Source organism: Musa acuminata, chromosome BXJ2-2 (genome assembly GCF_036884655.1).
Source record: "Musa acuminata AAA Group cultivar baxijiao chromosome BXJ2-2, Cavendish_Baxijiao_AAA, whole genome shotgun sequence".
Lineage (NCBI taxonomy): Eukaryota > Viridiplantae > Streptophyta > Magnoliopsida > Zingiberales > Musaceae > Musa > Musa acuminata.
This window is the reverse complement of record NC_088339.1, coordinates 13077148-13221326: the sequence shown is the minus strand read 5'-3', so window position 1 is coordinate 13221326 and position 144179 is coordinate 13077148. Positions and strand designations below refer to the sequence as shown.

The 144179-nt window shown below is 39.3% G+C and overlaps 2 protein-coding genes across 4 annotated transcripts; one reads left to right on the top strand and one right to left on the bottom strand.

Annotated features, from left to right (window-relative positions):
- Positions 1-47252: 47252 nt before the first annotated feature.
- LOC103972955 (protein STRICTOSIDINE SYNTHASE-LIKE 4) lies at positions 47253-58774 on the top strand. The gene is made up of 4 exons (XM_065094891.1): positions 47253-47794; positions 48065-48372; positions 58083-58215; positions 58323-58774. Exons 1-4 carry the CDS (start codon positions 47354-47356, stop codon positions 58587-58589), a joined length of 1149 nt encoding a protein of 382 aa, XP_064950963.1. The 5' UTR covers positions 47253-47353; the 3' UTR covers positions 58590-58774.
- A 1255-nt stretch (positions 58775-60029) lies between these two features.
- Positions 60030-117990, bottom strand: LOC103972956 (protein GRIP). Of its 3 annotated transcripts, XM_009387377.3 has the most exons (23): positions 117853-117990; positions 116486-117013; positions 112668-112783; positions 111083-111255; positions 106348-106441; positions 103571-103657; positions 103348-103428; positions 92408-92533; positions 87134-87242; positions 86975-87054; positions 85217-85345; positions 85031-85131; positions 83906-84039; positions 83722-83819; positions 83532-83651; positions 80003-80030; positions 79853-79911; positions 74942-75013; positions 74826-74873; positions 60882-60987; positions 60701-60759; positions 60429-60462; positions 60030-60310 (listed from the first exon to the last, which is right to left on the bottom strand). In XM_009387377.3, the coding sequence occupies exons 2-23, from the start codon at positions 116991-116993 to the stop codon at positions 60306-60308; spliced, it is 2367 nt and encodes a 788-aa protein (XP_009385652.2). In that variant the 5' UTR covers positions 116994-117013; positions 117853-117990; the 3' UTR covers positions 60030-60305. The 3 variants fall into 3 exon arrangements, with proteins under 3 accessions (XP_009385652.2, XP_009385651.2, XP_064950962.1); XM_009387376.3 differs by having other exon boundaries at positions 60030-60462; XM_065094890.1 differs by lacking the exons at positions 60030-60310; positions 60429-60462; positions 60701-60759; positions 60882-60987 and adding an exon at positions 62793-65434.
- Between the last annotated feature and the right edge of the window lie 26189 nt (positions 117991-144179).

Sequence of the window (144179 nt, the reverse complement as noted above, 5' to 3'; positions counted from 1 at the left end):
TTGGTTCAATCATAAGAAGTCTCCCTTTACTACAACGATGCTCACGGCTCCACGGCTCGTCACAATACCAACATAACCCCTTCGCATATTGCTCCCGAAGCTCTTCTCCTGTTAACCTCTTTGGTGTAGGGACTTGGTCGACAGTAGGGGGGGCTGAGAGCTTCAATATTACTAGTTGAGGAGAGACCTTAGTCCTTCGAGCTTCGTGGTTCAATTGCTCCTCTTGATGTCGTGCGAAAGAGATAACTGCCATAAGCGTAAAAGGTTGTCGCGCTTTAACTTCTCCTTTAATCTCCGGCTTCAAGCCCTCAATGAAGGTCCTCAAAAGCTATTTTTGAGACCAATCACGAGTTTGATTAGATAAACTTTCAAACCTGGTTTGGTACTCCTGAATGGTGGAGGTTTGTCGGATCTTTGCTAGTTGTCCGTCAAAATTCTCGTAATCGGTTGGTTTGAAGCGGATCAGTAGTCCTTCTTTGAATTGTCACCATGGAAGGACTCCATAAGTATGTTCAAACCAGTCAAACCACTGTATAGCATCCCCTTCAAGATGTATAGCTACAATTTTCACCATAGATGCATCCACGGTTTTATGGTACCAAAAATATCGCTCCGCGCGCGAGATCCAACCAATCGGGTCTCCTTCTTCCCATCTAGGGAAGTCCATTCTCATGCATGGATAGTTGGGGTTGGTCATAGAGCTTCCCCTCTCTTGGAAGTCATATCTTTGGGCTTGGTGAGATTGGGCAAAGCTCTCTCCTTGATATGATTTCTTCGGGCTTAGTGGTCGGCCCAATCTGAGTTCGGTAAAGAGCGTCCAAATCTTAACCTCCATTCGAACCTCGACGACTTCGAATTTAGCATTGACTACCTCCTCAGATGCCATTGTATATGCCGCCAAATCTTGTTAGGATCGGAGTGGCACTAAGAGGGGGGGGGTGAATTAGTGCAGCGGATTAAAACTTCGGTTTTAGTAAAATCTTTCGTACGATAAGAACGGAACTTGAAAAGCTTAACTTGAAAGCGTATTCTTAAAGTTGCGCAGCAAAGGTAATGATGAAACAAAGCAAGTAAGAAGATTTGCAGTAATGTAAATGACAATAAGAAATGCAAACCAGAGATTACGCCGTTTTTAAAGTGGTTCGGTCAAGTGACCTACATCCACTTGCGAGGCCCCTCTTCGATGAGGCTTCCACCTTCCACTAGCAAATCTCTTGAAAGTGAAGGGTGAATACCCCTCTTACAACTTTTACAAGCGGTTCACTCTCTTACAGATTTTCAACAAGAAAGAAGGAGGTGAACACTAGCAAATTGAAAACAAGACAAGCTAACACTTTTCTAAGGCTTTTCTCTCAAACACTTGCTGCTCAAAAAGTTGTAACCTCAGCTGAGATTTGAGGGGTATTTATAGGCCTCAAGAGGATTCAAATTTTGGGCTCCAAAATTTGAATTCTCTTAGGGTTCCCGGTGCTGGCGGTTCCACCGCCCAGCCAGGCGGTGCCACCGCCCAGCACTCGGGTGCTGGACGGTGCAACCGCCCAGCCAAGGAGGTGTCACCGCCCAGCACTCGGGTGCTGGGCGGTGCCACCGCCCAGCCAGGCGGTTCCACCGCCTGGCTTTCCGATTCATTGGTTTGGCTTATTTTTCGCCCAAACCAAATTTGACTTTGGGCCCAGTTGGCCCCTAACCAGGATATAGGATTATCTCTTAATCCTAATCCTAATTACAGGTGAACTACATAACAAAAACATCCTAAGCAAGTTTTTTAACCGCGAACGTCGAGTCTTGTTCCGGCGAGCTTTCCGACGAACTTCTCCCGACGGACTCCCTGCAAGCTCCCAATCTTTGTGATGACTTTAACGAGTAGCCGAGCCTTCTTGGTGATCTCCGCGAGCCTCCGACGATTTCTTCGGCGAACTTCCGACACGTTCCCGATTTCTTCTCGGACGGTTCCGGCAGCATCTCCGATGATTCTTCGGTCTCTTAAACGTCCATCGAGCTTGACTCCGGTATCCTTGCTTTATGTTTTTTGGTTATCGTAGTTAATCCTGCACACACAAGCAAACACTCTACTCCGATCTAGACAATTATTATAACGCAAATTGACATTCTGTTGCCCGGCACGTCATTGGTTGGCGCTTCATCCGATTCTTCGGTGCATCGTCCTCTCTTGCAGCTTGTTGCCCAATCGGCGGTTGACCTCCGCAACCCCGATATCCTTGGCGCAATTTCGCTCTCCTTGGCCCGATGCCCGACGCCCGAAGCCTTCTGCCATCCAATATCCTGACGTGATCTCCTCCGACGCAACGTCAATTCCTCCTGCGTTAATTGTCTAATCCTGATCGAGTAGACCTGTATCACTCAAAATGTAGTCAAACATTTAAACACAATCAATTAGTTTCATCATCAAAATCCGAGATTCAACAATCTCCCCCTTTTTGATGATGACAACTAATTGATGACTAACGGAGTTAACCTTAACTCCCCGGAGTTTAACTAAACTCCCCCTATCAATATGCCATTGATAGAACACTTGGATTATCCCAAATCCAAGTAACATTCATCACATGTTATGAAAAACATTTAAACTATCATGCAAATATATAAAATATTTAATTCAATGCATGAAGTCATCAATATACTTCTCCCCCTATGTCATCAACAAAAAGGAGAAGTAGCTACTCTTATGTGTTTATTATATGGGTTCAAACCATTGCATGAAAAACATAATATTAAATTTTTATCATCATGCAATTTTGAAGATAGAAAATTTAGCAAGTAATGCATAATGCTTGGGACATTCAAGCTATCAAGTTTTAGATATACAAGTTTTACAGCATATAAGATAGCACTTTTGGTAATGTTCAAGATAGCAAGTTCTACATCATGCAAGCTAGCAATATTGAGATGTTCAAGAAAGCAACTCTTGCTTCTTGAAATATGCAAATTGTAAGCTAGCAAATTTGCTATCTAGCAAGTTTTGCTCCCCCTTTGTCAGTGTCAAATAGAAGGGAATAACAATACAATCATGTAATTCATTTCTCTTTACTATAATATTCAAATCATGATAAGGGTAAATAATAAAGATGAAAAATGAATGTCAAAAGATATATAACATTTTTGACAAATTTCTTCTTTTGTAGATAGAAAACATGATAGGAAACAATCTTGATTCAAAAAGAAAACTCAAGTTATAAATTATCAAGATGTCAAGTAGCATGTCATGGTTTACAAAAACAAGTTTCTTGCTAGTTAATAGCAAAAAGAATCTCAATTCATGCATATAAAATCTTATGATTCACATAGAACATCTCCTCTTTTATAAAACGAGAGAATCATGATGAAGAATCTTGATTTACATAGAGTTTCAAAATATAATTATCAATATCATGAATACTAAAAGACCATGAAAATTTTGATAAATATCCTTTTAAATAGAAAACAAACTTGATTCATTCAATAGAAAATTGTGAGAAATCAAGATCATGATTTCAATAAAATCCATTAAATTCAAATCATTTTCATAATCTATGAGATTCATAAAAATAATACAAATAGATTCATCAAAATCAATAATATAGAAAAAATAATTTTCAAGAAGAAAAATGTTCTTCTCTTTTAGTTGCTTCAATTCATGTAATTTATTTCATTCAAGCATGCCTCCCTTTTTTTTGTGTCAAATAAAAACATGTATCATGTTTAAAACCGAAAGTGCTAGATTTATTATGACAAGGATCAATAAGGCACTTTCATTATGGTAAAAAGAAAATCGATAATCTGTAAATTACAAGATTCATTATGCATAATTTTAAAAATCTTATGCATAGAACAAAATCATCAATCATGATATCAAGACATTTATCATTTAAAGCATTCATGATTCACATCATATGCAATACATCACATATATTATCATAATAAAAGGCATAAGTATTGCATGCATCATTCCAAATTATAAATATTTCAAATCATAATGGTATTAATTTGTCAAATTGCATCCTACCATGCATGATCATAACTTTTCATTTGTATGCATCAAAATAATCTCAAGAGTATTTCATGCATGATTTTATATCACCAAAAAAGGAATATCAAGAAGAAAATAATTGGTGATGAGATAAACATTTCATGAATTTAAGGAATTACATAAAAATTTTATCATGAAGGATTAGAACATGTGAATACCAGAAGACATGATTTCTTTTTGAAAAACCTACTCATTAATAATCAAAAGAAAATCTTAGGAGATCGATTAATGAAAAATCTTGATTCATAATAAATCTTAATTTGTAAATATCACAGAATCAAGATCATGATTTTAGATAAAACTCATTCAAATTCAAATCGTCTAAATCATCAAAATCTCAACATTTCTTTCAAGAGATTCAAAATGACATAAATAATTTTATTGGTCTCTTAGGTATAAATCAATAAGATAGAGAAAAAGAAAATTTTCAATAAAAAATCTTTCCTCCTTTTGTTTCAACTTATTGATTGATTCCATGCATGCATCTCCTTTTCTTTCAAATCCATGCATCATCGTTTTAAAACAAAAAAAATCAAAGATCATCAAGATAAAAAAGTGCAACACATAATTCCAAAAAAAAATGATTTCAACTCATTACTTCAAGTCAAATCAATATCATGATTTTGATATAACTCATTTGTAATTCAAATCATCAAACCAAAATCATTTTCAAGGGATTCATATAAATCAACAAGATAGAGAAAAATAATTTTCAAGAACAATGCTTTTCTCTTTTTAGTTATTTAAATTCATGTCATTTATGCTAGATAAAAATGTGCATCAACATTTAGGATCGAAAAATGAATTTTGTCATAAAAACCATCAAGACCAAAAAATCATCATGTATAACTTTACAATCTCATGCATAAAATCATCAAATCATTGCATCAAAACTTTCAATAGTTTCATTACAACATCAAGTAAGGTTTTATTGAACATAATTTTGAATGATTCTTATAGATATTTAAAATTTCTTTAGTTTTACTTTATATGATTGACTTTATATTAGCATGCTTCAAATTTTTGTTCTTATGTCAAAACTATACATCATGTTTGAAAACCAAAGATAAGGTTCAAAAAAAAAATCATCAAACCTTCCATTCAAAAGTCATGCATCGTCATTGAAAATTAATATGGAAATCATCAAAGTACAAATTCTTGCTTCTCAAGCACATATATAAGATTAATCTTACTAGGTGTATAAGCATTATATTTATATTTAACATTTTATTGCATTAACATAACACAAGCAATTTTCAAGAAAATTAATCCTAAACTAAATTAAAAATAACTCAAGAAGGTATTATGTAATTTCGAAATAAATTAGTGGGATTTTGATTACCTCATTGTTGAAAGAGGGTGAGGCATAGTTTGCCACCTCGCCTTTCTTGATTTTCTCCTCGTCTTCGGAAGAGCTCAATTCATCCCAACTTTTGTTCTTCTTGCGTTCAAAGCAAGTAGTTCCATTCTTTTTGCTTTTTAATTTTTGTTTCATTAGTAGTTTAAGTTCACCATCACTTGAGCTTATGCTCGAGTGGTCTTCATGTGTTCTATGTCCCAAATCCTTCCTATCATTTGGAAGGTTGTTCTCGAGTTTCTTTTTTGTCACATTGTTCATTTCGTAGGTCATTAGAGACCCAATAAGTTCTTCGAGAGGGAATGTTTTAAGGTTCTTGGCCTCTTGAATGGCCGTAACTTTTGGATCCCAACTTTTTGGAAGGGATCTTAAGATTTTAGTGACTAGTTCAAAATTAGAAAAACTTTTACCAAGAGCTTTGAGTCCATTGATGACATCCGTGAACCGGGTGTACATGTCTCCGATGGACTCACTTGGTTTCATCCGGAAAAGTTCGTAAGAATGCACAAGAATATTGATTTTGGACTCTTTCACTCGGCTAGTGCCTTCATGAGTGACCTCTAGAGTTCTCCAAATATCAAAAGCCGAGTCACACATCGAAACACGATTAAATTCATTTTTGTCAAGTGCACAATATAAGGCATTCATAGCCTTTGCATTTAGAGAAAACATCTTCTTCTCCAAATCATTCCAATGGTTCATTGGGAGAGAAGACATTTCAAATCCATTTTCGACTATGTGCCATAAATTCAAATCCAAAGAAAGTAAGAAAACTCTCATTTGAGTTTTCCAACAAGTGTAGTCCGTCCCATTGAAAAAGGGAGGACGAATGAGAGAATGACCCTCTTGAAAGCCATAAAGAGCCATTTCTATTTGGGTGCTAAACCAAAGTAGAAAACCGTGGCTCTGATACCAACTGTTAGGATCGGAGTGGCACTAAGAGGGGGGGGGTGAATTAGTGCAGCGGATTAAAACTTCGGTTTTAGTAAAATCTTTCGTACGATAAGAACGGAACTTGAAAAGCTTAACTTGAAAGCGTATTCTTAAAGTTGCGCAGCAAAGGTAATGATGAAACAAAGCAAGTAAGAAGATTTGCAGTAATGTAAATGACAATAAGAAATGCAAACCAGAGATTACGCCGTTTTTAAAGTGGTTCGGTCAAGTGACCTACATCCACTTGCGAGGCCCCTCTTCGATGAGGCTTCCACCTTCCACTAGCAAATCTCTTGAAAGTGAAGGGTGAATACCCCTCTTACAACTTTTACAAGCGGTTCACTCTCTTACAGATTTTCAACAAGAAAGAAGGAGGTGAACACTAGCAAATTGAAAACAAGACAAGCTAACACTTTTCTAAGGCTTTTCTCTCAAACACTTGCTGCTCAAAAAGTTGTAACCTCAGCTGAGATTTGAGGGGTATTTATAGGCCTCAAGAGGATTCAAATTTTGGGCTCCAAAATTTGAATTCTCTTAGGGTTCCCGGTGCTGGCGGTTCCACCGCCCAGCCAGGCGGTGCCACCGCCCAGCACTCGGGTGCTGGACGGTGCAACCGCCCAGCCAAGGAGGTGTCACCGCCCAGCCAGGCGGTTCCACCGCCTGGCTTTCCGATTCATTGGTTTGGCTTATTTTTCGCCCAAACCAAATTTGACTTTGGGCCCAGTTGGCCCCTAACCAGGATATAGGATTATCTCTTAATCCTAATCCTAATTACAGGTGAACTACATAACAAAAACATCCTAAGCAAGTTTTTTAACCGCGAACGTCGAGTCTTGTTCCGGCGAGCTTTCCGACGAACTTCTCCCGACGGACTCCCTGCAAGCTCCCAATCTTTGTGATGACTTTAACGAGTAGCCGAGCCTTCTTGGTGATCTCCGCGAGCCTCCGACGATTTCTTCGGCGAACTTCCGACACGTTCCCGATTTCTTCTCGGACGGTTCCGGCAGCATCTCCGATGATTCTTCGGTCTCTTAAACGTCCATCGAGCTTGACTCCGGTATCCTTGCTTTATGTTTTTTGGTTATCGTAGTTAATCCTGCACACACAAGCAAACACTCTACTCCGATCTAGACAATTATTATAACGCAAATTGACATTCTGTTGCCCGGCACGTCATTGGTTGGCGCTTCATCCGATTCTTCGGTGCATCGTCCTCTCTTGCAGCTTGTTGCCCAATCGGCGGTTGACCTCCGCAACCCCGATATCCTTGGCGCAATTTCGCTCTCCTTGGCCCGATGCCCGACGCCCGAAGCCTTCTGCCATCCAATATCCTGACGTGATCTCCTCCGACGCAACGTCAATTCCTCCTGCGTTAATTGTCTAATCCTGATCGAGTAGACCTGTATCACTCAAAATGTAGTCAAACATTTAAACACAATCAATTAGTTTCATCATCAAAATCCGAGATTCAACAAATCTATGATGTTAAGATCTCTCTTTTGTTGTCGGGTTAAAGGCATGTATTGGTTGAGAGAGGTGATGGTTGAAAGGGTTGGTAGATTGGTGGATGTAGGCTACGGTTTAGGCTTGTTTTGTGGCTATTTTGGGTGCAGATTAAGGGTGTGGTTTGGTGGAGTTTTAGGGCTATAGATGAAAGTTTTGGATCTGTGGTAGATGGTAGCAAATTTTTGATAGAAATAATGGAAGTTGCAGCAAGTATGTGCTGTCTTGTAAGAGTAGAATTGTCGTCAAAGAAACAACAATTTCTCGACGTAGTTTCCACCATAAACTTGAGGGAATTGAGGAGGGAATTGATAGAAAAATCATACTTTATATGACAGCAAGGATATCTAATTTAATCATGAAAATTTCGGCAGTATAACAGCAAGGAAATTGGTGCAAGTTGCGATTGCAGAATTCTCGTCGAGAAATTTCAGCGGGATACGACGAAAATTTGCAGCAACTCAAAATCATTTTTAGAGATGAATTTCTTAATAGATCAATTTTAGATGGAAGCCAAGATGATATATGAAGTGTATAAGAAATTTAATTCAAAAAATATTGCAAATAGATGGGTTAAGGCAACAATATGCGGCTGAAATTTTCTGCAGCACAGATTTTTAAGTATAGCAGATTGGACATAAAAGATCAGTGGCTTATATTGAGAATTTTTTGATGAAACCAAAGGGAATTATACTGTTCAGAAGTGTCAAAGCTATCATAAAAATTTTGTAGAGATTTGGATAGAAACAACATAGTATCAAGATCAAATAAACAGTGCTATGCGGCTGAAATTTTACAGTGCAAATTTTCAGGTATAGCTGATTAGACGTAAAATATCAATGATTTATATTGAGAATTTTTTGACAAAACCAAAAGAAATCTACTGTTAGGAAATGTCAAAGATATCATAAAAATTTCATAGAGATTTGGATAGAAAAAATACAGTAGCAAGATAAACAGACGATTCTATACGGTTGGAATTCTGCAATGTATCTTTCGTCGTAGAGATGAAAACTTTATGACGAAAAGTTTATGCAGCAAAATAGGAATAATTTTTTTGAGATTTTCAAATAAGGATAACTAAATTGTAGCAGCAGTAAGGTAGAAAACCAGAACCTATTGCAATTCACGGGGAGATCAAAGGATGATCCGTAGTGGTGGAGATGACGGCGGAATTTGGCAACGATCTCTTAAGCAATTGTGGGAATTGCTTTGGGCGGTTGTGGAGGATTGATGGATGACACCAGGTGTTAGAACCCTTGCAGATTCTAAACTTGGGGTTGATCTCTTTAGGGGATCGGCCTCCTTGGAACTCTATAGGGGTTCCTCCCTCCAAGTTGCTGCTCAAAGGCTGCAGAAAATATTCATCTTTTGCTTATGAAAAGAGGAGGAATACATGACTATTTATAGGGCTTCTAAACCCTAACTCCTAATAGGACTCCTACTCAAGACTCCTATTTCTAACCAACTCCTAATATGACTCCTACTTAAGACTCCTATTCCTTTACAACTCCTTATTCTTCTCTAAGAAACAACCTCGTATCCCTAGCCGGCCTCTTCACCTCTTTAATAGGGGTCGGCTTAGGTAGGTTTTACATGAATGTCCCTCTCAATTAGGACTCTCTAAGCTAGAGTCTTAACAAACTCCTTCTAACTTAGTGAATTATTATCTCTATAATAATTCACTCGACTCATCGACTACGGACGTACTAGGCCACTACGCCGTACTCCCTAGCCGATATAGGGAAATCCAATCCATTGGAGCTGTCTGTCCTCAGTTACCGCATACCTATATTCCCTCATCCATCTAATATCCCAAAGACCGTATATCGAGCATGATGCTATTAGACCCATATGGTTTCTTCTCGAGTCTCGCTCTAATCGGATTCTCCCGGAGAACTCTTTCTCTCTCAATCCGAATGACCCTAGCCCAGGATTTATCTGAGCAAGAACATATGGGATATTCCTCTTATAATGTCGAAAGTGGATGATCCTCTATCGACACTCAATAGCCCTCCTAAGGTCGACTGCCACTCCCAATGACCAGCTATACTAGATCTGGGACATCCAAACCTATAAGTTTGGTATCAAAGGGTGGAGCACTTGTACAGGACATCCTTGGTGCCTCAATTCTAAGGACCAGGTATACCACTAGAACTACGAAATTGTTGTCTGACAATAAGGCATTATTAACCATCCAGCATTCCGTAAGCGAATCAATCAGTGAACTCATTCTCCAATGAGCACCTATACTGTATCCCTAGTGTCCCCACATGAGCAACTATGAGACTAACTGAATCCATCATATGGACGGGTATGCATCATACTAGTCTGTCCGGTTATTACAATGTCCCTCTCGAGTAACCTATGACCGGGATTATTTAGGATCTGTGTTTAAAGGTGAATCAATCTCATTACCATGATCTCATCACGATCTGATTCCCATTGCACAAATCCAAGGACATCACAATATATACATGCATATATATAATAGTTAATATAAAGTAATATATGTCAAAATATAATAAGCAAATAAGATTTTGTGTCAAGTCACATGTGCCATCACTCATGTGATTGGCTTGTTGGGCACCTATGACTAGCAATCTCCCACTTGACCTAAAGTCAATCACCTATGTGTCTGATCCCTATCAGACCCCTATGACGCTCAAAGACAATATGAGACAACAGCTTTGTAAGTGGATCTGCAATGTTATCTTCCGATGGAACTCTTTTCACTACTACATCTCCTCAGGTCATGATCTCTCTAATAAGTTGGAACCTCCTCAGAACACTTCTAATGAGACCTGGGTTCCCTTATTTGAGTAATCTCCCTATAGTTGTCGCAATATAAGGAATCAACTCCTCACTACTTGGCCCGACTCCTAGATCTGTAATGAACTTATTCATCCAGACTCCCTCTTTTACTGCCTCTACTGCAGTAATGTACTCCGCCTCTATGGTCGAGTCAACAGTAGTATCTTTCTTGGAACTCTTCCAGCACACCGCTCCTCCATTCAAGGTATACGCATATCCCGAATTCGACTTGCTATCATCGACATCAGACTGAAAACTTGAGTTTGTGTAGCCTTCAACCCTGAGGCTACTACCTCCATATACTAGTAAAAGATCCTTAGTTCTTCTCAAGTACTTAAGGATACACTTTACTGCTTTCCAGTGCTCCAAGCTTGGATTCGCCTGATACCTGCTCATGACACTCATAGCATGCATTATATCAGGCCTAGTACATAGCATGACATAAATGATAGACCCTATCGCTGAGGCATAAGGTATCATATCTATGTTCGCCCTTTCTTCTGGAATCTTTGGGGACATACTCCTAGAAAACGATATCCAATGTCTCATCGGTATGAGACTTCTCTTGGAATTTTCTATGTCAAACCTTTTGACAATAGTTTCTATGCACCTAGACTTGGACAAGCTAAGCATTCTCTTGGATCTGTCTCTATAGATCTGAATCCCCAAGATATAGGATGCTTCCCCTAAGTCCTTTATGGAGAAGTGTCTAGATAACCAAGACTTTACTGTGGATAGCATTCCTACGTCATTCCCAATAATCAAGATGTCATCCACATATAACACCAAAAAGGTGATAGCGATCCCACTTACCTTCCTGTACACACAAGGCTCATCTTCATTCTTAATGAAGTCATGAGATCTGAACGCCTCATCAAATCTTATGTTCCAACTTCGAGAAGCTTGCTTTAGTCCATAAATAGATCTAATCAACTTGCATATACACCTCAGGTTGTATCATATACACCTCCTCCTCGAGGTTCCCATTGAGGAATACAGTTTTCACATCCATTTGCAAGATCTCATAATTATAGTGTGCTACAATAGCCAATAAAATTCGGATGGATTTTAGCATTGCTACGGGTGAGAATGTTAGAACTCTTGCAGATTCTAAACATGGGGTTGATCTCTTTAGGGGATCGGCCTCCTTGAAACTCTTCCTCCCTCCAAGTTGCTGCTCATAGGCTACAGAAAAGATTCATCTATTGCCTGTGAAAAGAGGAGGAATACATGACTATTTATAGGGCTTCTAAACTCTAACTCCTAATAAGACTCCTACTTCTAACCAACTCCTAATTGGACTCCTACTCAAGACTCTTATTCCTTTACAACTCTTTATTCTTCTCTAAGAAACAACCTCCTAACCCTAGCCGGCCTCTTCACCTCTTTAATAGGGGTCGGCTTGGGCAGGTTTTACATGAATGTCCCTCTCAATTAGGACTCTCCAAGCTAGAGTCCTAACAGACCCGCCCTCTTCAAATCAGCCTTGTCCTCGAGGCTAACGATTCAAGAATTTTGGGAATTTGATCTTCAAGTCGTCATAGATCTCCCAAGTGGCATCTTCTATTGGTAGGTTCGCCTACTGTATTAGCACTTCATTAGTGGGTCGTTGTCGTAGAGTCACGATCCGTCGATCAATAATGGCACTTGGCTGGGTCTAGAGTTCTCCTTGGATAGTCTTATTTGGTGGGTGGCTTTGGGCTATCTCCAAGCACCTATTTACAACTTTCGTCTGGCCATCAGTTTATGGGTGATATGTCGTACTCCTTTTTAATTTAATACACTGCATATGGAATAACTTTGTCCAAAATCTGCTTGTGAAAATGCAAGTAGAATTAGTCACAAGCATAATGCATCCTTTATAGTGTAATTCTTTTGAGTCCCAATTGTAATGAGCCACGGAGCTTAGTGCTTCCTCCAATTTTTTTATAATTTTCAGCTTGCTCGGGTAGTTGCTAAAGCGCATCTACAAGAACATTCTCTTTCCCCTTTTTGTAAGTTATTTCATAATCAAATCTAAGAAGTTTTGTTACCCATTTTTGCTGCTCAGGGGATGATATCTTTCGCTCTAAAAAGTACTTGAGGCTTTTATGGTCGATTTTAATTTGAAATCGTCAACCAATTAAGTAGGGTCTCCACCTCGTTGCTGCGCGCACAATGGTGAGCATCTCCTTATCATATGTTGACTTATTTTGATGGGAGGGAGATAATGTCTTGCTAGTGTATGTGAGTGGTCGACCATCTTGCATGAGAATGGCTCCAATTCCGACTCCAGATGCGTCGGCCTTAATAATGAAGGGTTGGTTGATATCTGGTAGAGTTAGCACCGACGTCGTCGTCATGGCTGCCTTAAGTTTGTCGAAGGCAGTCGAGGCTTTGTCCAACCATTGGAAGATATCTTTTTCCAGTAAGGAAGTAAGTGATGCACTGATCTTTCCATAGTTTTTCATGAATTTACGGTAGTAGCCTATTAAACACAAAAAGCCATGTAGCAATTTTATGTTTCTCGGGGTTAGCCAGTTTTGCATTGCTCCAATTTTGAAGGGGTCCACTGCCACACCTTCCTCTGATATGATATGCCCAAGATATTCCACCTTCTATTGAAGAAAGTAAAAATTCATAGTGGTTGTTGTGTGTTCAAAAGGTGGTTTTCGATATGTCTTCTTCGCACACTCGTATTTGATGATACCTGGATCAAAGGTCTAGCTTTATGAAGATTTGTGCTCCCTTTCATCTAGCAATTCATCTGCTATTGGAATAAGATATTTGTCCTTGATAGTTATGTCATTGAGAGCTCTGTAATCAACGCATATTCGCCATGTTCCGTCCTTCTTGCGTACAAGTAGCACTGGTGAAGAGTAGAGGTTGCAACTTGGCCGAATAACTCCTGTTTCGAGCATCTCTTTTGTAATCTTTTCTATTTCATCCTTCTGGAGATGTAGATATTGATATGGCTAAGTATTTGCTGGAGGTTTGCCTGAAATAATCATTATATAATGATCATGCCGACGGGTAAGAGGTAGGTTGTACGGTTCGTCAAATATATCTGAAAATTCAGCAAGCAAAGGAAGTAGGTTTGGATCTTCAAATTCTATTGGCTCACCCTTAGTTTGCTGCTCAAGTTGTACCAAAAATCTGTTGCATGCTTTATGCAAAACCTTCTCCATTTGTTGTGTGCAAATCGTCGTTACGTCTCCCCCACATATCCCGTTCAGTATCACCTGTTTCTCCTTAATGTAAAATTTCATAATTAGTTGCATAAAATTCCAAGAAATATCACCTAATGTCGTTAACCATTTAATTATGAGCATGGCCTCATGATTATCAAGAGGGAGAAGGAATAAATATGTAATTATCTCTTGGTAAGGCCTCATGATCAACAACAGTTTCACTTGCGGGCGCCTACGATCATACTTCAAAATCCATCCATCGGCGACCTTAACGTCAAACCTGTTGCAATTCTCAATAGGTAAGGCCATTTGGATAGTAATCATACTGTTTAGAAAGTTATTAGTACTGCCCGTGTCGATGAGAACAGTGATCGGTTGTTGTTTGAGAATGCCTCCAACTTTCATCGTTTGCGGGTTTGAGTAGCCGGCTAGTGCATGTACCGTAACTTCGGTCGGTTGTGGCTCTTTTTCTGCATTTTCTTCTTCATGTTCAAGGCTCCCTTTTGGATGTTCAATGACCTCTTCTTCTATTGGTTCAATCATAAGAAGTCTCCCTTTACTACAGCGATGCTCACGGCTCCACACTCGTCACAATCCCAACATAACCTCTTCGCATATCGCTCCCGAAGCTCTTCTCTTGTTAACCTCTTTGGTGTTGGGACTTGGTCGATAGTAGGGGGGCGCTGAGGGCTTCAATATTACTGGTTGAGGAGTGACCTTAGTCCTCTGAGCTTCATGGTTCAATTGCTCCTCTTGATGTCGTGCGAAAGAGATGGCTGCCATAAGCGTATACGGCTGTCGCGCTTTAACTTCTACTTGGATCTCCAGCTTCAAGCCCTCAATAAAGGTCCTCAATAGTTGTTTTTGAGACCAATAATGAGTTTGATTAGATAACCTTTCAAACCTGGTTTGGTACTCCTGAATGGTGGAGGTTTGTCGGATCTTTGCTAGTTGTCCGTCTATATTCTAGTAATCGGTTGGTCTAAAGCGGATCAGCAGTCCTTCTTTGAATTGTCACCGTGAAAGGACTCCATAAGTATGTTCAAACCAGTCAAACCACTGTATAGCATCCCCTTCAAGATGTATAGCTGCAATTTTCACCATAGATGCATCCGCGGTTTTAAGGTACCGAAAATATCGCTCCACACACGAGATCCAACCAATCGGGTCTCATGCATAGATAGTTGGGGTTGGTCATAGAGCTTCCCCTCTCTTGGAAGTCATATCTTTGGGCATGGTGCGATTGAGCAAAGCTCTCTCCTTGATGTGATTTCTTCGGGCTTAGTGGTCGGCCCAATCTGAGTTCGGTAAAGAGCGTCCGAATCTTATCCTCCATTCGCGCCTCGAAGGCTTCGAATTTAGCATTGATTATCTCCTCAGATGCCATAGTGTATGCTGCCAAATCTGTGATGTTAAGATCTCTCTTTTGTTGTCGGGTTAAAGACATGTATTGGTTGAGAGAGGTGATTGTCGAAAGGGTTGGTAGATTGGTGGATGTAGGCTACGATTTAGGCTTGTTTTGTGGCTATTTTGGGTGCAGTTTGAGGGTGTGGTTTGGTGGAGTTTTAGGGCTGTAGATGAAAGTTTTGGATCTATGGTAGATAGTAACAAAGGTTTGATAGAAATAAGTGGAAGTTGCAGCAAGTATGTGCTGTCTTGTAAGAGTAGAATTGTCGTCGAAGAAACAACGGTTTCTCGACGTAATTTCCACCAAAAACTTGAGAGAATTGAGGAGGGAATTGATAGCAAAATTATAGTTTATATGACAGCAAGGATATCTAATTTAATCAAGAAAATTTCGGCACTATAACAGCAAGGAAATTGGTGCAAGTTGCGATTGCAGAATTCTCGTCGAGAAATTTCAGCGGTTTACAACGAAAATTTACAGCAACACAAAATCATTTTTAGAGATGCATTTCTTAATAGATAAATCTTAGATGGAAGCCAAGATGATCTATAAAGTGTATAAGAAATTTCATTTAAAAAAGATTGCAAATAGATAGGTTAAGGCAACAATATGCAGCTGAAATTTTCTGCAGCACAGATTTTTAAGTATAGCATATTGGATGTAAAAGATCAGTGGTTTATATTGAGAATAATTTTTTTATGAAACTAAAGGGAATTCCACTATTAGGAAGTGTCAAAGGTATTATAAAAATTTCGTAGAGATTTGGATAGAAACAATATAGTATCAAGATCAAACAAACAGTGCTATGCGGCTGAAATTTTACAGTTCAGATTTTCAAGTATAGCAGATTAAACGTAAAATATCAATGGTTTATATTGAGAATTTTTTGACAAAACCAAAGGAAATCTGCTGTTAGGAAATGTCAAAGATGTCATAAAAATTTCGTAGAGATTTGGATAGAAAAAACACAGTAGCAAGATCAAACAAACGTTGCTATACGGTTGGAATTCTGCAATGTATCTTTCGTCGTAGAGATGAAAACTTTATGACGAAAAGTTTATGCAGCAATATAGAAATAATTTTTTTAGGATTTTCAAATAAGCATAACTAAATTGCAGCAGCAGTAAGGTAGAAAACCAGAACCTGTTGCAATTCACAGGGACATCAAATGATGATCCGTGGTGGTGGAGATGACGGCGAAATTTGGCAACGATCTCTTAAGCAATTATGGGAATTACTTTGGGTGGTTGTGGAGGGTTGATGGATGGCTGTGGAAGGGCAGCGAGACGCCAAGAATGCTGCTCTGATACCAGGTGTTAGAACCCTTGTAGATTCTAAACTTGGGGTTGATCTCTTTAGGGGATCGACCTCCTTGGAACTCTATAGGGGTTCCTCCCTCCAAGTTGCTGCTCAAAGGCTGCAGAAAAGATTCATCTATTACCTATGAAAAGAGGAGGAATACATGACTATTTATAGGGCTTCTAAACTCTAACTCCTAATATGACTCCTTCTCAAGACTCCTACTTCTAACCAACTCCTAATAGGACTCCTACTCAAGACTCCTATTCCTTTACAACTCCTTATTCTTCTTTAAGAAACAACCTCCTAACCCTAGCCGGCCTCTTCACCTCTTTAATAGGGGTCAGCTTAGGTAGGTTTTACATGAATGTCCCTCTCAATTAGGACTCTCCAAGCTAGAGTCCTAATAGAGAAGGTTTCGTCATAGTCAACACATTGCCTTTAACGATACCCCTTAGCTACTATCCTTGCTTTATAGATCTCTACCTTTCCATCTACTCTAATCTTTTTCTTAAAGATCCACTTGCAATTGACGGGTACAATACCTTCGGGCACATCAACTAGGTTCCAAACCTTGTTGGAGTACATAGAATCCATCCTATAATTCATGGTTTCTTGCCACTTCCCGGAGTCTATACTCATAATAGACTCCTCATAGGTCTGAGGATCAATATCCTCAACATCCTCTCCTCTAATATGTCTCACATATCTCTTAGGAGGATGGGATACTGTGCCGGACCTACGTAAAATTAGAACTTGTGTATTAGGTACCTGAACAAACTCAGGCTGTAGAGTGGTGCTTGAGTTTGGTTCTCCAACCTCGCTCAACTCTATCATGCTCCCATTGTCTCCACCAAGAATATGTTCCTTCTCAAGGAACACTGCTCTCTTGGCTACAAAGACCTTTTGGTCCCCAAGATAATAGAAATAATACCTAAAAATTTCCTTAGGGTATCCCACGAACTTGCACCGCTCTGTCCTTGATTCCAACTTATTGAGGTTGTGTCTTTTAATGTGGACAGGGCAGCCCCAAATTTTAAAAACCTAAAGATCGGGCTTCTTTCCTTTCCATATCTCATATGGTGTAGACACTCCCAACTTAGTTGGAACTCTTTTCAGAAGGTAAGCTGTGGTCTCTATGGCATATCCCTAGAATGAGATGGGTAGGTTAACGAAACTCATCATGGACCATACTATGTCTAATAGTATATGATTTCTCCTTTTAGAGACACCGTTGAGCTGATCAAAGAGTTTTGATACTCTTTCCAATCTGGTTCTCCACTTCATTTTTATACTCTCTGAATTTCTCAAAGGCCTCAGACTTGTATTTCATTAAATACACATATCCATACCTTGAGAAATCATTAGTAAAGATAATGAAGTAGGAGTAACCACCAATGGCATGAGTTGACATGGGTCCACATACATCACTATGTATGAGTTCCAGCAGCTCAGTGGTTCTCTCTCCAGTTCCACTAAATGGAGAGTTGGTTAGTTTTCCACGAAGGCAAGGCTTGCAAGTTACATATGACTCATAGTCGAATAGATTTAGATATCCATCATTTAGCAACTTTTGAATCCTTCCCTCATGGATGTGACCTAGCCTACAATGCCACAGGTATACACTATTCACCTCATCTCATTTCCTCTTAGACATACTTATATTCATGATATGTAAAGTAGTGTCTAACATAAATAAATTATTATACAATGTTCCTCTCGCCAATCTCCTCGACTTTATCATAATCTACAACAAATTGTAAATGTGATAAGCAATATCGATATCTAATATCAATGCACTATCACAAAAAACTGACAATTAAAGATTGATCATGAACGTACCCGAAACTTCTCCAAGCTTCTATTTCGCCCTCTCTGCAAAGTACTCTTTGCAGTTCCTTTTCTAGTGCCCATCTTTACCATAGTGGAAGCATTGGCATTTGTCCTTTGTTAGGTCTTTCTTAGCAACCTTTGCTTTACTTGGTCTGCCCTTGCCCTTCTTAAGGGATTTTTTTGCTTTCCATTTCTTTTTGGTCTCACCAGTATAGAGAACCGGCTTCTCTTTCTTGATAGTACTCTTTGCCTCCCTCAATATATTGAGGAGCTCTGAGAGAGTTTCTCTACACACAAGTTAGTCCCACTTAGCTTAAAATTCATTATGAACTATGAAAAGTAATTTGTTAAGGACTGAAGCACAATGTCTACACACAAGTTATCCTCTAGGACCATTCCTAGACTTGTGAGTTTCTCTATCCACTCAATCATCTTTAGGATATGGTTCTGAATCGGTGTCCCCTTAGTTATCCTAGCGCGGAAGAGGCTCTTGGATATCTCATATCGCTGAGTCCTTCCCTATTCCTCAAATAATTTACGAACATATATGAGAATGGATCTGGCATCCATCTTTTCATGTTATCTCTGTAACTCGGGAGTCATAGAGCCCAACATATAGCACTGAGCAAGAGTGGAGTCATCAATGTACTTCACATAGCGAGCGATCTCATCGTTGCTTACCCCTTCCTTAGGCGTAGGCAACACTGTATCAAGGACATACTGTTGGGAAATCTTAGGGGCGACATCACATGCACAGCAGAAGAACAAGAAAACAAAAACCCCGATTCCCAAAGAGATGTTAGTCGTCGTGCAAAGATTGGCGCGCAAAATCCGCGAAACTTAAAACTGCGTATAGAGTAGATTGTGTTACCTAGGGAGATCGTATATCCCTATTTCCTTATAGATCTTTAGGAGAGGATGAAGGAGGTCAAGTGTCCTCCTCTTATAGTGTTCTATTTGATTGTAATTCCATTTAATACCGTTGCGTGTTATGACCTACTAGTATTTGTTCATATACAAAAGTTAGTTCTTCTTTATATCCCATCAACTGGTATTTGAGCAGGTTTTGGTGATTTAATTTTGTATTTGAACATGGAGGCCAGTAGTGTTTCTTACATGATTTGCTTGAATGGAAACAATTGGATGATATGGAAACCAAGAATGGAAGACCTATTGTATTACAAAGATTTATATGGACCTTTGTAGGGGGATAGTGCAAAACCCACAACTATGACAAATGATGAGTGGAAGAGGTTAGATCGAAAAACAGTTGGGTTTATTTGATAGTAGCTTGATGACAGTGTCTTTCACCATGTTTCTACTGAAAATTCTGCATATTATCTTTAGAAAAAGTTGGAAGGACTCTGTGAAAGAAAAACAACTGGTAACAAAACTTTCTTGATCAGAAAACTTGTAAACTTGAAATATAAAGAAGGTACTTCTATTCCTAAGCATTTAAATGAAATGCAGAGTATCACTAACCAGTTATCCTCTATGAAAATGTCTCTCGATGATGAGTTGCAGATATTATTATTTCTCAGTTTATTGCCAGAAAGTTGAGAGATATTGATGGTTTTCCTTAGTAATTCTACACCAGATGGTGTTATCACCATGAGTCAAGTAATAAGTAGTTTGTTGAATGAAGAGTTGAGAAGAAAAAATTCAGTAACATCTCAGAATGATTCACAAGCACTTATCTCAGATAACAGTGGATATAAATTTATTTTTGAGAACAATGGTTGTTCAATAATATTAGATGATGAGATTATCATGAGAGGAACATTGCATAATTGTTTGTTCAATAATATTAGATGATGAGATTATTATAACAGGAATATTACATAATTGTTTGTTTATACTAGATACTGTTCCACATATTTGATAGTTAGAGGACAATTGACTTCTTCATCTTCTCCCATAGATTTGTATGTTTTTAAGGATATGTGATCTTCCTAAGCAATTCTCTTATGCGTAGTTTTTTTGTTTTGCGGGTTTTTGCACACCAACTTTTGCACGATGATAAAACCTTCTTTTCTGCCAAAATTTTGGGATTTTATTTTTTTGTTCTTCTATTGTGCATGTGATGTCGCCCCAAATTTTATAATAATAATTTCGTTCATAACATTCCAAAATCTAGAAGAAAGAATAGTCTTTTGCACCTTTTTTCCGTCACTCAACTCAAATACCAAGAATCTGACTATTCTTGTAAGGTAACCATTGCCTTAAAACCCTATCTCTTTTACGGTATTAACTTTAAGATAATAAAATTTATAGTAAACTAAGTGACTTCATGTTAGAGTATCTCATTAATTGTATCCTTTTACATCAAAAAATGAACCTAATGATGATTATATATAAACTTTATGATTAATTGTGCCTGAGCTACACACTTATTGACTAATAGTAGCTTGTCAATATCCTTTAGTATTAGATCCATGAAATGACTTATACATGAACTCCAAAATAATGTTTTTATTCTTTTCATCAATTATAAAACAGTCTTCTTGAAATTATTTCTATTATAAGTGGCTATTTAGACAATGTATTATGGTTTTATCTACTCTACCATAGTGTTCATTAGGTTTTCAATATAGTGTATATCTTAAACCTTATCTGAAGCATTAACTAACTTATAAAAAATAATCTATTTATTATAATATATAAAAAAATTAATAATACTCATTCTTATTAGTCCTATATACCCATTACATATCAGTCCTTTAATTTTGTCATCTCCTCATATAAATGCTAGTCATAAGTGCCCAGCAAGCCAATCACGTGAGTGATGGCACGTGTGACTTGATACATAATCTTTTTGCTTATTATATTTTGGTGTATATCACTTTATAACTATTGCATAAATGCATATATATATATAGTGATGTCCTTGGATTTATGGAATGGGAATCGGATCGTGGTGAGATCACGATAATGAGATTGATTCACCTTTAAACATATATCCTAAATAATCTCGGTCATAGGTTACTCGAGAGGGACATCGTGATAACCGGACAGACTAGTGTGCTGTATACTCGTCCATATGATGGATGCAGTTGGTCTCATAGCTACTCGTGTAGGGACGCTAGGGATACAGTATAGGTGCTCATTGGAGAATGAGTTCACTAATTGATCCGCTTACGGAATGCTGGATGGTTGATGATGCCTTATTGTAAAACAGCGATTCCGTAGTCTTAGTGGTATATCTGGTCCTTAGACTTGAGACACCAAGGATGTCCTGTATGAGTGCTCCACTCTTTGATACCAGACTTATAGGTTTGGTTGTCCCAGATCTAGTACAGCTAGTCATTGGGAGTGGTAGTTGACCTTACGAGGGCTATTGAGTGTCGATAGAGGATCATCCACTCTCGGCATCATGAGAGGAATATCCCATGTGTTCTTGCTCAGATAAATCCCTGGCTAGGGTCATTCGAGTTGAGAGAGAAAGAGTTCTCCTGGAGAATCCGATTAGAGCAAGACTCGAGTAAAAACCGTATGAGTCTGACAGCACCATGCTCGATATACGGTCTCTGGGATATTAGATGGATGAGGGACTATAGGTACACGGTAACTGAGGACAGGCAGGTCCAATGGATTGGATTCCCCTGAATCGTTTGGGGACTACGGTATAGTGGCCTAATACGTCCGTAGTCGATGAGTCGAGTGAATTATTACAGAGATAATAATTCACTGAGTTAGAAGGAGTTCTGATAGGTATGACTCACGGCTAGCTCGATATTGGGCCTAGAGGGTCACACACATATGGTAGGCATTGCGATGAGTAGAGATGCGGATATGAGATCCGACGGAGCCCTTGTCTTATTGGATGTAGATCCAATACCCACTACGGTAGGACCCATTAGGGTTTGACAGGGGACCTCTATAATAGGAGGGATTCAGAGCCTCAAAGGCTAGAGTTTTTTCTTACCTTTCCTATATGTGTATATGTGTAGGTTGCTTAGATCCATTTATGGACTAAAGCAAGTTTCCCGAAGTTGAAACATAAGATTTGATGAGACAATCAGATCTTATGACTTCGTTAAGAACGAAGATAAACCTTGTGTGTACAGAAAGGTAAGTAGAAGTGCTATCACCTTTTTGGTGTTATATGTGGATGACATCCTGATCATTGGGAATGACGTAGGAATGCTATCCACAGTAAAGGCTTGGTTATCTAGACACTTCTCCATGAAGGACTTAGGGGAAACATCCTATATCTTAGGGATTAGAATCTATAGAGATAGATCCAAGAGGATGCTTGGCTTGTCCCAGTCCAAGTACATAGAAACCATTGTAAAAAGGTTTGGCATGGAAAATTCCAAGAGATGTCTCATACCGATGAGACATGGGATATCGCTTTCTACGAGTATGTCCCCAAAGACTCCAGAAGAAAGGGCGAACATGAATATGATACCTTATGCCTCAGCAATAGGGTCTATCATGTACGCCATGCTATGTACTAGGCCTGATATAGCGCATGCTCTGAGTGTCACGAGCAGATATCAGGCGGATCCAAGCTTGGAGCACTAGAAAGCAGTAAAGTGTATCCTTAAGTACTTGAGAAGGACTAAGGATCTTTTACTAGTATATGGAGATAATAGCCTTAAGGTTGAAGGCTACACTGACTCAAGTTTTCAGTTTGATGTCGATGATAGCAAGTCGAATTCAGGGTATGTGTACACCTTGAATGGAGGAGCAGTATGCTGGAAGAGTTCCAAGCAAGATACCACTGCTAACTCGACCATAGAGGCGGAGTACATTGCTGCATCAGATGCAGCAAAGGAGGGAGTCTGGGTGAAGAAGTTCATCACAGATTTGGGAGTCGTGCCGGGTAGCTGTTAGAACCCTTGCAGATTCTAAACTTGGGGTTGATCTCTTTAGGGGATCGGCCTCCTTGGAACTCTATAGGGGTTCCTCCCTCCAAGTTGCTGCTCAAAGGCTGCAGAAAAGATTCATCTATTGCTTATGAAAAGAGAAGGAATACATGGCTATTTATAGGGCTTCTAAACCCTAACTCCTAATAGGACTCCTACTTAAGACTCTTACTTCTAACCAACTCCTAATATGACTCATACTCAAGACTCCTATTCCCTTACAACTCCTAATTCTTCTCTAAGAAAAAACCTCCTAACAGAATGTCCCTTTCAATTAGGACTCTCCTAGTTAGTCCTAACAGAGTGTCCCTTTCAATTAGGACTCTCCTAGCTAGAGTCCTAACAGAATGTCCCTCTCAATTAGGACTCTCCTAGCTAGAGTCCTAACAGAATGTCCCTCTCAATTAGGACTCTCCTAGCTAGAGTCCTAACAGACCCGCCCTCTCCAAATCAGCCTTGTCCTCAAGGCTGAGATTCCATGAACTCAGGGAACCAGGTCTTCAGCTCCTCATATGGTTCCTATGTGGCGTCTTCAAGTGGTAGATTATTCCAATGCACTAGTACTTCAGTAGAGGGATGTCGGCGACGCATCACGATCCTGCGATCGAGGATGGCCTGTGGTTGGGCTTGAATAACTCCATCCTCAGTGGTGTTGGGCAGTTGGATCTAGGGTGACTCGTGTTCTCCCAACTTAGGCTTTAGGCATGATACGTGGAAGACAGGGTAAATTTTGGCATCTTCAGGTAATTTAAGTCTGTATGCCACGGCTCCAATACGCTCTGTGATCTGATAGGGCCCATAAAAACGTGGGGATAGCTTCATGGAGGCTCGAGTGTTGATAGAGAGTTGCTTGTATGGTTGTAGGCGAAGATAAACCCAATCTCCCACTGAAAATTCTCTTTCACTTCGTCGTGTGTCGGCTTGCTGCTTCATTCTGGCTTGAGCGGTAGAGAGATTATCTTTTAACAGTTGTAAGAGTTTGTCCCTATCAATCAATTCTTGGTCAACCTGATCTACCTTGGCCGAGCCAATTACATACTTTGGAATCACAGGTGCTGGTCGACCATACAATGCTTCATAAGGGGCACATTTTGTAGATGAATGATATGTAGTATTATACCACCATTCGGCCCAAGGAAGCCATTTTGCCCACTCTTTCGGTCGGTCGCTAGCGAAACACCGGAGGTACGTCTCTAAGCACCTATTTACCACCTCTGTTTGGCCGTCAGTTTGTGGATGATATGCTGTGCTCATCTTGAGTTTGGTGCCTTGTAACTGAAATAACTCGGTCCAAAATTTACTAGTGAAGATCCTGTCACGATCACTTACGATGGACCTTGGCATCCCATGCAGTTTAACAATATTTTCTATGAAAATCTGAGCAATACTAGCAGCAGTGTAGGGATTTCTCACAGCACAAAAATGAGCATATTTCGTAAGTCGATCAACCACCACGAGAATCGTGCTTTTACCTTTGGAAGATGGAAGCCCTTCAATGAAGTCCATGGAGATGTCAGTCCACACTGAGTCTGGTATGGGTAGTGGTTGTAGCTTCCCTGGATTTGCCACAGTTTCACCCTTGTGCTGTTGACATACATCACATTGTGCCACATATTCAGCACTAATTTTTTTCATCCCTCTCCAATAAAAATTTTGCTTCACTCTTTTATAGGTTCTTAGGAATCCAGAGTGCCCTGCTGAAGGTATAGAGTGCATTTCATGCAAGATGATTGCGATGCAAGGGGAGTCAGGTATAAGCACAATGCGACCTTTGTAGCGTAAATCCCTCGAATCCCAAGTGTAGTGGGCTATTGCACTTGGATCCTCCTCCAATTTTTTTATGATCTTGCTGATCTCTGGATCCTTCTTCCATTCTTCCCTAATGTCCTCGAGGAGACCGGTGGTAGGAAGGGAGATGGCTGAAACCTTAGCTTGTTCAGGTAGCCGTGAGAGTGCATCTGCAATAACGTTTTCTTTCCCCTTTTTGTAAATAATTTCATAATCAAATCCAAGAAGTTTGGTTACCCATTTTTGCTGCTCAGGGGATGATATCTTTTACTCCAAAAAGTACTTTAGGCTTTTATGGTCAGTTTTAATTTGAAATCGCCGGCCGATCAGGTAGGGTCTCCACCTCGTTACTGCGTGTACAATGGCAAGCATCTCCTTATCATATACTGACATATTTTGATGGGAGGGAGATAATGCCTTGCTAGTGTATGCGAGTGGTCGACCATTTTGCATGAGAACGGCTCCAATTCCGACTCCAGATGCATCGGCCTCAATAATGAAGGGTTTATTGAAATCCGGTAGCGCAAGCACTGGCGTTGTTGTCATGGCTGCTTTAAGTTTGTCGAAGGCAGCAGAGGCTTTGTCCGACCATTGGAAAGCATCTTTTTTCAGTAAAGAAGTGAGTGGTGCACTGATCTTCCCATAGTCCTTAACAAATTTTCGGTAGTAGCCCGTTAGTCCAAGGAACCCCCGCAGTAATTTCACGTTTGTAGGTTTCGGCCAGCCTTGCATTGCCTCAATTTTTGTTGGGTCTACCGCCACTCCTTCTTCTGATATTATATGCCCAAGGTACTCTACTTTTTGCTGGAGAAAGCTGCACTTTGGTTGCTTAACAAAAAGAGTATTCTCCCGAAGGATCGTCAAAACAATCCGTAAATGCTGAAAGTGAGTCTCAAGAGAAGGGTTGTAAACGAGAATATCATCGAAAAATACCAGCACAAATTTACGAAGAAAGCTCCGAAATATATCATTCATGAGACTTTGAAAGGTTGAAGGAGCATTAGTGAGTCCAAAAGGCATTACCAAGAATTCATAATGGCCATCATGCGTGCGAAATGCAGTTTTTGGAATGTCATCGTTACATACCCGAATTTGGTGGTAACCGGATCGGAGGTCCAACTTCGTGAAGACTCGAGCTCCTTTCAATTCATCAAGAAGTTCATCCACCACTGGTATTGGGTATTTGTCCTTGACGGTGATGCCATTTAAAGCTCGGTAGTCGATGCACATCCGCCAAGTTCCGTCCTTCTTGCGTACAAGTAGCACCGGTGAGGAATAGGGGCTGCAACTTGGTCGAATCACCCCTGTTTCAAGCATCTCCTTTACGATCTTTTCAATTTCATCTTTCTGGAGGTGAGGATATCGGTATGGTCGAGTGTTCGCTGGTGGCTTGCCCGGAAGGATTGGAATTCGATGGTCATGTTGCCGAGAAGGAGGAAGACCGCGCGGTTCAGCAAATATGTCGGCAAATTCAGTAAGCAATTGGGCAAGATTTTGATCTTCAAATTCTATTTTCTTCCCCTTTGGTTGCTGCTAGAGGTGCATCAAAAAGGCACCATTTACCTTGTGTAAAACTTTCTCCATTCGTTAGGTCGAAACAGTGGTAACGTTGCTTCTGCGCTTCCCGCGTAGGATGATCTGTTTGCCCTTACAGTAGAATTTCATAATTAATTTACAAAAATTCTAAGAGACATCACCTAGTGTAGTCAGCCATTCTATACCAAGCACTGCCTCATAGTCATCGATTGGTAGGAGGAAGAAATCGGTGATAATTTCTTGGTCTTGCAGTAATAGTTTCACCTGCGGGCATCTTTGGTCGCACTTTAGGATTCTACCGTCGGCAACCTTTACATCGAACTTGCTGCAACCTTCAATATGCAGTGCCATCCGAGCAGCAACCTTACTATTCAGGAAGTTATTAGTGCTACCCGTGTCGATGAGAACAGTGATCGGCTGTTGTTTGAGAAGGCCTCCAACTTTCATCGTTTGCGGATTTGAATAGCCGGCTTGTGCATGTACCGTAATGTCGGTCGGCTGTGGCGCTTCTTCCATATCTTCTTCTTCATGTTCAAGGCTCTCTTCTAGATGTTCAATGACCTCTTCTTCTACTGGTTCAATCATAAGAAGTCTACCTTTTTTACAGCGATGCTCGCGGCTCCACGGCTCGTCGCAATGCCAACATAACCCCTTCGCATATCGCTCCCGAAGTTCTTCTCTTGTTAACCTTTTCGGTGCAGGGACTCGGTTGATAGTAGGGGGGGCCGAGGGCTTTAGTATTGTAGGTCGTGGAGTGATCCTTGTCCTCCGGGCTTCATGGTTCAATCGCTCCTCTTGAAGTCGTGCGAAAAAGATGGCTGCCATAAGCGTGTATGGTTGTCGCGCCTTAACTTCTCCCCGGATCTCCGGCTTTAAGCCCTCAATAAAAGTCCCCAATAACTATTTTTCAGACCAATCACGAGTTTGATTAGATAACCTTTCAAACCTGGTTTGGTACTCCTGAATGGTGGAGGTTTGTCGGATCTTTGCTAGTTGTCCGTCAATGTTCTCATAATAAGTTGGTCCGAAGCGGATCAGTAGTCCTTCTTTGAATTGTCGCCATGAAAGGGCTCCATAAGTTTGTTCAAACTAGTCAAACCATTGTATGGCATCCCCTTCAAGATGTATAGCTGCAATTTCCACCATGGATGCATCCGCAGTTTTATGGTACCGAAAATATCGCTCAGCGCGCGAGATCCAACCAATTGGGTCTCCTTCTTCCCATCTAGGGAAGTCCACTCTCATGCGCGAATAGTTGGGGTCGGTCATAGAGCCTCCCCTCTCTTGGAAGTCATCTCTTTGGGCATGATGTGATTGGTTAGAGCTCTCTCCTTGATGTGATTTCTTCGGGCTTGGTGGTCGGCCCAAACTAAATTCGGTAAGGAGAGTCCGAATCTTATCCTCCATTCGTGCCTCAAAGGCTTCAAATTTAGCATTGATTGCGTCCTCAGATGCCATAGTATATGACTCCAAATCTGTGATGTTAAGATCTCTCTTTTGTTGATGAGTTAAAGGCATGTATAGGTTTGATAAAAATCAGTGAAAGTTTGCTGCAGAATTGTGTTGTCTTGTAAGAGTAGAATTATCGTCGAAGAAACAGCGGTTTCTCGACGAAATCTCCACAAAAATTTGAGAGATTTGAGGAGATAGTTTACAGCAATATCTCAGTTTATATGATAGCAAGGATGTCCATCAAGAAAATTTCGACAGTAATAGCAAGAAAATTGGTGTAAGTTGCGATAGCAGAATTCTCGTCGAAAAATTTCAGCAACTTACGATGAAAATTTGCAGCAATATAGGAACGAAATTTTTTTTTTCTTTTTTTGGATTTTCGGATAGGGATAAATAAATTGCAGCAGTAGTAAGGTAGGAAACCAGAACCTGTTGCAATTCACGGGGAGATCAAAGGTTGATCTGCGGTGGTGGAGATGATGGTGGAATTCGGCGACGATCTTTTAAGCAATTGTGGGAATTGCTTTGGATGGTTGTGGAGGGTTGATGGATGGCAATGGAAGGGCAGCGAGATGCTAAGAACGCTGCTCTGATACCAAGTGTTAGAACCCTTGCAGATTCTAAACTTGGGGTTGATCTCTTTAGGGGATCGGCCTCCTTGGAACTCTATAGGGGTTCCTCCTTCCAAGTTGCTGCTCAAAGGCTGCAGAAAAGATTCATCTATTGCTTATGAAAAGAGAAGGAATATATGGCTATTTATAGGGCTTCTAAACCCTAACTCCTAATAGGACTCTTACTTAAGACTCTTACTTCTAACCAACTCCTAATATGACTCATACTCAAGACTCCTATTCCCTTACAACTCCTAATTCTTCTCTAAGAAAAAACCTCCTAACAGAATGTCCCTTTCAATTAGGACTCTCCTAGTTAGTCCTAATAGAGTGTCCCTTTCAATTAGGACTCTCCTAGCTAGAGTCCTAACAGAATGTCCCTCTCAATTAGGACTCTCCTAGCTAGAGTCCAAACAGAATGTCCCTCTCAATTAGGACTCTCCTAGCTAGAGTCCTAACAGTAGCGAGGAACCGATCTCCCTATATTGCGACAACAATGGGGCGATTGCTCAAGCGAAGGAACCTAGGTCTCATTAGAAATCTAAGCATGTTCTGAGGAGGTTCCACCTTATCAGAGAGATCGTAACCCGAGGAGATGTAGTAGTGGAAAGAGTTCCATCCAAAGATAACATTGTAGATCCACTAACAAAGTCATTGTCTCAGATTGTCTTTGAGCGTCATAGGGGTCTGATGGGGATCAGACAAATAGGTGATTGGCTTTAGGTCAAGTGGGAGATTGCTAGTCATAGGTGCCCAGCAAGCCAATCACGTGAGTGATGGCACGTGTGACTTGATACAGAATCTTTTTGCTTATTATATTTTGGCGTATATCACTTTATAACTATTGCATAAATGCTTTTATATATATATATATATATATATATATATATATATATATATATATATATATATATATATATATATATATATATATATATATTGAGATGTCCTTGGATTTGTGCAATGGGAATCGGATCATGATGAGATCACGATAATGAGATCGATTCACCTTTAAACACATATCCTAAATAATCCCGGTCATAGGTTACTCGAGAGGGACATCGTGATAACCGGACAGACTGGTGTGCTGTATACCCGTCCATATGATGGATGCAGTTGGTCTCATAGTTGCTCGTGTAGGGACACTAGAGATACCGTACAGGTGCTCATTGGAGAATGAGTTCACTGATTGATCCGCTTACGAAATGCTGGATGGTTGATGATGCCTTATTGTCAGACAGCGATTCCGTAATCCTAGTGGTATATCTGGTCCTTAGACTTGAGACACCAAGGATGTCCTGTTTGAGTGCTCCACTCTTTGATACCAGACTTATAGGTTTGGTTGTCCCAGATCTAGTACAACTGGTCATTGGGAGTGGTAGTCGACTTTACGAGGGCTATTGAGTGTCGATAGAGGATCATCCACTCTCGGCGTCATGAGAGGAATATCCCATGTGTTCTTGCTCAGATAAATCCCTGGCCAGGGTCATTCGGGTTGAGAGAGAAAGAGTTCTCCGGGAGAATCTGATTAGAGCGAGACTCGAGTAGAAACCGTATGGGTCTGACAGCACCATGCTCGATATACGGTCTCTGGGATATTAGATGGATGAGGGACTATAGGTACACGGTAACTGAGGATAGACAGGTCCAATGGATTGGATTCCCCTGTATCGTCTAGGGACTACGGCGTAGTGGCCTAGTACGTCCGTAGTCGATGAGTCGAGTGAATTATTACAGAGATAATAATTCACTGAGTTAGAAGTAGTTCTGAGAGGTATGACTCACGGCCAGCTCGATATTGGGCCTAGAGGGTCACACACATATGGTAGGCATTGCGATGAGTAGAGGTTCGGATATGAAATATTCGACGGAGCCCTTGTCTTATTGGATGCAGATCCAATACCCACTAGGGGAGGACCCATTAGGGTTTGACAGGGGACCTCTATAAATAAGTGGGATTCAGAGCCTCACAGGCTAGAGTTTTTGCTTGCCTTTCCTATTCTCCTCTCCCTCGATACCTCAGAGCAGGCCTGGAGTTTCGAGGAGCGTCGTCGCAACCCTGCTGTGTGGATCACCGCTAGAGAGGAGGACGCTTGACCTCCTTCACCCTCTCCTAAGGATCTGCAAGGAAACAGGGATATACGATCTCCCTATGCAACACAATCTACTCTATACACAGTTTTAAAGTTTCGCGGATTTTCCGCACCAATCTTCGCATGACGACGAACATCTCTTTGGGAATCAGGGATTTTGTTTTCTTGTTCTTCCGCTGCGCATATGATGTCGCCCCCAAGATTTCCCAATAGTGGTATCAGAGCCGGGTTGTTCGTGCGAATGATTGGTTTTGAACTACGTGTGTTGTGTTTAGAAAGAATTTTGACGTCAAAATCGTTGACGCAAAAACAAGGAAGGGCAGCAACAATTGTACCCTCGATTTGCGTACGTGCAACGCAGCCGAAGGCGGGCAGCACAAGGGCTGCGTCTACAGCAGCCGGTCGGCGGCCTTCTTGCAGCAGGCTTGCGTCCGGCGGGGCTGGCAGCCCGCGGGCAGATCGGGCGCCTCTGCCCGCGGGGTGAGACGCCGCAAAGCAGCGGCGCCTGCAGCCGCTGCTCTCGCAGGCGAAACACCCCCCCCACAGGGGCGGCCGCCCGGCGGGACAACACCGCCTGCGGGTGTTGCCCCACCGGCAGAACTGCCCGCGGGGGCGCCCACCTGCAGCGGCAGCGCCGCTAGTGGGCGTGCCGCCTGCAGGCGAGGGCAACACCCTCGCCCCGCCACATAGGCCGCCTCCAGTAGGATGGCGGCGGCGGCAACAGTAAGAGGGAATTAGGGTTTTGGGCAAAAAGATAGTTTTGCCCATATGAATTTGAGAAATTCTAATTTTTGTCTTTTATCTAAATTACGAAAATACCCTTAGGAATTGAGAAATTCCCTACATGTCTTTGATTTCAGAAAATATTAATTAATTAAAAGGTTTAGTTGATTATTATTTTTATTATTATCTAGTAGTCTTACATGATGATGATTATTTATACATGTGATGTATGATGTGTGGACGGATGATCATAAACCGTGTGATGTGTGTACTTGTGATTATTATTATTGAGGTCTACGAGCCTCCATTATATTTCTTGTTTATTGTCGGGCCTGCGTGCCTATGATTAAGTTGTAATCACATGAGGAGGCGCAGCGGGAGCATGGATGCGATAGCGGGGCCCACGAGACGGACGATCGTGATGCATGAAGATGCATCAAGATGTCGACGGAACCGATGAGGACGAGATGGACGATCACAGGGCATGGAGATGTACCGTTGCACACATAGATCTTGATGTTAGTGATTAGGCCTACTGGCTCGGGCCTAATCAAATTAGGTTGTGGTCCATGATCATCTGGTGTGATTGCTTATACACATATTAGATATGTATATATATTTGCATGCGATGTAGATATATATTAAATATGTATATGTGTGACATGTCATATTAGGAGACCAAATCATAGAAACATCTCTCGATAATATTAAGACGGTAAACGTGAGGCAATTAGATTGATCCACGTGGCCTTCCATCGTTATAAGTAGGAATCGATTCCCGGTGTAGGTTGAGTTGGTCGAGTCCCTCGAGACTCACCTATATCACGATTCGCTATCTTGCTTACGACATAGAGATGTCACCGGTGACCTGAGGGCATGGTATGCTTGGTCGAGTCCCTCGAGGGTATATCATCAAATCAGACTCATTAACGAAGGTGTTGACTTAACCGAGCATCATGATTGGTCGAGTCCCTCGAGGCCATGGTGATTCGGAGGCCGAACAGGACGGGAATCACAAGGAGTTGTGATCGGCAAGAGTTGCCTACCTTTTAGGCTTAGTGTGATTGGTCGAGTCCCTCGAGGTTACACTAAGATATTGATTGGATCCTGATCCCCACTAGAAGTCTGCCGGAGACTTCCGTTTCACGTGCTGAGGGTGTCACGAGACTCGTTAGTAAAATAGTAGGAGCATATTAAGATAGAAGTTCATATCTTGATAGTTTATTTCTTGCAAAATCTGCATGTTATTCATTTCTGCTACATCTTTATTTTCAGAAAATGTCGCTTTCAAATCCCTTACGTGGCATACTTGATGTCAACCGCCTCACTGGTCCAAATTATACGGATTGGCTCCGTAACTTGAGAATTGTTCTCACAGCGGAGAAAATCGTGTATGTCCATGATACAGTGATGCCTACGCCCGAAGAAGGGGCAAACGAGGATGAGATCGCTCGCTACGTGAAGTACATTGATGACTCCACTCTTGCTCAGTGCTGTATGTTGGGCTCTATGACTCCTGAGTTACAGAGACAACATGAAAAGATGGATGCCAGATCTATTCTCCTATATGTCCGTAAATTGTTTGAGGAATAGGGAAGGACTCAACGATATGAGATATTCAAGAGCCTCTTCCGTGCTAGGATGACTGAGGGGAAACTGGTTCAGAACCATGTCCTAAAGATGATTTAGTGGATAGAGAAACTCACAGGTCTAGGAATGGTCCTAGAGGATAACTTGTGTGTGGACATTGTGCTTCAGTCCCTACCAGATTCCTTTTCACAGTTCATAATGAATTTTAATATGAACAAGCTTGAGGTGACTCTCCCAGAGCTCCTCAATATGTTGAGAGAGGTAGAGAGTACTATTAAGAAAGAGAAGCCAGTTCTCTACACTGGTGAGACCAAAAAGAAAAGGAAAGCAGAAAGGTCTCTTAAGAAGGGAAAGGGCAAGGGCAAACCAGGTAAAGCAAAGGTTGCTAAGAAAGACCCAGCAAAGGACAAAGGCCAGTGCTTCCACTGTGGTAAAGATGGGCAATGGAAGAGAAACTGCAAAGAGTACCTTGTAGAAAGGGCGAAACAAAAGCTTGATGAATCTTCAGGTACATTCATGATCAGTCTCCATTTGTCAAACTCTTATGATAACATATGGGTATTGGATACCGGTAGTGCTTATCATATATGGAATTCGTTGCAGGTTCTGGCAAGGCCTAGGAGACTTGAGAGAGGCGAGATGGACCTCAAGATGGGTAATGGAGCAAAAGTTGCTGTAGTAGCTGTTGGCGAGGTCGCCCTATATCTGCCTAGTGGAGCTTTTATTGCATTAGATGCATGTTATTTTATTCCTTTTATTATCAAAAATATTATCTCCATTTCATGTTTAACAGTTAGTGGATATAAATTTATTTTTGAGAACAATGGTTATTCGATATTATTAGATGATAAGATCATCACGAAAGGAACATTGCATAATGGTTTATTTATGTTAGACACTACTCCACATATCATGAATGTAAATGTGTCCAAAAGGAAACGAGATGAGATGAACAGTGCATACTTGTGGCATTGTAGGCTAGGTCACATCCATGAAAGAAGGATTCAAAAGTTACTAAATAATGGATATCTAGATCCATTCGACTATGTGTCATATGCAACTTGTGAGCCTTGCATTCGTGGAAAACTGACTAACTCTCCATTTAGTGGAATTGGAGAGAGAGCCATTGAGCTGTTGGAACTCATACATAGTGATGTATGTGGACCCATGTCAACTCATGCCATTGGTGGTTACTCCTACTTCATTACCTTTACTGATGATTTCTCAAGGTATGGATATGTGTACTTAATGAAGTATAAGTCCGAGGCATTTGAGAAATTTAGAGAGTATAAGAATGAGGTGGAGAACCAAACTAGAAAGAGTATCAAAACTCTTCGATCAGATCGAGGAGGTAAGTACTTAAGTACATAGTTTACTCAGTTCCTCAAGAACCATGGGATATTATCCCAATGGACACCTCCTTATACACCTAAGCTCAATGGTGTCTCTGGAAGGAGGAATCGTATGCTATTAGACATGGTACAGTCCATGATGAGTTTCGCTGACCTACCTATCTCATTCTGGGGATATGCCCTAGAAACCGCAGCTTACCTTCTGAACAGAATTCCAACTATGTCGGTAGTGTCTACACCATATGAGATATGGAAAGGGAAGAAGCCTGATCTTAAGGTTGTTAAGATTTGGGGCTGCCCTGCCCACGTTCAAAGACACAACCCCGATAAGTTAGAATCAAGGACAGAGCGATGCAAATTTGTGGGATACCCCAAGGAAACTTATGGGTATTATTTCTATCATCTCGGGGACCAAAAGGTCTTTGTAGCTAAGAGAGCAGTGTTCCTTGAGAAGGAACACATTCTTGGCGGAGACAGTGGGAGAATGATAGAGTTGAGCGAGGTTGGAGAACCAAGCTCAAGCACCACTTTACAGCCCAAGTCTGTTCAGGTACCTAATACACAAGTTTCAACTTTACGCAGGTTTGATAGAGTATCCCATCCTCTTGAGAGATATATGGAACATATTAGAGGAGAGGAAGTTGAGGATATTGATCCTCAGACTTACGAGGAGGCTATTATGAGTATAGACTCCGGGAAGTGGCAAAAAGCCATTAATTCTGAGATGGATTCTATGTACTCCAATAAGGTTTGGAACCTAGTTGATGCGCCCGAAGGTATTGTACCCATCGGTTGCAAGTGGATCTTTAAGAAAAAGATCGGAGTAGATGGAAAGGTAGAGACCTATAAAGCAAGGCTAGTGGCTAAGGGGTATCGTCAAAGGCAAGGTGTTGACTACGACGAAACCTTCTCACCCGTAGCAATGCTAAAATCCATCAGAATTCTATCGGCTATTGCAACACACTATGATTATGAGATCTGGCAGATCGATGTGAAAACTGCATTCCTTAATGGGAACCTCGAGGAAGAGGTGTATATGATGCAACCTGAGGGATTCGTGTCCAAGAACTGCCCAAATAAGGTGTATAGGTTGCTTAGATCCATTTATGGACTAAAGCAAGCTTCCCGAAGTTGAAACATAAGATTTGATGAGGCAATCAGATCTTATGACTTCGTTAAGAACGAAGATAAGCCTTATGTGTACAGAAAGGTAAGTGGAAGTGCTATCACCTTTTTGGTGTTATATGTGGATGACATCCTGATCATTGGGAATGACGTAGGAATGCTATCCACAGTAAAGGCTTGGTTATCTAGACACTTCTCCATGAAGGACTTAGGGGAAACATCCTATATCTTGGGGATTAGAATCTATAGAGATAGATCCAAGAGGATGCTTGGCTTGTCCCAGTCCAGGTACATAGAAACCATTGTAAAAAGGTTTGGCATGGAAAATTCCAAGAGAGATCTCATACCGATGAGATATAGGATATCGCTTTCTACGAGTATGTCCCCAAAGACTCCAGAAGAAAAGGCGAACATGAATATGATACCTTATGCCTCAGCAATAGGGTCTATCATGTATGTCATGCTATGTATTAGGCCTGATATAGCACATGCTTTGAGTGTCACGAGCAGGTATCAGGCGGATCCAAGCTTGGAGCACTGGAAAGCAGTAAAGTGTATCCTTAAGTACTTGAGAAGGACTAAGGATCTTTTACTAGTATATGGAGGTAATAGCCTTAAGGTTGAAGGCTACACTGACTAAAGTTTTCAGTCTCATGTCGATGATAGCAAGTCGAATTCAGGGTATGTGTACACCTTGAATGGAGGAGCAGTGTGTTGGAAGAGTTCCAAGTAAGATTCCACTATTAACTCGACCACAGAGGCGGAGTACATTGCTGCATCAGATGCAGCAAAAGAGGGAGTCTGGGTGAAGAAGTTCATCACAGATTTGGGAGTCGTGCCGGGTAGCGAGGAGCCGATCTCCCTATATTGCGACAACAATGGGGCGATTGCTCAAGCGAAGGAACCTAGGTCTCATCAGAAATCTAAGCATGTTTTGAGGAGGTTCCACCTTATCAGAGAGATCGTAACCCGAGGAGATGTAGTAGTGGAAAGAGTTCCATCCGTAGATAACATTGTAGATCCACTGACAAAGCTGTTATCTCAGATTGTCTTTGAGCGTCACAGGGGTCTGATGGGGATCAGACACATAGGTATTGGCTTTAGGTCATGCTGGAGATTGCTAGTCATAGGTGCCCAGCAAGCCAATCACGTGAGTGATGGCATGTGTGACTTGATACAGAATCTTTTTGCTTATTATATTTTGGCGTATATCACTTTATAACTTTTGCATAAATGCATATATATATATTGTAATGTCCTTGGATTTGCGCAATGGGAATCGGATCGTGATGAGATCACGATAATGAGATCGATTCACCTTTAAACACATATCCTAAATAATCCCGGTCATAGGTTACTCGAGAGGGACATCGTGATAACCGGACAGACTAGTGTGCTGTATACCCGTCCATATGATGGATGTAGTTGGTCTCATAGCTGCTCGTGTAGAGACACTAGGGATACAGTACAGGTGCTCATTGGAGAATGAGTTCACTGATTGATCCGCTTACGGAATGCTGGATGGTTGATGATGCCTTATTGTCAGACAGCGATTCCGTAGTCCTAGTGGTATATCTGGTCCTTAGACTTGAGACCCCAAGGGTGTCCTATATGAGTGCTCCACTCTTTGATACCAGACTTATAGGTTTGGTTGTCCCAGATCTAGTATAGCTGGTCATTGGGAGTGGTAGTCGACCTTACGAGGGCTATTGAGTGTCGATAGAGGATCATCCACTCTCGGCGTCATGAGAGGAATATCCCATGTGTTCTTGCTCAGATAAATCCGTGGCTAGGGTCATTCGGGTTGAGAGAGAAAGAGTTCTCCGGGAGAATCCGATTAGAGCGAGACTCGAGTAGAAACCGTATGGGTTTGACAGCACCATGCTCGATATACGGTCTCTGGGATATTAGATGGATGAGGGATTGTAGGTACACGGTAACAGAGGACAGACAGGTCCAATGGATTGGATTCTCTTGTATCGTTTGGGGAATACGGCGTAGTGGCCTAGTACGTCCGTAGTCGATGAGTCAAGTGAATTATTACAGAGATAATAATTCACTGAGTTAGAAGGAGTTCTGATAGGTATGACTCACGGCCAGCTCGATATTGGGCCTAGAGGGTCACACACATATGGTAGGCATTGCGATGAGTAGAGGTTCGGATATGAGATATCCGACGGAGCCCTTGTCTTATTGGATGCAGATCCAATACCCACTAGGGGAGGACCCATTAGGGTTTGATAGGGGACCTCTATAAATAGGAGGGATTCAGAGCCTCATAGGCTAGAGTTTTGCTTGCCTTTCCTATTCTCCTCTCCCTCTCCACCTCAGAGCAGGCCTGGAGTTTTGAGGAGCGTCGTCGCAACCTTGTTGTGTGGATCACCGCTAGAGAGGAGGACGCTTGACCTCCTTCACCCTCTCCTAAGGATCTGCAAGGAAACAAGGATATACGATCTCCCTAGGTAACACAATCTACTCTATATGCAGTTTTAAAGTTTCGCGGTTTTTGCACACCAATCTTCGCATGACGACAAACATCTCTTTGGGAATCGGGGATTTTATTTTCTTGTTCTTCCGCTGCGCATATGATGTCGCCCCCAAGATTTCCCAACAATAAATACATACCATGGATCTCCTTCAATATTGGAGATTGGATCCCTATGCTAACCTTTTAGATAGAGGAGACCATGCTCTAATAATATGAACCTTATGTTACATTTGTTAGAATCTTGTGGAAATTGAATCATTTAGTTATTTTCTTCCCAATATCTTGAATCTTTTCCATTTTATATTAATCTTCAATTTGTGTCTACTTTTATTGATGATAGGCTTGAAGATCAATATCAATAATATTTGGTATTGACCTCCTACCAAGTCCTTTAATAAAATGACAGATTCCACCCTACCTCATGCTACAAATTTGACTCAACTAAGGAGGGACAATTGATTGTCTTATACGAATCGAACTTTGGAATCATTGTGGAGCAAACCCATAACCACCGCCATGCTCCCACATAAAAGGTAGGTTATCGATGCCTCATTGTATCTTCATACATGTATTGATGCACTAGTAATGCATGAATACTAGCTCTAAGATCTAAATCGATATCTTTTCGCAACCCCCATATTCATCACAAATTAGTTCTTATGTAGTCCTATAGTATTCTTCTTTAACTCGTGTTTTCATTTTAATTGTATCTAATAGGATATAAAGAGAAATAACTTTTGTATATAAATAGATACTAGCAGGCCATAACATGCAGTAGAATTAAATGGAATCACAATTAAATAGAACATCAAGATATACATGGAAAACCCCTTCAATGTGAAGGGTAAAAATCACGGGGCAAACTAGAGATAATCCACTATAATAATAATGAATATACAAATCTCATTCTCTTACCCAAAACCTTAGCAACAATCACAAGAGAATAACTGGGATACAAGGATCACGTCACTGTGCACAATATCTAAATCTTCCCTAATTCTCCCCAAGTAATCACAGTAAGAATCTACTGTAGATCTGATGTAACTTGAGATAAAAGCACTATTAGATGATTGAGAACAGTCTCTCTATGTTGTCCTTGTCTTCTTCCCTTTCTTTCTCTTGTTTTTCTGCCTTGTTCTCCTCCTTTTCTTTGGAATCACGTGGCTGCAACCTTCTACCTCGCTGCTACCCTTTTTCTATCTCTTACTACGTCAAAAAACGCAGCCACCACACACTCCTAACTTTTAATCTAGGGTTAGGTCAAGGGGTGTGGGCTGTGGGCTAATAAAGCCCACCATGGGCTGAATCAGCCCAACAACCTCCCCCTTTAACCCATAAGGGAGGCTGTCCCAAGACTCCTTAATGTGAAGCCATGCCGACCAGCTGTCGGCATATCTCATATCTTTTTTTTGGTAAGGTCTTTGTCAACATGTCTGCTCCATTGTCATCTGTGTGAATTTTCTAAAGCTGCAACTGCTTCTCTTCAAATACATTTCGAATCCAGTGATATCTGACATCTATATGCTTTGACATGGAATGAAACATTAGGTTTTTACACAAATGGATGGCACTCTAGCTATCACAATACACCACATAATTTTTCTGTTTCAACCCCAATTCTTGTAAGAATTCTTTCATCCATAACATTTCTTTGCATACCTCTGTAGCAGCAATATATTCTGCCTACATGGTGGAGAGAGCAATACACCTTTGCAACCTAGATTGTCATAACACAGCTCTTCCTGCAAAGGTAAGTACATAACCTGATGTGGACTTCCTCGTATCTATATCTCTTGCCATATCTGCATCTGTGTAACCTGTCAACATAGGTGGTCCACCTTCAAAGCTTAAACAAACCTTAGAGCTCCCTTTGAGATATCTAAAAATCCACTTCATTGCTGCCCAATGCTCTTTGCCTGGATTTGCAAGAAATCTACTAGTAACACCTACTACATATGCGATGTCCGATCTCGTACATACCATCACATACATTAAACTTCCAACTACTTAAGCATAAGGAACCTTTTGCATTTTCTCCTTCTCCTAATCACTTGACAGACTCTGTTCTGAGCACAACTTGAAGTGACCTACAAGAGGAGAACCAACTAGTTTTGCATTGCTCATACTGAATTTTTCCAATACCTTCTCGATGTACTTCTCCTATGACAACCAAATCTTCTTGTTTTTCCTATCATGGAAAATCTGCATACCCAGTATTTGCTTTGCTGGCCCCATGTCCTTCATTGCAAAAGACTCACTTAATTCCTTCTTCAACCTGTCAATTTTAGACATATCTTTTCCAAGAATAAGTATGTCATCAACATAAAGTAAAAGAATAATAAAATTCTCACCAAACCATTTGATGTACACATAATGATCTGAAGCCATTCTTTTGTATCCATTTCTTGTCATAAATGAATCAAACTTTCTGTACCACTATCTTGGAGCTTGCTTTAGCCCATACAAGCTCTTCTTTAACTTGCCCGCAAAGTTCTCTTTACCTTTGACTTTGAAGCCTTCTGGTTGTTCCATATAAATTTTCTCCTCCAAATCACCATGAAAGAAAGCTGTCTTCACATCTAACTGATCAACCTCCAAGTCCTGGCTAGCAGTAATACCAAGAGCAACACGAATAGAAGATATTTTAATAATAGGAGAAAAAATCTCTTCAAAGTTAATACCTTTCTTTTGACCAAAGCCTTTCATAACCAATCTAACTTTATACTTTAGTTGAGAACAATATTCTTGAGTCTTCAACCTGAATACCCACTTGTTCTTCAAGGCCTTCATTTCATTTGGTAGTAACACCAAATTATAAGTGTGGTTCTTCTGAAGAGCATCCATCTCTTCGTACATAGTAACTAACTACTTCTTTTTCTACTCACTTTCAACTACTTCCTGGTAACTCTTTGGTTCACCTGCATCAGTAAGCATCACATACTCATTTGTAGAGTACCTTCTGGAAGGTTGACGTTGTCTAGAAGATCTTCTCAATTGTGGTTTGGTAGGAAGTTGCTCTCCAACTTCTTCTTGCTCAACATGTTCTGCAGGTAGATCAACATCAGGCTCTATACCATTTTCCTACACATCTCCCCCATCACCCTGATATCCTGGAGGAATAATTGGGTCACAATCTGCTAATCCTTCTGCAGAAGTCTTAGCTGGTGCCTTCTTCTTCAAATCCTCAATGGTTTGATTCTCAAAGAAGACTACATCTTTGCTTCTAAACACCTTTTGCTTTTCTGGATCCCAAAGCCTGTAACTAAACTGATCATGTGAGTAACCAAGAAAAATACATTCTTTAGTCTTACCATCCAACTTGGACCTCCATTATCTGGAACATGTGCAAATGCACAACAACTAAACACTCTCAAATGCCTGTAGGAAACATCTTTCCCTAACCATACATGCTCTGCAACATCACCATCTAGGGTTGTACATGGTGACAAGTTGATCACATCAACTGCAGTCCTCAAAGCCTCATCCCAAAACCTTTTTGGTAGCTTGGCCTGTGAAAGCATACATCTGATCTTTTCCATGATGGTGTGGTTCATCCTCTCTGCAATTGCATTATGCTGAGGTGTACTAGGAACTGTCATCTTATGTTGGATCCCATGTCACCTGCAATAATCATTAAATAATCATGTATACTCACCACCATTATATGATCTAATGCATTTCAATTGTCTTTCTGTCTCCGTTTCAAACCTGGCATGAAACTCTTTAAATACATTAATCACCTGATCTTTGGTCTTCAAAGCATAGGCCCAAACTTTCCTAGAAAAATCATCTGTAAAAGTGATAAAATAAAGTGCACCACTTATACCAAAAACATCAACAAATCCACTAGGAGTTTTTGTCCTCAAAGGACCACATACATCTATATAGACACAGTCTAAGGCATGCATTTTTCTAGATATAGCAGGACTAGTAAATGAAACTCTATATTGTTTATCAGCCAAACAATCAATACAAGGGTTCAAATGTATCCCTCTAAGATCTGGTAATACCTCTCTCTTGTAAAGAGCTTACAGCCTCTTCTCCCTCATGTGTCCCAGTCGCCTATGCCACAACTCCATGCTGAAGTCTTTCTCTATAGCATTTAACTGCTCACCATAAGCTTTAGCTTGCAACTTGTACAAAGTGTGACATTTCTTTCCACTAGCCACAATAAGAGAACTCATACTGAGTTTTCATTGCCCTTTGTAAAATCTGCTATCATAGTCTTTATCATCTAGTCTTCCAACTGAAATTAAATTTAGCCTCAAGTTAACCACATGCCTCACATCCTTAAGGACCAACTTGCAGCCAAGGTTGGTCTTTAAATGGATATCACCCATGCCAATGATGTCTGCTATGCCATAGTTGCCCATCTTGATAACACTAAAATTTTCAGACCTGTATGTAGCAAAAAACTCCCTCCGTGGTGTAGCATGATAAGAAGCACCTATGTCGATCACCCACTCAAGATCCTGACACACACAAGATAAAATATCATCAGAAAGAGACAAAATCAAATAATCACCACCTTGCACTATAATTATGATATTATCTTTTGACTCTGTAGACTCTACTTCTTTTCCCTTTTCCTTGTTTTTCTTAGGTTGCTTACATTGGTTCTTGTAATGTCCTTTCTCACCACAATTATAGCAAATAATATCTTTTCTTGATCTTGACTTGCTCCTACCCATGTATGAACTGTTTCTAGACTTTGACCTTCCTCTATTCTTTGAGATAAGTGCCTGTGAATTATTCTGAGATGTTGCTGAATTCTTTCTTCTTAACTCCTCATTCAACAAATTGCTAGTTACTTAACCCGTGGTAACAATACCATCTGGCGCAGAATTACAAAGGGAAACTACCATGTCTCCCAACTTTCTAGTAATGAACTAAGAAGTAACAATGCCTGCAACTCATCATCAAGAGACATTTTCATAGAGAATAACTGGTTAGTGATACTTTTGCATTTCATTCAAATGCTCAGCAATAGAAGCACCGTCTCTATATTTTAGGTTCACAAGTTTTCTGATCAAAAAAGCTTTGTTGCCAACTGTTTTTCTTTTATAGAGACTTTCCAATTTTTTCCAAAGAGAATATGCAGAACTTTCAGTAGAAACATTGTGAAAGACACTATCATCAAGCCACTATCGAATAAACCCAATTATTTTTTTATCTAACCTCTTCCACTCATCATCTGTCATAATTGTGGGTTTTGCACTATCCCCTTGCAAAGGTCCATATAAATCTTTGCAATATAAGAGATCTTTCATTCTTGGTTTTCATATCATCCAATTGTTTTCATTTAAACTAATCATACGAGAAATACTATTGGCCTCCATGTTCAAATGCAAAATTAAATCACTACAACCCTACTCTGATACCAGTTGATGGGATATAAAAAGAAATAACTTTTGCATCTGAACAAATACTAGCAGGCCATAACATGTAGTGGAATTAAATGAAACCATAATCAAATAGAACACCAAGATATATATGGAAATCCCCTTCAATGTGAAAGGTAAAAATCACGGGGCAAACTAGAGATAATCCACTATAATAATAATGAATATACAAATCTCAATCTCTTGCCCAAAACCCTAGCAACAATTACAAGAGAATAACTAGGATACAAGGATCACATCACTGTGCACAATATCTAAATCCTCCCTAATTCTCTCCAAGTAATCACAGTAAGAATCTACTGTAAATCTGATCTAACCTGAGATGAAAGTACTACTAGATGATTAAGAATAGTCTCTCTATGTTGTTCTTGTCTTCTTCCCTTTCTTTCTCTTATTTTTCTACCTTGTTCTCCTCCTTTTCTTTGGAATCACGTGGTTACAGCCTTCTCCCTCGCTGCTACCCTTTTTCTGCCTCTTTCTACGTCAAAAAATGTAGTCACTACACACCCCTAACTTTTAATCTAGGGTTAGGACAAGGGGTGCGGGTTGTGGGCTAATAAAGCCCACCATGGGTTGAATGTGGGCTGTCAGCCCAATAGCATCTTCCCTTTATTATAACTTATCTTGAAATAATTCACAAATATATGTTGGAATCTTTTTGCATTTTGTAACATCGGAATACTCGTTGACAAAATGCATTTTCGCTTGGGTGATTCCTTCACCTTTGCTAATGCAGTAATAATAAATACACTACCAATGATTGTCAGGAACGGGGTCGGCACTAAGAGGGGGGGTGAATTAGTGTAGCGGTAAAATAACGTCGATTTAAAATTTTCATTGCGATTAAATCTATTTACATTGAAAATCGATTTCGGAAACTTAACTTTGAAACACGTTCATAAATTAATTGAAGGCAGTAAGCAATTGAAGAGGTTTGTAGGTAAAGTAAATTGCTCAAGACATAAATGCAAACCAGATTTTTATAGTGGTTCGGTCGTCGTGACCTACATCCACTCTGCTGATTCCTCTTCCGTCTAGGCCACCAATATTCACTATCGGTCTTCCTTCAATAGGTGAAGACCAACAACCTTTTACAACTCAATTCTCCTTTTACCGGGTTTAGGAGATAACCCTTACACCCCCACTCACTCCTCTTTCAAACTATTCTAACACTTAGAACTTTAATAGGAGCTCACACAAGATTGCAGTAGCGCTTCTATACTTTCTTACTTACAATACTTGTATCCTTTAACCAGTGATAAGAGAGGTATTTATAGGCTTCAAGTTGATTCAAACTTGGAGCCTAAAACTTTTCCATCCCGGGTTTCCCGAGCACGGGCGGTACCACCGCCCAGTGTCAGTCTAACACTAACACTACCATGTCTGTCTGGTGGTACCACCGCTTGGGGGGCAGTGCTAGGTGGTACCACCGCCCAGACTGATGGTACCATCGCCTGACACAGTCTCGAAGACTGTGCCATGACGGTGAGACTTCTTGGGGCACTGTTTGAGCCTCTCATTGGGCCCAACACAGTCCTTACATGGGCCTAGCTACCCCCTAATTGGGTTGGCCCAAATCCAAACCTAATTACGTGCTAACTATTAAATCTAAGACATAATCTGAGCTAAATAAGTCCGTAAGTCTATTCTTCCGACGAGCTTTCGGCGAACTTCCGACGATCTCTCGGCAATGTTCCGGCGAACTCCCGGCAAGCTCCTGGACTTCACGACGATCTTCTTGGTGAGTTCCGACGAGCTTCTCTGGCAAGTTCTGAGACTTCTCGGCTGGTTCTGACAGAACTTCCGACGAACGTCCGGACTTCCGACGAACTCTCGAACTCCCAACTTGATCTCGATCTTGACTCCGATACTTCATTTTGCTTCATACCTTACTATCATAGTTAATTCTGCACATGTAAAACACACTTTGATCTAGACAATTAATACTAAGTAATAATCAAGTTGTCTGGCATGTCATTGGTCCCTCGACGCTTCGTCCGATTCTTCGGCGCATCGTCTCCTCTTGCAGCCTATTGTCCAATCGGTCAGTTGACTCCGCAACTCTAATATCCTTGGCATAATATTCGCTCTTCTTTGCCCGATACTCGAATCCATGGCTCGAAGCCTTCTGTCGATACGTCGACCGTTCCTCCGGCCCGACGTCTAATCTTCTGCCAATTTTTTCCCCAGCACAACATGATTCTTCTTGCTTTAATTGTCTCATCCTGATCGAAGCATCTTGCATCACTCAAAATGCAGATTAAAACATAAACACATATTAATTGTTTTAATTATCAAAATCTGAGATTCAACAATGATAACAATCACCATATATCTTCGAGCATGATCCCAAGTGTCATCATGTGTCATATTCCTACTAAGATTGAATAAAAAAAAATAAGTTGTAATTAGCCCTAATTTAAAATAACAGTATGCAATCATGATCAATCTTATTTTAGCACTATAAATATGTTAATCAATCTAGTCAATATTAAATATATAGGTTTGACTTAACATAGGTCAAATTATGATAAATTTATAATTAAATATATTAATCATAATATTAAAAATACTAATTACTCTCTAATTAACCCTCTTTTACCATAATAAACATGTCAATTATTCTAATAATTATTAAAACATAAATTTGACAAAATAAAGGGTCAAATAACGATCAATTTATCATTAAATATACTAACTATAGTATTATAAAATTTAATTAAATCCTAGTTAAACTTATTTTACCACTATAAATATGTTAAACATCTTGGGGATATTAAATATATAAATTTAATCTAATATAAGCCATACTATAATCGAATCATCATTAAATATACTAATCACATCCTAAATATTTTTTTACCACTATAAACCTGTCAAACCCTCTATTAGGCATTAAAGATATTTAATTGATCCTTAAATTTTTCTTAAATTAACATTAAATATTCTAATCATTATTAAAAGTATCTAATTAGCCCTCTTTCACCACCGTCAAACACACTTATTAAAATTATTGAATTGACCCATTATTGATCAAATCATTAAAACCACCGAATACAATACTAAAAAACTTAATTAAAACTTAATTAAATCTATTATACTATCACAAACATAATATAAAGATTTGATCCATTAAATACCTAGTTTCAAAACAATAAGTATTAAACAACATTAAAGGTATTAATTGCTTCCAAATTAATACTATTCTATCATCATAAAAACTTTAAATAATATATTAGACATTTAGAATATAGAATAGACTTAAAAATATAATAAATCATCAAAAATTGATAAAAAAATATATATATTTGATTAGAGAGTTCTTTTTCTAACTTAGGTTTTAATTCTTCCAAATCATAAATCAATATCTTGTGAAGTTTTAAGAGACCGTAAATATGAGAATTAGAAAACAAATGAGCGAAAAAGAGAATGAGAGAAGAGGTGATAAAAGGGTTTAGAAATCTTTTTAAATAGATCTGATCATTTGGACTGGTTAGATATGAGCCAATAACAATTAAAATCTGATAATTACCAACTAATACGGATGAATACAAGTCGGTAATAATTATATTTTGATTGTTCCGATCGGTACAAACTCTGTCTCGAATGATACATCCTTTATCCAATCGATACGTACTGTATCAATATACCAAAAAGACTCTGAATAGAATATTATTTTAAAGAGTACTTTGTCCTGCTATCTCATCCATTAACACCACGTATTTTTAGATGCAAAAAGACAAGAAAGTTACGTGTATGGTTACATCCCATGTTGCGTTATCAACCTCTCGTTGATTTCCACGCAACCACCTTGCACTCGTCGTCCGTCCCACGCCACCGCTCCGTTCCACGCCTGTCTCTCTCTCTTCCAACGCATTTCATATCCAATTTGCTCGATCTCATCTCCTCCGTCTAATAAGTCTATTCCATACCCGCAGAGCTCAGCAGGAGGCCAGAGTTGCAGAAAGAATAGCTTCGATGGCAGATTCAAATCCTTCTCCAGCTGCTCCCGCTCCCAACCGAACTCGCCGGAGGCCTTCCTGGCCTATTATTGGAGCTCTCCTCCTCATACTTGTGCCGATTGTGATCTCCGTCGTCGTTAACGATCCCAACGGCTTCGACCCGGCGCCGCTGCCGGCAGACTACTCCTTCAGCGCCTCCCTGGCCGTGGCGGAGCGCCACGACCGCATCCTCGCTTCCAGCAAGCGCGTAGGCGAGGGGCGCCTCCCGGGCCCGGAGGACTTGGCCTACGACAAGGCTCGCGGCTTCCTCTATACTGGGTGCAGCGATGGCTGGATCAGGAGGGTGAGTCTGAAGGATGAGAAGATGGAGGTGGAAGACTGGGCTTATGTCGGTGGCCGGCCTCTCGGAGTGGCCTTGGGACCTGGCGGCGACCTCGTCGTCGCGGAATCCAATAATGTGAGAAAGAAGTCCTTTCATTGTCTTCTTCTTCTTCAACATGCCAGTTTAGGTCGTGAATTGAATTCCCATCAATTAAGCACAGCAAAGATTTGGAGTACTTTTTTCTGTTGACGGTTAATAATATAAAATACGTAGGAGGATTCTTTGTGTTTTTATGGTCAGTCCAAATTCAAGTTTCACATATTAGAATTAAGCCTTTCCTTTGGATGCAATCGAAGGAATAAAAAAATCAACAAGATGAAATGATGATAGTATTGTTCTTGGCAGGGGTTGATGATAGTAAAGCCAGATCAGAGTGTGGCCATGCTAACTGATGAAGCAGATGGACTAAGGTTTCGGTTGACCGATGGTGTTGATGTTGCGTCGGATGGCTTGATCTACTTCACAGATGCATCGTACAAGTTCAACCTCGATACGCACATACTAGACATTCTCGAGGGCCGACCCCATGGAAGGCTCATGAGCTTCGATTCTTCCACTAACCAAACCTCGGTGCTCCTCCGTGATCTCTACTTCGCCAATGGCGTCTCACTTTCGCCCGATCAACGCTCCCTAATCTTCTGTGAGACCACGCTGTAAGTCTTCATTCACCAAGTTAACTGATCATTTTTGCTCAGGTTATTTATTCGTCATACTTATGATATAGTTCATATGATGATGATGATGTAAGGAAGAAGAGAACAAAACGAAAAGAAATATTCTGTAGATTGCACTGCACCTTCATGAGGTCAGATTGGATGGACGGATGGATGGATGGATGGCTGGCTAGAAACCGACCTTATATTATTTATGAAGAATTACATCATAAACTGCGAGTTTGAGTGTTTGTGACAATGACGAGGTGGGATGAATTGGAGAGGTGGTGGTAAACACCAAAGTGATACTGTGGATGTATCGCTATAGTAAGAAGGGTGAAAAAAATAAAAAAAACAAAAGAAGAAAAGCAAAAGATCGACCAGAAAGTCTCTTAAGAGCAATTGTTTTAGTTTTAAATATAGCGGTGATTAATTGTTGGAATATTAAATTAAACTTATTGATTTAAAAGTTTTAATTAAGATAAGAGTTGCAGTAGTTTAGTTAGATTCAAAGTCGTCGGTTGACCCCTCTATTTTATAGAGGGCTAATATAATATTTCAAAAATAAAAGGAAGAGGGAGAGATAAGGTAGAGAGCCTCTAAGTTGTTGTTGTTGTTGTTATTATTAAGAGTTTTTAGTTTTGAGGTTTTTTCCTATTCACCTCTTATTGCTTTTTATTTATTATTTATTGATGTTCATCATCCTTCTAAAAATAACCACTAACATTATATTAGAGCCTTGTTAAAGATCTGTTAGCGAGAGAAAAATCCTATTCTAAGGAGAGAAAATTGCTACAGAGAAAAAGTAGAGAAGCTTTTAGAGAGAGAACTACTACTAAAGAGAAACAATTAGAGAGGAGGTAAAATTAAAGAGAGAACTTAGAAAATATCAAGAAGATGACCTCGATGAGGAGCAGATTTGATTAACAACTATCAAAAAATGATATAACAAGATCAAGAAGACAATTAATGCCAGATTACGACAAAAGAAAGATTATTGATAGAAGAGACCGTAACAACACACTGATAATTAATTTAATGGAAAAAGATTTATAGATTAAAAGTTTGATTATCTTCAAAAAAAAAAAAAAAAAAAAAAAAAAAAGATTGATGGTGATAAGTAGATAAGATTTCAATTGAGGAAATCTCTTAGCACTCAATTGCTTAGAAATTTCCTCAATTGTCATAAGGAAATCTTATACTTATCATGTCCCACAAGATTGAGCTTCCATCAAGGATGCCGAGCGAGAGGCTTTGTGAGTGAGTTTGCTAGTTGATCAGCCGTATGTACTTGAGAAACACGGAGTTGATGTTTGACAATTTGCTCTCGCACGAAGTGGAAGTCGATGGCAATGTATTTCAAGCGGGAATTGAACACTAGATTGACACATAAGTAGGTAGCTCTAATATCATCACAATATATTGTAGGAATAACCGTGGAGTTGACGTTGAGTTCCTTAAGCGGATTAGTAACCCAATTGAGTTCAACAGCGGTGGTGGTGATGGCACGGTATTCAACTTCAGTTGTAGATCGTGCAATCGTCTTTTATTTTTTAGAACTCCAATTGATTGGAGTAGCTCCAAGGAAGACAATGTATCATGACGTAGATGTTCTATCATCAAAGTTCCCTACCCGATCAGCATCAGAAAAGGCATGGAGATGGAGTGAAGCATTTTTGTGAAGAAAAATACAATGATTAAGAGTCCCTTTAAGATACCGCAAAATTCGTTTGACCGCAGACCAATGCATAGTAGATGGTCGATGAATGAATTGCGATAATTTATTGAGTGAGAGCCAAGTACTGTAAGGAGCCAAGGACTTGTCGATATTGAGTCGAATCTGTAGTAGGGCTTCCATCACATAATTTAAGTGATTCACTGGTAGAGAGAGGAGTTGTAACCTCTTTCTCATTATGCATGTTTGTCATTGATAATAAATCTTGAATATACTTTCTTTGTAATAGGAAGAGACTTGAAGATGTAAATGTTGCTTCCACTCCCAAAAAGTAACTTAAAGTTCCTAGATCTTTGAGGGAGAATCGATCGGCCAAGTGCTTTAAAATGCCTGAGTCTTCAAAGGATCATTTTCTGTGACAATAATATCATTCACAAATACTAAAAGATATATTGTGCTTCCATTGTGTTGGCAAATGAATAACGAGGTATCAGACTTGGAATCGATGAAGCCAATTAAGGTCAAAAATGGGCCAAGCTCGGTATACCAAGCCCTTGGAGCTTGACGAAGTCCATAAATAGCTTTTTGAAGTTTGCAGGCATGCCTCGGATATTGAGGATGAACGAAACCAGGAGGTTGTTGCTGCATAAAGACATCTTCAATAAGTGACCCGTGTAAAAAGGCATTGTTAACATCCAATTGTCTTATGTGCTAACCCTTTGAGATCGCCAAACTCAAGATAAGATGGATTGTTGTGGGTTTAACAACGGGACTAAATGTCTCTGTAAAGTCGACACCAGGTCGTTGATGAAACCATTTGGCGACTAGACGTGCTTTATATCTAGCAACGGATCCATCTGGGTTCCGCTTAATTTTAAAGACTCATTTACACCCGATGATATTTTATGTGTGATGAAAGGGTACTAAGGTCCATATAGAGTTATGAAGGAGAGCATCATATTCGTTACACATGGCTTTACGCCAGTGAGAAGATTTTTGAGCTTGAGTGATTGTAGTGTGTTCACTGGCCTCAGTGGAGGAATTTGTTATAGCATGTAAGTCAAGGACTTAACGTGATTTGAAAATACCACTTTTGGAGGGTGTTGCCATTGGATGTCTAGGGGGGATGGAAGTGGTAGATTGTGTTGGTGGTATAGCCGAGGACGAGTCACTATCATGGACCGGGCTAACCGTCGGCACGACAATGTCATTAGGTCTAGGAGAAAGTAAAGCTAGTGGCAATGTTGCCGAGGGTATTTCTTCATTAATAGGAGAAACTTGTGAGGAAGGGAGTAGAGAAATAGAAGGAATGAGAAGATATTGAACTGGAGTAATAGTAGTATGCGGATCTTGAGGGTAAAGACTAGACGGTGTCATGGGAGGTTCGTGTGATGAGATCGGAGGGATATTCTAGTGATGTATGTTTATCGGAGTAGCCTACATAGTAGAATTGTTTTGAAAAGGAAAGACAGACTCCTAAAAAATAACATGACGTGATATAAAGACTTTTTTAGTTTGGGATTTATAGCATCGAAAAGCATTATGTTCAAGAGAGTAGCCTATAAAAATGCAAGGCTTAGATCATGGTTGTAGCTTATATGAGGCATAAGGATGGAGCCATGGATAATATAAATAGCCAAAAACTTTGAGTTTATGAAGGTTTGGAAGCTTGTGGAATAATTTTTCAAATGGTGATTGATATTGTAAGACTGGAGTGAGCATACAATTAATGAGATAAACTGCAGTTTGAAAAGCTACTAACCAAAAAGGTGATGGCAAGGATGCTTGATGTAGAAGGGAGAGACCAGTTTCAACGATATGCCGATGTTTGCGTTCGGCAGAGCCAACCAATTAGGGAGTATATGGGGGTGACTTGAGATGTTGTATACCACAAGCGGAGAGACAAGATGTGAGGGTTTGATATTCGCCTCCGCCATCAGAGTAAACTGTTTTAATGGAAGATTGAAAAAAATTCTCGACCAACTTTCGAAAGTTGGTAAATATTGTGGAAACATCATACTAATGGTGGAGAGGATATAACCATGTGTACTTAGTAAAATAGTCTACAAAAATGACATAAAACTGAAATTTGTCAAAAGAAGGAATTGGGCAGGGCCCTACACGTCAGTGTAAATAATTTCAAATGGTTTAGAGTAAGAAATGAAGGTTGTCCCAAAAGACAGTTTATGACTTTTATTCCAAAGACAAGTATCATAATGATTGACAGTGCTATTGATTTTCAAGGTAGGAAGAGAATAACGAGAAAGTAATTTTTGCTAGATAAAAGGGGAGGGATGACCAAGACGACGATGCCATACATCAACCGGAGCTGCGACTGAAGAGTGAGCAGTAGGAAGGGTAATTTGCAAAGCACATGGCTACTCATAAATGTTGTCTTTGTTCTGGTCCTGGACTAAAGATGCCCTCGTGCTCAAATCCTTGACAAGAAAAAAGTTAGGAAAGAATTCAATGGAGGTATTATTTTGTTTACAGAATTGAGAAATGGAAATGAGGTTTCTTTTAATGTTAGGTGTCTACAGAACATCATCGATTTGTAAAGGTTGTGGTAAGTGAACTAAGCGTTGAGGAACCAGAATGAGTAATCGGAATTCTTTTACCGTCACTAATGATGATATCTTCATTTTCGTCATAGTTGTTGTGGATGGACAAGTTTTGAAGATCAGAGGTGATATGATGAGAGGCGCCCGAGTCCACAATCCAATTAGGTTGGATAGGAGTTGGAGTAGCCATGAAATTCGCTTGAGGCCACTATGATGGAGCAGGGAGTCTGGGGCGAGACCGATAGACTTTCGCGGAGTGTCCGACTTTATCACATAGTTGGCAAAAGACTCGTTGGTGGCTTGTGAAGTCAAGACGTGACAGTTAAGGATTATGAAAGTTATCACCCTGATATAGATAAGGGGGGTTTGGTCTGGGCCCCATAAGGCTAGGAGGCAGCTTAGCCAGACCGTTGTTGACGTGCTTATTGTACTGGTTGCTCTTCCTCTTGGATTTTTGATTGACCTGAGCTGTAATAGGTGGTCCAGGCAACCTATCATCACGATTCAAGTACGTCTCATAGTTGATCAACTTATCATAAAGTTCTTCGAATGATATTGGTGAGTCGCATGCCCGAAGTGCTGTTGTCAGTTCTTTGTACTCGCCTCCTAGGCCATTGAGGGTATAGATTAGGACTTCTTCATCACTGAGAGAATGACCTATAAAAGCCAAGTCATCGATGATAACTTTGATATTTTGTAGACAATCATCAATAGTACTTCCCTCTTGTTTCGTTTTCATCAGATTGGAGAGAAGTCCGAGCATGCGAGTACGCGAGCGATTTGCCAAAGTTGTTTGTAACTTGCACCATGCTTTTGTAGTAGTCGTACATGAGGATATCAGTGGGGCACCGGATCTAGTAATGGAAGCTTGAACAGCTTGGAGGATGAGGCGATCTTGACGTAACCATAGTTTGTAGGCTGGATTTGGCACTTGACTGGGTTCGCCTGGGATGTTGACCATTTCAGGTGGACACTAGAGAGAGCCATCAACGTAACCTAGGAGATCATAGCCAAATAGAAGATTAAAAAGTTGTGCCCGCCAGGATGCGTAGTTGCCGCCTTTGGATAATTTGATATAGCATGTAAGTCTAGGACTTAACGTGATTTGAAAACACCACTTTTGGAGCGTGTTGTCATTGGATGTCTAAGGGGAATGGAAGTGGTAGATTATGTTAGTGGTATAGCCGAGGACGAGTCACTCTCATGGACTGGGCCAACCGTCGGCTAGGTCTAGGAGAAGGTAAAGCCAGTGGCAATGTTGCCGAGGGTATTACTTCATTAATAGGGGAAACTTGTGAGGAAGGGAGTGGAGAAATAGAGGGATCGAGAAGCTGTTGAACTGGAGTAATGGGAGGTTCGTGTGATGAGATTGGAGGGATATTCCAGTGATGTATGTTTATCGGAGTAGCCTACATAGTAGGATTGTTTTGAAAAGGAAATACAGACTCCTCAAAAATAACATGACGTGATATAAAGATTTTTTTAGTTTGAGGTTCATAGCATCGAAAGACATTATGTTCAAGATAGTAGCCTATAAAAATACAAGACTTACATTGTGGTTGTAGCTTATGTGAGACATAAGGACGGAGCCATGGATAACATAAACAGCCAAAAACTTTGAGTTTATGAAGGTTTAGAAACTTATGGAATAATTTTTCAAATGGTGATTGGTATTGTAAGACTGGAGTAAGCATACAATTAATGAGATAAACTGCAGTTTGAAAAGCTACTGACCAAAAAGGTAATGGCATGGATGCTTGATGTAGAAGGGAGAGACCAGTTTCAACGATATGTCGATGTTTGCGTTCAGTAGAGCCAACCAATTGGGGAGTATGTGGGGGTGACTTGAGATGTTGTATACCGCAAGCAGAGAGACGGGATGTGAGGGCTTGATATTCGCCTCCGCCATCAAAGTAAACTGTTTTAATGGAAGATTGAAAAAAATTCTCGACCAACTTTCGAAAGTTGGTAAATACTGTGGAAACATCAGACTTATGGTGGAGAGGATATAATTATATGTACTTAGTAAAATAGTCTACAAAAATGACATAAAAGCCAAACTTGTCAAAAGAAGGAATTAGGGCAGGGCCCCACACATCGGTATAAATGATTTCAAATGGTTTAGAGCAAGAAATGGAGGTTATCCCAAAAGTCAGTTTATGACTTTTATTGCAAAGACAAGTATCACAATGATTGACAGTGCTATTGATTTTCAAGGTAGGAAAAGAATAACGAGAAAGTAAATTTTGCTAGATAAAAAGGGAGGGATGACCAAGACGACGATGTCATACATCAACCGGAGCTGCGACTAAAGAGTAAGCAGTAGGAAGGGTAATTTACGAAGCGGATGACCACTCATAAATGTTGTCTTTGTTTTGGCCCTAGACTAAAGATGCTCCCGTGCTAAAAAAAAGTTAGGAAAGAATTCAATGGAGGTATTATTTTGTTTACAGAATTAAGAAACGGAAATGAGATTTCTTTTAATGTTAGGTGCACACAGAACATCATCGTGTGTAAAAGTTGTGATAAGTGAACTAAGCGTTGAGGAACCAGAATGAGTAATAGGAATTCTTTTACCGTCATCGATGATGATATCTTCGTTTCCGTCATAGTTGTTGTGGATGGACAAGTTTTGAAGATCAGATGAGATGTGATGAGAGGCACCCGAGTTCACAATCTAATTAGGTTGGGTAGGAGTTGGAGTAGCCATGAAATTCACCTGAGGCCACTGTGACGGAGCAGGGAGTCTGGGGTGAGACCGACAGACTTTCGTGGAGTGTTCGACTTTATCACATAGTTGGCAAATGACTCATTGGTGGCTTGTGAAGTCAGGACATGACGGCTGAGGATTATGAAAGTTATCACCTTGATATAGACAAGGGGGGTTTGGTCTAGGCCCCATAGGGCTAGGAGGCAGCTTAGCCAGACCGTTGTTGACGTGCTTATTGTACTGGTTGCTCTTCCTCTTGGATTTTTGATTGACCTGAGCTATAATATGTGGTCCAAGCAACCTATCATCATGCTTCAAGTACGTCTCATAGTCGATCAACTTATCATAAAGTTCTTCGAATGATATTGGTGAGTCATGTGCTCGAAATGCTTCTGTCAGTTCTTTGTACTCGCCTCCTAGGCCATTGACGGTATGGATTAAGACTTCTTCATCACTAAGAGAATGACCTATAAAAGCCAAATCATTGATGATAACTTTGATATTTTGTAGATAATCAGCAATAGTACTACCCTCTTGTTTCGTTTTTATCAGATTGGAGAGAAGTCTGAGCATGCGAGTACGCGAGCGATTTGCCAAAGTTGTTTGTAACTTGCACCATGCTTCTGTAGAAGTCGTACATGAGGATATCAGTGGGGCAACGGATCCAACAACGGAAGCTTGAATAGCTTGGAGGATGAGGCGATATTGACGTAACCATAGTTTGTGGGCTAGATTTGGCACTGGACTGGGTTCGCTTGGGATGTTGACCATTTCAGGTGGATATTGGAGAGAGCCATCAACGTAACCTAGGAGATCATAGCCAAATAGAGAATTAGAAAGTTATGCCTGCCAGGATGCGTAGTTGCCGCCTTTTGATAATTTGAATGGAATGAGTGCTGCAGCATTGATGGTGATAAGACTTTGAGAAGTGCTCAGAGTCCTTGCAGAAATAGGGATAGGAATATCGGAAGAGGAAAATGAAGACATCCCAAATATTTTGTGACGGTTTAAGTGATCTTTACAGAAGATGTAAAGATATAAGAGGGAGGGAGGAGGAGAAAAGTAGATCGATGCGTTGCAGAGGAGGCTGCAGTGGTGAACTACAGCGATGAGGCTACAGCGATGAACTGTAGTGATGAGGCTACAATGATGAACTGCAGAGGAGGCTGTAGCGATGAATTATAGAGGAAGCTGCAGCACGATGAACTGCAGAGGAGGCTGCAGCGCGATGAACTGCAGAGGAGGCTGTAGCGATGCAATGCAGAGGAAGCTGCAGCGATGGGCGAGGAATCTGCAGCAATTAGGTGAAAAAAAAAATATCTGCAACGATTAGATGGAAAAAATCTGTAGCGATTAGGTGGAAAAATTTGCAGCTATTACAATTGCTGAAGCTTGCTGTGGCAGTAAAGATTGCTGCGGTAGAGAAATTGCTGCGGCAGAGGGAAGCAGCTACAGATGGAAGCTGTAAAAATTGTAATCGTTCCTACTGCCGCAGGAAAGCAGTGATGGTAATGGCGGGAGGTTCTTGTGAGGGCAAGAGGTGGTCGAGCAGTCTCCGACTCCGAAACAGGAAGCAACGACGCTAGAGGAGAGGTAAGTAGCCGCACTGCCCTTTCCAACTGAACAGAAAAGAGGAGCAGTAAAAGGCTTCGGCAGAGCTGCCTACATCGGTAAGGAAGAAGGCTCTGATATCAGGGAGGATTTTTCTCAACTGCTCAGAGATTTCTTCAATTGCTTAGAGATTTCCTCAACTGCCTTGAGGAAATCTTATCTACTTCAGAAGGTATACATGCATGATAAATTCTTAAGTGGCAGTATGGATATGTCTGACGTGGTCGGCTTGGAATGCATTGAAGATGAGATTAGGAAAAGGAGAAGATGCAAGAGATTGATCAAATAAGTCTCTTAAGGACGATATACGATGATCAACATTAGGTTGATGGAAAAACGATCAATACAAGAGATCATCATGACATCGATAATTTGATAAAGACTTTATATGCAGATTAAAAGCATGATCACCTTTAAAAGAGAAGATTGAAAGTATGGATGAAGACATTTTTAATATTTTTTTTGCATCTCATTAGTAATAAGATTTGATGAAAATAACTACTAGAGATAAAGAAAATTATAATAAGGGTGTAATCATATCAATTCTAATGCATCGAATCTTATTAGGACTTCGAAATTAGGCATGCTTGGGCGAGAGTAATACTGGGCTTTTCGCTTTACGACTATAAGGTTTAAAAAAAAATTTCTTATATAATTTTAAAGATGTGATAATTGATATATATATTTTGATTTCATGCATCTCATAAGCAATAATAGATGAAAACACTATTTTTTGGATATCTAGATCTAAGATAGGAAAATAAGCCTTCTACACTATATAGAAATAAATTTGAAGAAGTAAAACTATAAGAAAGTCCAAATATATAAAAAGTGAGTGAAAATTTCTTAGAGAAATAATATGAAGAAGATACCTTATCAGATATATGGTATATTCCCTAATAATATTCTTATCAAGATTGAAGATATTAATTTGAAGGTAAATTTGCCATATCAAAATGTGCTCTTTTTTTTTTTTTTTTTATGAGAGGCTATACGACGAGAAATATATGAAATGATGAGAACAATACAGCAGTATCTATCATTCGAGTGTTAGTGCAAATAGAGTAGCGTAGTTCATGAAGAAAGACACAAATGAGAGTCCATGTATTAAATGCAAAATCTGCGTTATGGACACCAAAATCGATACGTGCAGGAGGAGATGCAGAAGATATCACATTCGGGGAGAGAAAAGGGGGACGGTCGATGAGTTCATCCAGAATCTACCGGGGTTTCCCGACAACGTTCGATACGACGGCGAGGGCCATTACTGGATCGCATTAGCGGCGGTACCTGACCTGACTTGACTTGTTTCTTTCCATCATCTTCTTCTGCTCATCATACAAACCTTAAATCTTGCTCATGCATCAGAGACTGTTCTCTTCTTCTTTTTCAGGGGAAGACACCGGAATGGGACGTAGTATTAAAGTACCCCTTCCTGAGGAAATTGATGGTCACCATTGAAAAGTTTGTAAAGATTCCACATTCTCAGAGGGACTCTGGAATCCTGAAAGTTGACTTGGATGGTCAACCGGTTGCCCTCTTCTCAGATCCAGGTTTGACTCTTGCAACTAGTGGGCTAAAAATTGGGAAGCATCTCTGGTATGGATCTCTTGTCAAGGACTATCTCAGCAGGATTGATCTAACTCAAGTAAGCAGATGAATGAACAGCAATTGAGGCAGATTAGCAGTTTCTGTAAAAGAAGTATTAACTTAAGCTTAAACATGAACCGATGAGGTTAGTTCATCGGGGGTGGTTAATCGGTCACTTACTCCGTCATTAATGGATCGGATATTGATTTTGACAAATATTTAAATTGATATTGTCAGATAAGTTTAACACTTGCAGAGATACGTTTAGATATCCGGATATGATTATACCTCAACTCATATTTCGAGCATATATAGTCTAAATTTGGATGAGAATATGATGCATACATACACCACATTTATGTACCTATATCGGCATCATATTCGGTTTATAGAGAATAATAATAAATCATACAAGTAGTAAGTTTTTCACCTTTTTTTTTTTAAACCAAACCAAACTGTTTTATCATAATAAATCATATCCATCCAAACTAAAATACTGTGGTCAAATTTGGTCGACGCTCTTTCTATAACTTGTGCCGTATATTTTTATGAGTTTTCTTTCTAAGCCATGAAGAAGAGTTAAGCCTTTGCACTCGATGGAAACATAAGCTGAGATTTTATATATTAAATATTATGTTCCGATTTTGACTAAATAATAACTCGAACAATTATATATATATATATATATATATATAAATTAAAAAGACACTGTTTCAAACCAATCCTTGGAAATTTGGGCCGGACCACATTTTTCGATTTGATACTTTAAACGATAGAATAAAATAAATAAATTGACAAGTAAGACATACCAAACTTATACCAATGTCGGTTAAGGCTGTGGTTTAACCTTTTTAACTGGTGGCGAAAGTAAATAGTAAAGAAAATGTTTAAATTGCATACAATGCAGTTTGACAACTAAGGTAACCAGTGCTGTCAGTTAGGTTGGCGCAACACCTAACCAATGCTACTTATCTAAGAATAGTTTGAATTGCCATTATATTTTACTCAAAATTTCCAATTCTCTATCCGATGTGACATTGCATGGCCAATAACAATTCAGGGATATGCAATTGTTAGCATTCTATATAATTATTTTTAGTTTCTTCGGTGAATCTTTGTCCAATTATTTACTCCTAAGAAAAATTTAATAACGTACAATTAACAATTATTTTTGGTAATAAATCTCAAATTTTATTTCTTAACTACTCAAATGATTATATATAAGATGTTCGACATATATGGCTAGACATGTACATCTAATTTGTCATATCATTGTTTCATAAGTAAATTTTTATTTAATGATTTTGAATATCTTTCCCAAGCAGTAGTTTTCCTAGTGATAAGTTAAATTAGTTTCAAATAACTGGGAATTTCTTTTGCCATCAGTTTAGCTTCATAACAAAAAAATATAATCAATTTCGAACCAAAAATTTAATTCAGATTTTACGTAAATCCAAGACAAGCTCAAGTCATCCATCGTCCAACTTACACAAACATCGACATCAAAGTATTCAATTCAACACACATCATGACAAAACCAAATAATCAATGATCATGTGAACTATTTAGCAGGATGTTTAGCCAACGAAGAAAAGATACAGATGAATGGGTAGTACTCTCCATCTCGTTTATGTACAACATAATATTCTTACAAGCAGGTACAACAGCCATGGTCGCAAAAAAAACAAGCTGAGTGCAAGTCTTTTGAGTGTACCCTAATTGGAGTTGTTTCCTTGAAACAGGATCAAGCAAGCGGAAAAGACGATGCTATTAAACTGTAATCCTCTCATCCTGAATTAAGCAAAAAGAATAATGCCATGGTATCTTCACTAAAATGAGAATCTAGAGAAAAGTGATCTAGGCGTAGATGCATCAGAATATGATGCTGCTGGACTGGAGATAACATCACCTGAGGAGCGGTATGGCTGCTGGCATTTCCTTATCTGTGAATAGATAACACGTAATAATGATAATAACAGAGATTAAGCATATGTTTCGTAAATTTATCAATTCGGTTCAGGAATAACATTATTTTTGTAAGGATTGGCATAATCACAAAACAACTAAGGAAATTTTATTTAGATAATTATATACTACATATAGCATGAATGAACATCCAAAGAAAATACAAAAATGATTTTCTACAACATCACAAATACTACAGTAGCAAGCGAAGGTTACCTCTTCAGGACTAAATTGTAATAATGTTGCAACCACTGGAAGTAAGGCTTCCACTTCACCTGTGAAAAATGACGTTATGAAATCCCCATGGCCTTTCTTGCCTATACATTTCTAAATGAAAATGACATGGTTTGTCCAAGACGAAAAAGATTGAATGTTTTAGGTTGAGCTTTTCTTGTACCTGTTTCTAGCAGTTTTAATATAACATTTTTCAAATATGTCATGTCTATTCCTTCACGTTTGTTTGATCTTTCCATGTTCCGGAGCTCCTCCTTTAACATTGCTTCCTACAAGATATTGTGGAAAAGTAAAATGAATCTAAATCAGATAATTCTGTGTCTTAGGCATCATCATTGTTGGCAAATATACATGTCAGGGCCCACAGTCCAATAGGCATACTAATCCAATAATTTGAATATAGCGAAACTTAAATCGCATGACCCAAAATACTTACGTTTCAGGTTATCAGTTAACTCAAAATGCTTGAAATTCTCAATGAAGTAATTCAATTTCTACAGTTACAAGGTAGGTCTAACCCGAGTACATCGACAAGGTTCTAAAACATGCTACCAGAACACATTGGTCCCGTATGGGACCAATATTGTACCAGCAAACCAATCAGAACTGACCAGCATGGAATGAAAGAAAAAAAAAATGAAAAATGGAGGTGACGATGGACCACCAGAAAGAATAGAGAAAAGAAAATATGCAGGTCTTTCAATTCTGAACTTATTCTTCTTGATCATCCTCTTCTTACTCATTGATGCTTGTTGAGCTCCAGGAGTGAAAATAGGCAAACTGCAATAGATGCTCTAGTCGATGCTTCAAGCAATTTATTCTTTTTTTTTCATCATTTAGTTTCTCAACCAGTGTAACACTAAATTGGCCTAAACCGGCCCAAATCCAGAAATAACATTTTATGGGAACTGGTTCTTGATGGGGGTCGAGAAAATACCAGACTAAGCTGGTCATATCAATCCAGCATTGGACAAATATCTTCCCTGTAAGAGCAGTAAACCACAACACTACTACATTGTATCTTGTTATGCAAGAAGTAAGCCATACATATTTTAGGCCAAACGAAGTAGTCCACAGAAATGCTGTGACACCGATTACCGCAACCCACATGTAAAGAACATACCTACCCAATAACAGACGGAACCACGCCGCCCTAAATGCTTATGCCCAAGATCCTAATAGTGAGAATAACAAACCTACTATCTCAAAAAACATATCCTTATCATCCAAAATGGTTAGGACATTACAGATTATCACTCATAGGCACCAAAGAATTACTTGCCAGACAAGCGACAGCAAGGAATATATTTCAACTTTGCAATTAACTATGGCCTTAAGCAGTTTATATGAACCTGCTCAACTCAACAATGGTTGTTTCACATACCAAACCCATAATGGTTGCTAACCGAACCAGTACATATTGGCTGGTTACCAGTGTACTGACACATTGTACAATCAGTGTCTCAAAAAGCAAGAAGGAGAAAAGGAATGGGGTGGTGAAGGAAGAGGAGGACAAAACAAGGGGAAGGAAGAAGAGGAGACGATGGAGGAAGAGGAGAAAAAAAGAAGAGGAAGAAGATGAGCTGGTGGAGGAAGAGGACACCAAAGGAAGAGAAGAGGAAGCATAATTGCACATGGTAAGTAGTGGGCGGCAACACGAAGGGTTCAAGTTCGGGCGAAGAGGTGATGCAGAACCAACTTAGCTTTATCTTTTATTTGAATAAATTTGATTAATTCAGTGATATTTCGCATATGTCATAAGTTGCCATATTGCAACATGTAATCTATATGAAGAAAAAAGAATCAAATACTAAAAATTGGAAGAAATCCGATTTGGTGTTGATTGAAGATCTAAAAGATTCTTTATCAATAAAAAATATCATCAAAAGGGACAAATTACTTTTCAAATCAAGTCAAGGAATATTAATTTTGCAGAAACAAATAATATATTTGATTTGATGCAATTGAATTTTTTATTTTTGTATTTTCCCTTTTGTTCTTGTACTTGGGGCCTATATAATAAGGCAAAAAGATTGTAGTTCACAGTATCATAGGTTGGATCAGTAAAATGTCCTTTTCCTAAATTATATATGTATATATACATATGTAAATGGTGCGAGATCACATTTGTTTTTCCGATGGTATGATTCCATCATCCACATGTAAGATGTGCATTTGTATCATAGCTTCTGGTTTAGCCTAGATGTTTTATCATCAAGGTCAATCCATATCTTACTTATATGTACTCGGAGCGAGTTCTTGCACAGCCGAGGTGTCTGATGCAGAACCAATTTATTTTTATCTCATATTTGAATAAATACGATTAGTTCAAGGGAATTTCACATGTTTCGTAAGTTGCCACATGGCAACATGTATCGAATAAGAAAGAAAAAGAGGAAATACACAAAACCGAAAGAAACATGATCCAGTCTTAATTAAAGATCTAAAAGATTCATCGATGGAAGTTCACTAATCAAGAATATCATAAAAAGGAAGATGTTATATATTTGATTTGATGCAATTATAATTTTTTTCTTTATTTTAGAATAGATTAGTAACTCGTGTGTAAGTGGTGCAAGACCACTTTTTTTTTTTTGACGGCATGGTTCCATCGTTCAGATGTAAGACACATGGAGGTATGATGCCTTCATCCCATGAGTTTTGCTCCTTGAGCCAGAGTAAGTCCAGTAGTTATCCATATATTTTCTTATTATCTCTTCATTATTTTCTTGCTTTTCTCTTTTTCTATTCCTCTATTATCAAATAAAGAAATTCACAGCTACTCTCTTACATCATATTGTTATTAGTAGCCCTGGTCTCGATTCTTTTTGAATCAGTAAATGTTTCAACGGCTCCAAACCAAGCCAGAATTGGGGTGATTCGGTTCGGTTACAGTTAAAATTGGCTAAGTTTTTTTAAAAAAATCAACGATCAAAATTGATTGTGACAGACCATTTGGGCCTAATCCACTATTTGTTAGACTGGCATAGGCACCAAATGTTAGGGACAAGGGCAAATAACCAATCTGCCCCTTCCAACATCCCAATAAATAGAAGTTGAACGGGCATTTTGGTCATTTCATAATAAAATTTAAAAAATGAAAAGACAAAATTGCCTCTTTCAATCGCTAAATAACATATAGTTAAAGAGGCATTTTGGGAAAGAAAATTGTCAAAAATTTATAAATACCTCCAAATCTCATTTTTCTTCACACCAAAGCCTTGAGCAATCTCTATACTCTCCCCCTAAGCTCTCTCTTATTGCAATCTCTTTTGCAATAGCATTCTCTACCCCTCCTAAGTTCTCACTAACTTGCTAATTTCAATGGCAAGTGGAAGTTTTCAATTTCAGGAGGTGGATATAGGACATTTAGAAAGCATCTTGAAAAGAAACATCATACGTAAAGCTAATTTGGAAAAAAGTCAAGTACCCAACAAACCCTTCTGTTCATTTTTCCCTGGAAAAAAGTCAAAGAATTAGCAAGATTTGTTTTCAACGAACACCTCTGTTTTTGTTTTGGTGAAAAATTAGATTTTGTGAATTATTATCAAAATACTTTAAATTCTGCTATAAGACGTGTTCCTCGATTCACTTACACACACTGTTATAAAAGAGGTAAAGAAAGATTTGCAAAACTTATTTCGATCTTTTGATGGACGTGTTTTAGTTTATTTTTATATTTGGAGTGATTATTAGCAAATGAACTCTTGCATAAGAATTACATATCATTGGATTGATAGTGATTAGAGCATGCAAAAGAGAGTAATTGCATTTAGAGTTTTGATGTACGAAATAATGTCGATAATATTTAAAGAATTATCAAAACTATTTTGGAAGAGTATAACTTGGTTTTAATTTTTTTTAAATTTCTTTGATAATGCATCTACAAATACTCCATCCTTGAGTTAAAGCAAGTTTGTCAATATTAGATATTCATGCCAGGTTTCAAGTTTATGTGTTCAAGAAAGACTTCTCATTAAACAAGAAATTTCACGTTTGTGCACTCGTCCACAAGCAACAAAAAAGTGAGCAAGATTTTACAAAATAAATAGCAAAAGAACCAAAAAGATTTCCTCGTGATGTTCCTATCCGATGAAATTCAACTCAACAACTACTTAATGAGTTTTGAATATAGAGAATTATTATATACTTTTATTACAAATAATGTAAAGCAATTAAATTTGTATCCATAAAATTGGAATGCTTGTAAAATAATTTTAGATACTTTAAAGTTTTCAATAATGCTACTTACACATTTATCCGGTGTTTATTATCCTACTCTCTATTTATTTTTAATTGAATATTATTGAAGCATTAGAATGATACCAAAAATAATAATTAATTGAATATGACTATTATGTGAATGGAAACTCAATAAGTTAATTATTTTATAGATATTCCACATATTTACCTTGTTGCTTCTACTTTATATTCTCATTGTCGAACAGATGGTTTGCATAATTATTTTAGTATAATTATTTTTATTTAGATGTTAACATTAGTGAAAATTTGAGGAAAGTTAAAAATGGTCATTAACTTACATGATCATTATGGTTTGACTTACTATCACGGTCTTAGCTGGAATTGCCTAAGGCGTGAGGCACCCTTGCGGCCAAGACGCGAACTTAGCTTGCGTTGCCTAAATCGCGCTTCGCCCTTGCGATATTGCTCCGCAAAGATCAGCCCACTTGTAACCTCTCGCAGGTCTCGAAGGACCTGTAAAAGAGAAAGTTGATTAGTTCGAAAGAACGAGCAACGGACAAGTCTCGAAGTCTCGCAAAAAGGGGAAGCTTTACAAGCAATTCAGCGAGCACCTCGCGTGCACAAGAGAAAAGAGGGGGAGGGGGAAAACAAGGGCTTTAGAAGGTTGAACGAACAACTGCAAGCCCACAAACAGCTGCTCACCGAGTCCCGGGCGCGACAACAAGTTCCCGTCAAGGCAACGTGCGAACTTGCGAAAGAGTGTTCAACGCCCGGTACTATACCGAAGCCTCATCCAGCCCTGTGCCACCCGGGGGGTTCAAAGGGGTTGAGATGGCTGACGTTTTGGTGAGCGGAGGCAGATTCCAGAAATCAGCCCGCGGCACGTGAAAACGGAGCTGTTTTGGGTTGTTTTGGGGCTGTTTTGCTCGGTTCGGTGAGCGGTCGCTTTGTAACGCTGCAGCTTGTTCGAACTTACATTTTTACAAGCAAAATGACCCAAAACCAAGAGAAAACATGCTGCCAAGCAGTTGTACATGTAGGTGTGAGCGACGAACGATTCGTTGAACGGAGTTGTTGCGAGTGCGCGACGACCGTTCGTGACATTCTCCCCCACTTAAACTGTCGACACCCTCGTCGACGCTTGTTGGTAGTTGTTGATGATTTCTTCTTCATGTCACAGGGCGTCTTCAGGCTCCCAACTGGCTTCAGTTCGGGAAAGTTTTCGCCACTTCACCAAGTACTCTGTCTGCTCAGCTCCGTTGGGTAGCTTTATCTTGCGGTCCGCCAGAATGGTTTCAACTCGCTTCTCGTAGGAGGCTGTGATGGGAGGTAGCCGAGTTGAAACACTTCGAGAAGCATCTTGCGGATCCGAGTGGTAGGCTTTTAGGTTGCTGGCGTGAAGAACGTTGTGAATTTTGAACCACGCCGGCAGCTGCAACTTGTAAGAAACATTGCCTACCCTGCTGATAATTGGGAAGGGCCCTTCATACTTACGCACCAATCCTTTGTGGACTCTTTTCCTGAAGAATTGGAGTGATGCTGGTTGGAGCTTTACCAACACCAAATCGCCAACTTTGAACTCTTGCGGTCGCCTTCCCAAGTCTGTCCACTTCTTCATCCTTTTTGCCGCCTTCTCCAAGTAAGCCCGCGCAATATCTGCATTTCGATGCCACTCCTTTGCAAAATGGTAGGCTGACGGACTACTCCCAGTATACCCAATGGCCATGGTGTGTGGAGTCAACGGTTGTTGTCCAGTTATGATCTCGAAGGGGCTCTTGTTGGATGCAGAGCTCCGCTGCAAGTTGTAGAAGAATTGGGCAATGTCCAACAGCTTCACCCAATCTCATTGGTTGGCACTCACGTAGTGCCGAAGATATTGCTCCAGGAGCGAGTTTATCCTTTTAGTCTGGCCATCCGTCTAGGGGTGGAGGCTTGTAGAGAAGTATAACTTTGACCCCAACAATTTGAATAGCTCGGTCCAGAATCGTCCCAGGAACCGAGCGTCTCGATCACTAATGATATTTTGTGAGACTCCCCAATACTTCACCACATCCTTCATCATCAGCATGGTCGCCTCCTCTGCTGAACAGTGTAGGGGAGCAGCAATGAAAGTTGCATACTTTGAAAACCGATCGACCACCACGAGTATCGATCCGAGTCTCCCTACAAGTGGCAAGCTTGATATGAAGTCCAAGGAAATGCTCTCCCACGACCTTTCTGGTACGGGCAACGGCTCCAAAAGTCCCACCGGCTTCCGTTGCTCCACCTTGTCTTGTTGGCAAGTGAGGCATGTTCGAACATATTCCTCCACATCAGTACCCATCTTCGGCCAATAGAAGGCCCTCTCCACGAGAGCCAACGTTCTGTGAATGCCTGGGTGTCCAGCCCAAAGGGAATCGTGACACTCTTTTAAGAGTTCACGCCTCAAATTGTCCACTCAGGGAACATAAACTCTATTCCCTTTTGTGTAAACGAGTCCCTCCTGGACCCAAAATCATCGTGCCTTGCCTTCTTTGATGAGCTGCATCAGGATAACTGCCTGGGGGTCACTATACAGTCCATCCCTGATTCGGGAAAGGAAGTTGGAGTGCAACTGACTTGCTTGGCCTCTGCCCTCCAGTTGTACGGCATTCACGCGTTCCACTTTCCGACTCAGCGTATCAGCCACGACATTCGCCTTTCCGAGCTTGTACTCTATTGCCATATCAAATTCAGCCAGGAAGTCCTGCCATCGTGCCTGCTTTGGGGAGAGCTTCTTTTGAGTTTGGAAATAGCTCAGAGCGATATTGTCCGTCCTCAGCACAAATCGCGATCCGAGAAGATAGTATCGCCAAACTCGTAGACAGTGGATCACCGCTGTCATCTCCTTCTCATGCACTGGATACCGCCGCTCGGTCTCGTTGAGTTTACGGCTCTCATAGGCCACCGGATGACCCTCCTGCATGAGTACTCCAATAGCGAAGTCCGAAGCATCTGTATGGACTTCAAAAGGCTTCCCATAGTCTGGCAATTTGAGTACTGGTTCTTCCATAACAGCAGCCTTCAGATCTTGGAATGCTATTTCACATTTATCAGACCACTTCCAAGGCTGCTCTTTCTTCAGTAACTCCGTCAGTGGAGTTGCACGCTTCGAGGACCCCGCTATGAAGCGTCGAGAGTAGTTGATGAAACCAAGGAAGGATCTCAACTCTAGCACCTTCTTTAGAGTTCGCCATTCCGCAACCACTTGCACCTTCGACTTATCCATCCGAATGAAGCCATCACCGATTCGATGCCCCAAGAATAAGATCTCAGTTTGAGCAAAGTAGCATTTCTCCCTTTTCACTAACAAAGTGTTCTCCCTAAGAACCTTGAAAATTGTCCGAAGGTGTTTGACGTGCTCCTCGAGCGTTTGACTGTAGACGACGATATCGTCCAAGTAGACAACCACGAATTTATCCAAATACTCCTTGAATAGCTGGTTCATGAGAATGCAGAACGTGGTCGGAGCGTTGGTTAAGCCGAAAGACATCACAAAGAATTCAAACGCTCCATACCTGGTCACACAAGTAGTCTTCGCTTCGTCGCCTTCAGCAATGCGCACCTGCCAATACCCCGACCGAAGGTCGAGCTTCGAGAAATACTTAGCTTTGCCCAACTGGTCGAACAAGTCCGCGATAAGCGGGATGGGATACTTGTTCTTCACTGTCACTTTGTTAAGGGCTCGGTAGTCGACGCATAATCGGAGGCTCCCATCTTGTTTCTTCTGGAAGAGAACTGGAGCTCCGAAAGGTGCTTTAGAGCTGCGAATGAGACCACCGCTTAGCAATTCACCTAACTGCTTTCTGAGTTCCGCCAACTCTGGCGGGGACATGCGGTAGGGTGGTCTCGCTAGAGGCTTCACTCCTGGCTCCAGCTTGATGCTGTGATCCATGCCTCTGCGTGGTGGAAGAGTCTTCGGCAACTCGTGTGGCATAACGTCATTGAACTCTTTCAAGACGTTCGCCACCAGAGCAGGTTCTTGAATGGCCTTCTCGTTGAGTGGCTCTAGCTTCATAGCAGCCATGAATGTTAATTCGTCTTTTTGCACCCCTTTCTTCAGTTGTAATGCCGATATGTGTTGGGGCTCCTTGGTTCCTCTCCGAGAGACGGGAACCACGCAGGGGTCATCGCCTCCCATCATACATAGGGAGTTCAAGAACGGCATCGGCACCAACTTCGCCGCGTGCATAAACTCCATTCCAAGAATCACTTGGAAGTCATCCAATGGCACGGCTATCATGTTGGTGTTCCCGCTCCATGTCCCGATTTTGATGGGAACTCCCTTCGCCAACCCGGAGATTCGCCTGGCCTCCAAGTTCACCGCCTTCATTCGGCTTGGGCTCTTCTCCAAAATCAACCCAAGTCGCTGTGCTTCTCGATCGGCTATGAAGTTGTGGGTAGCGCCCGTGTCCACCATTGTACGGGTCGTTTGGCCATTTAGCTTGATGTCCACATACATCAACTCACTACTTCCTGCTTTTTGTAGCTTTGTCTTGATGTTCTCCCCCACTTGACCCTGCATGGCGTTCAACAAACGCATTGCTCCCATTCGGGGTCCTTGCGACTCCTCGTCGTCGCTGTTGGATTCAGAACTGCTCGAACTAAGAGCAACAGCTTTGCCCTTGTCCGATCGGAGGGGGGGGGGGGGGGGGGGTGGATGGAAACCGTCAAAGCATTGAGTGCCTGTTTTTGTGGGCACTCCCTCACCATGTGCGGTCCTCCGCACAAGAAACATCCTCCAGGTTTTGAGGTCTTGCCTTTCGGGTTTGGCCCTTTGTGGGAACTCTTCTTCTTTTGTTCGCTCCCGAGCTCCTTCCCTCGAGAATGTTTTGGAGGGCGATTGCCTGAAGATTGTTTCCTTCTCCCTAGGTCTTCGAAAGAAACAAAGTCGGTGAGCCTTTCTGCAGCAGCAATTGCCCCGACCACATCAGTTACATTCCTTCGATTTAGCTCATGTTGAGCCCATGGCTTCAAACCATCGAGGAAGCTGAACAACTTGTCCTTCTCGGACATGTCATGTATGTCCAGCATTAGTGCAGAAAATTGTTTCACATAGTCTCGGATGGTGGTACTCTGGCGGAGTTGTCTCAACTTCCTTCTTGCGACGAACTCTGTATTCTCCGGTAGGAACTGAGTTCTCAACTCCCGCTTCAAGTCCTCCTATGTATCGACTCGACACCGACCTTGTTGGATCTCCTCCCGACGGGTTCGCCACCACAGTTTCGCATCTCCGTTCAGATACATTATTGCTATAGAAACTTTGGTATCTTCAGAATCGGGCCTCGTAGCTCGGAAGTATTGTTCCATGTCGAACAGAAAGTTCTCGAGCTCTTTGGCATCTCTGGCCCCTCCATATCCATGAGGCTCGGGTGCCCTCAAATTTTGTGACGGTGCAACGCGGGTGTTGCTTCCTCCCACATTTAGTGTTCTTGTGAGCATGGCCACCTTTGAAGTGAGTTCCACCACAACATCCTGTAAGTGTTGCACGGAGTCTTTGGTGTCATCAGACAGTCGGTCGACTAGGGCCTCGACCTTGTCGATCCTGGACTCCGCTTCCTCTTGCGAGCTCTCTACCCCAACAAGCCTTTGTTGGCCATGGTAGAGTTCCTCTATGCTCGCTTCAAGAACATCCAAGCGGGTTACCGCCATTGTGAGTCTCTCCTTGTGACTCTTTTTCCCAGTTAGCGCTCCAGATTGCGCTTCCTCCACTCGCGGAGAGTAGCCAACTTCTCGCTCATCATGTTTGCTGTCGCGCTCCTCTTGAGCGGCTCCAACAGCATGAGAGCGAGTGTGCACATGCAGCCCACCTGGGCTGCTTGGGGCAAGGGTCCGGCTTGCCCCGTCTTGCTTGATTCGCCACGATGCTTTGCTATGGCGAAGTTGCGAAGTTCGTTTGCTGCTCGCTCGAAGTGCTTGCCCGCTCTAATACCACAATGTCACGGCCTTAGCTGGAATTGCCTAAGGCGTGAGGTACCCTTGCGGCCAAGACGCGAACTTAGCTTGCGTTGCCTAAGACACGCTTCGCCCTTGCGATATTGCTCCGCAAAGATCAGCCCACTTGTAACCTCTCGCAGGTCCCGAAGGACCTGTAAAAGAGAAAGTTGATTAGTTCGAAAGAACGAGCAACAGACAAGTCCCGAAGTCTCACGAAAAGGGGAAGCTTTACAAGCAATTCAGCGAGCACCTTGCGTGCACAAGAGAAAAGAGGGAGAGGGGGAAAACAAGGGCTTTAGAAGGTTGAACGAACAGCTGCAAGCCCACAAACAGCTGCTCACCGAGTCCCGGGCGCGACAACAAGTTCCCGTCAAGGCAACATGCGAACTTGCGAAAGAGTGTTCAACGCCCGGTACTATACCGAAGCCCCATCCAGCCCTGTGCCACCCGGGGGGTTCAAAGGGGCTAAGATGGCTGACGTTTTGGTGAGCGGAGGCAGATTCCAGAAATCAGCCCGCGACACGTGAAAACGGAGCTGTTTTGGGCTGTTTTGGGGCTGTTTTGCTCGGTTCGGTGAGTGGTCGCTTTGTAACGCTGCAACTTGTTCGAACTTCATTTTTACAAGCAAAATGACTCAAAACCAAGAGAAAACATGCTGTCAAGTAGCTGTACATGTAGGTGTGAGCGACGAACGGTTCGTTGAACGGAGTTGTTGCGAGTGCGCGACGACCATTCGTGACATTACACTCGACACATTACCTCCCAACCTTATTAATTTATCGATCAAGTTGGTGAACAAGGTAGTAGAATTAGTAGAGGAAAAAAATTGTTGTCTAAAGACAAAAGACAGACAGCATTATTGAGCGCAAACTCTGAGCCTCATATTTATTTAACTTTTAAGTTTGGTGATAGCCTACAGGTATGCAATTTTTTATTCTTCAATGGTGGGTGCACATCATTCAACAACCTTCCCAATTTTAACAATTATTGTAAAACAAATTTTAAAAACTCCAATATCAACAGTTACTGTGGAGCAATCTTTCAGCATTGAGTGAAGCATCTTGATGATACCCATTCAAGTATGAGCCCCAAATTAGTTGAGGCCCAAGCATATATTGATGAATAAACCAAAACGGAGCAACAGGGCCAAGAGATTGCCCACGAATGCAAGATATATCAACCAAAAGAACAATCAAGACATCCAACATAGGATAGATGCATCTATTTTTCAATATGTTTTTGTCATTACATGTATAGAAACACATACACTTTGTGACTTTGATGAAAATTTTAAAGTAATTATGATTCTTTTAAGCTATAAATTATTTTTAATTACAAATTAAAAAATTAAATATTGAAAAATATTATTTTGGTTCGGGACCGAAACTGGAACTAACAATTAAAGAACCAAAATCGAAACCTTCAATTGTTCATGAACTTTCAATTTCAATTTAGGTTATGAACCAAAATCAAATTTTATTTTATTTTTATTTTTTAAATAGAACATAATTTATAATTGCAAAATAATCATAATTTTATTTAAAATTTTTAATCAAAGTCACAAAGTGGATGAATTTCTATACCCGTAATGAAACTACCTAGTATCGATTTGGTTCCGATTCCCAAAAGCCTAAAACCGAAACCGTTGGTTACGAAATTGGGGCTAGGGCTAGGTACCAGATTTTTTAGTTTAGCCAAGATATTCTATCATCAACGTCAATCCGTCTTGATCCAAAGCAAGTTCCTACACAGCGAAAGCATATGATACAGGAACAATTTATTTTTATCAGATATTTAAATAAATTTGACCAGTTTAGGGGAATTTTGCATATGTCATAAGTTGTCATATAGCAACATATACTCAATGAGAAAAAAAGCAAATATTGAAAAAAAGAGAAAAAAATCTCATTCGATCTTGATTGAAGATCTGAAAGATTTATGTATTAAAGTTTATCAATCAGGAATATTATCAAAAGGGGAAGATTACTTTTCAAATCAAGGAATATTATCTTATTCGAAAGAAAGAAGAGATCACATATTTGATTTAATGCAATGATAATTTTTATTATTTCTATAATTTTCTTTTTATGCTTTGTATCTGGGGCCTATATAGAGGGGCGAAAAGATTATAGTTCAAATTCTTTTATCATATAAGAGTGGCGTGAGGACATATTTGTTTCCACTATATCATGGTTGCATCGTCCAAGTACAAGACTTGTGGAGGTGGGATGCCTTCATCCAAGAATTAGATTACTCCTTGAGGCAGAACGAGTCTAGTCGTTATCAATTTATTTTTTCATTATCTCTTTGTTTTCTTTTTTTGCTCTTATTCTATTCCTCTATAAAAAAGAAAACAGATTTGCAAAGAGATTCACTGCTACTCATCTACATCAAGAAGGTACATAATCACGAGCCTTAAAGTATGTTTTTAAATATATCTTTTTGTATGGTTCAGACAGATTGTCCAAAACGAAGGCAGTCCACATACCAATTCACATGCAGATCGATATGTATCACCTGTTTTGTACTAGTCCAAGCAAAATATCAAACTTTCAACCCTCATATCTTATGGATGGTAAACTCCAACCGAGTAGATAAAGACTTGAACCAAAACTTAGATAACATTTAAGATAACACATGCTTAAAAGAGGCTGATATACTTTAGTATTTGAAAGTGTAAACTTAATTTCTTATTATCAAACACAATTTCACCAACAGAAGGACTTCTATGCTGATACATGCCCTTCAAAATGGGTTGTAGCAGCAATTACAAGTGCCTACATGTGGTGCCCTGATAACATAAAATGGCTAATTTGTGAGCTATTAGTCTGATAAGGTATGGTTTGAAGAAAAAAAACCTATCAAGACCATTACTCCAATGTCTTTAGCCTTCTGGCTCTATATTGTGCTTCCTTTAAACATGCAATAAGACAACTTGCAAAAGAACATGGTAGAGTATTCAAAGAGATCCATGTTGATAAAATTTAAAATTTCTTGGAAACTAATTGCCTAAGTTAATCATGTATTGGACCACATTTTTGTTGTAAACAACTTGAGATTTTGTCAAGGTTATCATGAATTCAGTTTGCTGATAAAATAATCGGGGCAGTCATGGAGCTGCTTTTAATTCCAGTTTTTGTTTTCAGTGTTATAAGATTCTAGCATGAGCTTTAGGTCATCACAAGAGCTAAGATTAGAACACAATGGTAGAATATATTCATTGAAATTAGAGCAGCAGTCTGGTACTTGAGGTAGACTTTCTTCAGAGAAACAAATGTTGTTCTTCCCTTCTTTCTAATCATTAGATGACTGCTTTTCTCCTTGGTTCTGGTAGCATTGTAGAGAATAAACAGAGAGAACAGGAGGAAGGGCTGAGGAAAGCACATCTTATAGGAAGCTTATTAGGTTATCAGCTGGGTTCCCTACAACAAAAGATTATTTTTCTTGGTCCAAGGAAATAAAAATAATTTTTTATTACTATTATCGAAAATATGAAAAGTACAAAGTGAATCATCTAAAAAATTAAAATAGATATAAACAAACTAATTGGTTCATGTCTCTAACTTTAATTTTCCAATTAAAATAGATACAATAAAGTGATTCATGTCTCTAATTTTATTTCTAAATTTTCAACTTTAATGAGTCCCTAAGCACGTACGAAACTTTCTTTTTCACATTAACGCATTGCCTGTGAACATCTTTAAATGATCTACATTATACAGTTTACTATGTTTATCAAATTAACATACTGCCGGAGAGAACGGGAACAATCAGGAGAAAATAAATTTAAATATAACAAACTGCTTCGACCAATAGCAAAAAAGGCAACTACGAAGTCACATCAAACAAAAGATGGAAAATTGTACAATAGCTATGGTAAGATCAAAAACGTATTTTAACTAAGTTCATTGTTACAGAACTTGGGATGTACTAGGGTAATTGGACCAACCTGTTGATTATGAAGACGATTTTCATGTTCAAGCTCTTCAATCTCTTCCTGAAAAATATCAAGAATTAAAAATATTCTACAAACATAAGAAGAATACTAAACAGTTGAAAGCTTACTTGAAGTGCTAGAATATGCCTTTGTGACTGAGCCAGTTCTTCCTCCCTTTGAGCTTGTTGCCTAGCCAGAAGCTGAAATCAAAATCCCACAACCAAGAATCTCAGCACAGGAACATGTTCAAGCAAATGTATTAAGACCTTTATACTTAGAAATTACAATAATATCATATCACCATTTATCTGAAATCTTATTTATAAATAGGAACTTAAAAGAATGGACAATTAAGTCATACTAGAGAAAAGGAAACTAGAATGGATAATAAAGGCAGGTTCAAGCAAGGGGTTCCTCAGGCGGCAGATATGTTGAGGCTAATGAAGGCAGACTGTGAGGTGCTTGCCGTTATAGAGGGCATTCAAGTGGCAGTGGCAGAACGGATCACTAAATTGCAAGTGGCATGTGATACATCCAATGTCATTCATGTGATTAGCAACCGCAAACCCCCTTCCATAGAGACAATTTAGTGTGTATAAGCAACCGGAAACCCCCCTCCATAGAGACAATTTAGTGAAGGGATCACTAAATTGCAAGTGGAATGTGATGCCTCCAATGTCATTCATGTGATTAGCAACAGGAAACCCCCCCTCCATAGAGACAATTTAGTGTGTATAAGGATATTTTTAAGCTCATAATGCTGTTTGGCAATATTACTTTTGCTTATATCTTCCGTGAGACTAACAAAGCAGTGATTTGATTGCTGCTAGTGCTAGGCATTCTAGATCCACATTTTGTGGCAGAGAAACATGCTATAGATCTTTGTGATCTTGAATCCTCTGATGCTGACGGTAGTTTTTGTATCCATTCTTTGACTTAATGCAGTGACTTTTCGAAAGACCAGTTAGAATGACCAATTCACAACAGCAAGTCCCCTTCAGGTCGATATATGAGAGTCTTCAAATTTAGTCCGAGAGGCACTTAACAAGCAGTTGTAATAGGACCAAATGAAATTGGAACTGCAAATTGAAAAGAACCCCGATGCCAAGGATTTGATTTTTGATGAAACTATGGATCTTGACCATAATAACTCATTCCAATGAGGTGATGAGATGCAATGCCAGGAGCCTTTTCCATGTAACATTTTGGCCCACAATTTTTCCCAATCCATTTGGTCCAGGTGGTCAATTTGAGTTTAGTATTAGACCACTTTCATCCATCTTGTAACAAAACCTGTCATGTCAACCAAGGACTATCGTACCATTCGAAATGGGCAGTATGTACCATTCGACTTCATTTAGAATCTAAATAATATATGTTTAAACATTTTATATTGAATAAAACAAATCATTTGTCTTGCAATACCTAAATCCTGCTATTCAATATAGCCTTGCCATTAGATCAGACCCATTGTAGGCTCTAAGGAATATAATATATCGGCTCCTATCCGAGAGCGATAAGGCAACTGATGCTATAACGAAGGGCTGATTATTCTTGGAAGGTGTCAGCTCATTCTCCAATAATAGGCATATTGTGTCGATCTACTATGGAAACTAGTAATAGACACCCATATTTGATTGTAAATTCAACTAATCATTAATGATTTGTTATAATAATAATTATAAATTTTAAAATTTGAACTGATGGCTACATTTTGGAGGGTCGGCACCTAATATAACAAAGGTTGCAGCCTATGTGCTTTCACAAAAAACGACCAAAGATTTTTAATTTCGTATTGTATCGCTCGGTACGGGTGATTTGTACCAGTTTGATAGCCTCTCGGCATGCGGACTGCCCGCTACTGGACAGTACCAAATTTTTTATCAATAATTTAAGGGCGGCAAAGAGGGAAGCAAGCCATGAAAGGAACAATTTTCATCGGTTCCTCCCCAAGATTCCCGATTGGAATAAGAACAGCCTCTTTAATTTGCTTCATTCTAGTTGAAAACATAGTTTGGTTGATTTAGCTTTGGTGGTGGGTGGTTTCCAAGGAAGCTATTGCTTGGAGCTGCGCTCATGGCGAAGAGGCAAAAGTTGTGGGTTCAAATCTTTTGTGGGAAAAGAAGCTTCTTTTGATTTAAAGTGATAGCAAGGAGAGGGCAGTTTGGGAGTCAAGAAGAGGGAGGAGACGTGATGGACGGGTCTCCTTCGGCACGGCCGTCGAAAGATCTCAACCTTCCTTACCAGCCCGCCAATCCGTTCAGTGGATAAGGAACAACGAAAGCCGAATCCGATCTCCTCTGCCGCCAGTAGCAATAGCAAATGAGCTCCGACCTCCTCCGATATCGATCAACCCCGAGCTCCCTACTCGGTGAAGTCTGCAAGGACTTCCTCCCCGTTAAAGCCTCTAGCCCCGAGACCGAGACCATGTTCGCCCGGTTCTTGGCGTCGGATCTCCATGACGAGACCCAGGACGACCCCTTCGGTGGAGACGCCACTGCCAATGACCATAGCACTTTCCACCACCGCCTTTTGCATAGGAGGTCAAAGAATAGCAAAGTAGAGAATTTACCTCTACCCTGCAGATGATAGTCCATCCTCAGCAGTAAGCAACTACTGCAACAGCGGCATATGTCGAGCCATAGCTCAGTGGAGATCTCGTTCCGAGCCGTCATAGGATCATTGACGATGGAGGCGGCACAACTCAAGCATGGAGACTTCAGTAGCTCCTCCAATCTCATCAACCATGGAGACTTTACCCACTCCCGTTCGGTACGCCTCGGTGTGTATCGTACTAAACAAGGCTCGATATGCCGGTATGACACGAAATTACGAAACTTGAAGACGACATTGAGCAAATGCAAACATAATTGATCAACTTTACCTTGATTCACATGAAAGTCCACAACCGGCTATTATATAGATGCTTGGAGAAGCTAGTATATGTGTATTACACTGTTTTAAAGCTATTGTGAGTCAAGCTCAACAAAGAACTAAAGGAATCAAAGATTAATCATTTTTGACCTCCAATTACACAATGAAGATGCTTAACTGATGCTCGATGCTAAAATGTGCCAAAGTAGTAGAGAACATAAGGGATCCTTTACTTGATAAAGCAGGAGACCATCTCGTTTTATCATTGAGGCTATAGAAGGGGAACAAAATCCACAATAAGAGGAAGAGTGCCCTTAATCAGAACGTGGTGATGCACAACCTCAAGTCAATCTAATCGAGGTCGTGGCAGTCAACAATCAGAAGCATTCCCAACATACGAAAGAGAAGAGCAAGGGGAAAGCGGTACCATCGATCGATCCCTTGAAAAAGAATTAAAGAGCAATAATTTCAATCTAGCGATGAGACACCTCCCCGTTTTGTTCGTAGTTGGCGCTCCATTAGGTCTGTAAAGCCTAGCGACATCAACAACAATGCCTCGACTAATAATGGCTAGTCGATTGTTCCGTCAACTCAACCTCATAGTGGAGCATTGACGGAGGATAAACATTTCACGCATGCCATTGAAGATTCAAATCACGGAGCTTGAGGATCCACATGTATCGTTTATGGTCGAAAGGATAAAGGAAAGGAGAAGCCAATAGATGACTTTGAGCACATGCGATAGCATGGTTCGCCTTACTAGTCCGTGCCGATGTATCAACCAATTGTCGATACGATACGTACCGAGCTATACTGAGTCATACCGAGCATACCAACACATGGTACATGGGAGCGTACCAATGTACCACCGTTACATGACCCCCTGTCGAACCGGTACATACCGCTCGGTACACTATAATACAACGAACCTTGTGCAATAGAGCCTCTACAATGTCAACACAAATAGGATCCTATGCCCAAAACATGTAAGATGATAGCCAGTCATTTGTTCTCAAGTCCGATTGTTCTGATGATATATAACAATAGGTTAATGATGATAATAGAGGTTCCAATGTACTCCAACCTCCCTACCATACATGCCAAAGTCATACTTGCCTCAAGAGACTCCTCAACATGTGTTGTTAGTGATAATCAAGCAATAGCTATTACTACATTAATGCATCAATGAAATATGATTTATCAATACAATATATTGGGAGAGCAATTTCAAGATTGAGTCCAATAAACATACTTTATTGTTATACAAATTCATAGGATCGAGGATCCCGATCTATCGGCTATGAAGTCTCATCAATCATTTTGGTGGTAGGAGGTATATATGACTTCCGTTTATTTGGATAAAGTTTCCACATATAATCTACCGTCTCTAACTCGTATTTAGGTGATTCAAGATCAACGGAGGATCATGCCACAAAGTTACTCCTCGATGATTCAAAAAAGATAAATCCACTTTCTCCTCGTAATAACCAACAATTCCTATTCATTTATGACTTATTTACACTATTTTTATCAAAATACAAATACAAATACCATTAAATTAGGACAAAAGCCATTAAAATGGTTTTTTTTTTACTTTCAGCCATTTTTTGGCCCTTTTCCCTAAAACTGTACCCACATATGGTACAACGATACCAACTAGTAAATACCAATCGGGCCTAGTACCAATACCACTGATCAACATGAGACGATGGTCCTTGATGTCAACTCATTCAAGGGTTGTAGATCCAAATTCCACTCCCATGGCACTTGGAGTCCCATTTCTACCACTTATATACATGTTAGAGGGAAGGCAACGGGTAACTGGAGATGAATGTGTATTTTTTGGGTGTCAACAAAAAAGATTCCTGCTTAGTTTCTATATTTTTGAACTTTTTTATTTTTTTTTCCCATGTGACAGCACATTGATAATAATCTCTACAGCATGCCAGCAGATGCCATTCCACAATCCAGTCAGCATGGATGATGCTAACTTCCATAATGGCCCATGCTGAACATATCAATATTATCAATAAAAGGACCGCAAATTAAGACATCCATAACATCAACATAAGCCAATTTATTCGTGACGTCACAGATGAAAAAAAAGTTGTTTGTTAATGAAGATTTAGAAAAAAAAGGCATTAAAATAGCTTCACTAGAATTACCAGAATTTGTTGTTCAGCTGCTGCTATGCTCAACAATTGTGCATCATCCTTCTGAGAAGCTGAAACTCCAACATAAAAAGAGAACATGAATCAACTATTTCAAACAAAAATTTGTAAACTGATACCAAGGATCAGTAGACTTCTCATCACCTGAGTTTTGTTTTCCATTATGTTCAACCTGAAAAACAGTGTCAGATAAAATTCCTTTGTTAATATTAAGAAAATAAAAGGGGAAATGCATATAAAACAAATTCTTAATACTCAGCAAAAGAAAGAGACAACCAATCAATCATAAATGAATAAAAAATAAGGTTTTTACAAGTAATAAAATGTACTATGCAACCCATGACATTTACAAAGCCTAATCCCCAAGAGATGCAGCCAAAGAAGTATGCTACTAGCAAGTATAAGAAACCAGGCAATACAAATCAACACTTAATTTAGAATACATTATGACATTTGTTACACCAGCAACTTGATAGATGCTAAAGGCATGAGCACATACTCGATAAATAGGAGCATAATGCCAATTGCCAGCATCTCAACTAAAATCTACCTAATAGAATATGGACCTTCTTTAGGTTCACATAGGAATAAAAAAACAATTAGATTTCTCCATACTAATCCCTTTCTGCTACTTTGTGTATCTTGAACTCAGACTCCAGAAGTTCGAGTTAAAAGGGAGAAATCTGGTATGGATTTTTATTGCTTTCTACAGCTCCTATGACAACCGTAGCATTGAGCCCATTGATCACCTCATCCATCATTATGTTGCTAGCCACAATCATCTAAAATGTCCTCCTAACCTATTTCCTCCAAAACTCTTCCCACTTCTCCCACTCTAGGTTGGTCCAACAAAAGAGAAAGTCAATGTTAATCAGATAATCTCAGTTTATTATGGTGTCTTGACATACCTAGAAGAGGAGCACCGTAAACTATTGAGTCAATCACGATCTTGCAGATATCCTCCATGGTTATAATCGGTGGTTATATAACCATTATATGAATAGACCATCTTTGATGATTCTCCCTCCATTAGGCTACACCTACTCTCTTTCTCAATTAAGCATCCTAATCGGTGATTAGAGCTTACCATCGTTATCATTCATGATGTTCAGGGAGCAACCATTACCATGCTAATGCACAAACAGCATTCAAGTTTACCAATAAACTATGTCATGGGAGCAGTCTCAAGATTAGGTCCGACAGACATACCATATTGATATACAAATTCAATGGCATACTATTTCCATGCTGATGCACCAATGGCATACGGTTTACCAATACACTATGTCATGGAAGTAATTTCAATATTAGATCTAATATATGTATCATATTGATATACAAATTCATAGGATCGAGAACCTCGATCTATTGGCTATAGAATCTCGTTGTTCAACTTGGTGGTAAAAGCAGGTATATACAATTTGCTTCAATTTAATTTACTAAAATCTTCAAGTTTTTACATGTAACCCAATGTTGCTCATACCTTTGTAAATGATTCAACATCAACAATAGAAGAAATGAAAGAACATGCAACAAAGTTGCTCCACCATGTAAAAAAAGATAAATTCGCTATCTCATCCTTATCTTGACTCTATTCCAATGATTTAAAAAGCACTAGGCGCCAAAAGGCGCCAAGGTCCAAAAACGTCCGAGGCACTAAGCGCTCGCCCAAGCGAAGAGAGGCACTAAAATATAAAAATATATAATATAATTAATAAATATAATTATTTAAATAAAAAATATGCTATTAAATTAAAAAAATCGGGTACAAAATCATAATAAATAAATAAATCATAATAGTATATTTTTTTATTTTTTAAATAAAAAATACTATTAAATAAATAAAATTAATAGTATTAAAATCAAAATAATATATTATTAATCTAATAAATAAAAATACTATTATTAGTATATAGTTAGCAGTATACTATTAATATACTGTTAATAGTATAGTGAGAAGAGTGTGAGAAGACCAAGGCTACTGAGGCAACGACAGCGGTAGCAGGCGACAACCGTAGCTAGAGCGGGAGCAACGAGCGACAACGGGAGTGGGAGCAGGAGCTGCGAGGGGCAGCGGGAGCGGCGACGGCAGCAGCGAGCGACGACAACAGCGGCGAGCAGCGATTGTGGCAACGGCGAGCAGTCGACGAGCAACGATTGTGGCAACAGCGAGTAGCGACGAGCAGCGACAGTGGCAGCAGCAGCAGAGAGAAGCGACATCGGAGAAGAAATCTCGGAAGCAAAATCGCGAGTGTCAAGGTTTGGGAAGTCGGGGAAATCGCGAGAGGGAGCTTGATATCGGTGATTTAGTTGGTTTGATTGAACCAACTAAAGCACCAGAGACCAACCAGACCTAAAAATCTAGTTCGGTCACCTGATTTAACCTAGGCGCTCGCCCGAAGTGCCCGGCGATTGGGCTTAGGGGAGCGCCCATGCGGCGCCTCTTTGGTCTCGCCTCGCCCGAGCGCCCGAGCGCCTTTTGAAATCACTATTCTATTCTTATTGAAATTTAATTAAAATTACATTAAATTATAATTAAAAGGCTCTAAAATAGTTTTTTTTTATTTTTTAAGTATTATTGGGGCTTTTCTGATGATTTTTGGGTTTGTCAATACATACTGACATACCAACATATGATATGCCAGGTTTCTTGATACCAAGGATTGAAATATCGTACCGTACCGAAGTTTCGACATTCTCTCGATACGGTACAGTACTGTATACCGAGCAGTTTATCACTCGATATATATATATACATATATATATATATATATATATATATATATATATAATGTGCGACGTTGCCTCTCTTCTTCCTAGGCGGGCGACGTCGCACAAAAACGAGACGACATCACCTCTATATATATATATATATATATATATATATATATATATATATATATATATATATAATCTTTTCTTTATATATCTATTTATTTATATATATATTTATATATATAAGTTAAAAAATATATATGTGACGTCGCCTTTATATATATATATATTTTTTTTTTAATTTATAAATAAAAAAATACCGCCCGGTAACAAACGATCCGTGTACTAGTTTACTGTCAGACCAATACGTACCGCCCGTACCGAACGATATCATTCGAAACTATATACCTTGCTCAATACATACTAGCCCGAGCCAAGTTTGGCATCACCTATATGGCATGAGACGGCAAACCTTGCCTTATAAGGTATCCTTTTAGTAAAAAGGTTGATCATCCAAAATTTTTTAGGAAATCCTTCATATATACAAGATGTTAAACGTGGAGGTAATACTTTTCTTACCATAACCATACTAGAATAACTATTGAAACACCCTTTGAAGAGCAACCTTCAGGCAATAAGTAACTCTCGATCTCAAATTTTTCCTCTCTCATATCACCGTTCCCTCTTTGCTTTTCTCTCGCATCAGATAAATTTCATAGAATGATCATCTCAAAAAAATCCTCATTGCAATGCTGTAGTCATATTTTCCGTTGTGCAAAAATCTCAAACATGCATAAAAGAACTCAAGCTCAAAATTTCATAACCAAATTAACTAGTGAAATATGATGTTCATCAGTTCACAGTTAAAGCAATAGAAAATCTCAAACTAAAATATAGCAGTAAACTGGAATATAAGTTACTGATTGTAGTAGAAAAAGGATGATAAGAATATATATACATGTTGCTTTGATTCCAATAAGTGACGAAGATTCTTATTATCTTCTATCAATTTGGCCATGTCCTTCTCTTTCTCTTCAATTGTTCTATCAGCAATATCACGAAAGATATCATGCTCTTCCTACAAATAAAAGAACCTTAGTTTGTAACAAGCTGGATTGAAACAAATTGCCAACATGAGTGCAAGATACCTTCAGTTTCTCATATCGTTGCTTAAGATCATCTAGCTCCTTTTGCATTTGATCTCCAGAATGTTCAACTTTTTGAGCCTCCAAGGTGCCATATTTTACTAAAATATCCAAGTCACCATAAATACATATGCACAAAAAAAATATACAGGAAAAGCTATAGATCTGAGATGGTTTACAACTTTACATGTCCAACTTTCTTCGATACTCTCCAAATTTTTCTGCCACATATCTTTTTCTGACATGTAGCGAGCAGTGGTAGACTCAAGTTTCATGGTTATACTTCTTATTTGACCCTCTGCATCACTAAGAGCAGTATCCCTGATAAAAAAATCAGGTTAAAATTATAAAACTCATGTATAGAAGTTACAAAATCATTTGTAGCTATCAAGTATATACTAGGGAAAACTACGTCCAAGCTGTTTAAGTTGAATGTTCATGAATTCACACGCACCAGTGACAATAAATTCAAGGCTACATAATTAGTGGGAAGTTATATATTGTTGTTTCCTGACTATCCTACATTCTCATATCGTATGCAATAAAAAATCTTTTCTAGAACTTCATACAATTTAATTAACAAATTCCACTCAATAAACATAGTTACATTAGACAACACAGAAAAACATGATAACCGGCCAAGGGAAAGCAACTAAAAAACTTAGAACCTCACACTTATGAACATGGAAATATAGCCTTTCAGATAACAATATTTAGGATATCTAAAAAAATTTTTTGGAGGATCTACAAAAAAAAGATTCGACTTCTGACTTTCTGGAGAAGAAAATGCCCAAGGATTTGCCAAAGAAACATTTGGAATTACATGTAATACCCTAAGTTTTAGACTGTTCAGTTAACAGTAGCGAGCAAGGTTAATTTTGACAACGAACTAAATTTAAATAATAAAAGAATACCAAATTCAGTGGCTTCCATGAAAATGGAGATGGTTGCCATCTCCTCTGACAGGCACAGGACAGCTTCAGGCTTACCTGTAAATGCCCATGGTTAAGGCACCTGGTTTTATGGATCTTACCTAAAATTTCTCTCTAAAAAACACATTATCAGAGAATCTAACTCCTTTTCCAGCAAATAAGATGCTTATAAGTAATTTTCAAACAAATAACTAAAAGATGACCTTACAACAGTCACAAAGGTGGACCTGAATGCTGACTTCAGATTATAATTCGTATTATGGTGCAGCACTAAATTATTCATGAAACTGAAAATGCCTTGGCGAATGCAATGATCAGTTAAAATCAGATGCAATTCAACAATCTTTAACCTCTACTTATATTTCCATCAGTAACTTTACCTTGATTCAATCTCTTTATCATGTTCCTTCAAAGCAACTTCAAGAGCTTTAACAGCTTTCTCTCTTTCTGCTAAGGTTATTGCTACTTCTGCTTCAGCTTCCTAAATAATGAGCAGCTAGTAACTTAGAGAACAGTTTCAATGATGTCAGTGGACTGTTAAAATAGAAGATAAAAAAATTAAATACTTTCACAGCTTGTTCAAGAGATTTCAGCAATTCTGAGTTCTTAGCTTCAGCTAGCTCAGCATCCTTCTTCTGCAAAAGTGCATGTGCACGAACCTTATATGCGGAAAATTCATTTTCCAGTCGCATGATCTGCAAAAATGCAAATTGTGAAGCAGATAAATTTTCAATAAAATCAAAAGTAACTATTGGAAAAGGCATTTACATTTGAGCATAAATTTTGTAAACTACAGTTGTGCAAGGACTGGAATCGGGATGGATAACCAGGGAGATTTGTCCTAAAGATCCACTGCTTGTGAACTACTAGGCATTTTTAAAGCTATGATTTGTCTAATGTTAATTGTTCAAGGTGAATACAAGTAGATTTCCACAAATTTCCATAAGTTACAGCCAACTAAAATAAATCTAAAGGATAGAAATTTCACCTAATTGGATGCACCTGAATCTTTAAAATCAAATTTCTGTGAACATGCAAAGCATAATTGAAGGAAAACTAGCAACACTAGTGGCTTATTTTTTAGAAATTAAATATTGATGTAGAGCTAGCATCTTTTTCCTAGGCAAGATGTAGTTCAAGAGTGATGATCAAAAGAATTTAGTCATGTATCTCTACTACATATAATCTCAGGGTCTTTTTTTAATGACACTATTGACTTTCATTCAAAAATATATATATAGAAATATACTGCACATACTATATTTGCATGGTCAACGGCATGCAAATGAACCACACACCAAAATCCAAAATAACTAAATGATTCAATTAGGTTTGAAAAATTCAAACTCAGTGACTTATGGTCTAGCATAGTTCGTGATTCGAAAAAATGCCCAGAACATACTGAACTTGATATCATAAATTCATATTTACATAAAAAATATAGTGGTAGTATAATTTACTCTCATAAATGCAGTGGATGATATTTTTCAACCATAATAAAATAGTTAAAATATAAAAAAAAAATAAACATATTATTGATCATGAATATATTTTGTATATTTTAATCAATATATGTAGCATTTAGTTACAGTTTAGAAACCAAACACAAGACTGGACCAAACCATACAACTTATGTTTTTTTCTTTATCTGGTTTCGAGTCTTGAGAAATGAACAATTCAGTAGGCTAGGAAATATTTTAAAGAACCAAACAAATTTGGAACTTGTGCACCCCTCTGTGTGAGATGTCTCTTGAAATCTACATCTGCGAAACAATTGGTCTATCTGTCTTACACATACTGGATGGTGCCAGTGTGAAACTGGAAAATTAGAATGCTAATTGTAGATGCTTCAGAAATATCATATGAACGAGACATGTCCCCTCATTCAAGAATCTTTATGGATGGTTGCATAGCAGCAAGATCTAAAGAAAAATTAAAGACAATTTCAACTACCAATTGAAGCTAATAATGAAACAAAAGCATATAAGCCCATCATCTTATAAATTTCAGCAAAGTCATATTGATAATCATATAGGATGAAAATAAGTTACACCTACATATGAGTACAACCTATTCTTATGATTATAAGATTGCTCAAATTTAAAATCTCTTAAGTGATGCTTAACATGTTTTTGCTTTCTCCTTTTGTAACTTTATCTGTTTCTTTTATGGGAAAAAAAACCCAAAATTCAAGACATAATCACCAGAACTCACCTTTCCAACCAAACCTCAAGCAAATTTATAGAATCTTCTTACTAAAACCTACCATGTTTACATAAGACTAAATATTGTAAAGCCCAATTGGCTAATAAAATTAATTGTACCTCATCTTTTGCAACTATAAGTTCAGCATCTTTTGCACTCAACATTTGGTATTTTGTTGATGATTCTAGTTCCAACTGACCTACAAAAAACAAACAAGAAATAACATCTACTTATCCTCATAAATTAAAATTTCTTAAACAAAGTTAAATGAAACATACTTCTCATTTTAGCTAATTCAATCTCAGATCGCAAACATGTGTTCTCAGATGCCTCCAACTTAGTTCGGAGAGACTGACAAGCTGCTTCCCAGTTTTGTTTTTCTCTATCCTGAAAGAAGATAAGCAAAGAAGGCATAGATGTAAAATACACTACAAGATGTTCAATTATTGCCAATTTGGAGGAACAGTAGCCTTTTTGTTTCTGCAGATCTATGACCATAAAACACAAAGGTGAACATAAACGGAACAATAACACAAAGGTGAATAAAAAGATTCTTCTATGCTTTTATAGATCAATTAATATTTATGCATTCAGGAATTCCACAACCTGAAAATTTTGCATCAAGAAATTTATGTTCACCCATACCAATCAACATGGGCCAGTATTTACAGGTCTAATTCTGAATGCTCAGTATTATTTCATATTGAGTTTAACAGCCAATATGGTTATTGGACCAGACTTAACACCTGGTTTTGATAAATGTACTAAATGGTATGTATACTGCCAGGTATCTGGATTCAACAGCTCTCACACGAAATTAAAGCCCTCATATTTTCACCAAGCACTCTCAATCTCACTCTACAAACTTGATCTTTCTTAAATCTGAGGTTGATCTCAAGTACATCAAGTCTCGTCATCAACAAATCATTCGAAATTAAAATCCTTGCCTCAAACACAAATTGGTGACTTGATGTCAATTGTAGTTGTATTCTTGTGATTTCTTTACCTTAAGGTCATGGTTTCATAGCTTTTAACTTAGATTTTAGCTTTCCCTCCCAAATCTGTGGATAAATGCCAGGTGATTTCTTGTCTAAGTGAGGCTGGACATGCACAGATCTAGCATATAGATCAACTTGATTCTATGTTCGATCACTCAGATCCAGTTACAATTTATCCAAATCCATTGAAATTTCATTCAGACCCAGCCAGAACCCATTCAAATCTGGCCTAGATGCACATAGATTTGGACTAGATTCACATAGACCTAGGCTAAATATGTACTTATACGACCTAAATTGTCATTGATCTAGGCTAGAATCATACCAATATGGCCTAAATTTTCTTAGATCTATGCTAGATATGTTCATATCCATGCAAATGTAGGCTAGATTTGTACAGATCCAGGTCAAATCTGTGTATTACATAGAGCACATTTAGGCTAGATCCACAGGAATCTGACCTAGATCCATGATGATTGAGCTTATACCTACGAAGATCTTATCTAGATGTAGGCAGTACTTGCATATTCCAACATCTGAGTCTAACTTCCATAATTGCTGCCTAAATCAGTTTGTTATTGTTTGTATAAAAGCGACAAAGTACCAATCCCATGTGATAGCGTATTCATTGCTTGGATGATTGGATCATCGCTAATCACTTGACAATGCATCCACCTGTGACTACATTGGTCGAGGCTTAGGAATATCCCAACTGAAGCAATATTTGGCTAGAGGATTCCCCAACATAACTAAATGTATGAAGCCTCTCCAAGAAATCAAATGAGATTTTCGGGCAGTATTGAATGTTTTAAAGATGCAGGAATAACCCAGAGGGAGGACCCGGACAAGTGGCATCTGAGCTGCCTGTTTGTGATGAATATGAGGATCAGATGGGCAATGTTAACGAGAATCCTGAGCTTGTAGCACTCATACATCATTGAAGCAACAGTACATGCAAGAGGCCATAAAACACCATGGGTTTGGTGATTCATCCTGATACAAATATGGCAGTGGCAATGATGTTTGACCATCTCAGTTCAATTAGTTCTCCATAGTCAAAAGTGTCAACATGTGGTAGCAATAAGGTATGCAATACTGTACCGCACTGGTATTTCGAGGTTAGCTCGATACGGTACGATACCATGAACCGAGCGGTACGCCAGGGCGTACCAAACGGTACACCTAATTTAGGTGAAAAACCCTTCAAAAATACCTGAAAATAAAAAAAAAAAGTTAGGATAAGGTTTTTAAGTTAGAAATAAATATAGTAATAACATAAGTTTAGCAAAATCAATATAAATTAGGTAAGAATAGTATCACATATCTTTTTCGAGCTTTAAAGAATATCTTATGCAAGGTTCGTATTTCAGTCCATTATGGATTGTCCTTATGTAAACATACCTCTTGATTAGAAAGCTCTTCCTCTTAATCTTCCTAAATTAACCTCGATTCAATTCACAAATCGTTGTTTTGTAGAGTTTAGGAGAGCACAAATGTGAGAAAAAAAGAGTTTGAGATAGTTTAAGAGTATGAGAATATAAAAGAGTGAAATAGGGAAGAAGGATTTAAATACTATGAGAAGGATTTAAATACTAGAAGAAGGATTTGATCGTTGGAGCACTGTATCACTGTTACCAAGCGGTTTTAAATATTTCTTCCTCTTACTGTAGCACTGTAGCACGTTCCGTCCGATAGCGAGCGGTCCACATACCGGTATGTCGTCGGACTGATACGTACCACCGGGTACGAGTCGTATCATTCGAAATTACATACCTTGGGTAGCATAATAATACTTATGAGCTATGCAAAAGTGGCAATACACAATGCTGTCGAGTTGGGGGCACAGATTACTACAGTATGTATCATGTGTCAGTATACCAACATAGACCAGACCTGTATTAGTCCAACCATGGACCAACATGGGTCTGGTACCAGAAATGACAAACTTTGGTGTAAATGTCTTCAGTGCCATTAGTAATAACACCATATTGCTCTTGTACAGTTTAGCACATCAAGTCACGAAAAATTACTTAATGACCTTGCTCTAAGGCATCTATTTCAAGAAGTCTATGGCATATTAAGCAAGAACACTATCATTTCATGCCAATATATGGATCCTGGCATCAAAATTGCAGTCTATAATTTGTTCGACTCAATCACATTTATGATCTTAACTCAATTGTCATTTTGTGATTTACCGGTGGGTACAATATGAAGGATCCACATCTCTCACTTGAGAACAATTACAATATGGTTCCTATCATACAACACATCATCCAGTGGCTGTTAGTGTAATTAACCCATAATCTCATTAATACGCACCAAAGTTTACAACTAGCTATTATACAAACACTTGGAGAAATTGAAATGAGTCTACTATGACGTATCTTTGCACTGCGCAGCCATGAGTTGGAATAAATGAAGCCTGAGTTAAATCCATCTACTCCACAGTCTTATCAAGATGATTGAGATCTGATGATAGACTTGTTGCATATAGAAGAGAACCTGGATGACACAATTATGGACATGGCGATCCACCACTACCATCTTGATTTATTTCTAAACAGATCAAGGAATACTGAGAAGACGCAGGTACTCGGTTCGAGTATGGTCGGATGTTAGGAAGTGATGCGGACCGAATTTCAAAGCGACGTGACGCGTTAAGTGAGGAACAATATTTTGCTCATGCCACCCAAGATGACAACTACAACATATAGATCCAACCAATTGGTTTACGACCAGTGATTTAAAAAGCATTAGGCGCCAAAAGGTGCCAAGGTCCAAAAACGCCCGAGGCGCTAGGCGCTCGCCCGAGCGAAGCGAAGCGCTAAAATATTAAAATATATAATATAATTAATAAATATAATTATTTAACAGTATTAAAATCAAAATAATATATCATTAATCTAATAAATACAAATACATTACTGTTACTAGTATACTGTATAATGTTAACAGTATTCAGTATACTATTAACAGTAGTATACTGTTAACAGTATACTTTCAAAAGAGGAGAAGGAAGAGGAGTGTAAGGGAAGACCGAGGGTGCAGCGACAACGGTAAAAGTGAGCAGCGGCAGTGAGAGCAATGAGCGACGACAGTGGCAACGGCAACAGGAGCGGGAGCGGCAACGAATAGCGGTGAGCAGCGGCAGCGAGAGCGACGAGCGACGACAGCAACAGCGGCGAGCAGCGGCAGCGGGAACGAGACCAACGAGCGGTGACAGTAGTAGCGGCGAGCGGCGACAGAGAGCAGCAGCAGCAGGAGCGGGAGCGGCGACAGCGGCGAGCGGCGACAGCGGGAGCGGGAGCGGGAGCGAGCAGCGACAGCGGGAGCGGGAGCGAGCAGCGACAGCGGGAGCGGGAGCGACGAGCGACGACAGCGACAGCGAGCAGCAGCAGCAGCAGCAGCAGCGGGAGCGGGAACGGGAACGCGAGCAAGGTTAGGGTTGGGCAGCGACAGTTAATATCGGTGTTTTAGTTGGTTTGATTGAACCAACTAAAGCACCGGAGACCGAACCAGACCTAAAACGTTAGTTCAGTCACCTGGTTTAACCCAGGCGCTCGCCCGAAGCGCTCGGCGCCTGGGCTCGGGCGAGCGCCCAGGCGGCGCCTCTTTGAAGCGCACCACCTGGAAGTGAAGCGAGGCGCTCGGGCCTCACCTCGCCTTGCCCGAACGCCTAGGCGAGCGCCCGAGCGCCTATTGAAATCATTGTTTACGACTGAAAAGACAAGGGCAAAGGGAAGAAAGTTCTTAGACGATATTGAGCTAGACAGCAAATCCTCATGCTTATAACTGCCTATCAGAATAAATCCCATGGCCAATAATATCAAAGAGATGATTGATCCTTTTTCTTATAATCTAATACTTCCACAAGAAGGTTTGAAAAATACTGGCAAATAGGATATTTTAAATATGCAGACAAAGATGTGTGGCACATGAAGGATTTGCCCTTTCCTTCTAGATAAATGGTAAAAGAAGTAGCACTATATAAGTGATCTCTCGCATCATTAAAATCCAACAATTAACAAAATGTCTCTTAAAATACAACCAAATCCAAGAACATCCAACTTGGTCATTCCTTGTCTAGCACTGGTATGATGTAAGCAAACCACCCTTCAACAGAGAAGATCAATTAATATCATATAAGTGTCAGCTTTGCTTGCTTAACACAACAATTTCAACATGAACCAACTTACTTCAGTATATTGTTATGTAAGAATCAAGTATGAGCTCCAAGATCTAGAAAATGTATAAAAAGGTAAAGAACTTTAACGTCCTCAATCCTAAGATGGTAATACATGATTGCCATCAGAAAACATAAGTTTTATGTCCTTGGTTTCATTCCAAGAATCCAGTTAAACAGTTCAGTCACATTCAAACCAACTCACTCCACTACAAGAACATTAATTTACTACTACAACAATTGCAAGAGCATATAACATTGCATTCATATGGAAAATGTGGTCAAGCAACACAGAATTTTATCAATCAGTTCCAAACCTATGTCCAATTCATATATCAACTAAAAGATCTGAAGGTTAAATTTCTTACTTGCTGGTCTCTAAGATGATTAAGCTCTCCTCTCATTTCCTCTAGTGCAGCTCCAAGTCTTACAGCTTCACCTGTTGAAGCTGCATCCAACTCTGCTATCTTTGAGTCTTTCTCAGCAAGTAAGACCTGGAAAAGTCAAGATTGAGCACATTTGTTATCATCTTATCCATCCCAGTTTAATTGTAGTTCTAAGGACATTGCAGATTACTCATGTGAGTAAAAATTCAAGAAATGCATTTATAGAAAGCATCCAAAATAACTATAAAAACAGAAGGAAATGTGTCACCAAAAGTAGGAAAATGAGTAAAATTTATTTAAATTAGAATGCATAAATTACCAACTACATGGTTTAATAAAATGTTTTAACTTCCTAGTGATTTGCACAAACATCTCAAATCTTTTGTATGATAAATATACAGTGTAAGCCTAGACCTTAATCTTACACAAAGAAGAAAAAGTTAGAAAGGCGAAAACACAAGTAATATGCCACCTTACACACAAAATGAGCAAGATAATCAGGATTGCAAGCAATACAAAACAATTAGCTTTTGTTGACATAAAAGGTTATATCGCAAATGGACTCAATGGTCACACACAAAGGGGTCTGAAGGCAGGTGCAAGCCCAATATTCACCTAGCACTTTCGTCGAAAAGAAAAGAGCACACTAAATATGTTGCACCATCCCTAAGTCATATAACCAAGGCCTCAAATATCTCAATGCCACCTAGGGTTCCAAGGGATTGAGACCAAGGTATGCAATTTCGAATAATACCGCCCTATACGGGCAGTACATCAGCTTACCGGTACACGGACCGCCCATTACCGTATATATATATATATATATATATATATATATATATATTAAAAGACGACGTCACGTCACCTTTTTCAACGACGTCACCTTATATATAAGAATATTTATATATAAATATTTATATATAAATACATATAATCTTATATATATGAGGCGACGTCGCCTCGCTTGGGATAAGGAAAAGGCAACGTCGTCGAGGCGATGCAACATCGCCTTTTATAAAAATATTTTATATATAAATATTTTATATATATATATATAAACGAGGCGAAGTTGCGTCGCCTCGATGACATCGCCCCGCATGGGAGAAGGAAAAGGCGACACGACGTCATCTTTTATAAAAATATTTTATATATATAATATATATATATATATATAGATATATAATATATATATATATATATATATATACTCGACAACGTCGCCCCACGTGGGAGAAGGAAAAGGCGACGTCGTCGAGGCGATGCGACGTCGCCTTATATATATATATATATATATATATATATATATACCGAACGGTATACCGCTCGATATACAATTTCGTACCGTACCGAGCAAACGTCGAAACTCCGGTACAATACGAAATTGCATACCTTGGTTGAGATAGCTTATGTTTTGTGCCTCAAGACCGTCAACCAGAAATCAGCATATGACCAGGGTATACAATTTCGTACCGTACTAGAGTTTCAATGTTCGCTCGGTACAGTATGAAACTGTATACCGAGCGATATACTATTCGGTATACCACTCGGTATATATATACATATATATACATATATATACATATATACTCTCTCTTCTCCCAAGCAGGGTGACATCGCCTCGTGTATATATATATATATATATATATATATATATATATATATATAGTGGTTTAATCGTCGTGACCTACATCCACTCCACTGATTCCTCTTCTGTCGAGGCCACCGACATCCACTAACGATCTTCCTTCAATGGGTGAAGATCAACTACCCTTACAACTCGATTCTCCTTTCGACGGGTTCAAGAGAGACCATTTACAACCCCTTTTTACAAAGCTTCCCTCACACTCTCCCTTAGAATGGTCTCTAAACTTTAGGATGAGGGACTCTACACTTTACAAGGGTTTTCAACTTTAAAAACACAGAGTTTTTTATCACCTTTCTTACTACTCCATGCAGGAATAGCTGGGGTATTTATAGACTCTAAATGGCTTCAAAACTTAGAGCCAAAATTCAAATCCTCGAGATTTCAGGGTACGAGCAGTACCACCGCCTGCAGCCTGACACTGGGCGGTACCACCGCCCAGTCTGGCGGTACTACCGCTTGGGAGACTATGTTTGGGCGGTGGTCTGGCAGTATCACTGCCTGACAGTCTCGGAGACTGAGTCTAGGCGATACCACCGCCCAGACCAGTAGTACCACCGCCTGACAGTCTCGCAGACTATGCCACGACGATTCCATATGTTGGGTCACTGTTTGGGCCTTTCACTTGGCCCAACACAGCCCAAACTAAACTGACTCCATTAGACTCTAAACTAACTCGATCTAGACATAATCAATTACAAGCGAATCCTTTGTTGTCCGGCATGTCATTGGTTCTTCCAACGCTTCGTCCGATCCTTCAATGCATATCCTCTCTTTCGGCATATTGCCCAATCAGTATATTGTCTTCTCGCAACATCTGATCTCCTTGGCGCAATGTCCGATCTTCTTGGCCCGATGCCCGAATTTACGGACCGAAGCCTACTGCCGACACGTCGACCGATCTTCCGACTCAACGTCCAATCTTCTGACATGTTTGCTTTAGCCCAACGTCTGATTCCTCCTGCTTTAATCAATTTGCCTCTTATGATCGAAGCTAGTCCTGCGTCACTCAAACGCACATTAGATAAACATTATCAATTGGTTTCATCATCAAAATTCGAGATTCAACAGCCATAAAGGAAGTGGTTGACAATGGAGATTGTGTTGATGGGGGGGGGGGGGGCAGAGGCTCAAGATCCAAACAATGGTGTACCAATTTCAGCGAAGTCAATGGACTTCGAGAGCTGCTAAGCGATGGACTATCCTAGAGCTATGCTTCGTCTGGGTATGACCCGAGAGTGGGTGGACGAAGGTCGATTGCCAATGGAGCAAACACAATCAAAAGTGGAAGAGGCCCTACGATATGCTAGCAAAGGCCACACATGGACGAATCGCAATCCAAGTTCATCCCACAATGATCAGAATGCAATAGAGATGTCACCAGGAGGCGACATGGTGCAACGGATCGTGGTGGAATAGTTCATGGCAATGCGATACACATGTGGGAGTCCCGCGAGGGACTAGATCATACGGAGGTATAATCGAGACCTTCTGGGAGCACCACTTTGGTGAACAATATGACGGCAAGAAAGGCTATGGATTCAAGGAGTGAATGTCATGGTATCACAGAGGTGAGTCTTCAACATCGAATTTTGCATCGGATAAAAGCCTTAGTCATCAGCATATGGGAGCTGTGTCGTGTACCATCGAGAGAGAATTTCGAATGCAAGTACCAATGAGTCCCATGGGGAAGGAGAGGGGGGGGGGGACTTGATCATGCAGAGATATGATCGAAGCGGTTGAAGAGTTGAACTGCTCTACAGCTCATATTCGCTTAATGGAGCCCGACAAGTTAGAGGAAAAGGTCAAGTAAGCGAATGTTGCTACCAAGAAAGCTAAGAAGAACAAAATCGACGCGAACCCTGCAATATGATGGCGGTGGCCATGTATGGGAGTTACAGTCCGTCTTTCCATCGACCAAGGGAAACTACTCAGAGAACACAAAGGTGTTGAAGCAAGTGGTCGAAAGGAGCGAGGAAGCGACGACGAGTCTAGAGGGACTTAACTACCCAAAACCAAGCATCGGTTAGAATGGAGGTGGACTCGGAGGAGTGCCATAGTGCCACAGAGGTAGATCTACCGATCGTAAAGAAAGGGACGCAGATGCGAGGCGACGGATAGTAAGACTATGGGCATGACAGCACCATGGTACCGTAGAGGTGAGACTTCCATGAAATCATCAATCTCTTATTCTCATAGAGGGAGAGCGCTTGGTCATGAAAGGGGCTGAGGAGGTGAAGAATGCAGAGGCAAACTCCAATTACCGAGACAAGGCTGAAGGGCAGAAGCTAGGGAACTTCGTAAGACCGGTGTCAACGAGCTTCTCATCAAGATAGCTGAAAGTGGAGGACTTCGGGTCAATGCAAGAGTGCTCGACCAAGGAACGAAGTAGGCAGTACGTGGTGTTGTACCTTTGCTACTTAGAGGAATAGACAGTAGAATAATGGAGAAGACAGTACAATCACAGAGGTGACCAAAACTATTAGAGACCTACTCCAAGTTAGGGCGAAAACTTTTTGCATTTCAGAAGTTCGATGGTATTGAGAAGGTGAATCACAGTAGCTAACTCAACGCAAAGAGTACAAATAATTCGAGTGCTTTGGAAGTGTGAGCAAAGAGTGGGCAAAGGCTAGTAACTAGCTCAATGCATGGAGTACAACCCTCGAGGAGGCAGGCAAAGTCAAGTAGCCTTTGCCTTCTCAACTCTTAAGAGAATGGGTCAAATCGAGTACCCCAATTCTCTTATCTATCTAGCAGAAGAGCTATGCACAGGTTCAAAGACCCTTTGAAGAAACCTAAGGGAAGACAATAGTTATTAACTCCTCACCAATGGTGATCAGTGCTACTGAAAGTAGATTGTCCACTTCATTTCCCAACAGAATGTCAATCGAAAACGAAAGTAATACGAACCTACTTGGAAGTGACAACTAAGTGAAAGAAGAATCAATAGGCAAATTTTGCGGAGGAGAGACCTAAAAACTTTAAAATCTGTGAGGTGATGCTCGTTAAAGCTCCAACAAGCATCTACCCAGTTCTAAGTGGCATGAAGCATTTGAGATACTAACGCATACAAAGGTGGTATTTTTCTTCATCTGAGAGATTTGCAGGAACCAACAAAGATTAACATAACTCAGCCGACCCCACACCAGAGTCAAAAGTCATTGACAAGTTAAAGCAGCATGACAGATCAAAGTTCGACTACTCAACAATAGCGTCGGAGTGCAGTTGAGAACCACAAGGCGCATTGTAACTGGAGCAGAAGATTGAAGACTCAACAAAAGCGAGGCGATACAACGTCTGCAAAGGCTTCGACTAGGACGTCGAAGGAAAATGTGAGGAAGAATGTCACAGACAAAATTGTAAATGTAAGTGTTTGATGTAATGCTCATATATGTCTGTGTCTTTCGGTTTTGTTCATGCTTTGCACAATATGTAAAGGGCTGACAATAGGCTTAGCAGCCTCATTTTGGCTGATCCTAAGTCGCATATAAATTACAAAAGCAATAGATTCTAAGTTTATATTTCACTACAGAGAGAAACTCCTCAAAAACTAGCCTCTTGAAACAAAATCCATGGAGTTTCCAACTAGAGTCATGACAAATTCATATTGTAATAGGTTATTAGGTTGCCCTTGTAATCAAGTATTAAAAATATTATTCTTCAAATCATTTGTTCGGTTATTCTGTTAAAGACAATTGTACTTATCAATTCTAACAAAAGCTTGCATTAAAAATTCTCCACTTCATTATTTAAATTTTAGTTGAGCATTATAATTAATTCAAAAATCGATTCCACTGGGCCAAGCCCACACCTAGATAGCACAAGCTGAACATTGATGGTTCTTATTTGAAGATATCCTAAATTAGGGGTTTGGGATTTGTTTTTAAAACTCACACAGGGCAGTGTATTTGTGCAGGTGGCAAGTATATATTTGGAAGGGGAGCTTGTAAAACAAGTTGACAGTGGTGCATGAGGGACTACAGCTAGCTAAGCAGGAGGGAGTGGAAAGGATAATGGTTGAAGTTGATGCCCAACTTGCAATTAACATCCTGAAGGAGTTGGATCCTCCGTGGAACACAACAAACCTTGTCAAGGATATTTTTGGCTTCTTGAACTTGTTTAATGATTTCCATATCTCCTATGTGTTTAGGAAGGGCAACCAGTGTGCCAACTGGTTAGCTACCTCCATGAGGGCTATGGCCTCTAATTTTGTTTCGAGAGGGAATTGGCCTCAGGCCTTCCATTCTTTTTTGTTGGTGATCTCCATAGCATAAGGTGTATTCACTTTTTGACTCAATAGAATAACTTTTTCCTTTTGAAAAAAAAAAATCAATACTACTAGTCTTTAATCTAGAATTGGTTATTTGTTTGCCAAACTGTCACGGACAAACTTCTAAACAAGATGGTTGATGTAATGCTTATGTATGTCCGTGTTTTTTGGTATGTTCATGCCTTGTACAGCATGTAAAGGGGCGGCCGAAGGCTTAATAGTCCCATTTTAGTTGGGTTGGTGGCCTCTTTAGGCTTGTAAATAAAGGTTGTGTCATGTGGACACGTGCGAGAGATTTTCGATCTGTAATGGACCATTTTACCCTTTGTTGTGCAACTGTTCAGAGCTTGTAAAGTCTGTTTGTAATTTGCATTGTCTATGAAGTGTTTTTCGAAGATGTTTACTTGTGGATCCCGATTGAGGCGTTCTCTCTAACCCGTTCTCTCTTTTGTTGGTCCTAAGGGACAATTGGAGGCTTCGGGGAGGCTGACCTTTGCGGACGGACACGCAAGGGTGCCGCACGACTTAGGCAAAACCAGCTAAGTCCGTGACAGATGGTATCAGAGCGGAACAAGCACTCATAGAAACACTTAGCATGCAAACGTGGGGGACCTAGCGGGGCTGCGTTGAGGGCAGTCAGCACACGCGCGACCGTTTGGGGGAAAACGAGCATGGAGATGTAGGGAAAAGGAGTCGCTCGGAGGAGCGGGCATCTGAGATTGGCATTCAGAGGAATGGCCAACCCTTCGCGCAAGAGGCACCACGAGAACAGGCAAGCCTGGAAGAATGCGGAGCGCACAAAGGTTGGGATGGTTGAGTTTGAGCTATGGCTCAACGTTGACAACTATACTTGATGGTGCTCAAGACAAGCGAGGCGCTTTGTAAAGGATGAGACCATGCAAGGTGGAATGAGTTGCTCAACGACCAAAAGAGTTATGCAAAGCTCACAGAGGTGAGGGGAATTGCTAACTCGAAGAATTTGGTACTCATGCATGGGCTTGTATACGGACGATAGAATGTTCGTGGCCATCCTAAGGCGATCGAAACTCGGCGCCATAGAGCATTGAAACTTTCTCTTTGGCATGTGAAGGATACGTCCGTAGGAGGCTGAAGTGTGCAACGAGTTCAGCATGTTGCTAGGCCTTGAGTGGTGCAGCGGGGGCTGTATTGTCGTGGAGTCGCAATCTAGCAAGTGCGTTTGCAGGAGGCAGAACAATGCACAGTTTGTTCAGTAGATCGGAGTAGTCCAAGGGGATGGTGGTCTCCGAAACGAAGAGAGATGTTGCTCCAATGGGACAGTTATCCAGGAGGGATAAGTCCCGGCTCTCCAGAGGGAGAATCATGTGGGACGGACCTCACATGTTGAGGAGTACCTCAACAAACGACGATTCCACGAAGCTCAATGGACTGAGCAAGCGGCGAGGAGTCGTCGCATGATCTTGCTTGAGAGAATGCATTAGTGGATGCATTGCGAAATCAAGTGGGGGAGCGACCCAAAGCAACCCAAATGAAGGCACACTTGGAGTCGATGTGGAGATCGGACTCAAGGGAGAGCTGACCCGTGGAATGGTAGGCGTGAGGGCCACCATCGACTCAATGCAAAAACGAGGAGCGGAGTAACTTGGGTGTAACTTGGCGAAGTACCCAAGCCGCATGAAGGGAGCCAGCATAGAAGTTGGAACATGGAGCGGAGGCATAGTGCTTTCCTTAGACAGAGGTCAAGGACATGAACTCTTGCAGAGGCAAGAGTAGAATCATGTTGTTCCATGGGTCCTTCATTCTGACGGAGTGGACTCATCTTGCATAGTGCCAAAGACGAAAGGAGCTTCTGGGCACATACACCTTATCTCGGAGAAGCATTTGATGGAGGAACTAAGGCGACTCAATTTGCGGAGGCGAAATTGGGTTCAGAAGGCCTTATCACGGGGCAAGAGGACTCAGAGGTGGGTACTCTTGAAGAATATGCCACAGTGTTGCCATTCAAGTTGCCATGAAGGAAGCGGTGCGCAGCGGAGATTGTGTTGATAGGGGCAGAGGCCTAGGATCCAGACAATGGTGCACAAATTACAGTGAAGTCAGTGGACTTCGGGAGCTACTAGGCGACGGACTGTCCTAGAGCGGTGCTTCATCTAGGTGTGACCCAAGAGTGGGTGGATGAAGGTCGATTGCCAAAGGAGCGAACAAAATCGAAGGTGGAAGAGACCCTGCGATGTATTGACAGAGGCCACACATGGAGGGTTCACAATTCGAGTTTATTCCACAAGGATCATAATGCAATGGAGATGTCACCAGGAGGCGACATGGAACAGCGGATCGTGGTGGAACAGTTCGTGGCAATGCGATACACACGACATAGTCCCGTGAGGGACTAGATCATATGGAGGTATGATCGGGAGCTATTGGAAGCTCCACTTCGGTGAACAACACGACGGCAAGAAGGGCTATGGATTCAAGGAGTGAAGGCCATGGTACCGCAGAGGCGGGTCTTCCGTGCGTGCATCGAATTTTGCATCGGATGAAAACCTGGGTCATTAGCATATGGGGGCTGGGTTCCACCAAGGGAAAAGTTCGAATGCAAGTACTAGTGAGTTCCATGGGAGGGACTTGATCATGCAGAGGTATGATCGAAGCAGTTGAAGAGTTGGACTGCTCCAGAGCTCATATTCGCTTAAGGGAGCCCGACAAGTCAGAGGATAAGGTCGAATAAGCGAACGTTGCTACCAAGGAAGCTAAGGAAAACAGAATCGGTGCAAACCCTATAATACGATGGCAGAGGCCATGCATAGGAGTTGCAGTCTATCTTTCCATCGACCAAAGGAGAGCTACTTGGAGAACACAGAGGTGTTGAAGCAGGGGGTCGAAAGGGGCGAGGAAGCGACGACGAGTCCAGAGGGACTCAGCTACCCAAAAATCAAGCATCAGTTAGAATGTAGGTGAACTCAGAGGAGTGCCACGGAGACATATCTACTGATCGTGAAGAAAAGGGATGCAGATGCGAGGCGACGGATAGTAGAGCCATGGGCATGGCAGCGCCATAGTACCGCAGAGGCGGGACTTTCATGAAAGTCATTAATCCCTTGCTCTCATGGAGGGAGAGCGCTTGGTCGTGAAAGGGGCCGAGGAGGTGGAGCATGCAGAGGCAATCTCCAAGTACCGAGACAAGGCTGAAGGGCAGAGGCCGAGGAACTTCGTAAGACTGGTGTCAATGAGCTTCTCATAAAGATAACCGAAAGTGAAGGACTTCGGGTCATGCAAGAGTGCATAACCAAGGAACGAAGCAGGCAATACGCGGTGTTGTACCTTTGCTACTCAGTGGAGTAGGCGGCAGGGTTAATGAAGAAGACGGTACAATCCCAGAGGCGACCAAACCTATGAGAGAATGACTCCAAGTTGGGGTGAAAACTTCCTGCATTCCAGAAGTTCGATGGCATTGAGAAGGTGAATCATAGTAACTAACTCAAAGCAAGGAGTGCAAACACTTCAAGTGCTTCAAAAGTGTGAGCAAAGAGCAGGCGAAGGCTAGTAACCAGCTCGATGCATGGAGTACAACCTGGAGGAGGCGGACGAAGTCAAGTAACCTTTGCCTTCTCAACCCTTAAAAGAATTGGCAAAACCGAGTACCCCAATTCTCTTATCTATCCAGCAGTGGAACTCTGCACAAGTTCAAAGACCCTTCGAAGATAATGGAAGATAATAGTTGTCAAATCCTCATCAACGGTGATCAGTGCTACTGAGAGTAGATTGTCCGCTTCATTTCCCAACGAAATGCCAATCGAAAGCGGAAGTGATACGAACCTACTTGGATGTGACAACTAAGTGAAAGAAGAGTTAATTAGCAAATTTTGTGGAGGAAGGACCCAAAACTTCAGAAGTTTGCGAGACGATGCTCGTTAAAAGCTCCAACAAGCATCCACCCAGTTCAACAGCACGAGGCATTTGAGAGACTGGCGCAGTAAGGATGGTCTTTTCTTTCATCTGGCGGATCCGCAGGAATCAACAAGGATCAACACAACTCAGCCAACCCCACACCAGAGTCAAAGTCATTGGTGAATTGAAGCAGCATGGCGGATCAAAGGTTCGACTACTCAAAATCAGCAGCGGAGAGCAGCTGGGAGCCAAGAGACGCATTGCAGCTGGAGCAGAAGATTGAAGACTCAGCAAAGGCGAGGAGTTGCAGTGTCGACAAAGGCTTCGACGAGGACGTCGAAGGAATAAGTGGGGGAGAATGTCACGGACAAACTTCTAAACAAGATGGTTGATGTAATGCTTATGTATGTCCGTGTCTTTTGGCTTGTACAGCATGTAGAGGGGCGGCCGAATGCTTAATAGTCTCATTTTAGTTGGGTTGGTGGCCTCTTTAGGCTTGTAAATAAAGGTTGTGTCATGTGGACACGTGCGAGAGATTTTCGGTCTGTAATGGACCATTTTACCCTTTGTTGTGCAACTGTTCAGAGCTTGTAAAGTCTGTTTGTAATTTGTATTGTCTATGAAGTGTTTTTCGGAGATGTTTGCTTGTGGATCCCGATTGAGGCGTTCTTTCTAACCCGTTCTCTCTTTTGTTGGTCCTAAGGGACAATTGGAGGCTTCGGGGAGGCTGACCTTTACGGACGGACACGCAAGGGTGCCGCACGACTTAGGCAAAACCAGCTAAGTCCGTGACAAAACGTGTACTTACATAAATATAACATTTAAGCTACTAAAGGATGAAGCTTCAGTAATAACTTATTCAGCCTCTTCATGCTATCACTGAATTTAAAAAGAAAAGCATTCCCGTAAGCAGAAAATCTTTCTCATATATTTGCATTATTCTTTAAGGAATGAGAGAAAGAGAGGATGAAATGCAGTACCACACTTTTTACCTTTCAATACTTTAATTAGCAAGTCAATATAGTGACAGGCTCACAAACTTTGCATCTCAGCGATATGTATTGCACGATTTTACAAGGAGGGGGCATCATAGGTAAAACTAAGAAGCAATTAAAAATTAGGAACGTAGAAGTGCAACTATACCTGGAGAGAAGAGTTTGTTTCAGCTGCTTTACTACTTTGTGCTAGAGCATCAGTAAGCTGTGCTTCTAAACTTTCTACTTGCTGGAAAAAGAAAAAAAAAGAAAGAGAAACAAAAGGTTCAGAGTAAAGCACAAATATGTCAAATATTTAGTTCCAACAATAATTTGAATTGGCTACAAAGATATTGCATATTTATGCCACTTGAACAACAATTTATTTCTACCTTTTGGAGCTTAGTAGAAAGCTCTGCAATTGATGTTTGTCTTTTCTCTTCTGAGGCTTGTAGCAAACCCCGAACTTGTTCCAACATCTGTAGAAAATTCAACCAGGGGAAACTTTTAGGCCCTGTTTGGTACAGAGATTCCATCGGAATTATGTATAAAATCTCAAGTTATTACAAAATCACACTGAAGTATTTCCATCATCAAGATCCCATACACCATATATTGCATTAATCCCACCCAAAAAGGATCTCGCCTCTCATTCTAGTTACAAGACCCACTACAAGTCCAAATTTTGCAGGGATTTAAGCCAAGTACCCTCAAAATTCCACTTTCTAAATCCCACCATCCAAAGCCTACCATCCAAATCATAGTAATCAAGTTACTCAAGGTAATCATGGAATTTACAAATCGTAAAATTTACAAAATCCAATTCATTGCTCATATTCCATTCCTAATATCCTGAAATTCACAAATCAAAAATAAAATTGTTCATTAATTGATATTAAAGATATCCTGGCTTGGACTTTAGATCCCTCCAATTCCAAATCCCCATACAAAACAGAGCTTTAGTCACCAAGCAGTTTGTTCAAAAGTTATTATAAAAGAATATATGCATGGATTCAAGTAGAATCATACTCATAAAAGGTATACTTTTAAAGTTTTAATCCATGATTTAAATACTGGCTAATACATATTAACTGATAATTTACCGGTCTGACCAAGCCCAGTAATCATACGTATAGTTTCAAACTGCTATATACACATTTTTTGTTTTTTTCAGTGATACCTGGCAAGACAAGTCAATATACCACCATGTATACCAGTATCATAGTAATCCAACAGATTATCAAAACTCATCAAACTGGTATTTAAATCCATATCTTGATCATCTACAATTCTACAATAAAAATGAAAATAAAATGTTACATAGACCATTGAATTTTGTGCATAATAAGGGCTGAGCACTAGATGCAAACTCTTGTCGAACCTTATTTTCCCAAAGCATGATGGGTCCAGCCCATGACATTGATTTCATCAGTCCAATTGTATGGCTAAATATCAGCAATATGGGTTTATTTAAAGAAAAATTAGTAAGTTGATTTTCTTGTTTACACACAGCTTATGAGGTTCTTACAAATTTCTAAGTACAATCTGTGAAAATAGAATTATAATGTCCTAATTCAGGTCATCATTACTTTACTATAATTCCAAATGGCTGAAACAACACCTATACAGATGATTTTCTATATTTATGGAAATGTTATTCATAGGAAAATCAAACACTCCAGTGGAGTTGGTTAAGACACTGGAACTGTATGAGCCTTCTTCAGGAAATGTTGGGGGTGCAATACTTGTGCCAATTCACTTGGATTTCTTGACAGGTTTGCAGGCCACCTTGATAATGTGACAGGTATGGAGCACATGAAGCTGTTTGATTTTAGCACATGACCTCATACAGGGTTTTTGACTTGTCATAACAAATACTCAATGGAAAATCACATTGATCTCACAATATTTACCTAAAAAAGTTTTCAAATATTACCTCATGACAAGAGTATAAAAAGAAGGAAAACCTAAATCAAGACAAACATAACTGTAATAATCCAATCCGCAAATCAATGCACAGTGCGCACAACTCTGACAGGTTTCTGATGCTTCAATAAATTGCTGAGTGAGAGATAAACTTCCAGTAATGTGCCTCCTACAACCTCAATCAAGTGTGTGTGATGGTTTGGCATCCACCCTATTCTTTGTTTTCTCCACCCCATTCCAGTTGACGATTTTCTTGGCATATGGTTAACAATATATTTAGAAGAATTATTCATTATTTAGGCCTAAAAACTTAAAAGAAGGTTATTTATCGGGTCCAGAACTAGTATGGACCAATTGGTCCCATACCTTACTAGTCCGACCGATGGCCAGTATGGGGACCAGATTGAGATGTTAATTCTTGATTGTAACAACTTATGCAGAATCCACAATTAATACTAACCAAAGTTATATTAGAAGTCAAAAAATATTTGGAACAGTAGAAAGCAAAAAAATCTTGGAGCATGTAGAATAATGATGTCAAGGAGCTTAGCATAGCATTAGGAACACTTCTGTGCAATAGGACAAGAGTAGAACAGCACATCAGAAATATACTAGTAATGAATATTTATATCTCAAAGCTGAGAGACATTAACGTTAGAAAAGAGAAGTTTAGGGACAACACACTCATCTACATAATAATCAGATCATAAATACAATAAACAACTAGCATAAGACATATGTTAAAACCAGATCCCAGACCCAGAGTGGATGTAGAAAAATAGAAGAATACTAAAGCATATCAAACAAAACCAAATGTAAGCCTTCTTATCAGGCACAAAAAACAACATGAAGCATCTTCAAGAACAACATTGGATAAAAACATCATCAAGCAATAAAACTGAAAGGTGAAAAATAATAAGATCATCAGCAATGCAAAAGGAGAAGAAAAAGGTTACAGCTTGCAATTGTCTCATGTCTCAAATTATTTCCATTTACGAGGGTATTGAATTTCATCATTTTATGTAACCCTAAATGACGTAATTATGCAAGATACATATAATACCTATGCCATCCTTCCACAGCACAATCAAGACAACCAAACTTAAGCCACATTGATATGTTGTAACACAGCTATCAATCTCATGTGAGCAGACTAGGAGGTTTAAAATGCTTAAAATCTTTGGAATGAATGCTATAACAGCTTCAAGCAACTTGCAAACATTAAAAAAATAGCATGTAGTACCTGCTCTTTCTCAAAGATGGACTGGTGTAATGCCTCAAGTGCATTCTCTTTGCCTTCTAATGAGCGACGCATTTCGTCAAAATTATCACGAAGTCTGAACATTAATAATAAATCAAATTATATACACTAGGTTGAAACACTGAAACAAGCAGAAAAGACAAATATATGAACCATCACGTAGACAACATTTTTAGACAGTCAAAAGACTCAAAACTTCATGTCTCGGATTGACATGAGATGTATTTTGCAGGTAACAGCTTTATCAAACATATCAAGATAACAAGAGTCCTGTAAACTTCACCTTATATGTTCCAATGATACTCAGATATAGAAACTTGAGCCTTAATTGCATTTTTCCAATGCATAACTACCATGATGATGGAAAAAAGAAAAACATTTATTAGAGGTAAATAAGAACAGTAAATCACCTAAGTAAAAGCTCCTTGATCAAGAGAACCATCAACCATAAATATTATAATCACTCTATCAACTGTTAAGGATATATTGATCCTCGTATCGATCCTCAAAGGTTTTCCAGAACCTAGTATGCCTCATAAATGTTTGGATGTCCAGCTAATATTCCTAATTACTTGTTTTTCATATATAGCAAGAGAAACCTAGAAAAAACTGTATCAAATTCTCAAACCTACTGAAACTATAGTTAAAATGTGATAATAATTTACATTAAACTGAAACAAATTATGAAACAGATATCCAATTTATAAGTCCACAAATTGACTCACATGAAACAATATTTTAATAAATACTAACTACTTGTTTGCCAATTTTATTTTAGGACTGTAATTGAAAATTGGCATGCCACAAATATGATACCTATGTATCTTTAACTTCTTTATAGGAAAGTGCATTTGGGGTGGTAAAATGTTGCTAAATAGTATATTCTAGAAATCGATCCTGCTAATAACTCTAAGAATCCTGTAAAAAAACTCTAAGAATCACTAGCAGCAGCTCCTGATATGCATAGTAATTATTTTTTTTGCTTTTGTAGGTTTTTCCAATTGTCAAGAATGCCATTTCACAGTATAAGGTGCCAATATTTCTGGTGTTACATTAGTGTCGTATCAGTCACCAAAAACTTATGCTACCCAGTGATTTCAATAGGCGCTCGGGCGCTCGCCTAGGCGCTCGGGCGAGGCGAGGCGAGGCCCGAGCGCCTCGCTTCAATGAGGCGCCGCCTAGGCGCTCACCCGAGCCTAGGCGTCGGGCGCTTCGGGCGAGAGCCCGGGTTAAACCAAGCGACCAAACCAATGTTTTACGTCTGGTTCGGTCTCCGGTGCTTTAGTTCGTTCAATCGGACCAACTAAATCACCGATAGGCTCCCTTACACGATTTCCCCGACTTCCCCAACCCTAACACTCGCGATTTGCCGTCGAGATTTCTTCTCCGCTGTCGCTGCTCTCTGCTGCTGTTGCCATTGTCGCTACTCGCCGCTGCCACAATCGTCGCTCATCGTTGTTGTCGTCGCTCACCGCTCGCAACTCTCACTCCCGCTATCGCTCGCCGCTCCCGCTCTCGCTACCACTGTCGTTGTCTTAGTAGTCTCGGTCTTCTCACACTTTTCTCACTATACTGTTAACAGTATATTAACAATATATTGCTAACTGTATACTAATAATAATATTTTTATTTATTAGATTAATAATATATTATTTTAATTTTAATACTATTAATTTTTTATTTAAAATTATTATTAGGTTTCAGAATAAATGACAAGTGTACAGACTTGATGTAAAATTTTATTATTTTGATTTTTGAGACTTTTTATTAATATGACATTGTGATTTTGTACTTGATTTTCTTAATTTAATAGTATATTTTTTATTTAAATAATTATATTAATTATATTATATATTTTTATATTTTAGCGCCTCGCTTCGCTCGGGCGAGCGCCTAGCGCCTCGGGCATTTTTGGACCTTGGCACCTAGCGCATTTTAAATCACTGATGCTACCTACAGCAGGCACATATTAGCCATCATATGTTAGCACCTCCAACATGTGTCAATATGGCACGTGTGAATACCTTCCTGGGACAGTATGTTTTAACCAGTGCAGGCACTCATCAATAACCAAAGCAAATCTTGGTAGTCATTATCAGTATTCTATAGCTTTTGTACCCTTGCTACTCTTGTAAGATCACCTAAGCATAAAAATCAAACGCTAAAAAACCCTAAGAAGATGTATTAAAACTTGTATTCCTATATCTTGGAACCACACTAGCTTTTTAGTACTCATAAGTAGCTATACCCAAGAAAGTCATTGGACGCTCGCCAAGGCACCCAAGCGAGGCAAGGCAAGGTGAGGCTCGAGCACCTCGATGGTGGGCTAGGCAGGTGCCTTCAACTAGGTGTTGCCCAGGAGCTGGATGGCTTAGGTGCATGCTTAAACTAATCCTGGTTCAATCGAACCTGATGATGCTGGTTCGATCAAACTAGATGACCAACAGCTTACCACACCATCCCTCCCTCACGTGCAAGACCGACCCTAACCTCCTCTCTTGGTAACCTAGTGCTGACGACAATGAACTGCTTCCTCCTAGGAAGTGACGAACGACTTCCTCCTAAACCAAACAACTTCCTCTCATGGCAAAGGTGACAATCCACAATTGGCAAAAACCTAGCACTATCGATCGGAACAAGAGGACACCATTCTCTCGCGATGCATCCAATGGCTTCCTCCCATGGCAAAAGTAGCAATTTGATGATTAGCGAGCAACTTCCTCTCATACGATGACCCTTTGAGAGTGTCATCTTCTCACAATATCACTCTCTCTCTCTCTCTCCTTCCTACCTCACTCTTTTTCTTTCTCCTCCCCCTCCGATGTCATCGCTGACCGTCCAGACTCCCCAATAGCCCCCCTCCCACCACCATTCCCAACAACCCCGCTACCCTCGCCAAGCATCCCCAGACCCCGACTAACCCCTCTCCCTCCTACCTACTCATCCTTCTCCTCTTTGCTTCTTTTCCCTCCTCTCGTAGTCCCTTCCCTCTTTCTCATTCTTCTCTGTGATTGCCCCCCTCTCCCCGATAGCTCCCCTCCTAACGGAGGGCCACTAAGTCTCCTCGAACCACGACAACCCCCTTCTCCTTCCTCCTCCTCCCTCCTATCCTTAATTTTATATATACTTGATTTTAATATTTGCAAGCACTTCGCTTCACTCGAGTGAGCGCTAGGCATTCAGGCATTTTGGCACCTTCCTCGCGCCATTGACTACACTGGTCATACCACAATATGGCTATAGTAGCAAACTCTATAGCTTTTGTGCCCTTCCTACTCATACATAATCACTTCACTTATGAAAATCATGTGCTAGAAAACCCTAAGCAGATGTATCAAAACTTATACTTCTCACCACTAATCAAACCTTTTAAATACCTTTCTGCTACAGTATGTTTTAACCAATGTAGGCACTCATCAATAGCCACAGAAGACCTTGGTAGTTTTTATCATTATTCCATAGCTTTTGTGCCCTTGATACTTGTCTATAACCACTTGAGCTATGAAAATCAAGTGCTAAAAACCCTAAGCAACAGTATCAAAACTTCTACGTACTCATACCATACGTATTAAAGATAAGACTACTCTTTTGCGACCTAGATAAGAAGGGTTCAACACATGATAAGGCTGCATAAATTGATCCATCCCGGTGGGACCATTATGTATTGAGTAGCCTCTTTTTTTTGTTTTTATTATACCACTGTTTCCACTTTCCACACCAATAATCCTATTACATGGTATGGACTCAACAGGCTTTTCAATGGCTACAGTAACTAAATGCTACTGTCCACTAATGGACAATGGCAAAGGACATCAACCAGAAGTTTAAAACAAGCTAAATCCAATTTCAATATTTCTTTTTTTTTTTTTTGCATGCTGCCAAAACAATTGTCTTAAAGTATATGTATAACACAGCCTAGTGCAAACCACCAACTGACATGGTGGTATGCTAACAAAACCAATTTTTGGTTTACAACTACAATAATTTAATTAATTAAACAACTTGCTATGATGGGGCAACTAATTACAAAAACAATTACTATTAAACTAACAATACAACATATTTCATGTGTCATTGGAGAAGAAATAAGTAATCACCAGCCTTTTATATTGTTCATGTCGTGATACTAGTTTTACTTCCTGCCATGGTATTTTAGTCTTTAATGAAAGCACATTGCACTTTTCTACATAAAATGAAGATAACTGATCAAGATCTTGATGGAGCTTGCTTTTAATTGAGTATGCAGATGTGAAAACCAAGTGAGAATTACTTGGTTAATACATCTTCAATGATGACCAAAAATGCTCCTCTTGTTGGAACCATATCCTTTAACATGACAATCAATATGCCATACTAATAATTTATTTGTATTTTATCCATCAGGAGATGAAATCAACTTGCACAAGAATGAGATATCAATAAGCTTAGTAATTACTTTACATCATCTGTGGACAAATATCCAATTTTAAAGTTTACATAAAACGATCTTAATTAGTCACTACCACTTCTAAAGTTTTAAAAGTTGAAGCTGACATTCAATTGGCAAGAAATGTCTGACCATAATAACCAGTTAGTCTTGCTTTGTTTCTCCAAAACCATTATAAATAAGAGAGCTAGCACAAGGTAAATTCTTGAACTAATCTAAACAAATAAAAAGTAAGCATCATAATACCAAGACAATGAATAGCAACCTCATACAACTAAAAATTTGCATTACTTGCTGTTAGCTGTCCGTAATTGCTGCCTTTCAACATCCATTAATCTCAATGCTTCATTGGCTTGTTGACGACTACGCTCCAGTTCCTGCTGTGCTAATGCTGCTTGCTGGGATGAAGCTTGCTCAATTTTCATATTAGTCTCACTAAAGCGTGCTTCAAGATCATCTTTCTCCTAGATAAAACAAAAGAACATAAAATCTACAAACTTGTCAACACTCGACTGCACCAAGAATAACAGAGAAGTGCAGAAGTTAGAAGCAAAGAAAATTGCATATGCATTCTTCAAAGAGTCAGATGGATGGATTCTACAACATTCTGATTTAAAATTAGGCCTGTCAGTCAGCTTAAATGCTTAGTAGGAATATCATAACCAAGAAAAAACTTTGTTGTGCACTATAGTCTGTAAAAGAATTATATAGGAACCAACGAAGTGTAACACAGATTTGAAAAGACAGCAATCACAGGTTCGACGGTCTGGATTCCAAATTTAGTGTTATGAAGAGAATACCAGATGACTAAGGTGATCAAGAATTCATGATGTGCTCAAGTGATCCAGCATATATTTTTTTCTCAGAAAAAAATTATGATAAGTATATGTCTTCTCAGTCAATCAAAGCAATGGTGATGTCTTAAAAAGCAATAGAAGAAGAGAACCATCCCTTTGCAGCAAGAAGCATCACCACAAGACAACCATAGGCAATCTCAAGTTATGCCATGAACAATGAACAAATAGAAAATTTGTGAAATTCCTAACAGTTTGGCTACCATGGAAAACCTTAAGAACTATTGAGTCAATGAAAAATCAAGAACACAAACTTCCAACAAATCAAGAGTGTTCAAAGTTGAAACACTGTTTAAAAAGGAAACTAGTTGAATACATTTATCATCACTTGAATATTTTAAATCAATAGATGATTGTCATGTAGGTCTTCATCACTGATATTTTATCTTATTCAGATTCAAGAGCTGATCTCATTAAACAAGGGTGCCATTAGTTGACTGAAAAAGAGGTGCCAGAATAATCAAAAGAAAAAAGGTACTCAAGTTGTCTTAGTGTTTCTTCCTTCAGCATTATCCATCAATTACCAAACTAGCAAAAAGCCAAATAGTCAGGCTATCATAAAAGGGAACCTTCTGGTCCCAATCTTTCTTTGATCTCTTGCCCACTGCTAAAGTACATGTTTACTACAAAGTCAAGACAAGAGTTTATATATCCATGAGTATATGAACACCTCTAAAAGAATCAGTTTGGTAAGACACAAATTCTCTGAAGGAAATCTTTTCTAAATCATACCCAAAATTTAGAATCACCATGGGTAAGAGAGAATTATGTTAGGCTATAAACAGGAGTGCTGGACCTTTCCAACATCTTTCTCTGAATCTGAAAAAAGTTGATCAACCCTAGATCTAACAGAAGAAGGAACACAAAAATGAAAAAGATGTCCACTCTAAGTCATGCTAAGAGAAATGCTTGGTGTTGACCAGATACAGTCAAATACAATCTTCTTCAGCAATTAAAAGAGGATGTATGCACAGGAAAGACATGAAATCAAAAGGACAGACAGAACCATTTGACATGTTCACCTTTTGTAATTCTTGAATCCGTTGTCTTGCCCGTTTATGAAGCCTTCCAAACTTGGAATCTAGCTCAACATATTTATCATCACGCTCCTTTATTTCTTGTTCCATTTTCTGTTGAGCTACAAAATTAAAATGATATAATAATTAAAGACACCATAATGGGTTTAAGACAAGGTGAAAAAGCATTACAATATTCATACATACAGGGTACTGAAAAATCATGTTATTATAAGGGTATCTTACCATTCACTTAACCAACAAAATAGGAGAAAATTGTGATATATGTTGATCCAGAATCCAACTGAACTTGAAGCTCAGAAATTAAAACAAAATTAACATGCAATTGAATTGTTAAATTTGTTCTGTTGATCTCTGATTAATTCAATGTCTACAACAAATTTTTCAATTTTACCATGCCTCTACAAGGAGAGCTAGAGATACTATTTAAGATTATTTTGAATGCTAAAAACCCACAAAAGATCCCCCCGTAAAGATGGTCTTTGACTTCCAAAATCTTGCCTTCTTAAGACAGGTATTCAGTAAATCATTTTAAGAAGAGACAAAGGAGCTAAAGAAAGACCTTAGCTACTTATTTACCAAGGCCCTAGTAGGTTATAAGCAATGGCAACGAAGCATAGCCCAAAACCAATCGACCTGATTTCTTCTATAATGGCTGATCACAATTGTGATCCTAATCATAATCTTCAGACCCTTGCTCTTGCAACAGAGTAAATGATGCAATAATATTTATTTAAAAATATTCATAAATTAAAGATGATCTTATTTGCTTTTCTAGCTCTTTTCTCTAATATATTTAATATCAATAATCTATCATAACAGAAAACACATAAGGCATAAATTGGTTAATATTACAAAAGGAACATTTAACTTCTCTTCAGTAATTTCAACATTAAAGATGTCATAATTGAACATCTATAACTAGTTTTAGTTTAAGGCTCCAAAATAGGTTAGTCTTCATCCTTGGCGGATATTAATGTTCTTTTCTTTTTTATCTTTAGGCAACAAATGGGAAAAAAGTTCATCGATAATAATCTAATTAAGCAAATAAAACTTACAAATTAGAAAGAAGAAAAAATATCAGTAAATATGCAAGAGAACGAGGATGATTGAAAGAGGGGTAAATATGGCGCTAAAAGCTTGCCATTTACAAGTATACCAAGAAAAAGAAGCAACACAGAAGAAACTTAAGTAAAACCTTCTTGAATAATATTCAAAGAGACGAACCACCAGAGAGCATTTACAGAAGATCTCAGGCAGCAGTCGACTTGTTTCTGAAGAGCTTGTTATTTCTAGCTTTCTGTAGTGGCCAACAAGTTATAATTGCAAAACTATCTCAGATCACTCTCCAGGAGAACAAATAAAGAGAACTCTACGTGCCCCAAGATCAACCAAGTTAGTGGGAGGAAAGTGGGTCTTCAACAAGCCTATCACTTATCTCCAACTCTCTACTGCCACAGGATACGAGAAAAAGAAGGTGATTAGTGCTTTCAACCAGTGGGCCACATGAGAAGCAAAGAACAACCTCCAACATCTACTGATAGTTTATAGCAAAGATTGCAATTTCGCCCAAACTGATCCGTACTGACCGGTATTTATCGGTCGGGCATGAACCAGTATGTGGACCACCCCCATTTCGGGTGGTCCAATCTGGTCCAATTAAAAAAATTGCAAGTTCAATTAAGGTTCACAATTTTGTAAGCCCTCTTCTCCCTACTGCCCATCACACAATTATGCGAGCCTGCTACCGTCTCTCTCTATCACCCACCATGCATTGCTGACCTCTTTTCAGGTATGCTTCCTCCGATTCTTATCCTCCTCTTCCTTCTCCGCCTCGTCCTCCACCTTCCTTTTCTTCCTCCAAATTGTGAGCCCTCTTCCACCTTCCAATTTGTGAGCCTTCTTCCTCCTTCCTCCAAATTGTGAACCCGCTGCCGCCTATCTCTATATCACCCACTATGTACCGTTGGCCTCTTTCCAGGTATGCTCCCTCCTGCTCTTCTCCTCCTCTTCCTCCACCAACTCTTCTTCCTTCCTTTTCCTCCTTATTCTTCCTCTTTGCTCCTCCTCTTCCTCAACCTCGTCCTTTTCTTCCTTCATCTTCCTCTTTCTTCCCCCTCTTCCTCCTCTCCTCCTTTCCTCTTCATCCTCCTTCCTCCATTGCCTCCGCTTCTTTCTTCCTCTTCCTCCATCTTCCTCCTTCGTCTTCCTCCTTTTTCCTTCACCACCTCCTCTTCTGCCCCCCTCTTCCTCCTATTCCTTCACCTCCTCTTCTTCTTCCTTCCTCTTCCTCCCCCTCCTTCCTCTTCCTTGTCCTCCTTCTTCCTATATGGTACACATCGATGTACCAACACTCTATACAATGGTACCGGCAATATGTACCAATCCTACCTGGAACCACTACAAGGGTCTCATACGAGATTGCATTACTTGGTTTATAGGATATTTTATATCATCAGTCTTCAAACCTTCATCCATCACCAAATCATCATCTAAACATTGTGTAGCCGATCATTTTGATAACACATCCTACCTTCTGTCTTGCATCCTCAATACTCAATTGCATTGATAGTGTCGCCAACTTTGTCTGAATTGCACATGCAAAGACAATTATAATTGCATTGTCAAACTTGCTCATGAAAAGACAAATTCTGGTCAAACACTCCATTGCCATTTGCCTAAGATTGAGTATATATTTGTGGAACAGTTGACCAATTTCAATGCAACCTAGATAGATGGACATAACATAGACAAAATATGATGCAACCAAGAGCAATGAGCATACCAGATCTTAAGCAAAGTGAAAAATAATAGGAGTGTCACAAAAACAGAAGGAAAAAAGGTAGCCTAAAGAACTCAACAACAACTTTCACTTTACCATATTGTAGGATAAGCCTCAACTCTCTCCCCATTTAACAGAAAAAGCCTTTAAAATACAGAAATATGTGACCTACATCTCTTGAGACGTCGAGAGATTTAAGTAATGTTGTCATTGGCTGTAATTGAGTTCAAAATGATCCTAGTCTGAATAATTATAGAAACATTCTCTTCAGTGATTGCAGTTTGCATATTCATATTGATAAATCATTATAAACTAATCTTGAGGTTTGAAAAAGTAAAACAGATCAGTTAAAGTTTTAATCTTTAATTGGTCAATTTCAAATTGCTAGTCTTTGAATCAGATATTTATGTGGATTGTGGCTAATCTTTGACTCTCAGGATTTTAAACAACACTTCCTGAGCTTCTGTGTAGTCATTTATTCTTTTCTTCTTACATTCCTTCCAAAGCTATGTTTAGGGAACTTTTGCCAAAAGCTATCAACTTCAACAATAAATTGAGCTGCAATCATTTCAACCAAAGATAAAAGCATTGATATGTATACAAGCAATAAAATGAGCTAATTGTCATAAAAAGTCAAATCTAGCATAGACCAATGGAACATGGGCAAGATAAAAGATGACTGGACTTGCTATAAATATATTTCTTAGATGTAATGGCACATAATCAAGAAACAAAAAGAGCTTATCCACCATAAAACCATTGTCATTCTAACTTATAATTCTTATTGTCATTAGAGTTTCTGTCATAAAAAAGCTTAGGAAACAGAAGAAAGACTCTGGAGAAGAATAACAGTTGTATTCTGACTTATAATTCTTTTTGTCATTAGAATTTCTTTCATATAAAAAAATCAAAAGCAGAACAAGACTGGAGTAGATTACTACTTGTTATGGGATGAAAAAATATATAGCAAGAGAACAAATATGCAGTTTTTGTAGATATCATATAGAAAATAATGACTAACCTTCAATGAGCTTTGTGGTAAGCTCTTGAACCTTTCCATCAGCCTCGGAGTAAGCCATCCTCAGATGCTCCAGAGCATCCTCAGCTGCCATTTGAGTTTCCTTCTGCGCCTGAATTTCCTTCTGTAAGCATTTTATCTGTTCATGGAGGCTGCTATCTTGCTCAGAAGACCCAACATGTGGGCCACTTTTTCTCTCCTCATCAGAAAGTGGCTTTGGCTTACACAGTTCCAGTTTTAAGTCACCTATTTCAGACTTCAAGTACTCATTCTGAAAACTGAGCTCGATAACCAGTTGTGTGAGCTCATCAGTACTTTCTTCATCATTAGCAAGGTTCTGATGAATGCCATTTTCCATATTGATGCTTGCATCACAACTATTTATTCTGTCAGCTACTTCAACTGGTTGCTCCAATGGATTTGCACTATCCTTCTCCTTAAGGCTTTGCTGTACAGTACCATCAATTATCTCTTCTTGACTCAGAGTGGATTCGTTCTCTCCAGTATCCATGTCAATAAAATTGGCCCAGCCTACAAATAAAAATCCAAGAAAGAACCAAATGTTGTGAGGACTAAGACGAAGAAGAATAAAGAAGAAGAAACAATTTACACAAATCACATGGGACATGTACTTGGAGAAGGAAGAGTGACTTCCATCGCCAATCAATGACCCTTACTAATCATCTAAAGAACCATACAAGAATTCAACTATAGAATTCTTGTTCTTTTCATCAAAACACCCCAAAATACTAATCAAATGTACTCAAATACAACATCTAGTTCCGATATTTCTTCCTTCGTCCAAAACCATAACCCCTCGAATTACGAACGGAAAAACTTCCATCAAGAAGAAGAAGAAACAATTTACACAAATCTCGGGGAACATGTAAGAAAAGAAGGAAGAGTAACTTCCATCACCAATAAAAGACCATTACTGATCATATAAAGAACAATACAAGAATTCAACCATAAAATTCTTTTTCTTTTCATAAAAATACACAAATAAATTAATCAAATGTACTCAAATCCAACATCTATTTCCTATATTTCTTCGTTCGTGCAAAACCATCGCCCTCCGAATCCCGAACGGAAAAACATCCATCAATATGGAGTCAACCATACTCAAGATTGTATATGAAACCATGAAAACGTTTTTCGATGAGGAAATAAAAAGAAAATTGGAGCCCTAAACCACCATTTCTCCACAAGGAAAAGCGGAAAAGCAGGAAATTGTACCCATCGACTTATTTCTGCAAAGAATCGCGCATTTGGTCGGAAACCCGGATCTAAAGCATCGGGGTTCCGGAAGAAAGAAGTCAATCGTTCAAATTAGATGGGATGGGGTGAGGAGAGAGATAAACGATGCTAACCTGATAGAGATCTGAAGTAGAAGAGCTTGGAGAAAGAACGGAGGAGTCTTCTTGATCTCTTCCCTTTCGTTTCTCGTCGCCCCACCGACGCTTGGACTGAAACGAGTTTCTCTTTGTTTGGGTTTGGCCTTTCAAGGAATATAAGACGAAGGGTGCGGATCTTGCTTTGGCCATCACTTAAATATATATTTACTAATTAGACCTTTTTATGTTTTATTTTAACCCTGATATTATTTAAAATTACGTGTATTACATTCCAACATCGATTTTTTTTTTTTAATTCCACCTTGTGGGTGGCAAAAACACTAAACATAACGGTAGTAGTGTTCTCTGTTGCAGGAGAAACTCTTTCAATCGGGTGATGTCTTACGGTTCTTAAACTTGGGGCGGCCCCGCGCCCCGCGGGGAGGGGGGCGGTGTGTGTGCGCGCGAAGGGGGAGGAATCATTGTTGATTTTTTAGTAATATAATAAATTACTTAAAATACACAAGTATACATAAATTACTTCAAAATTGTTCATTTCATTTTTATTCGTCTAAATTTGGCTGTAGCATACCTAAATAAACCTGATAGAGATAAAATTGTTCATCTGACAAAAATTATGTGCAGCATACCTAACTAAAAATTCTCTCTCATAATTAATTATAATTTATATTTTGATACTTATACCTTAAAAAGTAATATTGCATCTCTAATTTTCCTTACCTAGTTAACTATGAAAAAAATCATACTTTTCACGTTCAAAAATATAAATATAATAAATAAAAATATAATTTTATTATCTTTTAAATTATTATTGATTTCCTCTATTCTTTCCAACCTCTTCACCCGCCCATAATCGCTTGCCCGTCGAACCATGCATTGCATCTATTAGGGCCAAAATGGCTACGAGGGAGGCTTACGAGAAGCCTATGCCACCGGCAACTACAAGTACGTTCTCATAGCCTTCTTCATCCGGTTCGATGGCAATCAAGATCCGTAACTGAATCTCGTCGCCCATTGTATTGAGAATTAATTCATAGTAGTTATCTAAGTAGTTACCATGTTCTAGGTAGTTATAAATATGTTTTAAGAAGTGGCCCATAATATACAAGTTATAGGGTGGTTCCTACACCTAACTCAATCATGGGTGACATAGCGAAGTGAGATAATTATCACTAAGTCCTATAAATAGGACCATAGTTTATGAAGCAAGATAAGGTATATACACTTGAGAATATCTTATAAGTGTTCTATGTTAATCCTCTTATTTAAATCCTACATCGATTTTCTTTATCGAAAGGATTCTTTTTAATTACATCGTAGTATTATGTTTTTATCGTTTCTTTGCTCCTCCATCCCCAACATTTGTGGTATCAGAGCTAAGTTTCTATCTGAACTGGGTATTATGACTTTCAATGGTAATTCCATGTCTCAACCCTTTATTCTCATCTTCTCGAGCAAATACTATGAATTTTGGAGTATCAAGATAAAGACTCTATTCAAGTCTCAAGATCTTTGGGACTTAATAGAGAATGGATATGCAGATCCAGATGAAAAAATCAGGTTGAGGGATGTTAGTTTGGCAAGTCTCATAGTCCCACAGCGGGAAACCAGACTTGTTATCTCCTATTGGAACTATAAATAAGGGCTTGGGCTTTGAAGTCAGATGCACCACAAAAAAAACCTAATTGTTTGCTTTGGGTTGAAGTCCACATTCAATTAAATAGTTTGGGTTTATACTTTGGGTTTTTTCTTGTTTAGTATTTTTGGATGTTTTATGGCCTAGAAACATCTTCCTAAGGCATTTGTAATTGTCTCTTTTATAGTAGTGATTTGTTCATCTTTTGTCCATGGATGTAGGTCAAGGTTAATTGACCGAACCATGTAAATCTAATGTTCTTGTCGCTTTTATCTTTTCATTTTATTGTCTTTGTTGGGTTGCCAAAATTATCCTTTGGTAAATTTCTTGTGGCTAGCTCTAACAAACTGGTATCAGAGCCTGGTTTCGAGATCTTTTGGCAACGATGATAATAACAAAGATTGTTATTGAGAAATTCGATAGAAATGTCAACTTCGGCATGTGGCAACTCAAGATGAGGTTTTACGGGAGGTGGCTATGGAGACTACGGCTAAGAGCATGTGGGATAAGCTTAAAGTCTTGTATATGAAGAGGATAGTAGAGAATCATCTCTACTTAAAGCAGAGTTTGTATATGCTTCGGATGAAAGGTACATCTATACTCTCACATCTTGATAAATTTGATTCCTTGGTTATGGATTTGGAGAATATAGATGCAAAAATTGATGATGAGGATAAGGCCCTGTTACTTTTGTGTTCTCTTCCCCAATCTTTTAAGCATTTCCGTGATACTATGATTTATGAAAAAGAAACAATTTCGTATCAAGAAATTAAATCTGCACTAAAATCTAAGGAGCAGATAGACAGAGATATCACTGGGGAAAGTAGAGATAATCAAGCTGAAGGTCTGGTTGTTAGGGGGAGAACAGATAAAAGAGAATTTGAGATCTAAATCTAGATCTAAATCCAGATATAGAAATTTGGAATGCAAATATTGTCATAAAATGGGGCACATTAAGGCTGATTGCTTTAAATTAAAAAATAAATTAAAGCAAAAGGAAAAAATTGGTGAGAAAACTACTAAATCCGCTGAAGCTAGTGTAGCAACTGATGAGAATGTTAGAAATATTTTCTCCGCTACTAATGACAGGACGAGGTCTAAAAATGAATAGATTTTAGATTCAGGTTGTTCTTATCACATGTGTTCTAATAGAGATTTGTTTTCCACATACGAATCTTGTAATGGTGGAATTATTTTGATGGGCAATAATGTAGCATGTGATGTTGTTGGTAGAGGAACGATCCGAATTAAAATGCATGATAGTATTGTGAGGACGCTCACTAATGTTAGACATGTTCCTGATTTAAAAAAGAATCTCATCTCTTTAGGCACCTGTTAGGACTCTAGCTTGGAGAGTCCTAATTGAGAGGGACATCCATGTAAAACTGTTAGGACTCTAGCTAGGAGAGTCCTAATTGAGAGGGACATTCTGCTAGGACTCTAGCTAGGAGAGTCCTAATTGAGAGGGGCATTCATATAGGAGGTGTTTTCTTAGAGAAGAATTAAGAGTTGTAAGGGAATAGGAGTCTTGACTAGGAGTCCTATTAGGAGTTGGTTAGAAGTAGGAGTCTTAAGTAGGAGTCCTATTAGGAGTTAGGGTTTAGAAGCCCTATAAATAGCCATGTATTCCTTCTCTTTTGATAAGCAATAGATGAATCTTTTCTGCAGCCTTTGAGCAGCAACTTGGAGGGAGGAACCCCTATAGAGTTCCAAGGAGGCCGATCCCCTAAAGAGATCAACCTCAAGTTTAGAATCTGCAAGGGTTCTAACACCTGGTATCAGAGCAGCGTTCTTGGCGTCTCGCTGCCCTTCCACAGCCATCCATCAACCCTCTACAACCATCCAAAGCAATTCCCACAATTGCTTAAAAGATCATCACCGAATTTCGTCATCATCTCCACCACCACGGATCATCCTTTGATCTCCCCGTGAATTGCAACAGGTTCTGGTTTCCTACCTTACTGCTGCTGCAATTTAGTTATCCTTATTCGAAAATCCAAAAAAAAAAAAAAAAATCGTATTGCTGCATATACTTTTCGTCACAAAGTTTTCATCTCTACGACGAAAGATACATTGCAGAATTCCAGCCGCATAGCACCATCTGTTTGATCTTGCTACTGTGCTTTTTCTATCCAAATTTCTACGAAATTTTTATGACATCTTTGACACTTCTTAACAGTGGATTTCCCTTTGGTTTCATCGAAAAATTCTCAATATAAACTACTGATCTTTTATGTCCAATCTGCTGCACTTGAATTGCAGAATTCAAGCCGCATAGCACCATCTGTTTGATCTTGCTACTATGCTTTTTCTATCCAAATTTCTACAAAATTTTTATGACATCTTTGACACTTCCTAACAGTAGATTTCCCTTTGGTTTTATCGAAAAATTCTCAATATAAACTACTGATCTTTTATGTCCAATCTGCTACACATGAAAATCTATGCTGCAAAAAATTTCAGCTGCATATCGTTGCCTTAACCCATCTATTTGCAATCTTTTTTGAATTAAATTTCTTATACACTTCATAGATCATCTTGGCTTCCATCTAAGATTGATCTATTAAGAAATTCATCTCTAAAAACGATTTTATGTTGCTGCAAATTTTCATCGTAACCCGCTAAAATTTTTCGACGATAATTCTGCAATTGCAACTTGCACCAATTTCCTTGCTGTTATACTGCCGAAATTTTCTTGATTAAATTAGATATCCTTACTGTCATATAAACTGTGATTTTGCTATCAATTCCCTCCTCAATTCTCTCAAGTTTTTGGTGGAAATTACGTCAAGAAACCGTTATTTCTTCGATGACAATTCTACTCTTACAAGACAGCACATACTTGCTGCAACTTCCACGGATTTCTGTCAAACCTTTGCTACCATCTATCATAGATCCAAAACTTTCATCCACAGCCCTAAAACTCTACTAAACCACACCCTCAAACTGAACCCAAAACAGCCACAAAATAAGCCTAAACCGCAACCTACATCCACCAATCCACCAACACTTTCGACCATCACTTCTCTCAACCTATACATGCCTTTAACCCAACAGCAAAAGAGAGATATTAATATCATTGATTTAGGGCCATATACTATGGTATCTAAGGAGGCAATCAATGCTAAATTCGAAGCCTTGGAGGCGCGAATGGAGGATAAGATTCGGACGCTCTTTGCCGAACTCAGATTGGGCCGACCACTAAGCCCGAAGAAATCATATCAAGGACAGAGCTTTGCCCAATCACACCAAGCCCGAAGAGATGACTTCCAAGGGAGGGTAGGCTCTATGACCAACCCCAACTATCCATGCATGAGAGTGGACTTCCCTAGATGGGAAGAAGGAGACCCGATTGGTTGGATCTCGCGCGCGGAGCGATATTTTCGGTACCACAAAACCGCGGATGTATCTATGGTGAAAATTGCAGCTATACATCTTGAAGGGGATGCTATACAGTGGTTTGACTGGTTTGAACATACTTATGGAGTCCTTTCATGGCGACAATTCAAAGAAGGACTGCTGATTCGCTTCAGACCAACCGATTACGAGAATATTGACGAACAACTAGCAAAGATCCAACAAACCTCCACCATTCAGGAGTACCAAACCAGGTTTGAAAGGTTATCTAATCAAACTCATGATTGGTCTCAAAAACAGCTATTGTGGACCTTCATTGAGGGCTTGAAGCCAGAGATCCGAGGAGAAGTTAAAGCGCGACAACCGTATACGCTTATGGCAGCCATCTCTTTCGCACGACATCAAGAGGAGCAATTGAACCATGAAGCTCGGAGGACTAGGGTCTCTCCTCAACCAGTAATATTGAATCCCCTAGCTCCCCCTACTATCAACCAAGTCTCTACACTAAAGAGGTTAACAAGAGAAGAGCTTCGGGAGCGATATGCGAAGGGGTTATGTTGGCATTGTGTCGAGCCGTGGAGCCGTGAGCATCGCTGTAATAAAGGGGGACTTCTTATGATTGAACCGATAGAAGAAGAGGTCATTGAACATCCAAAAGAGAGCCTTGAACATGAAGAAGAAGATGCAGAAGAAGAGCCACAACCGATCGAAGTTACGGTACATACACTAGTTGACTACTCAAACCCGCAAACGATGAAAATTGGAGGCCTTCTCAAACAACAACCAATCACTGTTCTCATCGACACGGGCAGTACTACTAACTTCCTAAATAGTAAGCTTGCTGTTCGGATATCATTACCTATCGAGAATCGCTGCAGGTTTGATGTTAAGGTCATCGACGGATGGATTTTGAATTGTGATCATAGGCGCTTGCAGGAGAAACTATTGCTGCAGGACCAAGAGATAATTGCAGATTTCTTCCTTCTCCCTCTTAACAATCATGAGGCCATACTCAGAATTAAATGGTTGACGACATTAGATGATATTTCTTGGAATTTTATGAAACTAATTATGAAATTTTACAGTAAGGAGAAACAGGTGACATTGCACGGGAAACGTGGGGGCGACATAACAACGATTTGCACACAACAAATGGAGAATGTTTTGCATAAAGCATGCAGCGGCTTTTCGGTACAACTTGAGCAGCAAACTAAGGGAGAGCCAACAAAATTTGAAGATCCAAATCTACTTCCTTTGCTTGCTGAATTTTCAAATATATTTGACGAACCGCGCAACCTACCTCTTACCCGTCGGCATAATCATTGTATAATGATTCTTCCAGGCAAATCTTCAGCAAATGCTCAGCCATATCAGTATCCACATCTCCAGAAGGATGAAATAGAAATGATTATAAAAGAGATGCTCGAAACAGGAGTTATTCGGCCATGTTGCAACCTCTACTCTTCGCCGGTGCTACTTGTACGCAAGAAGGACGGAACAAGGCGAATATGTGTTGATTACCGAGCTCTCAATGGCATAATCATCAAGGACAAATACTTTATTCCAATAGTAGATGAATTGCTAGATGAAAGGGAGCACAAATCTTTACAAAGCTGGACCTTTGATCCGGGTATCATCAAATACGAGCATGCAAAGAAGACATATGGAAAACCACCTTTTGAACACACAACAACCACGAATTTTTGCTTTCTTCAACAAAAGGTGGAATATCTTGGGCATATCATATCAAAGGAAGGTGTGGCAGTGGACCCCTTCAAAATTGGAGCAATGCAAAACTGGCCAACCTCGAGAAACATAAAATTGCTACATGGCTTTCTGGGTTTAACAGGCTACTACCGCAAGTTCGTGAAAAACTATGGAAAGATCAGTGCACCACTTACTTCCTTACTAGAAAAAGATGTCTTCCAATGGTTGGACAGAGCCTCTGTTGCCTTCGACAAACTTAAGGCAGCCATGACGACGATGTCGGTGCTAACACTACCAGATTTCAACCGACCCTTCATTATTGAGGCCGACACATCTGGAGTCAGAATTGGAGCCATTCTCATGCAAGATGGTCAACCACTCACATACACTAGCAAGGCATTATCTCCGTCCCATCAAAATAAGTCAACATATGATAAGGAGATGCTCGCCATTGTGCGCGCAGCAACGAGGTGGAGACCCTACTTGATTGGTCGACGATTTCAAATTAAAACCGACCATAAAAGCCTCGAGTACTTTTTGGAGCGAAAGATATCATCCCCTGAGCTGCAAAAATGGGTAACAAAACTTCTTAGATTTGATTATGAAATAACTTACAAAAAGGGGAAAGAGAATGTTCTTGCAGATACGCTTTCGCAGCTACCCGAGCAAGCTGAAGTTTCGGCCATTTCACTTCCGACCAGCAACTTTCTTAAGGATATTAAGATGGAATGACAGGAAGATTCAGAGACTAGTAAGATTATAAATAAATTGGAGGAAGCACCAAGCTCCGTGGCTCATTACAATTGGGACTCAAAAGAATTACACTATAAGGGACGCATTGTGCTTATAATAAATTCTACTTGCATCTTCACGAGTAGAATTTGGACCAAGTTATTCTATATGCAGGGTACTAAATTGAAAAGGAGTATGGTATATCACCCACAAATCGACGGCGAGACAGTTGTAAATAGGTGCTTGGAGACAACCCAAAGCCACCCACCAAATATAACTACCCAAAGAGAACTCCAGACCCAGCGAAGTGCCATTATTGATCAACGGATCATGACTCGATGACGACGACCCACTAATGAAGTTCTAATACAGTGGGCGAACCTACCAATAGAAGATGCCACTTGGGAGAACTATGACGACTTGAAGATCAAATTCCTAGAATTCATGAATCATCAGCCTCGAGGACAAGGCTGATTTGAAGAGGGCGGGTCTGTTAGGACTCTAGCTTGGAGAGTCCTAATTAAGAGGGACATCCATGTAAAACTGTTAGGACTCTAGCTAGGAGAGTCCTAATTTAGAGGGACATTCTGCTAGGACTCTAGCTAGGAGAGTCCTAATTGAGAGGGGAATTCATGTAGGAGGTGTTTTCTTAGAGAAGAATTAAGAGTTGTAAGGGAATAGGAGTCTTGACTAGGAGTCATATTAGGAGTTGGTTAGAAGTAGGAGTCTTAAGTAGGAGTCCTATTAGGAGTTAGGGTTTAGAAGCCCTATAAATAGCCATGTATTCATTCTCTTTTGATAAGCAATAGATGAATCTTTTCTGCAACCTTTGAGCAGCAACTTGGAGGGAGAAACCCCTATAGAGTTCCAAGGAGGCCGATCCCCTAAAGAGATCAACCCCAAGTTTAGAATCTGCAAGGGTTCTAACAGCACCCTAGAGGCTCTTGGGTGTAAATACACAGTTGAAGGTGGAGTTATGAAAGTTTCTAGAAGTGCCCTTGTTGTTATGAAAGCTCGTAGGTCTGGTAGCTTGTATATTTTGCAGGGAACTACTATCACAGGCTCAATTACAGTCTCGTCATCATCATTGTCTGATTCTGACATCACCAAATTATGGCATATGTGTTTGGGTCATATGAGCGAAAAAGGTTTGAGCATATTGAGCAAAAGGGGTCTACTTTGCAGACAGAGTACTGGGCCACTTGATTTTTACGAACATTGCATTTTTGGAAAGCAGAAAAAAGTCAGCTTCAATTCTCCGATAGTTCACAAAACAAAAGGTACTCTTGACTATATTCATTCAGACCTTTGGGGTCCAGCTCATGTTCAGTCTAAGGGTGGTGCTAGGTATATGTTGACTTTCATTGATGATTATTCTAGGAAAGTTTAGGTTTATTTTTTGAAGCATAAAAATGATGTTTTTCTAACCTTTAAACAATGGAAGGCTTTGATTGAGAAACAAACAGGTAAACAGATTAAGCGGCTTTGAATAGATAATGGCATGGAATTTTGTGAAGGTGACTTTAATAAATTCTACAAAAATGAAGGAATTGTTCGGCATCGTACTGTTAGGATGACACCTCAACAAAATGGTGTGGCCGAACGTATGAACAGAAAACTCTTGGAGAGAGTAAGGTGTATGATCTCAAATATAAGGTTGACAAAGGACTTTTGGGCAGAGGCAATTAATATGGCTTGTTACGTTGTCAACTGCGCTCCTTCTACGACACTTAACTTTAAAACTCCGGAGGAAGTTTGGTCAGGTACTCCTGCTGATTACTCTGATTTAAAAATTTTTGGGTGTCTAGCATACATGCATATAAATGAAGGAAAATTAGAGCCTCGAGCTAAAAAGTGCATTTTCTTGGGTATGCTTCTAGGGTGAAAGGATATAGATTATGGTGTTCTGATCCCAAATCCCCAAAATTTGTAATTAGTAGAGATGTTACTTTTGATGAATTATCTATGTTATCTTCTAAAGAGGATTCTACTAGTTGTACAAATGATAGTGCGTAGAAGCAGGTAGAGCTTGAGATTGGTAGGTCTGATTCTTTTCGGTTGAACTCTTCTACTCAAAGAATGCCAGTAGATGGTCCTGAGTCTACTGACGAAGTTGATCCAGAGGAAGAGCAATATTCCATAGCGAAGGATAGACCACAGAGAAATATTAGACCACCACAAAGATATGCAAATTTGGTTGCATATGCTTTGTCTGTTGCAGAAGAAACAAGTGAAGTTGGTGAGTCTACTTCCTACTCAGATGCAGTTTCTTGTGATAATTCCGCTAAGTGGTTGATTGCGATGAATGAATAAATTGAATCTCTCCATCGGAATAGAACTTGGGATCTTGTGAAGCCGCCTTCGGGTAAGAAAATTGTTGGATGCAAATAGGATACTATTGCTGAGGGAAAGGTCCTTGTTCAGAAAATTCATATCCAGCTAATATGCTTATAAAGCCTCTTCCAGTTTACAAGTTCAAGCAGTGCTTGGACTTGGTTGGTGTTCATTGTTGGTGATTGCCCATTGGGGCTTTTATGAAGAAAGTGGAGCAAGTTTTGTTGGGACATGCCAAGGTGGAGATTTGTTAGTTTGGCAAGTCCCATAGTCCCACATCGGGAAAATCAGGCTTGTTATCTCCTATTGGAACTATAAATAAGGGCCTGGGCTTTGAAGTCAGATGCACCACAAGTGGCACCACAAGAAAAACCTAAGTGTTTGCTTTGGGTTTAAGTCCACACTTGGTTAAATAGTTTGGGCTTATACTTGGGTTTTTTCTTGTTTAGTATTTTTGGATGTTTTATGGCCTAGGAACATCTTCTTAAGGCATTTATAATTGTCTCTTTTATAGTAGTGATTTGCTCATCTTTCGTTCGTGGATGTAGGTCAAGGTTAATTGATCGAACCACGTAAATCTGGTGTTCTTGTCGCTTTTATCTTTTCGTTTTATTGTCTTTGTTGGGTTGCCAAAATTATCCTTTGGTAAATTTCTTGGGGCTAGCTCTAATAAGGGAGAATAGAAATAATAACTCAAAGGCATTGTTCTTCATTCAACATGTTGTATATTAGACAATCTTCTCAAGAATTGTAACAGCGACAACCTCAAAGCAAGATTGGTTGATACTTCAAAATGAATTTCAAGACTCATTAAAGGTCATTACGGTAAAACTTTAAACCCTTCATCGTGAGTTTGAAATTTTGTTTATGAAAAGCAATGAATCGGTGTAAGATTTTCTTTCTCAAGCGATTGAAATTGTTAGTCAAATGAAATCTTATGGTGAACATCTTCCTGATCATATAATTATTGCAAAAGTTTTGAGAAGTTTAACTCTGAAATTTGATCATATTATTGTCGCAATTGGAGAGTCAAAAGATTTATCTATATTTTTATTTAATGAACTAATGGGTTCCTTGCAAGCACATAAAGCAAGATTGAACAAGTCACTTGAAAAAAATGAAGAAAAAGTATTTCAGATTAAGGAGGAGTCTTATACTTCAAAAGAAGATAAAAAATCAATAGGAAGAGGATGTGACAGAGGAGGATTTCAGGAAATAGAAGAGGAAGAGGACACTTTGATGGGCATGGTGAACAAAAGCAATTAAATTATGATAAAAAAAAATTACAAGAGTGGAATTCAATGTCACTATTGTAAAAAGTTTGGTCACATGAAGGAAAATTGTTGGAAAAGAGAAAAGCAAGCAAGTTATGTGGAGGAAAATGAATAAAATAGTAAATTATTTATGACTCATTAATGAAATCTCAAATGATATTTGGTTTCTGGATAGTAGATGTTATGATCATATGTCAGGCATAAGATCAATATTTAGAGATTTTGATGAAACTCATAAGTTGAAAGTTAGACTTGGAGATAACAAACAAATCAAGTGGAAAGGAAATCAACAATTGAGTTGAAGACAAATCAAGAAAAGGTAAAATACCTTGTGTTGATCTTGTATTTTGATGGCGAAACCAATTGATAAGTGTTTATAATTTAATCTATGTTTTTAGTGACATAGGATACTTCGATCAAGATGAGACAATTAAAGCAAGAAGAATCATGTTGGGCCGGTGGAACATGTCAGAAGATTGGACGTCGAGCCGGAGGATCGGTCGACATATCGATAGAAGGCTTCAGGCCATGGATTCGGGCATCAGGCTAAGAAGAGCAGATATTGCGCTAAGTATATCAGAGTTGTGGAGTTAACTGGTCGATTGGGCAATAGGCCACAAGAGAGGATGATGCACTGAAGAATCGGACGAAGCATCGATGGACCAATGACATGCCGGACAATATGATTCATGCTTAGTATCAATTATCTAGATCAAAGTATATTTTTACATGTGCAGGATTAACTACGATAATAAGGCATAATGCAAAATGGAGTCCCGGAGTCAAGAACGCATTTTCGTTGGGAGTTCGAGAGTTCATCGGAAGTCAGTACGTTCGTTCGAAGTTCTGCAGGAACCAGCCGATAAGTCTCGGAGCTTGCTAGAGAAGCTCGTCGGAACTCACCAAGTAGATCATCGTGAAGTCCAGGAGCTTGTCGGGAGTCCGCTGGAACATTGCAGAAAGATCGTCGGAAGTTCGCCGGAAGCTTGCCGGAAGAAAACTTGACTCATAGGACTTATTTAGCTTAGTAAATATCTTAGAATTCATAGTTAGCACATAATTAGGATTAAATTTGGGCCAACCCAATTAGGGGCCAGTTGGGCCCATGTAAAGACTATGTTGGGCCCAATGAAAGGCCTAAACAGTGACCCAAGAGGTGGCACCGTCGTGGCACAATCTCCGTGATTATGTTAGACGGTGGTACCGCCCAGACACAGCCTCCGAGAGGCTGCAGGCGGTGGTACCACCAGTCTGGGTAGTGGTACCGCCCAGCACAGCCTCCCAAGTGGTGGTACCGCCCAATGCATTGTCAATATCAGATTAACATAGGTGGTGGTATCGCCCGAACCCAGGAAACCTGGGATGAGATATTTTTAGGCTCTAAGTTTGAATCAAATTGAGGCCAATAAATACCCCTCTCATCCCTGATTAAACTACATAAGACTTGAGAGTAAAAATAGAAAGAAACGCTACTGCAATCTTGTGTGAACTCCTCTCAAAAGTTCTAAGTGTTAGAATAGTTTGAGAGAGGAGTAAGTGGGGGTGTAAGGGTTATCTCCTAAACCCGATAAAAGGAGAATCGAGTTGTAAAAGGTGGTTGGTCTTCGCCTATTGAAGGAAGACCGATAGTGGATGCAGGTCATGACGACCGAACCACTATAAAATCAAGTTTGCATTTCCTTCTTGCAATTTACATTAATTGCAAACTGCCTTTAATACTTTTACAAACACGCTTTCAAGTTAAGTTTCCGAAATCGGTTTTCAACGGACGAGATAATTTTCAGAACCGACGTTTTTACCGCTGCACTAATTCACCCCTCCCTCTTAGTGTCGACTCGTTCCTAACACCTCGATAATGTTTTCTTTATTCCTAGTTTATCACATAACTTGTTGAGTGTTGGACAATTGATAGATGATGAATATTTAGTTATATTTGATGATGGTTCATGCATTATTAAAGATAAAATTTTGGTTTGATTATGATAAATGTTTGCATGATACAAAACAAGATGTTTCCACTTGATGTTTCAAATATTGAAAAGCATGCTCTTATCGCAACTCAAAAGAATAAGTCTAATTTATATCATTTAAGATATTGATATCTTAACATTAAAGGTTTAAGGTTGTTATATAAAAAAAGAATGACTTTCGGATTGCCCAAAATTAATATACTTGATGTATGTGAAGGATGCATTTATGACAAATAAAGTAAAATTTCATTTCCTGTTGAAAAAGCATGGAGAGCATCTAATTATCTTGAATTAATTTATGTTAACTTATATGAATCTATGAATATAAAATCATTTGGTGGAAGTCAATATTTTCTATTATTTACTGATGATTATAGCCGCATGAGTTGGGTATATTTTCTGAAACTGAAATATGAAATATTTGATAATTTTTAAAAATTCAAGACACTTGTAGAAAGGCAAAGCAGTAGATATATAAAGATACTTCAGACAGATCTCTATGGTAAATTTTTATTTAATGAGTTTAATTCTTTTTGTGAAAAAATGGTATTAGAGAATTGACAACACCATATACACCGGAGCAAAATGGTGTAGCTGAATGTAAAAATCAAACTATTGTTGAAATGGTAAGAAGTTTGCTTAAAGGAAAACACCTTCCAAATCAGTTTTGGATAGAAGTAGTTGCAACAATAGTTTATTTGTTAAATATTTCACCAACAAAGGCTATTATGAATCAAACTCCTTTTGAGGCTTGGTATGATATGAAAAGTGTAAGCTATCTAAGAATTTTTGGTTATATCGCTTATACTTTGGTGAATTCACAAAATCATCACAAGATGAAAAATCTAAAAAATGCATCTTAATTAGTTATTCCTTACAATCCAAAGCATATCGATTATATAATCCTATTAGTGGCAAAGTTATTATTAATAAAAATATTATGTTTAATGAAAGGGTAAGTTAGAAATGGAAGACCAATAAAGGTAGAACACAAATTCATATTCCAGTAGAACTAGACACTCCATAGAATCAAATGACAGATCTTGCTCCAGCAAGTTCATCGTCAACCTCATCCAGTAGTAGTTCAAATTCTGATTCCTCAAATGAAACCCCTCTAGGAAAATTTAGATCACTAATAGAAATTTATGATTTAACATTTGCTTTGTTTATTTCAGATCCTATAATTGTTTATAGCAACAAGGTATTGATTTTGATGATACTTTTTCTCCGATTGCTATATTCGAAACCGTGAGAACTTTCTTGGCTTTAGCTGCTCACTTGAGTTGACCTGTTTATTAATTTGATATGAAATTTATATTTTTAAATGAAGATTTATATGAAGAGCTTTTTGTTACTCAACTTGCAGGTTTTTTGGTTAAAGGACACGAAGAAAAGATGTATAAGCTAAAGAAAGCTCATTATGGGCTTAAACAAGCTCCAATGGCATGATACAGTAAAAATAATTATTATTTTCAACAAAATGAATTTAAGAGGAGCAATAATGAACCTACTCTTTATCTAAAGAAATAAGGTGAACATAATATTCTAATGGTTTGCTTTTATGTTAACGATATTATATATATGGGTTCATCTAACTCTTTTGTGGTAGAATTTAAAAAATACATGATGAATAAGTTTGAAATGTTAGGCCTACTGCACTATTTTCTTATATTAGAAGTGAAGCAAGGATCAAATGAAATTTTTATTTCACAAAAAAAGTATGTAATGGATCTACTCAAAAAATCTAACATGATTAATTGCAAAGCTGTAACAACACCCATAAATGTAAATGAGAAATTGAAACTTAAAGATGGTATATGTCAGACAAATGCAAGATACTATAGAAGTTTAGTTGAATGTTTGATTTATCTAACTCATACTCGACTAGATATTATCTTCTCTATTGGTGTAGTATCCAGGTTTATGCATAGCCCAAGCAAACATCATCTCGGAGCTGTTAAAAGAATTTTGCGTTATATTGCTGGAACTACAGATTATGGTATTTGGTATTCTCATAATTTTAAATGTAAATTATTTGGTTTCACTGATAGTGATTAGGCAAGAGCTTTAGATGATAAAAAGAGTACTTCATGTAATATTTTTAGTCTCGGATCAGAAGCTATAACTTAGAGTTCAAGAAAGCAAGCAATAACTGCATTATCAACATCGAAAGTAGAATATGTAGTCGTAACATCAGTAGCTTGTCAAGCAATATGGCTTAGAAGACTTCTAGAAAATCTTCATCAAGAACAAAAAGAAGCAACGGAAATATTTTGTGACAACAAAGCCACAATTGTAATAATGAAGAATCTAACATTTCATGGAAGAATGAAACATATAAAGATACGCTATCATTTCATCCGAGATCTTGTAGCAAGTGGAGCTATAGCAATGAAGTATTGTGGAACAGATGAACAAGTCGCAGATATCCTCACTAAGTCGCTTCCAATTCAAAAGCATGTTTATTTCATGTCGTAAATCGGTGTATGTAACTATGAATTAAGGGGGAGTGTTGAGAATTGATTCATAGTACTTATCTAGATAGTTACCATGTTTTAGGTAGTTATAAGCATGTTTTAAGAAGTGACCCATGATCTAGAAGTTATAGGGTAGTTCCTACACTTAACTCAATCATGGGTGACATGACAGAGTGAGGTAGTTATCACTAGGTCCTATAAATAGGACCATAGTTCATGAAGCAAGATAAAGTGTATACACTTGAGAATATCTTGTAAGTGTTCTATGTCAATCCTTTTGTTTAAATACTATATCGGTTTTCTTGATCGAAAGGATTCTTTTTAATTGTATCATAGTATTATGTTTTTATCGTTTCCTTGTTCCTTCGTCCTCAACACATTATAATCCCGACACCAGTGGCTGCACTTTCCTAAGCAACATCATCATCTCGTGCCAGAGGGATTACAACGTCAAGGTTATGCTCTGCCTAAGCGATGCCATCGGCAACTGGACAAGCCAAGGAGGTCGCTCACTACATCTGGAATAATTTCTTGGGCGGCTCTTCCTCCAACTAACCACTCGAGAACGCCATGTTGGACGGCGTAGACTTCGACATCGAAGGAGGGAGTAGAGACCATTGGGACGACCTTGCTCGCTACTTGAAGGCCTATAGCATGTCGGAGCGGAAAGTTCACCTAAGCATGACTCCACAATGCCCTATACCCGACTATTTTCTTCAACTTGCGATCGACACCGGCCTCTTCAACTACCTGTGGGCGTAGTTCTACAACAACTACTGCCAATACTCCTCCGGCAATGCTGCCACCTTTGAACAGATACGGAACCGATGAACTTCCATGAATGTAAGCAAGGTGTCGAAGAGGCGAATAGTATCCACCTTTGTGGTGCATTTATTCCTTCTTGTAAAAATTTAATGTTTTCATGAATGTGTTAAAGCTTGCACTTTTAGTTAGATTCATGTGGATATCGAATAGAGCTTCTAATTGCCCTTATGAGATTCAACCCATGCAATTTCTTTTTTGCATTTTTGACTCATTGTTTTGTATGTATTCCTTCTATTTGATTGCAACATAGTGGTCATTAGCTTCTCATATCACCACAATACATACATGATGCTGAGATGGATGTTCAGTCTCATCATTACGATTTGAACATTTTCGAATGCACCATTACGATGGGCTAAATCAATTTCTTTTTCGGTCGTTGAATAACATTTCATGATCATCTTCTAGGAAACTTAGTGGTGGGAAGAAGGATTCATGTAGCTGATAAAAAATAGTTAAAAACAAGCATTAGTCATACTGCATGACATGTTTGCATAGGATACATATTTTTCATGATTTCAGACTAAAAAGAATATTTGCATTGATTCAATTTGATGTAGATATACTTGTGTTCTTTTTTTTTTTGGGTCAAGTAGTTAATTGACACATTGTGTCGTTGCAAAAGTTAGAAGCCTTCTACATTTGTTTTCTCTTTCCATCTGTAATTTTTCTGTAGGTGCGACCGTTCTGCTGCTCAATCTACAATAAAGTTTCCGCAGCTTGTAGTTTTGAGCCTTTACTAAGCTACCCATTTATGTGTTGACTTAACATTCATGCCTTATTGTATATTGTTCATGCTTTCCTAGCACATATGCATTAATTTAATTGAGGATGGACAGATTAGGAAGTTATGAAGTTACCTTGAGAAGTCAAGGTACTGAAGAGCACTTAAATAAGATATAGGTGAAATCTCAGGGAATCATTTCTTCTATGCAAGCATTTTTGTTGTCCCTGTGATGTGTATTGTAAGAGAAGATACACAGTGGATCCTCTTTGGCTTCTAAATGTTGTCCGCAATACTTTTCACCATGTTTTGAGCAACTTCCTGGGTTTATAAGACTTGTTTCTACAAGAGGATGATGATGCAGAGTGCTTGCTAATGTTTTCATTGCTAATACCATACAAATGCTCGGTAAAGCTGAACCTAATGCATTGATTGTGAGGTATTCTGCCATGCTCTCCCTAGGCATGTGCCATCGGCAACTACCGCCTGCTGTCCAAGAAGGAAGCCAGGGAGGTCGCCCACTACATCTGGAACAATTTCTTGGGTGGCTCTTCCTCCAGGAAAGGCGGTTCAGACCACCATGTGGATAAATTTTCACATACTCAGTTCATACCACGCATAGACAAGATGGAGGACAGACGATCCGAGCACACGTAGTTCTTAACCTCGGAACCGTAGCCATAGTGAACATCGTTGTATCTATTCCGTTAGTTTGATAAGTCTCACATAGTTCCATATCAGGAAAGTCAAGCTTGTTATCTCCTATTACAATTATAAATAAGGGTCTGGACTTTGAAGCCAGATGCACCACAACAAGCACCATAAGAAAAATCTAATTGTTTGCTTTGGACTTTTATTGTTTAGTAGTTTCAGGTATTTTATGACCTAGGAGCATTTTCGTAAGGCATTTATAATTGTTCCTTTTATAGTAAAGTTTTACTCCTTCGTCGTCCGTGGATGTAGGTCAATTGATCGAACCATGTAAATCTGGTATTCTTGTCTCTTTTATTTTTCTGCTTTATTGTCTTTATTGGGTTGCCAAATTACCCTTTGGTAAATTTCTTGGGGCCAACTTTAACAAACTGGTATCAGAGCCTGGTTTTGGGATCTTTTGGCAACGATGACGATAATAAAGATCGTTATCGAGAAATTTGATAGAAATGTCAACTTCGGCATGTGACAACTTAAGATGGAGGCTATTCTGGTTCAAGACGGAGTTGATTTGGCACTATAAGGAGCTGAGAACATTCCAGATGATACATCAAAGGAAGATCTTGCGGGTATAGATAAGAAGGCCTGATCAAGCATTATTCTAAATCTCTTTGACGAGGTTTTACGGGAGGTAGCTACAAAGACTACGACTAAGAGCATGTGGGACAAGCTTAAAGCCTTGTATATGAAGAGGACAGTGGAGAATCGTCTCTACTTGAAGTAGAGTTTATATATGCTTCGGATGACTAAAGGTACATCTATACTCTCACATCTTGATAAATTTGATTCATTAGTTATGGATTTGGAGAATATAGATGCAAAAATTGATGACGAGGATAAGACCCTATTATTTTTGTGTTCTCTTCCCCAATCCTTTAAGTATTTTCGTGATATTATGATTTATGGAAAAGAAATAATTTCGTATCAGAAAATTAAATTTGCACTAAAATCTAAGGAGCAGATAGACAGGGATATCACTAGGGAAAGTAGAGGGAATCATGCTAAGGGTCTGGTTGTCAGGGGTAGAATGGATAAAATAGAATTCGATAGTAGTAGATCTAAATTCAGACATAGAAATTTAGAGTGCAGATATTGTCATAAAATGGGGCACTATTAAGGCTGATAGCTTTAAATTAAAAAATAAATTAAAGCAAAAAAAAAAATTATTGAGAAAACTACTAAGTCCGCTAAAGCTAGTGTAGCAACTGATGAGAATGTTGAAAATATTTTTTTTGCTACTAATAACAGGACAAGGTCTAAAAATGAATGGATTTTAGATTCGGGTTGTTCTTATCATATGTGTCCCAATAGAGATTTGTTTTCCACGTATGAATCTTGTAATGGTGGAATTATTTTGATGTGCAATAATGTCGCATGTGATGTTATTGGTAGAGGCACAATCCGAATTAAAATACATGATGGTATTGTGAGGACGCTCACTAATGTTAAATATGTTCCTAATTTAAAAAAGAATCTCATCTCTTTATACACCCTAGAGGCTCTTGGGTGCAAATACGCAGTTGAAGGTGGAGTTATGAAAGTTTCTAGAAGTGCCCTTATTGTTATGAAAGCTTGTAGGTCTGGTAGCCTGTATATTTTGCAGCAAACTACAGTCACAAGTTCAGTTATAGTCTCGTCATCATCATTATCTGATTCTAACATCACCAAATTATGACATATGCATTTGGGTCATATGAGCGAAAAATATTTGAGCATATTGAGCAAAAGGGGTCTTCTTTGCGGATAGAGTACTAGGCCACTAGATTTTTGTGAACACTACATTTTTGGAAAGCAGAAAAGAGTCGACTTTAATTCTCCGGCAGTTCACAAAACAAAAAGTACTCGTAACTATATTCATTCAGACCTTTAGGGTCCAGCTCGTATTCAGTCTAAGGGTGGTGCTAGGTATATGTTGACTTTCATTGACGATTTTTCCAGAAAAGTTTGGGTTTATTTTCTAAAGAATAAAAATGATATTTTTCTAACCTTTAAACAATGGAAGACTTTGATTGAGAAGCAAATAGGTAAACAAATTAAGCGACTTTAAACAGATAATGACATGGAGTTTTATGAAGGTGACTTTGATGAATTCTGTAAAAATGAAGGAATTGTTCGGTATCGCATTGTTAGGATGACGCCTCAGCAAGATGGTGTGGCCGAATGTATGAACAGAATACTCTTGGAGAGAGCAAGGTGTCAGATCTAAAATGCAGGGTTAATAAAAGACTTTTGGGCAGAGACGATTAATATGGCCTATTACGTTGTCAACCGCGCTCCTTCTGCAGCACTTAATTTTAAAACTCCGGAGGAAGTTTGGTCAGGTACTCCTGCTGATTACTCTAATTTAAAAATTTTTGGGTATTCAACATATATGCATGTAAATGAAGATAAATTAGAGACTCGAGCTAAAAAGAGCATTTTCCTTGGGTATGCTTCTAGGGGTGAAAGGATACAAATTATGGTATTTTGATTCAAAATCCCCAAAATTTGTAATTAGTAGAGATGTTACTTTTGATGAATTGTCTATGTTATCTTTCAAAGAAGAATATACTAGTTGTACAAATGATAGTGCACAGAAGCAGGTGGAGCTTGAGATTAGTAGTTCTGATTCTTTTCACTTGAACTCTTCTACTCAAAGAATGCCAGTAGATAGTCCCAAGTCTATTGACAAAGATGATCCAGAGGAAGAGCAATATTCCATAGCCAAGGATAGACCACGGAGAGATATTCGACCACCACAAAGATATGCAAATTTGGTTGCATATACTTTGTTTGTTATAAAAGAAACAAGTGAAGTTAGTGAGCCTACTACCTACTCAGATGTAGTTTCTTGTGATAATTTTGCTAAGTGGTAGATTGCGATGAATGAAGAAATTGAATCTCTCTATCAAAATAGAACTTAGGATCTTGTGAAGCCGCCTTCGGGTAAGAACATTATTGGATGCAAATGGGTCTTCAAAAGGAAGAAAGGTATTCTAGGGGATGAAGATGCAAGGTATATAGAACGATTGGTTGCAAAGGGCTATAGTTAGGTACATGGTGTTGATTTTCATGACGTATTTTCATTTGTTATTAAACATAGCTCTATTCGTGTTTTGCTTGCTTTAGTTGCCATGTATGATTTGGAATTGGAGCAACTTGATGTCAAGCTAGCTTTCTTACATGGTGAACTTGAAGAATAAATTTACATGAAACAACGTTATGGATTTGAAGTTGACGGTAAGGAAGACCATGTTTGCTTGTTAAAGAAATCATTGTATGGATTGAAGTAGTCTCCAAGATAGTGGTATAAGAGGTTTGATTCTTTTATATTGAGTTATGGTTACACGAGGAGCATGTATGATAGCTGTGTCTACTTCCGGAAGTTAACTGATGGCTCTTTTGTGTATTTGTTGCTTTATGTTGATGACATGCTTATTGCGGCTAAGAATTTGTCAGAAATTCATACTTTGAAAATATAGCTAAGTAGTGAATTTGAAATGAAAGATTTGGGAGCAGCTAAAAAAATTCTTGGCATGGAGATCAAAAGAGAACGAGGATTTGAAAAATTATTTTTAACCTAAAAAAATTACATTGAGAAAGTCTTGGAGTGGTTTAGCATGAAAAATGCTAAGCTAGTGAATACTCCTTTTACTAGCCATTTTTGGCTATCTGTTGCCCAGTCATCACAGTTAGTTGAAGAGGAAGAATATATGGTGAAAGTTCCATATTCTAGTGCCATCGGTAGTATTATGTATGCAATGGTTTGTACTCATCTAGATATTTCACAAGTAGTCAGTGTGGTTAGCAGATATATGTCTCACCCAGGTAAAACACATTGGTAGGCTGTGAAGTTGATTCTTAGATACTTGCAAGGGACTTCAGATGCTTGTTTGGAGTTTGGGAAAAATCGTGACACTTTAATTGGTTTCGTCGACTCTGATTATGCTGCGGATCTTGATAAACGAAGATCTTTGATAGGCTATGTTTTTTGCGTTGGCGGTTGTGCAATTAGTTGGAAAGCTTCCTTACAACCTATCATGACTTTATCTACTACAGAGGCAGAATATATGACAATGACAAAGGCGATCAAAGAAGTTTTATGGTTAAGAGGTTTGTTCGACGAATTATGTATACATCAAGGTGTTACTACAATTTACTGTGGTAGTTAAAGTGCTATTTATTTGACTAAAGACCAGATGTATCAAGAGAGGACGAAACACATCGATGCGAAGTTTCATTTTATTTGGGATACCATTGTTGAGGGAAAGGTCCTTATTCAGAAAATTCATACGAAGGACAATCCAGCTGATATGCTTACGAAGCCTTTTCCGGTTTACAAGTTCAAGTAGTGCTTGGACTTGGTTGGTGTTCATAGTTGGTGATTGCCCGTTGGGGCTTTTATGAAGAAGGTGGAGCAAGTTTTGTTAATTGTTAATGTTGGGACATGCCAAGGTGGAGATTTGTTAGTTTGGCAAGTCCCACATAGTCCCACATTAGGAAAGTCAAGCTTTGAAGCCAGCTGCACCACAAGAAAAACCTAATTGTTTGCTTTGGGCTTTTCTTGGTTAGTAGTTTCTAAGTGTTTTATGGCCTAGGAATTTTCCTAATGCATTTATAATTGTCCCTTTTATAGTAGAGTTTTGCTCCTTCGTTTGTGGATGTAGGTCAATTGACCGAATCACATAAATATGGTGTTCTTGTCTCTTTTATTTTTCTGCTTTATTGTCTTTATTAGGTTGCCAAATTATCCTTTGGTAAATTTCTTGGGGCTAGCTCTAACATAATTTCTCCATACTTTTCTGACCTCTTCGCGATGGGAAGAACGAGTAACGAGATCAATGGGTCTAACGAAGCCACCTCCAATCGCTTGTGGAGAAGCAGGGAGTCCAACGAACACCTTGCTTATGTTCATGGAAGTCCATTGGTTCCGTGTAACTGTTATCGTTAAAATTCATCATTCATTATCGTGAATTTCTTTATTTATTATGGTTTAAATATTTTAATTTTTTTTTATTTATAAATATAACTATTATTATTAAATATTTTATTTAATAGTATTAAATTTTTTTATTATTATCCAAATGTTGTAAATTTGAATTAATTATTAAATATTATAAAGTTGGTGATAATAAATGTTGTTGATGGGAGAACGTCTATATAAACAAGGGTTTTGGTCCCTAAGCTCAACATCTCTCAAAAGTCTAAAGGATTTCCTACACCATCTAAAGCGAGAGTCTTAAGCCAAAATGTGCTAAAATACAAAGAGAAACTGTTATTGAAATTCTTGACAACAATGGTTGGAGGTACGTAATTTTCATTTCCGCATACGTTTTTTTGTGTTTCTATTATAATGGTTTAGAAACATACATTTGATATTAAAATTTCTAACAGTTGGTATGAGAGTCATTAATCTTTACCTTGATATGAAAGAGTTTTCATTTTTATACCATGAATATGGCTTGATTTTGGTTTCTTTTTTAAACTTCTTGATATATTTTATGTTGAAAATCATGAGGATATAACATTTTCAATATTTTTAGTTGGTAAAATGCTCATATTATATATAAATATTTAGTTATATTAATTCATGCTTATAAGTCAAATTTATATATCCAAAATATAAGTGACTCATATAATCTTAATTAATTAAGGATTAGCCACAACATCCTTAATTAATTAAAATTATATATAAAGCTAAAATATGTTGAATCTTAGATTTTAATGATGAAATCAATTGATAGTATTTATGATTTAATCTACATTTTGAGTGACGCAAGAAGCTTCGATCAGGATGAAACAATTAAAGTAGGAAGAATCATGTTGGGTCGGAGGAAAACATGTCAGAAGATTGGATGTCGAGTTGGAGGAACGATTGACGTATTGACAAATGGCTTCAGGCCATGGATTTGGGCATCGGGCTAAGAAGAGCAGATTTTACGATAAGGATATCGGAGTTGCGGAGGTCGACTGGCCGATTGAGCAATAGGCTGCAAGAGAGGACGATGCACCAAGAGAGGCTGTAGTAAATGTCTTAAGAATTGTCGTAGTTAGCATGTAGATTAAGTTAGGAATGGGAGCTGATCCCATTAACTTAATCTGGGGGCAATTGGGCCCTTGACAGACCCAAATTGGGCCGAATGGACTAACCCATTCGGACCAGAATTCCTACTAGGCAGTGGCACCGCCAGGGTCGGCGGTGGCACTGCCCAGGAGAGGGTCTCCCAGGAAAGCTGGGCGGTGCAACCGCCCCATGCAGGCGGTGGCACCGCCAGGGCTCAGTCTCCGAGCGAGACTAGGCGGTGCAACCGCCCCTGTCAAGCAGTGGCACCGTCCAGAAGCTCAGTCTCCGAGCTGCTAGGCGGTTGTACCGCCCCAGTCAGGAGGTGGTACCGCCAGGACCCCGAAAATCCGAGAAAAGACATTTTTGAACTTCAAATTCAAACTAGTTTGGGGCCTATATATACCCCACCCTTTCCTGCATGAAAGGGCACTGAAAATCCAATCTTACTCTGTGATTTTTAGAGCTCAAAAGTGTTGTAAAGGCTAGAAGTTCTCCTCCCTCTTTTTCCAAGTTTTGATCTTTCAAGAGAGGAGTGAAAAGTTTGTAAGCGTTGTCTCCTAAGCCCGTCAAAAGGAGTGAAACTGTAAAAGGATGGTTGGCCTTCACCTATTGAAGGAAGGCCTCTATTGGACATCGATGACCTCGTTGGTGGAGGAAGCCAAAAGTGGATGTAGGTCAAGATTGACCGAACCACTCTAAATCTCGGTTTGCATTTACTTTGAGTATTTTATCTTTACTGCAAACCTCCTCAATAGCTTACTGCCTTCTGCTCTTTTACGAACTCACTTTCAAGTTAAGTTTTCAAAAACGATTTTACATCGGAAATCGGTTTTATCGTACGAATATCATATTTCAATTTGTGCTTACATTCTGATATCTATCTTAACTGCAAACTTCCTGCCTTACTTTACTTCAAATACATTTCCGTAAGCTTTCAAAGTTATTATCTGCACGAAATGACTTTTACATCGGAATCGGATTTCAACGTACGAACCCAGTTTTAATCGTCGAAAGTTTTCCGCTGCCCTAATTCACACCCCCCCCTCTTAGTACTCTTGATCCTAACAATTGGTATCAGAGCGGGGTTAACTCTCGAACGGATTAAAACCCAAGAGAGATGACATACGCCGGAAACCAAGAGGGCCATTCTATTACACGTCCACCCATATTCAATGGGACGGACTACACCTATTGGAAGACCCGAATGAGGATCTTCCTTATTTCAATAGATTTTGAACTTTGGAATCTTGTCGAAAATGGATTTTCGAAGTCTTCTCTTCCAATGATTGATTGGAATGAATTGGAGAAGAAGACTTTCGCTCTTTAATGCAAAGGCTATGAATGCCTTATTTTGTGTGCTCGATAAAAATGAGTTCAATCGTGTTTCGGTTTGTGAAACTGCGTTTGATATTTGGCATACACTCGAAGTGACTCACAAAGGCACAAGTAGAGTAAAAGAGTCAAAAATCAATCTTTTGATACATTCTTTTGAACTTTTCCGAATGAAACCGAGCGAGACTATTGGCGACATGTACACCCGTTTCACGGATGTCGTCAATGGTCTAAAAGGACTCGGTAAAAGTTTTTCGAATTTTGAGCTCGTAAATAAGATTCTAAGATCCCTTCCTAAGAGTTGGGACCCTAAAGTCACTGCTATTCAAGAGGCTAAAGATTTAAACAACTTCCCTCTTGAAGAACTAATCGGGTCATTAATGACCTATGAAATGACTTGCCAGGCTCATGAAGAGCAAGAAGACATCCCTCCAAAGAACAGGAAGGATATGACACTTAGAACTTTAGATGACCACTTAAGAGAAAACTCTAAGTGATGAGAACTGTGACGATGACTTGTCACTTCTAACAAGGAAATTCAAAAAACTCATTAAAAGAAACAAGTTTGAAAGTGACACAAAAAATAAACTTGAACCCATAAAGGACCAAGTTATTTGTTACGAATGCAAAAAGCCGGGACACTACAAAAGTGATTGTCCCCAAGCCAAGAAGATAACATCAAAGAAGAAGGCGCTCAAAGCAATGTGGGATGACTCGAGCGCGTCCGAAGAAGAGGAGTCCAACACTGAGCAAGTTGCTCATTACGCCTTAATGGCCATCGGAGAAGAGGTAACAAATTTAATTGATGCAGATTTATCATTTGATGAATTATTAAATGCCTTCCATGACTTATTTGATGAATGTAAAATAATTAATAGAAAATATAAATTATTAAAAAATAAGCATGATAGTCTTGTTAGGAATTTTAATAAATTAAAAACTGAATATCACGATAGTTTAGCTCAATATGAAAAATGCCATGATCTAGAAACTCTCCAAAAGGAAAACTTGCTACTTAAGGACACCTTGAAGAAATTCGAGGTTGGTAGCAAGTCTTTGAACATGATCCTTGCAAACAAGGGTCATGTTCCCAAAAGAAGTGGAATCGGATTTGTGAGAAGTCCTCACCAAAATCCAACCACCTTCATAAAAGACCTTATCTTACATGTTCAACACCAAAGCAAATGAAACTTTTGTTGAAAACATGGACATAAAACGTA

Coding starts and splice junctions, on each gene's coding strand:
- LOC103972955 (XM_065094891.1), top strand. CDS start 47,354: ATGGCAGATTCAAATCCTTCTCCAGCTGCTCCCGCTCCCAACCGAACT. Junction 48,373..58,082: donor ATCTTCTGTGAGACCACGCT/GTAAGTCTTCAT, acceptor CGATACGTGCAG/GAGGAGATGCAGAAGATATC. Junction 58,216..58,322: donor ACTGGATCGCATTAGCGGCG/GTACCTGACCTG, acceptor CTTCTTTTTCAG/GGGAAGACACCGGAATGGGA.
- LOC103972956 (XM_009387376.3), bottom strand. CDS start 116,993: ATGGATACTGGAGAGAACGAATCCACTCTGAGTCAAGAAGAGATAATT. Junction 87,243..92,407: donor ATCATCTTAGAGACCAGCAA/GTAAGAAATTTA, acceptor ATCTTCTTTCAG/GATAGAGAAAAACAAAACTG. Junction 60,760..60,881: donor ATTAAAACTGCTAGAAACAG/GTACAAGAAAAG, acceptor CATTTTTCACAG/GTGAAGTGGAAGCCTTACTT.